Source organism: Cricetulus griseus, chromosome 6, assembly GCF_003668045.3.
Source record: "Cricetulus griseus strain 17A/GY chromosome 6, alternate assembly CriGri-PICRH-1.0, whole genome shotgun sequence".
In the NCBI taxonomy this organism is placed as follows: Eukaryota; Metazoa; Chordata; class Mammalia; order Rodentia; family Cricetidae; genus Cricetulus; species Cricetulus griseus.
In genome coordinates this window covers 32,024,917-32,169,095 of record NC_048599.1, presented here as the reverse complement: position 1 = coordinate 32,169,095, position 144,179 = coordinate 32,024,917, and the positions used below count along the sequence as shown (strand labels likewise).

Here is a 144,179-nt window from a genome sequence, read left to right as displayed (position 1 = left end):
AGACCGTAGGAGCTCTGCGAAACTGGAATTGTTCAATTGAATCTCCAAGTTTCAGGGATGTCTGTGGAGTATAAAACCCCAGGGCCCACAGGAGGTGTGCAGGGGGCAGAGGAATTTGGACGTTTGGTAGCACATCTGCCAGAGGCAGAAAAATACAGCACCGAGTAGGGACCAGTGCCATCAAATAAAATGTGAATTTGCAGATTGATTGGAGCCTTAATACTCGCGTCCGGGAGAACCTTGGTGGTGTCTGGCAAGGCAGTGGCAGAACGGCGCCCTTTGGCAAATCCAGAAGCACAATATCCCGCGCCTGGGTGCTTTGCGCGGCGGCGTTTGTGGGACTGCTGCCTGCAATAGCGCTGGCTTCCTTTATTGACCGTTTAGTTGTTTCTCTTAGTGCCCTCAATCAAAAATACTTCAATATTTTTTGTTTGTTTGTTTGAGAACCCAAACCTCTACGCGCCACTCCCACATTCAACTCCACTGAAATCCCGGGTGGGCCGAAATAAGGTATAATTGTCTCCTGCGTGAACACCCAACTCGTTTCCCTGAATTGAGCAAATGCCAGGGCTTTGTCTGAGCTTGTGGCTTAAACGCTGTGTGGTTTCTGCGCCCGGGTGGTGGGCTGTAAAGACTGGGGTCTCCAAGTCTTTCATCATCGTTCTAATAAGGAAAACCAAATCGGGCGCATAATGTCATCAGCCCTGGCCCGACCTTGCGGGGACCTCCGCAGCCCGAAGATGTCGCCAGCGGCCCCCGGCGCAGCCACGACGCGTCGCCTTTCAGCTCCTAGCGCTTCCCCACAAAAGCCAGACAACAATATCAATTAATCATGCAGCGGGCAAACAAGGAGATTTATCCCGCGACAAACAGCCCCACGGAGAGCCGTTGAATGGGCGTGATTAGCATGTGAAAAGACGAGCAAAACTCCGTGGTTCAACAGCTAAAGAGCAATTTGATGGGACTGGGATGGGGAAATTACTTGATTAGCGTCCGTCGGAGGAGAACACGGTTACAGCCCCTCAGCCTGGAATCCAACTGCGGAACAAAACGCGCTGGTAAACGCTGCGACCTGGAGGGACAGCCCGCGAGTGAGGGTGGCGCGGGGACCGGCACTGACACGCGAGCGACCGTGGGGGGCGGTAATAGTGGGCAAAGGGGCTGACCTACTTAGCCACTCCCCAAAGCAACTGCAGCCGCGACAGCTGTTCCACTGCCCTCACCTAGGCTCGCAGACCTGGACCGGGAGGGCACGACTCCCCCGAGCCTAATTCACACTCTCCGGACTCTGGCCCGGGAGGAGAGCGGCAATGTGTGGAGGGAAAGGTCCTTCCACATTCTCCCCGGGAGTCTCCCCAGGGACCCTCGGGGAGAGTCCTCTGTCCAGCAGCCTCTGCCAGGGTACCTTTTCAGAATTGCTGTAGTGCGGCTGTTCCATCAGAAAGAAGCTCAGAAGTTGGGTTTGTTCAGGCTGTGAACTTTGGATCTCCTTAAGACCGCTTTTCCTGAACCTCAGAATTTAACCGCTGTGTTCCAGTCTCTCTTAGGAAAGCTACCGTGTGGCCTTAACACTCGTGGGGGAAAAATGGTTCTTGGCTTATGTAATCCACCCGGAAGGGGTGGGGAGTTGGAAGGGGGTACTCCAATTGAGGATGACCAGCCAGGAGGCAATTAGGGTGGGAGAAGTGAGGCGCCAAGGCCTGCACGACCGTCTTAGTGTTAAGGAAGCCACAAAGCAGGCGCCAGAACTCTCCCTGGGATCTAGTGGTCAGTCCCAGGCCTGCCTTAGATCCCGGTAACCAGGGCCAGATCTGGTGGGGCGGGAAATGGGGCCCTGCGGTTTTCTCCCCAGTTTCAGAGGACAGCACCCAAGGCTCATTGCCCAGTTTTTATTTGGGTATATTGGGCTTCCTGGGTAGACTTTTATTGATGAGGAAGAAAAGTGACCTGTCGAGGCTAAGGTTCTGAGGCCAGGTGCAGAATGAGAGCGCAGTGAAGCCCTCTGCCCCTCCAACAACCCATCTTACCCGGTTTAGGTAGAGAGCCCACGTTTTGCCAGTCACCGCCCACCCTGCCCGAGCGCCCGCCCAACAGAGAAGAACTTGATACTCCTGGAACAGTTCATAAGGGCCCACAGCTCCCTTCTCCCTGGCTCCTCCCAGTTCCACCAAAAGGGAAAGGCTAAGGACTTACTCTAACTGGCCGGCAAAAGCCTCCTTCTTGCTTCTGCGGGCAATGAGGGTTCCTCAGAGAGAGCTCCAGGATCCTGCTTTCAGTTTATCTAGGAGAGGAAGAATCTAATCCACCTTACTGAAGTATATACACACAAATCTAACAAAGAAAGGCTCGAAAGGACAGATTTGCCAAAACTCTGTGAGCCTTAAACATACTCTGTCCTGTCCCTTGATATGAAGGAGCCAAGAACCAAGGACATGTTTTTTTTTAAGAGCATGGGTTGGGGATGGATCACCCCCATCAGCAGAACAATTGTCACTTAAACAGTGTCAATTAAACCATAGCAAAATGGTCAACTTGAGAAGGCTTACTAGTTCCTAAAATGTCTGTGGTGGTGCGAACTAACGTTCTCTGCTGGCTTCTGGTCCTCTCGTCTCTCCCACTCCACCAGGCACTGGTGCCCCAGTACAGCGTCACCCCTCTGCCATCTAGGTGGACTCTTGGGGTCTTGGATCTCCAGTTGGCTCTAGCTGCAAGGGTAGAAAGAGCAGTGCTAGAGGGCATGTGGTTGTCCCCTCAGTGTCCGCAGTGGTGGCACTTGGCTCTGGAAATGACAGACCGGGGAACCCAAAGGCTCAGGCAGGGGTAGTAAAGCCCAAACCTGCAACAGTCCTCAAACACGCTAACTATGCAAGGCAACTTTAGCAGGATATAGAGAAGCGGTTGTCTCCTGCACCACACCATCTTCCTCTGTGAACACTAATGCACTTTGTGGTTCGAAGCGCTTCCTGGGTGACTGAAACCGTGCATTTTAATTCCGAAGTCAAGTAGTTCAGCCATCTCAAAGTTGGGCGTGGGGGTGGGGCGGGGAAGCACGGTGTCGACTGCTCAGGGTTGGCTTTATAGTTATTTTTGTAAGTTCTGCCGGTACCCACGGTATTGGCCTGAAAAGCAAAAGAGCCCGTTGCAATTTATTCCAATGGGCGGTTTTTAAGAAGCTGGCAATTTGAACCGGTTGGGTGTTATTTAGTGCAATATGAAATCAAATGATCCTATTTCTCAAATAACAGTGTCTGCGAGGAGAAGTGAATCCTCTGAAAGGGTAATTGTCTGCTGATGGTGTTTCCATTATACCCGATCTTGGCCTAAATGATGTTGGGCAGCAGGGCGGAGAGTGAGGGGTGAAATCAATGTTGAAATGGTGAAGCAAACTAGCGCTCCGGTGGAAGAAAAGGTCCCTCCAGATCGCTTACTCTCAAGTCCTGCAGAACAATGCGGTCGGTTGCACCACCGATTTGGACGGCTGTTCTGCAGATCTCCGACATCATCAAACTGAAGTGATCTTGGTGATAAGAGAATAAAAACTAACTCTCCTTTCTAAACTTTAGTATCCTTAGTATCTTGGCTTCGTTGAGTCAGCAGATAACCTGGAAAATAAAACCCAGTATGGCCATGTTTCCACCTCCCTATCCCAGTTAGTATTGAAAGCACAGAGTAGTTCTTGCCAAGGCACATTCTGTCTAGGGCTCTAGGCCTCTCCCTGTCGGGTCTTCCTGGGAAAAGTCTCGCTTCCACCAGGCACATGTTAGTTATGCAATAGTGTGCATTATTTAAAGCACCAGACTTTAAATATTATTCTCTGTAGATCCAAGTCACTGTTTCCTGTAGAATCTGATACAGGGTTAGCTGAATAAAGCACCAACTTGAAACAAAATGAAGGAAGGAGTTTAGGAACTGAAACAAAATTGACAGGCTGGAAACTACTTGTTGGCTTTAGGGCGTGTCAGTACCCCAGAGTCAAACAAAGGCAATATTTGGATCCTGACTTTCTTGAAAATTCTGCCTTATCTACTCAGGCAACAGCTTTGACAATAAACCCTTTTTAATTATTAGGACTGCACCTTGAGGGGAGTGGCCTCTTTAGAGCCTGAGCCCGGGGCAGTAGAAGGAGCGGCCTTGGAAGGAGGATGCTTACAGGGTGTAAACCACTTAAGGCCAAGGGCTAAAGCAGCTTCCAGGCTTTCCCTTTCACCGCCCCCCTTCAGAATTTTTTTCTTCCCTAAGGAAGAATATCTTGAAATTGTCATCAAATTCTACATCTGTTAACTTGGAGGCATTTCAGGTCAACTCTCTTAATACCAGTTTCTTGCTTCTGCTTTAGATGGGTAGGTTTCTTTTCATTTTCTTTAAGTATATATAATGTGTCATAGAAACATTTGCATGCACAATGAGATATAAATACACATACACGCATATGCATATTTTTCTATACCGTGACTTCTATTTACAGTCATGTTTAATTATTAGTGATTTTTCCCCTCCATGGTGCTATTTTCAGATGCTCAAAGAAATTAAATGGGTGGTGGTGTAATTTTTCCACATTCAAGGAGCTGCCCTAGGAAGCTTCCAATCTTTTCCCTGAAAGAAAACGTCATGGCCACCACATCTGTGGCCCAAAGCACTAGACACCAACGGGCTATTCCCGGTCTCTCACCCTTCTCCAGGGTGCGGTCCCTCACCCCACCCTGTACCATCTCAAGACTGAAAATTCAGCCTCGCCTAGGGAACCTCTGTAACTCTGGGCACGGACTCTGGGCCGTTTAATTTTCACCCTTGGCTCTTAATAAATCTCTGGGGTGCCGTTTCTTAGGGTCTGCTCCAGGGGGGCCTGCCCACCCTTCGCTAAATGGTAAAGCCTAAAATATGATCATGAAATAAGAAGTTGCTCTACCCGTGTCCCGCTGCCTCTCAAGCCCCCTCTGAGGCTGCTGTCCCCAGAGCCAACACTCAGCTGGGCTGAACTGCAAAGGCCACTAGCCACCTGCCTCGCTCGGCGGAACTGTGTAGCTGCAGCCTCGGCCAAGGGACAGTCCCCGCCCTTTTACTCAGCGCTGCCGGGCGCTCACTTTTCTTAAGAGGTTACTGGTACTCACACCCGAATCTCAGCTGAACCTCTTTTAAAAAGACCAAAGGAGCCCCCTGCCCCACGATTTCGGCTCCGTTCCCCCTACAATTAGAAACTCCTAGTCAGTTTTGTTGGCGCCTCGGCGCGTCCCTGCACCTCGGTACATTGGGGTGGGTTGAACACCGACTGGAATGAACCCCCCTCGGCACTAGACTGGGCCAGGGTCTGAGGGCTCAAGAGAGTGGCTTCGGGTGCTCCTACCCGACGGTCACCAGGCCTGTATACTGGTAAAGCCACTCAAGGTCAAGGTGCTTGGGGGCCAGGACCAAGTGGAGACCCAGAGCTTCAGGCCCGGCGCGTCCCTTCTTTCCAAAGACGTCGTAGCCCCAGAAACACCCTAGACTGCTGCAGAGGGAGAGAGATTTAAGATCTGACAGTCCCGGCCTGAGGCAGTTTTCCTGCAACCAGCTGCTTTGCTGCGGGAAGAGTGGGCGGCTTTGACCTACACTGCAGTGTCCACACCTCTCCTCCCCATGGCAAGCGACCCATTCCCCCACCTGAGTTCCTCCTCCCTCCCCTCCTCAGACCCACTGACCTTGAGAAGGCGCCGACCCACGGTGGCGAAGCCACGCCAGGCGACATTCGAAGCAGGAGTGCGCGGCTCAAGCGCTGCCTGGACCCGCTGGCTGATCGGTGTCCCCCACGGCGGTCGGGAGTGTGCGTAGCTCCCCTCCCCCACGCCTTATAATTTAATCACATGAGATATTAAATGATCAAGCCGCTCATTAATCATCACTCGAGTTATTGGGATTGAGCTAGGCGCCTTGTGTTTTGACAGCCCAGAATGGTTCACCCGGCTCCGGGTGCGTCTAGGTTTGGGGGATGGGTGCTTTCCAGCCACTCTTAAGAAACACAGGAGCCCCACGCGGACTGTTGGGACCTCTTGCCTAGGAAAAGATTTGGGAAGGCGCCATCCCAGCTTCAGAGTTCAGCTGAGAGTTTGTCTGAAGTCCAACCGCACCCTTCGTGGCCCATTTTCCTGAAATTTAGATTTTTTAATCTGGCAGTCGACTTTAATCAATAATATCCTCATTTATAGTTTTTCAGGAGGGTGAATTTGACTGAATCCAAACGTCTTCTTTACTCACGGTGTGATGGTGTGAAGTTGAGGTGTCTGAAATACAGATGGAGCCAGATGAATGAAGACATTTCCAAGGATGGCTTCCTTAACTCCAGTACAACGAGGCTATTTTGTTTTTGTGCACAATACAAATGCAAATAAAGAAAAAAATAAATATTTTCAGTTAAATGCCTATTTGGAGGTTTCATTTTAAAAAACTCCTCTTCCCCCTTTTCTACTTTTACTAAGCAAATATTTTAAAAATGAATAACCAACCAACATTACATTATGATTTAATTACACACAAAAGAACCAAGTGCCTAACTAATGTTGTCTTGGTGCAAAGAAGTGTGGCCAGCCCTCAGCACTTAGGCTTACACACCCGAAGAAAGAACAATAAACAGAAAGGAAGTCATCCCCACCTTGGGAAGGGGTGAGGGGGATACCCATCTGTCAGCCAACATACACATTTTAAACTATCAATTCTGAAATCCACATTTAGAAAAAATCTAACTCTCATATTCAGTCTTTTCCGATTAGCCTAAGCTGAGCCTAGAGTGCCCAGAGGGGGCCAGTCTTTCTAGAGAGAGGCTACAGTGAAGCTCAGTTATCAGTTGAAGTTTTCTGAACAAATCTTAGATCCAGCCAATTTATTTTCTCTTCAAAAATATAAAATAGGCCAGACGTTGTGGTGCTTGCCTGTAATCCAGCACTTGGGAGGTAGAGACAAAAGAATCAGGAGTTCAAGGTCATTCTTAGCTGAAAAGCTACTTTGAGGTCAACATGACCTACAGAAGACCTTTTCTCAAACAAACAAAAAGCACCTACAATAAACCAATAAATACAAATATAAAATAAAACAAATTCCAAAAAGGATATGCTTAAAATCTTTAGAAGCTAAATTACATTTAATTGTCCTACCAGAATATGAGGCCAATTTAGTAAGCAAATAAGTATATAAATCCAGGTCCTATGGTTCCATTTTATCACAGAATATCATCAATAATATTAGATGTGTCTAAGACTATTCATGAGATATTTTCTCTTCTGTTAGTCTGTTGTCTGCATTTTTCTACCCTGCTCACTAACACACAAAGAGATAGGTATCAAAACTCAACACACACATATGCACTGCTAGGTGAAACTCATAAATCCTACAGAAGCTAGTGCAGGGGAGAAAAAATATAATGTGGTATGATTTCTTTTTCATAAGCCAATGGAGAAAAAAATATCTTGACTATCTTTATCCAGGCTGTGATGCCTGCATCTGTTCTGCAATGACAGGGACATGTGTTGTCAGGGACTAAGAGATCACTTTGTATCCTAGGAGTTAAAGTAGACAAATGCCTATATCTAAAGACTTTGTTCTAAACCCCGAGACTTTGAACATAACCTGAATTAGTGAATTTGGTATTCTCCTCTTCTGAAATGTGGATTGAGGAATTACACTACATAAAAAGCTTTCAAAACAATGAAAATACAAAGTTTAGTCCACTAGAAACCTAATCATAGGGGGAAAATAATTCCATTTATTTTGTTTGCATTGCCATTTTGGGTTTTTTGTTGTTAGTGGTCGTGGTGGTGTCTGTTTGGTTCATTTTTCAATTTTTGAGACAAAGCTGGCCTAGAATTAACAATCCTTCTGCCTCTCTAGTCCCGGAATTAAAAGTCAGTGTCACCATGCCAGCTTCTATTGCCACTTTTGTACACATTACCAGCTGTTCCTGGAATGCTAGAGGTGTGTGTGTGGAATGTGAGTTTACCACAGGGACTTTGTGGTGTTCACAACTCACAGGAAGTCACATTTCTCACTTCCTAGCCCAGTGCTCCTGTTTAAGAAAGCTAGCTGTTGGAAATTTCAAATTAGTTCTGTTTTGTAAAGCTCTCTATCAGCTACTTTTGTTTTCTGAACCTCTTTCAGAATGTAGTTTCACTAATATGGATGGCTGCAACAAACCAGTTAAATACCTTGAAAGCAAAAGCAGGTTTCCTGGAACAGTTCTGCCCAGAACCACAGGCTTCAGATTTGTTAAGCTTTGCATTCAGGGTGCCAACCTATTTAAACATATATATGCAATCACACACAATTATTCTTTAATACCCATCAGAGCATTATTCTTAGACCATCCAAGGATCATAAATTAAATAAATAAATAAATAAATAAATAAATAAATAAATAAATATCCGTGGGTGCTCAAATCCTATGTAAAAATCACTATATATAACTAGTGTACATCTTCCTTATACACTTTATTTTATTTATTTATTTGAGAGAAAGGGTTTCAGTGTGTGATTCTAACTGGCCTGGAACTCATTGTAGAGTCCAGGCTGGCCTTGACCTTACAGTGATTCTCCTGCCTGATTCCTGAGTTCTGGAGTTGCAGTAGTGTAACTCCCGAACCAACTTCTGGCCTATATTTTAAATCACCTCTAGTAATATTTAAGTAGTTGTTACATTGTATTGTTTAGGGATTGATGAAAAGAAAAACACGTCTATACATGTTCAATACAGGGGCCATCTTTGTTGACCTGACTAAAGGGCAAAGGTAACTTTTTTTTACAAAATACTCTGGGGGCTGGTAAGATTGTTCCACAGACAAAAACACTTGCTTCCCAAGCCTGGAAACCTGAGTTCCATCCCCTGAATCCAAGTAAAGGTGGAAATGAACTCACTTAGCAAGGTTGTCCTCTGATCTCCATTCACATGGCCACTATGGCATGTACACCATGCCCCCACATGTAAGAATAACAATAATGAATGTTAAAATGTTTTCTACTCTCAGTTGGCTAAATCAAAGGATGAGATGTAAAACCCAAAGATTCAGAGGAATAATGACTGACTATGGCGGGAGGGGCAGGGGTTTACAGAACAGTTTGCTGGAGTTGATTCTGTCCTTTCAGCCTTTGGATCCCAAGGTCAAACTCAGGTCATCATGTTTGGCAGAAAGCATTTTTACCTGCTGAGCAATCTCAGTAGCTCAACATCTTCTTGTCCTTTTATTGCCCAAAGATGATGATGTCAAAATTTCTAACATGTACATTAGAAGTTTATTCTTACAGAGAAATTCATAGCAGAAATAGAAAATAAGCTTAATGGAAAGAAGAAAAAAAAAAAGAAATTAACCAGGCCTGGTGACACAGGGCTACAATACAGCTACTCAGGAGGCTGTGTCAGTGGAATTACAAGTTCAAGGCCCCCCTAGACAACTTGGCAAGAACCTGTCTCAAAATAAAAAGGTTTTTAAAAGGCTAGGGTGGTAGCTCAGTGATCTTGGCTAGGATGTGAGGGTCCGCAAGTTCAGTCCTCAGTATTAAAGAAGGAAGGAAGGAAAGAAGGGAGGGATAGAAGAGGAGAGGAGGATAGAAAGTAGGAAGGAAGGGGAGAGGAGGAAGGGTGGGCCTTGGAGAAGGAATTGGATTATTGAGAATGCTGACTTACTGTTATAGCATTTCCTAGAGATTGAACGTGTTCTTTGTGCTTTTCAATAACTAGTTGGCCTGATGTGGTCGTTTGAAAGTAAATGGCCCCCAAAGGGAGTGGCATTATTAGGAGGTGTGGCCTTGTTGGAGGAAGTGTGTCATTGTAGGGGCGGGCTTTGAGGTCTCTTTTTCTCAAGCTTTCCTCAGTGTGACAGTCAGTCAACTTCCTGTTGCCTGCAAGATGTAGCACCCTCAACTCCAGCACCATGTCTGCCTGTGTGTACACTGCCATGTTCCCCTTCATGATCATAATGGACTGAATCTTGGTCTTCCACAAGTTCAGAAAGTGCTTTTGACTGCTGAGCTGTCTCTCCAGCCTCAATAATAAGTCTTAAAAATAATCATAGTCTCTTGGATATCTTCTTTTTTAAAGTTTGTTTTGTGAGTGTTATAGCATTTCCTAGAGATTTGTTTAATTTCTAGGGCTCTGCATTTCTACATAAATTTTATAATCATTTTGTCAGGACCCTCCAAACCTGCTGGGAATTTTATTGGGATTCCATTGAGTATATAGTTATCTGAGAACACCTACTCCCTCAGTCATGTTGCATGTCCTGATCAGTACTTTTCTCAATTTGTTTACAAATTCTTTAACTTCTCTTAACATTGCTGAAAACCCACAGTTTTCAGCATAGAGGATTTTTACATTTTACACCAGGTTTATCCTGAGGCAGTTCATATTTTTAAATGCTATCATATCTACCTCATCTAGTGTTGTTGTAACAGACTGTCAGAGACTGAAAAGTTTATGAACAAAAGAATTTTATTTGGCTCATAATTATGGAGGCTAGAAATCCAAGAATAAATGGCTGTGTCTGATGAGAGCCTGGTGCTTATGGTAAGAAAGCACAGGACAAGCAGGTGTGATAAGAAGGGGACAATGCATGGGCTAGAGGGATAGCTCAGCCATTAAAGGCTAGGCTCACAACCAAAAATACAAGAAGGGACAACACAGAGTGGTCTAATTTTATTACAGCTCGCTGTCAAGGTAGTCTACTGGTGTCAGTCATTTCCTAGAGGTTGTACAGTCTCTCAGCACTGTCACACTGGGGAGCTAAATGACAATATGTGTTTGGGAGAGTTTCAAACCAGAGCATACTGTAAGTAAAATTATAACCAGTTTTGACTGTCAAGGTAATTGGATTAAGAAGCATCTGAAAGGTTAGTAAAGCTTACTACTGGATTTAGCTTTGAGAGCAATTCCAGAGAGGAATGACTGTCAAGGGAGAAAGACACACCTTGAATATGGATGGTACTACCCAATAGGCTAGGTGCCAAGATGGAATAAAAGGCAAAGGAAGAATACCACTAGCATATATCCTCTGCTTCCATGAGGTAACTGTTCTGAAACTGTGATCTAAAATGTATTTGTCTTCCTTTTAAACTCTCTCAGGTATCTGTTAGGGGGATGAAAACTTGACTAATATGGCAGTATTTTAAAATTTTCAACCCCCAATTGCTTCTTGCTGTTATATATAAATACAATTGTTTTTGTACTACTTTTTCATCTTTCCATCCCCTTAGCAAGAGAAACCAGAATGATTTCCTCTCTCTCTGTCTCTCTCTCTGTGTGTCTCTGTGTCTCTGTGTCTCTGTCTCTCTCTGTCTCTCTCTGTCTCTCTCTCTGTCTCTGTCTCTCTCTCTCTCTCTCTCTCTGTGTGTGTGTGTGTGTGTGTGTGTGTGTGTGTGTGTGTGTGTGTGTGTGTTCGAACATGCATACCACAACACTCATGAGGAGGTCAGAGGACAACTTTCAGGAGTTGGTCTCTCCACAGTAAATTCTGGGAATTGAACTCAGGTCATGAGGTTTGCATGGCAAACACTTTTACCTACTGAGCCATCTTGCTGGCCCTGGAAATGTAACATAGATTGCAATGGGTTATCCTTGATTTCTCTCTCTCCTACAAGACTTTAGCAAGAGTATAAACTCTGAGTGTTAGGAAAGAAATACAGACTGCTTGGTGCTTGTAGCTCTGATTGTGAGATCCTGTATGCTAAGAAAACAGCCAGTGACTGAACCAAAGTAAGAACCATCAGTGTTCTTTGGCTCATGTTCTAAGCTCTCTACAGAAACTTACTTTGTGCCTAGGGCTAAGCACTCTTTAGGCCAAGTACTCAAAAGTCCTTATTTGCTGACCTATCCTGAAGTGCTTCATTAAGGACACAAAGGCTAAATTCTAAGCTAGTGTACATGCTGTTCCTTAAACAGCAGATTCTGTCATTACCCATTTTCTCTTGGTCCATCCTGAAGATTTCATTCATAGTTGCTGTTTGATGAGGGTTATCCAGCATCTCTGTCCTTGACAGTGTTCCTAGAATGGGATGGCTTTGAGAGTACACTGAAAAATGGAAATACTAGAAAGCTGTCATATACTAGAAAGCCACATGGGCTGCTACAACAAAATAGTTCAGTTTGGGTACATTATCAACACCAGGAGCTTATTGTTCATAGTTCAAAAGGCTGAGGGGCCTGCAAATTTGGTTCCTTGAAACGGGTCTCTGCTTCATGAATAATGCCTTCTTGCTATTTCTTCACAAAGAGAAAAGGCAAATGGGGAAAATTGCACAAGGGCTCTTTTAGAAGTACGTTAATCCTGTTCACAAGAGTTCTGCCCCCATAACCTGGTGATTTCCAAAGGCCTTATCTCTTGATACCAAAGTTTTTGTTGGAGACTGTATTTCTTTCTATTGTGTATCCTAGACTTGTCTTGAAGTCATTATGTAGCCCATGCTAGCCTCATACTCACAGCAGTAAATACTCCTTTCTTGGCATCTTGAGTGCTGGGATGATAGATATGCACTACCCCACATCCAATGTTGTGCTGAAGACTGTATTTCAATCTGTAAGCTTTGGAGGAACACAAGTAAAAAGACCATAGCTGGAGAAAATTCTTAGGAGCAAATGAGTCTCAATGATGCGGGTGGGTAGGTAGATTGGGTTTAGAGTTGGGTGTGTAGCTCAGTGATAGAGCACATGCTTAGCATGCATGGGACCTGGATTCAATACCCAGCACTAAAAACAGAAATAAAGGAAGCAAGAGCCTATGTCCTCAATCTTCAGTCAAGATTATCTGTTTGGTTCTATAGTCTTTAGAGACTGAGCCATAGCTGCCCATGGCCAGCATTTGCTTAGTAAGGTTCCTAATATCTGCTTCCTTCCCTTGTGTTTCACTTCCATTCTTTCTCAACCACTTCCTAGAACCTTCACCTAAACAAATGAATTATGCCCCCAAACCTGGTCTTGGGGTGTGATTTGGGGAACTGAAATCAAGCCAGCTGATTAGCAGTAAAGGTAGGATAGGAACCCAGGTCTTCAGACACTACACTATGTCTTTTAGTCTTACCAAATGCACTCACGTCAATGATGACACCATGTCCAGAACATATGGTTGATACTAACAATGTAACACTAGCTTCACTGGGCATTGTGGGTATGGTGATGTGAAAGAAAATAGCCCCCAAAGGGAGGGGCACTATTAGGAGGTGTGGCTTTGTTGGAGTAGGTGTGGCCTTGTTGGAGGAAGTGTGTCACTGTGGAGGCGGGCTTTGAGGTCTCATATATGCTCAAGTCACACCCAGTTAGACAGACCACTTCCTCTTGCCTGTGAGTCAAGTTGTAAGATCTCTCAGCAACTTCTCTAGCACCATGTCTGCCTGCATGCTGCTTTGCTTCTCGCCAAGGCAATAATAAACTAACTCCCCTGAACTGTAAGGACGCCACCCCAGTTAAGTGTTTTCCTTTATAAGAATTGCTGTGGTCATGGCAATAGAAATCCTAACCAAGAAAATCGGTCTCACGTTAAGTGGCTTCCGATAACCAAAAATAGCTGGCAATTCAAGAGAGATTCGAGTGTAAGTGTCAAGAACCATTTAAGGATAGTGTATAAATGATAGAGGAATAAAAATGGTATAGGTTGTTAAAAACAGTTTCATGGAAATAGAGGAGGAGCTTTCGGCAGTGGAGCACACCTGTAAGCATGATATAATGGGTTTCAGAAACCCCAGAGGTATTGGTCAGTAGCATTTACTGGAATACATGCTTCTGTTACTGGAGTTGTTAGGGTCAGATCCTGGGACCTGGTACCCTTAGCAAACTAGACGTGGCAACCTATCCTCAATATGCCAGTGAAAGAGACAAGTAATTGTTGTGGAATAATCTTTACGTACACTATGAAGATTTGTCACTCAGATTGGTTTACTAAAAAGTTGAACAGCCAAGAGCTAGGCAGAATTTTGGGGGCAGAGAGGATGCTGGGAAGAAGAAGGGAAGAGTTGCCAGCCAGATGGAGAAGCAGCACAAGCAATACAGAGCAAAGATAATAAAATTAATAAAAATGGGTTAATTTAAGTTGTAAGAGCTAGTTAGTAACAAGCCCAAGTTATCTGCCAAGCTTTCATAATTAATAGGAAGTCTCCATGTGGTTGTTTGGGAGCTGGCAGGTGGGACAGAAAAATCCATCTATAAGTAGTAATGAAAAGTGGACGAAGGGACTTATTTGATGTGGCCACATCAGGAAGTGGGACAGAGCCAGTGCCCTCAAGTCCATCTTTAGGACACTGACATAAGGTTACAGTTTAGACAGAGGGCAAGAGGTAAGTATAATGAAGCATTCCTGGTCAAGGTGTGGTCCTGCCCACCACTGACCCAGTATTGTCTTTTCTGCAGGTCTCTCTTGAAAGGTGGTCTGACATGCCAGACCTGCCCCCCTGTTGGCACCAGGCTTCAGCCTTTTCTCCCAGCAAGAGATTTGTAGAGAAATTCTAACTTCTTTTTTCCAGATTTTTTAAAATTTAAAATAGAAACAAGCTTGTTTTACATGTCAATGCCAGTTCCCTCTCCCTCTCCTCCTCCCCTGCCCCCCAGCAACCCCCTATCCCATCCCCTTTCTGCATCCCAGGGAAGGCGAAGCCTTCCATGGATCTTCGAAGTCTGTCATATCATTTGGAGCAGGGCCTAAACCCTCCCCCATGTGTCTAGGCTGAGAGAGTATCCCTCTAAGTGGAGTGGGCGCCCAAGTTCATTCCTATACTAGGGATAAATACTGATCCACTGCCAGAGGCCCCATAGATTGTCCAGGCCTCCTAACTGACATCCACAATCAGGGGGTCTAGGTCGGTCCTATGTTGCTTTCCCAGCTTTCAGTCTGGGGTCCATGAGCTCTCCCTTGAAATTCCAACTTCTTGGGGACCAATGATTTAATAATATGATTGCTAAAGGGAAAGATGCAAATGTCTCTTTTTAGACTATCATTGCTCCTGCCACAGCGATTACATTGTCACAAGCATAGTTTATGATCACAGCTGACAAATGACTCCTCGAGTAGTGCAGTAATGGGTAGGGTTGTGGTATTTTTATAATGATGTCTACCCTGGTGACATTTCAAAGTTGAATTTAAAAAATAGAATTTACTACGAGGCTCTCTGTATGTGGGAGACAGTTGTGAAGTTTGGGCTAGCTGAGGGGCCCCTGGCAGTAGGACCAGGATCTAACCCTGGTACATGAGCTGGCTTGTTGGAGCCCATTCCCTATAGTGGGATGCCATGTTCAGCCTTAATGTATGGGTGAGGGCCTTGGTCCTGCCCCAACTTAATGTGCCAGACTTTGTTGATTCCTCATGGGAGCCCTTACCCAGGATTGGAAGAGGGGGTAACTAGAGGGGGAAGTTGAGGAGGGGAGGGAGGAGAGGTGGCAGGAGAATGGATTGGAATGTAGAATGAAACTTAAAGAAATAAATGAATTATAAAAATAGAATTTATTGCACTAAATATCACTGTCAATATCATAGTACATGAAGCAAAAATAAACTTATCAAGGGAGGACTGATTAGATGAACTGTCTCATGTAGTACCCATAACAGAGAATGCCTCACAGCTATTTAAAATCTTGAGACACAGGGCTGGAGATATGACTCAGTGGTCATGAGTTTTAGTGATATATTATTTGTGATTTATTAAAGCTTGTGTGAGGATTCAGAAAACAAAGTCAGTCTCAAGCTATGGAAATCAGGCAGTGGTGATACACACCTCTAATCCCAGCAGTCAGAAACTAGGAGGTGGTGGTACATACCTTTAATCCTAGGACTCAGGATTAAGAGGAAGGCAGATATTTGTGAGTCCAAGACCACCCAGATCTACACAAGATTGATCCAGTCCTAAAGAGAAACAGCTCACACAAAGATGATCTCAGCACCTGGGATCACACACCTTTAATCCCAGCACTAGAGGGGTATAAAAGATAACAGCGGGGTCTTCAGTAGTCAGTATCAGGAATTCATTCTCCAGTCACACTGAGGAGAGGCAGCAGGATCAGCCCATTCAGCCTGAGGTAGTGATAAGAGCTAGTGGCCCACTTCCTTGCTTTTCTGTTCTTCAGCTTGAAGTTTGAATCCCAATATCAGTCCCTAGGTCATTTTTTTTTTTTTTTTTGTGGTACTTGAGTACTTGCTGATCTTGTAGAGGACATGAGTTCTGCTCCTAGCACCCACATCAGGTGGCTCATAACCATCTGTAGCTTCATTTCTAGGGTATTCAACACACTCTTTTAGCCTCCTCAAGCACACACACACACACACATATACCTAAGTACACACATATGCACATATTAGAATAAAAATAAATCTTTATATATATATATATATATATATGTATATGTATATGTATATGTATATAAGTACACACACACACACACACACACACACACACACACACACACACACACACATCCAAGAAACATTAGCCAAAACACAAGACACAAAACAGTAGTGGAGCCAGGCTGTGGTAGCACATGCCTTTAATTCCAGCACGCAGAAGGCAGAGCCAGGCAGATCTCTGTGACTTCAAGGCCAGCCTGGTCTACAGAGAGAGTTCCAGGACCCCCAGGGCTGTTACACAGAGAAACCCTGTCTCATAGTTTTAGTGGAGCTGACGAGATGGCTCAACAGGGAAGTGCCCTTGCCATCAAGACTGATGCCCCTTGTTTGATACCAGGCCCCCATATGGTGGAAGGAAAGAACCCATAAGTTGTCATCTGACTTCCATAGGCATACTGTAGCATGTGCTCCCTCTGCTCTCAAAGAAGAAGGAGGAGAAGGAGGAGGAAGAGGAGGAGGAGGAGGAGGAGGAGGAGGAGGAGGAGGAGAAGAAGAAGAAGAAGAAGAAGAAGAAGAAGAAGAAGAAGAAGAAGAAGAAGAAGACCTTTTTCACAACTGAATTTGCATGATTATTGTCTCAGAAATAATGAGGAATGAGAACTCTTAGAATGCAGCCTCCATAAAAAATCAAAAATCAAAACCTAAGCCATTGTATGATGCAAGACCATGAGGTAAGCAAGTCCCATAGCTTTGACTCCACTCTCTGCCTCTCACAGGGTTGTTTTCCTGCCTTTTAAAGAAACAATGCCAGCTTGTGTCGATTGAACAACTCTACTGGACACAATTCAAAAAACAACACACGGTTTACCACATTTAATATTCTCAACAGCTCCGAGAGAGGAGGGCACGGTTACTGACACCATTTTATAAATGACAGATTTGAGACACAGCAAAAGATAAGCATTCTGCCCAAGGCACACAGTTTGTAAGAGCAGGCAACTGTTTACCACATCAATGATGCGCCTGAATCAAAATTCTCAACCTCTGTTCAACCACTCCTCAAGGACATGGTGTAAGTACTTGGAGAAAGGAGATGTTCTCTATGGCTTCACCACTGAGGTGCCCCAGGAATGAATGGAGTCTATGTTTCTACAAAGACTCATGGATAATTGAACACAATGAGAAGTGCAACATTCTCCACCCGTGCCTTCTCACCCCATAAACATGAACACGTAGCTATCAAATTAAATGGCGTTTATTATGCAAAAACCCTTTAGTTTTAACCTGCCTGTGAGTGCACTGTCATAAGAGAAGCCTAGAGTGTCTCTTTGTTTCCACCCCTTGTAGTTAGGAGTACTTGTTGAACCCTGATGAGAAGTACATCCAAGTGGCAAGCAATTATGAAATCTACCAAATGATTTTTGAGGGGAATCTTGGCATTGTAAGATCAATTCATGTGTGTTGTCAACACCTACAACCTGCCACTCATAAACCCAGAGCTGCAGACCTGTCCCTGACTGGTGCATAAAGTCACAGTCCAGCTCCTCAAGGAGCAAAGTGTACAAGGATTTGACACTTGAGGTCTAGCTCCTCAGGGGGCTCCTACAGAGACACAGTCCTGGAGAACTCAGGGAAGCTGTTTAAGGATTTAATTGTAGGTAGACAAGGCCTATGAGAGTCTATCTATCTCATTAAGCAATGTCTCTAACATTTCATTTTCCTGTTACTCCTCTCATATTTTGTCTTTGGCTATTATTTAGCTTTCTGAGGTATTTAGTAGTTGTTGGTTTTTCTGATTTGAAACAAAATGAGGAGGTTTATTCATTGATGTTTTTATTTGTTTACTTATATTGCCAGGATTGAAACCAGGGCTTCATACATGACTTCTCTGTTCTTTTATTGGACCACCAATATCTTATCGTCTCAATGTCTCCAAGCAAAATGCTCTTAGCAATCCCATACCTTTGCATATGAGTCAAGATTCATTGGAGAAGCAGAACTAACAGGAGATACGTTGGGAGGTGGGATTGGCCTATGAGACTGGAGGTGTAATCAGTCTTATCTCCTAAGTCCTTTAACTGTTTATAGATCAGACCCATCCAGGTATGTAGATGCTGTGGTTTAGATATGATTTCAGTGTATCCCCCAAGTGTTCACATGCTGGAAGCTAAGTCTTCATTATGGTCTTGGTCTTGAAGTGGTACCACATCTATCCATTTCTCAGATGGCACTTACTGCAGAGTGATTACTTAGTCACTGTGGATGCTCCTTTATTGACAGTTCTTGTGGGACCTTGAGCTATTCTCCTAAGAGTGTGCTGATACTAAAACTGCCTAGACCCTGATGCTCTCTCTGGCTTCCTCGGTCGCCATGTGATCTCTGTCATAGCTGCTTCACCAATTCTACTGTCACCTGATATTAGGCCCTGGTCAGAGACCAAACCAAGAGGACATTTGACCTTGGTCTTACAGCCTTCCAAAGTACAAACTAATAAACCTCTTTCATTTATAGAGTACCCAGCCTCAAATACTTTGTTATGGCATAGAAAATGCATTAACAGAGGGCCATCTGCTTTATTCAAAGTCTCCTGATTAAATATTAAACCTATCTAAGAAAATAACTTCATAGCAACATCAAGACTTGTGATTGATCAAATTAGCCCCAAGGCCTAGCTGGATTAGCACATAAACTTAATTATCACGCCTCCCTTCTGGACCCCATTGCCTTTCACTAAGGATATCTCACTTTCTTGTTCCTACTTTCCCACTTTCTGGCATCATGTGTCCTCTCTTTCTACCATGTTTATTTATTTCTCCACTTGATGTCTAGATCTGCACTGTCCAACACAAAAGCTACTAGCTATATGTCAAGTTATATATTGATCCTTACAATTTCAATTCCTCAGTTGTACTAGCCACCTTGACTTGTGGAATATACATATGTGGCTAGTGGCTAGCACATGGCATAGAGTTAAAATTTCCACCATTGCATAAAGTTCCATGGGCCAGAGTTGCTTTAGATAGTTCTTCACTATATATAGTGAAGACTTAGACTCTTTTTTATTATGCAATATAGTCTGGCTTTAAATTCAAGATCATTCTATTCCCACTTTGGAGTACAGGAACTATAGGCACATACATCACATTGCTCACACTAACTGTTAATCTTTCTGTTCTAGGTTTGTAGTCTCCTTACCATCTAGATACAGAAATACTCATTAAGAATTTTATGGAAAAAATAATTTAATGCATTTGTGTACAAGTCAGAATATATAATCTAGCTGCTAAAACAAACAACCCCAAAATACCAATGGTGCACAGAACAAGGGTTCACTTTTCCTGTGTTTCCATAGTCATTCACTCTTCTTTTAAGGTCTAAAGGTACTCCACTGGATACTCTGCATCTGGCCAGCTAACAGATAAAAACTGTGAAGACTGTGCCACTGTTTTGGAGTCAAGCCACGAAGTTGTACATCATTGAGGCCTTGTTTCATTAACCAAACTTGGTCCTAAAGACTCACTTAACAGCTAGAAAGGATGCTGTTTTTCTGAGTGCCATGGGTGGGGGGAGGGTAAAGAGGAGGGTGACTAAAATAGAATGTGGAGCATAAAGTATAATATCATAACATATAGAAAGCATATTCTATGTAAATGCATCTTATTTACCAACAGTAGTCATGTCCACATAAGAAAAACTCTGGGTGACAGTGTATGTTTTATACATCTCAAATGCTGTTGTTTGGGTATGGTTTGAGTGTGTCATCCAGGGTTTCATTACCAAAATTTAATGTCTGTTGTGAGGTATTAACATATGGCGTTTAAAAGAAGGGCCTGGGGGAAATGATTAGTTTTAAAATCATTAAGATGGGGAAAACTCTATGTGAATTCAAGGCAGAGACTGGGATACAGTGTCTCCAAACTGGAGAATACCAAAGATTGTCTCCAACCCGCCAGAATCTAGATGAGACATGGGGATTTTTCTTGCCAAAGAAAGGAACCAACCTTGCAGAGAATTCCATCTTGAACTTCTGGGTTCTAGGACATGACTCAATGTATCCTATTACTTTAGCCATTTGTATTCTTCTGTAGCAGCGCTAGTGAATTTACACATTACCCAAACCAGTTACTGAATTAGCTATATAAGATATTTAAAAATAGAGGAGGGGGCTGAGGAGACGGTTAAAAGAGCTGGTTACTCTTGCAGAGGACCTCAGCTCTGTTCCAAGCACCCATAAACTCACAATTGCCTGAAACTCCAGCTTCAAGGGAATCCCACACCCTCTTCTGGGTTCTGAGGAACCCCTCCCCCAATACACAAGCTTGTGTGAACGAGTGCGCACGCGCACACACAGGTATGTGTACATGTGGAAACTTAGTGGTAGAACATTTACCTAACATGCTCAAGGACTCAATCAAAGGGAATGAAACACATGATGTTTATCTTTTAAAAGGTAATATTATAATTTCAACATATTTCCAAAAGCCATGTCATCATTTCATTCGATTGCTTTAGTTAACAGATACAACAGTTTCATGTAGCTTATCCAAAGACCCATATGAATGCTGGGCTGAGACTCACTGGCTTCCAGTGCTGTTGGCTTACTGGGGGCACATATTTTGAACTAAAATTATATAGATTATATGACTATTTTTTTCTTCATCTTTAAAATGAGACCAAAGTTGAAAGTGATAGAATAAATCTGTAATTCTAGTACTTAGGAGGCAGAGGCAGGATGATTGTCATGAGTTCCAGGCCGGTATGGTCTACATTGTGTTTTGTAGGCCATCAGGGTTACATAACAAGACCCTTTCTTTAAAAACGTGTAAATATTCTTTCCATTTGCTATGTGTTACTGTTGATAAGAGTCTCTCTACCTAGAAATATTTTATGTCATTAATGTGTCAACCATAGCCTGAGCATTTTAATTATTTTGAATGTTTATTGCTTAATATATTTACTTTTAGAATCTTCTAAACTGACCTGATAAAAATTGAGATGCAACCTGGTTGTGGTGGTGTGCACTCAGGATGTAGAGACAGGTGGATCTCTAAGTTTGAGGCCAGCCTGGTCTACAGACATGGTTCTTGGAAACCATGCCTGAAAAAAACAAAAAAGGGGGTGGGGACAGGGATGCTAAATGGCTGATTACTCTGAGCTATTTTCTGAATGCAATTATAAAATTGTTGTCTTGGAAGAATGTGCAGGCCTAAATAAAATGTCTTAAAAATGAAAAGTGTAAGTGTTACAGTGCTGAGGGGAAAGGTATCCTGGCAGTCAAGAGGAAAAGAAAACCACAAACAAACAACAAACAAAACATGACAAACCTCACACAAGTGATTTTTTGGGAAAGACAGAAGAGGATGGCTGCCTCTGTTCAGGAAAGAAACTACAAAGAACTGAGCAGGAGACAAGTTTTATGTAGGATTTCTTGGGGGCCATGAGCTTTCCAGTGTGGCCTGGGGTTGGTGGGATTTTGTGGTCTGATCTTGTGCTTTTCTTTTTCTGTGGGGTGGAGTTCTGCTGCCCTTGTCTCAAGGGGCTGGAAATGGCCCATTTGGACAATAGAGTAGTTGCGGGGGGGGGCACTCATGTGCTTTGAGGGCTTATAAAAGGTATTTATTTTTGACAGAATTGTAGTAAGGCTATATGTGTATACTTTCCTCATTGCTGTGACCAAATACTGTACCTCAAGAGGGATTTGTTCTGGTTCCTGGGTTAAGATGGAACAGTCCACCATGGTAAGAAAGGGATGCCAGAGTTCATGACAGCAAAAGTGTGCAGCTGCAACTCCTCACATCTGGGTAGAGTCAGGAAACAAGGAACAGAGAATTCTGACATTTGTCTTGTTTTCTGTTTCTATGAAGTTAGGTGCTGCAAACGGTGGGATGCTGCAGGTCACGTTTAGGATCTTTCTTTCCCTTCAGTTAAATCTCTTGGGAAATATCCCCATCCCAGAGATGCGTCTCCTAGGTAATTCCAAATCTAATCAAGTTGACAACAAAGATTAATCATCACACACTAACATTAGTAAAATAAATGTCAGCACACAAGTATGAACCAACTTGATATAATGAGTTGATAGAGCAGCCAAGTATAAGTCACATACATGCTAACCTAACCACTGGGCAGTAGGGTCCTGCACTAGCTCCCAAAATCACAGGACTGTTGTGGTCCTTCTTTGGTCACTTCACATGAAGAAAGGAGGCCCCAGAGTCAAGCACATGCCCATGGGGGTGCACCAGTGCACACCTCCTAGGACACAGTCCCAGGTACCAAGAACCTTAGTATTTCCTGCTCAAAGGGTCCCAAACTGCTTTGGGAGACCTCTTTCCTGGGCCGTTTTTTTACAAAGAGCCAACACTAGTGTTTTGCTTTAGGCCAAAAGGAGGCTGAGATAGGCTTGTGGATGCAGATGGGATTTGTTGAATAGAGAGAAGGTAGAGCACATACAGCCCTACTGTGAGCGAGGCATCTTATCATGCAGCTCTGAGCCTGTGATGGGAAATCTGGGGGGTGGATTAGGAAGGGAGTCAGAGAACTGAATTCCACGCTGTATGTCCACATTCTTATAAAGGTATGGAGGTGAAGACAGGAGGAAAGACCATATTTAACTATAGCCTGTTATCCTGATGCGTGACATTTTAATTAAATGAATCGTGTGTGTGTGTGTGTGTGTGTGTGTGTGTGTGTGTGTGTGTGTGTGTGTGTGTGTGTGTGTGTAGGTGTGTTAGAGCATACAAGTGGAGGTCAGAGGACAACCTTGGGAAATCAAATCAAATTCAGCTTGTCATACCTTCGAAACAGCTTGCAGTGCTGCCTTCCTGGCCCACATCTTTGTTTTTCTAAGGCAGGGTCTATAAGGCCTGTCTGGAATTAGAAATCCCCCTGCCTCAACCACTGAATGCTAGGATTACATGGATATATTGCCCAGTGCAGTTTAATCTGTACCTTTCAACATCTAGGAAGACACCATGGGGAAGAAAGACTAAGTAAAATCATAATCTTACGTGCTGACCTTTGAGCATCTCATTGCTTTCCCTAATGACCAATTTAGTATTTTAAGTCGGAGTGTGACAGACATGCGCAGTGCATAGTGAGCATGATATGTCAAGGGATGAAACATGGACAATTGCTTCCAGAAACACCTGGCACCCGTTATGCCTTGGTTTTCAATTGAGTTTTGGTCTTTGGGTATTCAGGAATGGTTTACTGTTGAAGACTTTTTTACACACAGCCCCATCCCCATTCAGATACTGTGCCACCCCCCATGGAGTCCTGACTCACTATTAAAGAGGCTTTGGTTTAAGGGACACTTTGCATATAAGTGAAACTACTCACTTGAGAAAAGAAACCTAAAAAAAGTGTAGAATCAGGAACCACACAGTGACTCCATATATGTGTATATAACATTTTTATTTTCCCCTTCCAAATGGATTTTAGAATACAGTTGTCTTTCTTCAGGAGGCCTTTTGCCATGTTGATGGAGGAAATGATAAAAACTGACACTATGTTCTGGGCCTTTATAACCACTAATTCGTTTTAAATGATCTAAGGTTAAGTTAATCTTGGTGTCACAGACTGCCTAATCCACTCTGGGGTGCCTTGGCTTTTCCATGGTCACAGCTGAGCAGTGGGAGAGAGGATTTATCCTGGCATTCTGGTTCCAGGCCTTGTTGGAGAAGATTGTCTGCTGAAGTAAATTGTCTGATTCACAAGTAACTAGTTAGAAACCAAATCTTTCTCTCCTGAAAAGGTTGGTGGCAATTGGAGCCATTACGTTCCAAGGAAAGCACCGGATTGCGTACATCTGCTGAGTATTTGGAGTTCTTATTTTTTTTTTCCTTCTGCCTTTTTGTTTTGCTTTTTAAGTGCTGATAACACAACAACCCTGCATAGTGTCTCACTGCAAATTCTAAGAAGAAAAGAGGCAGGGAAAGGGGTGGGAAGCAAGAAACTGCATCTGATAAAATGAATGCAGTTGGGACGGATTCTATAGCAGGAGCAGGGAGGAGAAAAGCAAATGTAGCAGAGAGGAGGTGACACAGCTCTCTTGGCTCTTGTAGCCAGTAGCCTTGGCTCTTGGCACCAGTAGCCTAGCTACCAGGGTTCGCGGCTTTGCCTGGCTCTCAACCTCCGCTCCGCCCCCACCCCACCCCCCGGCATTTTGCCCCGCCTCCTCGGCGCCGCCTCCCGCCCGCCCTCTTCAGGCCGCCTGGCTCCTTGTTTACCCGCGGTGCATGTCGGGGCGGTCTCCTTTGGCAACACAGGCCCTCGCGCTGCCCTGTGGCGATGCCGCGAGGGCGCGGTGGCGGTGGCGTGCGCCACGACCCCACCGCGTCCGCGCCCTTGGCGAGCCCCAGCTACTACGAAAGGGTGGGCCAGCTCCAGCAGGCGCTGCGGGACAGGTACGGCCGCGGGACGGGGCGGGAAGTCAGCTGCGCCACTGAGAGCTTCGGGTACCCTGTCTGGTGTTCCTCCCTCTTCCCCGCCAATGGTTCACCAGGCCCGGGACCCGCCTGCGAACCACCGCTAGCTCCGGATGGGGTTGGAGCACAAAGTTCACCACAAATGACCCAGTGTTTGAGTTAGGTGCAGCGAGAGACTAATCTCCCATGGCAAGTAAAGCCGGGTCCCTCAGGCTGAGGATGCTACCGAAGTGAGAGTGGGAGTTCTTTTGCCTGCCAGTCTCCATCAAGCCATGTGAATTTCTCTAGTCCTCTTCTACACGGCCCCTCCTCATTCTCTCTTCAAATTGTCATCCTAGTGTGACACTCACACTGCATCAATGGTGACAGGTCCAGGAACGCAGGCTGGAGTGTGGTGGCGTGTGTGTGTGTGTGTGTGTGTGTGTGTGTGTGTGTGTGTGTGTGTGTGTGTGTTAAAACCCATGCCTTGTCAAAATGCTGGCATCATTTGGAGGTGTCTGGGGCTGCCTAAATTTCTAGTGAAGGGATGCAATTTTCAAGTTCAGCTTTGAGGCTTGGGATTGCCTTTGATTAAGACATGAAAGATGAGAACCATTGGAAACAGCTAGATCTAAGAATGCATAAACAGAGAAAATTATAAAGCAATTGACTATACATAACCACATGAGAGATAAGTTGTTGGAACATTTATTTCGCTGCCAAATTAATTGGGCTTAGAAATCTCATTAGTTGACAAGAAAGGAAATAGATTTTTGGATCTCTTGATAAACAAAACATTTAATGAGTGTTAAAGTTACAGAATCATCCAGATGGAACAGAGGAGCTGTAACAATTCTAAGATGATAACAGTAATTGCAGGTGAGGTAAAGTAAGTGATTTTTCAAAGTAGCTACATCTTATGCTAGACTTAATTTTTGTCAGTTATTTGTAAACTATCTACAGCAGGCCTTAACTGTCCTTTCCATGTTTTATCTTCTTTCTACATCCTGTTTTCTTTCTGACACATTCCTGTTCACCTACCCTAGAGATCTCTTAACTCTCTCACTTAAAAAAAATTAACTAGTAATGGGTATGCTTGTGGTAGTGTGTGCTGAAGAGGCAGAAATACGAGGACCACAGGTTCAAGGCTGGCCTAGGCTATAGAATGAGTTCCAGGTCAGACAGGGCAACACAGTGATACCCTGCCTTTAAAAAATGTGTATCATTCCCCACAGAGCCTTTCTTTTCCAAACACTTTCCTAATGTTTGTACCTTCAGCTTACTGCACTCTCTGGGAGAGCACAGGTGACTTTTTTACTTTTTTTTTTTTTTTTTGCCTACATTGAGAATTCTGGGAGGGAAATGATACCCAGAAGACCCTTTGGTTTATAGTATAGTATGTGTGAGATGTTTTGTAAAATATTTGAATTTCTGAGTGGAATCTAAGAGTTAATTAGCTACTGTCTAGATGTTATGAATGCCTTATGTGGAACCCAGTGGCCTCATATTGTCACTAAATAATGATCTTTTTCTAGTCATCCAGGGTGATATTAAATGTCTGCACATAGCGGATAATTAAAAACCAAGACTTACTGTTTTAGTTCCTTTAGCTCATTGTTGTAGTTGAAGAGTGATATAGTTACCTTGGATCTTTACTTATCTGTGTTTCATAGCCAAAGATCTGGTCTTAAAATATTACTGATTTAAATGACAGTCCTTTTGAACTAAGTTACTGGTGAGTTATTTTTGCCTCCTATGCTAGGAACACCTGGCTGTTTATGGTCCTTATGGTACAATAACTGTGTAGTGATTATCCACTTTATGTTTAGCACTTTTTGCTTTAATTATTAAGCAAGGTAAGGTTGTTGAAATTACATAAGAAATTGGAGTCACATTTTATGGCCTGTTCATGGTCCTGCATTTGAAGATTTGTTTTACTTTTTAAGTCAGTATAAATCTGTTGCTGTGTGTGATCATTTTTCATTTTAAGAATCTGTAAGTAACTCTAATTAATGCATGCTACACACAAGATAGAGAAGCAAGTAACTTTGGAGAGAACACTACAGTAAGATTGTGGGATCATGAGTTCTAGTTGTGCAGGTCCTGAGACCTTGAAAAGGGGTCATCTCGCCTTTTTGAACCTTGGTTCTTCATCCAAACGAGGGAACTAGATTAATATGTAAAATAAGGACTCACTTTAAAAACAACACACAACAACAAAAAAACAAACAAAAAACTAGATTAGTGGGCTTTTAAATTTTAAAGCTGGGCTGCTGAAGTGGATCAGCAGGTTAAGGTGCCTGCTACCAAACTTGATGACCTGAGTTTGACCCCCCTACAAGGTGGGAGGAGAGAAATGACTCCTGAAAGTTGTCGTCTGACTGTCACACATGAATCACACACACACACACACACACACACACACACACACACACACACACACACACACTAACATTTTTAAAATTAAAAGCCAGTCTCAATATAGGGAACACTGTCTCCTGAAAGTTCATGGTCATCTCAAATACTGCAATTTGGATAGCAATCAGAAATGCTTTATCAATTTGGAAGCTTTGGAGAAGCTGGAGATTAACAGCAACAATAAACACAGTTCACCCTTTCTCAACCCTTTTAGAGGCAGTCATTGAAATGTTAGCTGATCTGATAGCTGGGTTTTCCTTTGAAACTGCCATATTTTGAACCCCAGTCATCATCTCTGTATTCACACATAGGTGTAATTTTATAGCTTGAATGTTTTTCTCTGTGTATGTAGTGCTTTCTGTGCATTGTCGTGAAAGTCAATAATTGAATCTAAAAGAGTCTAATGGAGTGACATGTTGCAGTGTGTATAGTGCCCACAAGTGTGGTAGAAACATATAAGTGGAACCGACGCTTAACAATTATTGTATATAAAAACATCCTTTGAAAGGTCCATTAACCAGCCCCAGTTATTTTCAGTGGTGATATTGATTCAGGGTAACATATCATAATGGTCCAGAAATTGACACTGAGATATTAGTTAAGTAGAGCTGAGGGTGATGGAAAATTGTAGTATTGAGGCACAGACAGAATAAGTGCCTTATAATGCAGAACCCCCAGCCTTGTAAGAACAGCCCGGCTGTGAAAGCCCAGATGAGGGTGCAAGTGACTGAAGCATGGGCTATGTAAGCATCTCAGGTTTGATGTGTAGACATTACACAGTGATCCTACCAATAAGCCTTCCCTCTGACTTTCATTGAGGTCAATATCCAGTTTTTAAGCCTTATGTTTAAAACTCATACAAAGGATTACTGTTCAGAGATGCAGCAGCATGAAGGAGGGAGTTAGAAGAGGAATCATTGACATGATCAGCACCATTTTTTTTTTTTGCATGGGATAGAGAACCACAATGTGTCTGACTGTGGTTGCTAAGATATGAAGTGTTTGGAGAGAAGAAGCTTGATTAGCAGAGGGAACTGAGAACAAAGATTTTTAAAAAAGAACTTGCAATTTTCGAGGTGATGGACCTTCAAAGAAATGGTGGCCCCTTTTCACTAGATACTGCAGATTCATTTTTTAAAATTATCTTAAAATAAAGTCAGGCTTATAACAAAGTTGCAAACATGAGACAAAGACCTCCCGTATTTTCTTCACACACATTCTCCTGAAGTTCCAATATTGTATCTTGGTTTTCTCTTCCCATACACCTATTTAAAATCAGTGCTCTTCTATGAAATATTTGAAACTGTAGGTGTGATAGCCCAGCACCACTAAAACCTTCAATGTACTTGGAAAAAAAAAAAGATAAGAATGTTCTTTTATATAGCCATAGTACTATTCTCACCGTTATCTGTCAGCCTTGCTGTGTCAGTCCACACACTCATGCCAGACACCAGTTGTCCCAATAGTGTCCCTTTTTCTTTCTGGTTCTTTTTGGTCTAGGGTCATTGCATTTTGTGTGCCATATCTCTTCTGTCTTCTTGGAACGAATTTTTTTGTTCTGTACCTGTTGGTCATCTTCCTAAAAATTTCTTAAGTTTTCTAGATGGTAAGCCCCAAGCTGGGTCCTTTAGATGATTCCTCATGGTCAGACTTCAACCATGGAGTCTTGGCCTTAATACCATGGAGGCACAGCATCCTAGATGTACTTAAAGATCTGTCTGTCCTTGTAATTTAAGCACAACTTCCCTGTACCATCTAGTCATTCATTTTTCATGAGTCAAGCACCCAACTGGTTATGAAATCTTTGAAAACTTAATAATTATGCTCTCAATACATATTTCTAATGTGGAAATAAATATATGACGTCCTTTCCACATTTATTCTGAGTTCAGTCTTCCTTTGTTTGTTTTCTGAGACAAGGTTCCATGTGTCTCTGGCTGGCCTCAAACATTTTCCCTTTCTTTGAGAATCTTTGTCAGTTTTTGTTTTTTAGCTAGGTTTCCACTATGTAGTCCAGGCTGGCCTCAATGTCCCAGTCCTCTTGCCACAGCCTCTTAAGTCCTGGGTCTACAGGCATGCACGACAGTATTCCACTCATGTTGAAAATCTTGAATTTTTGCTTCATATTGGTGTACCCCTTGTTTCTTCTACTTCCTTGGTGACAGGTCTTTGTTTCAGCCACCCATGACATTTTCTCCTATGGTGATATATTATTTATGATTTATTAAAGCTTGCCTGAGGATTCAGAAAACAAAGTCAGTATCAAGCTATAAAGATCAGGCAGTGGTGATGCAAACCTTTAATCCCTGCAGCCAGAAGCTAGGAGGTAGTGGTACACACATTTAATCCTAGGTCTCAGAATTAAGAGGTAGACAGATCTATGTGAGTCCAAGGCCACCCAGATCTACACAAGATTGATCCAGTCCTAAAGAGAAACAGCTCACACAAAGATGATCTCAGCACCTGGGATCACACACCTTTAATCCCAGCACTAGAGGGATATAAAAGATAGGAGCAGGGACTTCAGTAGTCAGTATCAGACATTCATTCTCCAGCCACATTGTGGATAGGAGGGATTCATTCTCCAGCCACATTGAGGATAGGAAGATATTGAAGTCTCAGGATTCTCCAGCCACGCTGAAGAGAGGTTATAGTCTGAGGTTTGGTGGAGCCAGGATCACCTTTCATTCTGAGGTAGAGTAAGGTCTAGTGACCAGCTGCTTTGCTTTTCTGTTCTTCAGCATGAAGCCTTGAACCCCAATATCTGTTTCTGGGTTTTTATTTATCAAGCAACAATTGGCACCCCACATGGGGCACAAACCCATGACCCTGAGATTAAGAGTCTCATGCTCTACTATGGGTCTTTTATTTATCGTGCAACATTCTCTCATTTTTTAAAAAATAGATTGATAGAACAGTCTCACAAAGGTGTGACTTCAAAGGACATCATGATCTAAGTACATTAGCTTAACTTATATAATACAGTGACTTTTTTTTATATTACAGTGAACAGAAGAGATTGGACCTGGAAGACAAGCTTTATGAATACAATAAGTCTGATAAGTGCAGGTAAGAGATAACAGTGAGATTGTCCAGCTTGTTTACAGCTGTTAGTCAAAATTTAATGCCTACAACATATGGTGGTGGCACATGCCTATCTCAGCACTTTGGAGGCAGAAGCTGGCAGATCTCTGTGTCTCTGTGAGTTTGAAGCCAACCTGATCTACATAGTGAGTTCCAGGCCATCTAGGACTACATAAACAAAACAAAACACACACACACACACACACACACACACACACACACACAAAATGTCCCTACTATTATGTCATAGTTTTACAGTTGGAATATTTTTTAAATTTTTTTATTAGTTCAAATTAAGAACAAGCTTGCTTCACATCCCTTATCCCTCTCCCTCCCCTCACTCCACCCCAAACCCCATCCATCCTCCACTCCCCAGCCAGGCTGGGGCCCTCGATGGGGGCTCCCCAAAGTCCACCTCATCCTGGGCCGGGCCTAGGCCCTCCCCCATGTGTCCAGGCTGAGAGTACATCCCTTCACGTGGGATGGGCTCCCAAAGTCCCTTCTTACACCAGGGAAAAATACTAATCCACTACCAGGGGGCCCCTAGAGTGTGGAAGCCTTCTAATTGACATCCATGTTCAGGGGTCTGGATCAGTCCTGTACTGGCCTCCCAGAGAGCAGTCTGGGGGTCCATGTGCTCCCCCTTTTCAGGCCAGCTGTTTCTGTGGGCTTCACCAGCCTGGTACCAACCCCTTTGATCTTCATTCCCCCCTCTCTGCAAGTTCCAGAGTTCAGTTCAGTGTATATCTGTGTGTGTCTGACTCTGCTTCCATCAGCCACTGGATGAGGACTCTAGGATGGCATAAAAAGTAGTCATCAGTCTCATTATAGGGGAAGGACATTAGGTTATCCTCTCCACCATTCTCTAGATTGTCAGTTCGTGTCATCCTTGTAGGTCTCAGGAAATCTCCCTAGTGCCAGATCTCTTCTCCGATCTCTAATGGCTCCATATAATATGGTATCTCTCATCTTGCTCTACTCTATTCTTCCCCCAACTCAGTATTTCTGCTTCTCCATTTCCTCCTCTCCTCTCCTCTTTTCCTCCTCTCATTCTGGCTGCTCCCTCTCCCCTACCCTCATGCTCCCAATTAGCTCAGGAGTTCCTGCCCCTTCCCATTCCTGGGGTCCATGAATTTTTCCCTTAGAGTCCTTCTTGTTTCCTAGTTTCTTTGATGAAGAAGATTGTAGGCTAGTAATCCTTTGCTCTATGTCTAAAATTCATACATGAGTGAGTACATACCATGTTTGTCTTTTTGTGACTGGGTTACCGCACTCAGGGTGGTTTCTTCTAGTTCCATCCATTTGCCTGTGAATTTCAAGATTCCATTGTTTTTTTCTGCTGAGTAGTACTCCATTGTGTAAATGTACCACATTTTCTCTATTCATTCTTCAGTTGAGGGGCATCTAGGTTGCTTCCAGGTTCTGGCTATTACAAACAATGCTGCTATGAACATGGTTGAACATATGTCCTTGTATAGACATTCATTATTTGGATAAATACCCAAGAGAGGAATTGCTGGATCTTGAGGTAGACTGATTTCCATTTTTCTGAGCAGCTGCCATACTGATTTCCAAAGTGGTCTTACAAGTTTGCACTCCCACCAGCAATGGAGGAGTGTTCCTTTTTCTCCACATCCTCTCCAGCATAGATTGTCATTGGTGTTTTTGATTTTAGCCCTTCTGACTGGTGTAAGATGGTATCTTAGAGTTGTTTTGAGTTGCATTTCTCTGATGGCCAAGGGTTTTGAGCACTTTCTTAAGTGTCTTTCATCCATTTCAGATTCCTCTGTTGAGAATTCTCTATTTAGTTCTGCACCCCACTTTTTAATCTCATTATATGGTGTTTTAGTAGCTAGCTTTTTAAGTTCACTGTATATTTTGGAAATCAGCCCTCTGTCAGATGTGGGGTTGATGAAGATCTTTTCCCATTCTGTGGGCTGTCGTTTTGTCTTACTGACTGTGTCATTTGTCTTACAGAAGCTTCTCAGTTTCAGGAGGTCCCATTGATTAATTGCAGATCTCAATGTCTGTGTTACTGGTGTAATGTTCAGGAAGCTGTCTCCTGTGCCAATTCATTCAAGGGTGTCTCCCACTTTCTCTTCTAGAAGATTCAGTGTGGCTGGATTTATGGTGAAATCTTTGATCCATTTGCACTTAAGTTTTGTGCATGGTGACAGGTATAGATGTATCTGCAATCTTCTGCATGTCCAAATCCAGTTGTGCCAGCACCATTTGTTGAAGATACTATCTTTCTTCCATTTTATAGATTTAGCATCTTTGTCAAAAATAAGGTGTTCATAGGTGTGTGGGTTAATATCAGGGTTTTCAATTCGATTCCATTTGTCTGTCTATTTTTGTGCCAATACCAAGCTGTTTTCAGAACTATGGCTCTATAATAAAGCTTGAAGTCAGGGATGGTGATGCCTCCAGAAGATCCTTTATTGTACAGAGTTGTTTTGGCTATCCTGGGTTTTTTGTTTTTCCATATAAAGGTGAGTATTGTTCTTTCAAGATCTGTGAAGAACTGTGTTGGGATTTTGATGGGGATTTTGTTGAATCTGTAGATTACTTTTGGCAAGATTGTCATTTTTACTATATTGATTCTACCTATCCAAGAGCATGGGAGATCTTTCCATTTTCTAGTATCTTCTTTAATTTCTTTCTTTAAAGTCTCAAAGTTCTTACTGTACAGGTCTTTCACTTTTTTGGTTAGTGTTACCCCAGATATTTATGTTGCTTGTGGATATTGTGAAGGGTGATGTTTCCCTGATTTCGTTCTCATTGCATTTATCATCTGTATATAGTAGGGCTACTGATTTTTTTTTTTTGAGTTAATTTTGTAGCCTGCTACTTTGCTGAAGGTGTTCATCAGCTGCAGGAGTTCCTTGGTAGAGTTTATTGGATCACTTATGTAAACTATCATATCATCTGCAAATAGTGAAAGTTTGACTTCTTCCTTTCCAATTTGTTTCCCTTTGATCTCCTTTTCTTGTCTTATTGCTCTAGCTAGAACTTCAAGTACAATATTGCAGAAATATGGAGAGAGTGGACAGCCTTGTCTTGTTCCTGATTTTAGAGGAATCGCTTTGAGTTTCTCTCCATTTAGTTTGATGTTGGCTATTGGTTTGGTGTATATTGCGTTTATCATGTTTAGATATGTTCCTGTTATTCCTGTTCTCTCCAAGATCTTTATCATGAAGGGATGTTGGATTTTGTCAAAGGCTTTTTCAGCATCTAGTGAGATGATCATGTGGTTTTTCTTTTTCAGTTTGTTTATATGGTGGATTACATTGATGGATTTTCGTATGTTGAACCATCCTTGCATCCCTGGGATGAAGCCTACTTGATCATGGTGGATGATTTTTCTGATGTGTTCTTGGATTTGATTCGCCAATATTTTGTTGAGTATTTTTGCATCTATGTTCATGAGGGATATTGGTCTGTAGTTCTCTTTTTTAATTGTATCTTTGTGTGGCATGAGTATCAAAGTGATTGTAGCCTCGTAAAAAAGAGTTTGGCAATGTCCCTTCTGCTTCTATTGTGTGGAACAATTTGAGGCATACTGGTATTAGCTCTTGTTTGAATTTTTGGTAGAATTCTGCAGTGAAGACATCTTGCCCTGGGCTTTTTTTGGTTGGGAGGCTTTTGATGACTGCTTCTCTTTCATTAAGGGTTATAGGTCAATTTAAACTGCTTATCTGTTCTTGGTTTAATTTTGGTAAGTGATATCTATCCAGAAAATTGTCCATTTCCTTTAGATTTTCAAATTTTGTGGAGTACAGGTTTCAAAGTACGACCTGATGATTCTCTGTATTTCCTTAGTGTCTGTTGTTATATCCCCTTTTTCAAGTTTCTGATTTCTGATTTTGTTAATTAGTGTGCTCTCTCTCTGCCTTTTGGTTAGTTTGGATAGAGGTTTGCCTATTTTGTTGATCTTCTCAAAGAACCAACTCTTTGTTTCATTGATTCTTTGTAATGTTTTCCTAGTTTCTACTTTATTGATTTCAGCCCTCAGTTTGATTATTTCCTGGCATCTACTCCTCAGTGGTGAGTTTGCTTCTATGTTTTCTAAAGCTTTCATTTGTTCTGTCAATTCTCTAGTGTGACTTTTTTCCTGTTTCTTCATGTGGGCACTTAGTGCTATGGGCTTTCCTCTTAGCACTGCTTTCAGTGTTGTATCTACATTCTCATTAAATTCTAGGAAGTCTTTAATTTCTTCCTCAACCCAGGAATGGTGCAATTGGGTGTTATTCAATTTCCACTAGTATGTAGGTTTTCTGCAATTTGTATTACTGTTGAATTCTACTTTAAAGCATAGTGATCTGATAAGATACAGTGGATTATTTCAATTCTTTTGTATCTGTGGAGGTTTGCTTTGTTGCCAACTATGTGGTCAATTTTAGAGAAGGTTCCATGTGGTGCTGAGAAGAAGGTATATTCTTTTAGGTTTGGATGGAATGTTCGATAGATATCTGTTAAACCCAGTTGGGTCATAACTTCTGTTAGATCCTTTGTTTCTTTGTTAAGTTTCTGTCTGGTGGTCCTGTCTAGTGGTGAAAGTGGAGTGTTGAAATCTCCTACTACAAGTGTGTGTGATTTTGTGTGTGGTTTGAGCTTTAGTAATGTTTCTTTTACAAATGTGGCTGCCTTTGTATTTGGGGCATAGATGTTCAGGATTGAGACTTCATCTTGATGGACTTTTCCTGTGATGAATATGAAATGCCCTTCTTCATCTCTATTGATTGATTTTAGTTTGAAGTCTAATTTGTTAGATATTAGGATTGCTATACCAGCTTGTTTCTTGGGCCCATTTGATTGGAAAATCTTTTTCCAACCCTTTACTCTGAGGTAATGCCTGTCTTTGAAGTTGAGGTGTGTTTCTTGTATATAGCAGAAGGATGGATTCTGTCTTCGTATCCATTCTGTTAAGCCTGTATCTTTTTATGGGCAGGTTAAGACTATTGACATTGAGAGATATTAATGCCCATTGATTGTTGGTTCTTGTTTGGTTTTGATTTATTGTTGGTGGTGTCATTGTGTGTGTATTTTGCCCTCCTGTTTCTTTTCATGTTTGGTAAAAGTGGATTATCAATAGATAATGTTTTTATGAGTATAGTTATCTTTGTTGGGTTGGAGTTTCCTTCCAGAACTTTCTGTAGTGCTGGATTTGTGGATATGTATTGTTTAAGTCTGGTTTTGTCATGGAATAGATTGTTTTCTCCATCTATAGTGATTGAAAGCTTTGCTGGGTACAGTAGTCTGGGTTGGCATCCATGCTTCCTTAGTGTTTGCAGGATATCTATCCAGGACCTTCTGACTTTCAAAGTTTCCATTGAGAAGTCGGGAGTGATTCTGATAGGTCTGCCTTTACATGTTACTTGGCCTTTTTCCTTTGCTGCTCTTACTATTTTCTCCTTATTCTGTAGGTTTGGTGTTTTGATTATTATGTGTCGAGGGGACTTCTTTTTGTGGCCCAGTCTGTTTGGTGTTCTGTAAGCTTCTTGTACTTTCATAGGCATATCCTTCTGTAGGTTGGGGAAGTTTTCTTCTATGATTTTGTTGAATATATTTTCTGTACCTTTGATCTGTATTTTTCCACCTCCTTCTATACCTATTATTCTTAGGTTTGTCCTTTTCACAGTGTCCCATATTTCTTGGATATTTTGTGTTAGGGATTTGTTGGACTTGAGATTTTCTTTGGTGGATGACTGTATATCCTCTAGCGAGTCTTCAATAACTGAGATTCTCTCTTCCATCTCTTGAATTCTATTGGTTATACTCACATCTTTAGTTCCTGATCGTTTTTCCAGCCTTTCTATTTCCAGAATCCCCTTGTTCTGTGTTTTCTTTATTGTGTCTGTTTCAGCTTTCATGCCTTGAACTGTTTCGAGTGCTTCCTTCACTTGTTTGGTTGTTTTTTTCTTGTCTTTCTTTAGATTCTTTAAGAGATTTGTTTACTTCTTGAATTTTTTGGTTTGTCTTTCTCTCCATTTCATGTAATTTTCTGCATGTTTTTTTTGCTTCTATTTCTTTAAGGGATTTTCTTGTTTCCTCTTTAAAGGTCTCTATCATCTGTCTAAGATAATTTTTGATGTCCATCTCTTCTTCATGCTCTGTGGTGGGCTTTTCAGATCTTTCTGGTGTGGAGTCCCTAGAATCTGGTTGTGTCATATTGGTCTTTCTGTTGTTGAGTGTGTTCTTACTCTGTCTTCTTCCCATCCCTTCTTCCAGCAAGTGCAGGTGGGGTCTCTCCCTCTTTCCGGTGGCAGGTGGAGGGCTCAGCCTTTGGTGGCTGCCAGATGGCAGAGGGCTGTGGGTGTACAAAGATGAGGTGTGTCTGGACTCAGGGTGGGCCTTCCCAGTCTGGGTAGGTCCACTCTTGTGGGGGGCGGTTTCAGGCAGAAGTGAGCAGGAGTTGATGGGGGATGTTGAGGGTGCAAAATAGCACCCAGACTCACCTGAGGCTCAGGCCCCTGCCGCAGGACAGAGGGAGGAGTGTGACAGGGGTGAGGTGTGTCCAGATTCTAGTTGGAATATTTTATCATTCTTTTATTTTTAATGCATAATAACTTGAAGTAAATGTCATTGTTTTATGTATTTTAAATAAACTTTTTTTTCATTATTTAGTTTTTGTGTTAGTTCAGGAATATGGTTTTGCTTAAATAAGACAGTGTAGTCTTTTTGTTTCTTATTTAAACATATTTAGCTTCTTTCGTGGTTAAGGCATGTAATTGTTACAGCTGACCTGCTAGTTTTTATCCATATTTTAACCCTTACCTGAAAAATTGTTGCCCCAGAGAGGGCTTCCTTGCAGGTTCAGTTAGGGTAGGTTGTTCTGAAAAGTTCCTTACTTTCCTCATAGTATTTAGCACGCAGTAATTATCTGCTTGTTTTTCTGTTGACTATAGATAGACAATTTTCATACTTGTACTGCTGAAAAGATGAATGAGTGCTTGGGTGGGTGGATGATCTACATGACCAGCTTTGAAAGTTAACATCAAGAATGAGCACTAGGATTTGAGTGGGGAAGGCATGGCTACTAAGCAGCTTTATTAAGTCTCTAGATAAGAGTATGTTTTGTCAAAAATGCAGATATGGGCAGTAAAAACAGTGGTAAATTGTTTTATTCAGAAGGAAAAATGAAGACAGCCAATCAGAGTTAAAGCACAGTATCATTAGCATGATACTCTTCTGGGCTGGTGAGATGGCTCAGTGCAGAAGTCCTGGCCAGGCAAGCCTGAGTACTTACGTTCAGAATCCACATAAAGCCAGACATGGTGGTGCAGGTCTGAAATCCCACACTGAGATAGTAGGCAGAGGCCAGAGCTCCCCATTTGTGAACCAGCTAGTCTGGAATATGTGGTGGTGAACAACAAGTGATCCTGTCTCAAATGAGGTAGAAAGTGAGGTTTGACACCTGAGGTTGTCCTCTGACTTACACTGGAGCACACATTCATGCAGAAACACTTCCCAGCACTACCCCAGACATGGGAGGGGGGTGGGATTTCTGAAAACTTGTTGACCTAGAGTTAGAGGCTTAATATCTGATGTTGATTAATTTTGGAGATTTCTAGCATCTTCAAAATATTTCACTAATATGTTGTAATGTCTAATACATTTTTACATTATTGAAATGATGGCTTTTACATTTTAAATTTTCTTAATTTTATGGACTGTAGTTTGTAGTTTGATTCTGCTTTTATATGAGCAATTAATATAAAAATTGCCTGTCATATAAAAACTGGGTTTGTATGCATCTGAATATGACTAACGAGACACTGCTCTTGAAACCATATTTCAGTTTAAGAAATAAATCTAGAGCAGGGTGTGGTGGTACACTCCATCAGTCTGGAGTCAGAGGCAGGTGGATCTCTTTGAGGCCAGCCTGGTCTATAGAGCAAATTCCAGGATAGCCAGGGATACACAGAAAAACCAAAACCAAAACCAAAAAAAAGAGTAAGAAATCCATGTAGCTGGGCAAGGTGTGGTCAGGCAAGGTGCTGCACACTTGTAATATCCACACTGGGAAAGCCAAGGAAAGAGGACTGCATCCTAGGCTGTATACTGAGCCCTGTCTCAACAGCATAATCATCTTTACTATGTTATCAAGAGGTACTGCTGTGTTTCTCAGGGGACGTATATCATGCTGTATACCTATGTGATACCATAATAATCTTCTTTCTCTAAAACTATATGCATTCTGTCCCTCCTTTAGTAAAATTTCTTAGATTTTTTATTGTCTTAATAACACTTTTGGTTCTTTTGTTTGTTTTGTTTTGTTTTTGAGACAGTTTCTCTGTGGCTTTGGAAACTATCCTAGAACTAGCTCTCGTAGACCAGGCTGGTCTCGAACTCACAGAGATCCGCCTGCCTCTGCCTCCCAAGTGCTGGGATTAAAGGTGTGTGCATCACCGCCCAGCCTAGTAACACTTTTGTTAAAAAAAATTAAGTTTGTTAAATTTGAGTTACATTTTAAAGATCTACTTTTTTTTCTTAAGAGCTAAGTTGAAATGTGCAAAACTAAAGAAATACCTGAAAGAAGTATGTGAATCTGAAAGAAGGGCTCATGTCCGAAACCAAGGATATTTAAAGAAGTTCCAGTGTGTCCAGACTTATGTTGAACACTTGACCACAAATACAGAGAAGCTTCAAAAACTGAAGGTAAGATCTTGTTTTCTACAGTGTATTTTGAAAAGCTTTCCCAGACCAGTGGCAGCCATATTCAGTTGTCTGAATAGGGTTATTTGTTGGTAGAAAGTGTGAATTTAAGCATCAGGAAGGTTCCTTTAGAAGCTGATTCCCTCTTTAAGTCTTTTTTGTTTTGTTTTGTTTTTTGGTCTGGGCTGTTCTACTGGTTAAGAGTCCATTAGAGATGGGGATCACTAAAGAGTACTCCTTGGGAGTTCACCTTCATGCTCCTAGCCTCTGTGGTACAGTGACTGCTGTTCAAGACTCCCTTTTATTTTGGCACCTTAGTCCCTTCTAGTGTATGCCTACAGGATGCTCTGAAACTTATGTCAGCATTGGAGGCCAGAAGCTTGTCTTTTTTCCTTGCTATTTGCAATGTCAGGGGTTGTTGCCCAGGTTAACCCAACAGAATACTGGTTATAGGAAAAGCTGATTTCAGTGCGTTTTTTTTTTTTCTTGTGCTCTAGTAGTTTCTCTAGCCTAATTTTATTGCAAAAAATTTCAAATATACAGAAAATGAAAGGAATTATTTTAATGGACACATATTCTCCCCTAGGTGTAACAGTTATTACTATTTTGCAGTATTTGCTTTGTATGTGCATGTGGGCTTTTCTTTCTGAGCAATCCTGGTTATACCATGATACTTCTCTGCTAAGCTCTTGAGCATGAACTTATATAATTATACTCTTATCTAATTATACTCTTGTTATCATCCTTAAAACTAAGTAAACAATCCACAGTATCATTTAATATTCAGCCCATATTCAAATCTTTTTGATCTCTTAAAAAGTATCTTCTATTTCTAGACATGAACCCACTAGAGTTTACATGTTATTTGAGATCTATATTATCATTGTGACCTTTAAAGTCTATTTTAATCTAATTTCAAATATTTTTTGATGGCATTGGCTATTTTGATGAAGGCAGCCAATTGCTAGTCACTTGAAGTTTGAGTTTTGGTTTCCTTATCCAGAGTCTGCCCTCACCTCCTACCCTATCCCCTTTGAACTGGAAATGTGTCTTGGACTAGCATTGTCTGGCAGAACTTCATGCAGTCCTGAGAATGCTGTCTATGCAGTGTTCTTTGATACAGCATTGACTAGTCAGCCTGACTTTGGAGCCATAACGATGTGGCTTGACACTAATGCTGCAGTTCTAGTTGATTTTGGTTCATAGTCATAGGTGAATCATGCTGCCGAGTGTCTAGTGTCCAATAGAGGAGTCCCTGGTGTCAAGTGGTCCCACTTGAGTGAGGCAATCTCTGAGCTCTTGGTTAATATGATAATCTCTAGAGACCTGTTTCCCCCTAGAATGTAGTAAATAGTCTGTGGGGTGATGGCTTGGCATCACTGGGGATCTGTAGATGAGCCTTCCTGAGGGAGTTATCATAATGGAGGTTGTCCAGACTGTCAATTTTCAGTTATATCTTCGATTAACTGACTTTCTTCTGTAGCAAAGAGGAATTTCCTCCTTGCCACCTCCTTCTTTCTCAATAGCATGATGAACATGGGTTTTTATTTAATTAGCATATTATCAATAGATAGTTTTGTTTCTATTTTCCCAAAAGTAGCCAGTGGAAGTCTCTATTTTTGAGTGCTGGGGGTTGAAACATGTACCTTAAACATGTTTAGCACATACACTGAGCTACACCTCAGCCATTGGGAGTCATTAGATGGCTGCTGTGCTCTTTCTGCATGACCCTTGGATTCTGAACCTAAGTGTGCCTTGTGTCTTCTCTGCCTGTAGCCTTTTACTCAAGGAGTTACAGTGGTTTTAAGTGGGGAGCAGAGTTTTGAAACCAAGTTCTGGAATTAGCTGTGTTTAAGCTTTAGCAAGTTTTGCCTCTTGGTATTTTAGTCAAGTGCTTAAGGTTTGGAAGCAGTTGCTATTATCCACATTGTAAACCACTCAGAGACTTCACATAGAAAATAAAGCAGTAGACAAAGTAGGAACAAAGGAAATAATAGAAAATGCCCTCATATTTTTATATCATGTGGCCTTATCCAATGATTGATTTCTTCTTATAATCAAATGTTGGGTGAAGGAATTGGAATCATCCTTTGTAAATCATTTTATATTGAGTATTAGTATTAGTTATATATAACAGATATGTTTTTAGAAACTTGTATAATGAGCTAGGAAATAGTATCAGCATAGGCTACATTTTTTTCAGAAAAGAACAAATTTTATAAGAATATGAAAAGTTTTATTTACAATATGCTTCAAAAATCACATAGATTATGTTGCTTTGAATTTTGGGTAAGAATTCCTTTTTTTGAAGCAGTTCTGTTGATGAGATAAAAGAATAGACCATGTAGTTTCAGTTGGAAGGACATAAGATCCATGTAGTACTGGGATATAGAAGTCACTCTGAATCCAAAACTGATTGCTTGCCACATGCCCTCAGAACCCAACACTAATGTCAGAAACCCAGCCTGTGACACCATCAGTTTAGGTGTAAGCAGAGTTTGTCATAGGAGATATTGATCTTTTATGCCAGTATCCCAGAGACACATATAGAGTATTTATTTGCTTATATATGTGCTGCCTCCCACACTGTACCAGGCATGGCACCAATATGTCAGAATTCAGGAAGGATTATTACCAGGGCAAGCATCACCCAGTTATGAGGTGGTAGCCTAGGTATCTTAGGACAAAGCCTGGGTGCTAGTCTCTACCTCCAGCCTCAGTCCTGTGATACACCCCCATACCCACACACACATATTTTCTCTCCCCCTCTCTTCCTTCCTCTATCTCTCCCATTCCTGTATCTTTCCACTGTTTCTCTACACCTTTATCCTCTGGACATACTCACCCTTCCTCTCATGGGCACATATTTCCACAGTGCTTTAACCTGCTGAACAAACTACATTTCCTTGAATGCCTCACATTGTCTCACACAGAGCTTTGTCCCTTTGCCCTGCCTTAAGTCTGTGTCATAATTGCCTCTGCACTTCTTTCATGATATTCTAATTGTTATGTAGCAGTTGTTTTTATTTCACTGTGGGTTCCTTGTTCCTTGTCTTAGTATGTCTTGCTCTGTGTCCCACCAGACTGGGATTCCAGTAAGCACTCAGGAAGCATTGTGATTTGATTGAAAGTTAATTCTTCCATATTTGGGGTTTGGTTCTCTTATGGATTATAAACACCTATGTGAGAACTATGGTATCAATTATATCTTATATATACCTTCCCCGGAAGTTCTTATGTTTACTAGCAAAGTCATTCTAAAGGTGCAATTTCATTGTTTAGAGGTGTGATTTCCCTGGGTAGTTGTCTTTAGGTTATGTGCTGAAGGGGGATAACATTAGAACATACATTGTGAGTTCTTATTTAGATTCCTACTAAGCATGTGGCAAATACTGTGCTCAAGCTATGGTCTTTAAGGGCCTAAAAGGCAAATATGTAGCAAATCACTTTTTCAACAACCATAATGTCTTTCTTGTTAGTACATGTATTAGTCAGTTGAATAAATGCATGTTCTCTTATGTCTTCTACTGAGATTTCACTGTCTAGGAGGAAGCACATATACTGGAAAAAATAGGGTGAAAGAAAACCACAGATTCACCTGAGAATCAAACTGAACAATTTGTCACTGTACCCATCTTCGTGTGCAACTGGGGCTGCTGACTTTTTTGTAAATATCTGTTCAGTTCAGCTATTTACCTTGTCTGTAACTGAGAATCAGCTGTACAATTCCAGAAACCAGGGAGGCAAAGAAAGTAGTAGGGGAAAGGGTAGTGGTGACATTGTCAGGCCGATGACAGCATGGGCAAGGGCAACTGAAGGACTGAAAGTGAGAATACAGAGGAAGCGTAATGGAAGTGAGATGTATTGAGTATGGAGAGAGATCCCAGAGACCTGAAATACCTGTCTCCTCTTCCCATGGCCTAATGTTAGGCCCATTGTTAACAGTGCCTAATGATTCAGCTGACATCAGTTGCTTTTGCATATGAGGAAGTGAATGGCGAGGTCCTCTTAAATTCAGGCTGGCAGCATCACTAGTGCCATGAAGCAGTACTGTCATCTACAGAATGTGTTATCACGTGGGTTAGCTCAGTGCTGTTTGTTTATTAAAATGGGTTTCCCAGGTTGGGGAATATAATAAGGGGGGCATTCTGGAGATTCTGAAGTAGGGGATGCTACTGGGATATGAGTTGCCCTGACCCCCCAAATCAACTCTTAACCATGAAAAGTCCATGTGTCTGTAAGGAAATGAAGACTGGAGGGGTAGACACTAGAGAGAAAGGATACATTCTAAGCCCTGATGTTTTAAGGAAGCAGAAGAAACGCATGAGCCTGATCAGACAAAAGATTAGGCATGAAACAAGAGAGTAAAGATGCAAACAAGGACATGTCCTCTGATGTCTTCTTCAGTGTTTTTTTTTTTTTTTTTGCAAGAACAGTCGTAGGAAAATTAATCTGTGTATTTTAGAACCAAACTTAAAAAACTTTTCAAGACAATTGTTGTACAACCCAGGTACACTTGAATTCACCATCCTCCTTTCTCTTATTGCTGGGATGTGCTGGTGTGCATCATCCTTAAATGAACTTTTGAAATAGTAGAATCCTTTGCTTAATTGCATCTGGAGAGAAGGTAGAACTATGGAGCTAATTGTTCTGCAGTTAGAAACTTTCTAGCATTCAGAAAATAGATATGGTAGTCGTTAAATGTCCAAAAAAGGGCAAAGAAAAAGAACAGAATATTGTAGGTGGTGATCCTTCTAAAGGGTACAGAGATATAATTTGTATTTATTATCAATTTATGGCAGCATCATTCTGGTTTCAAAATTTATTAAACAAATTTTTTTGCTACTTAATTTAGAAAGAATATCTTATAGTTCATTCAAATGGTCATCGTGTTGAGAACAGCCTAGGTTAGGCTCTTGAGGATACATTTCTTACTGTTCTTTTGAAACCCTTATGCAGTTATCATTCGCATTTTGCTTCAACATAATAAATTGAATAAAACCCTTATGCTTCTGTGAGAAAGTGCCTGTGTTTGGGAGATGGCTTTGAAAAGATTCCCTAATAACCAGACTAGTCCAATACTCACTGATCATAACAAACAAAATTAGTCACATCACAGGAACAGTTTATGTGTTTTTATTTTGTCTCTGTTGTAATCTGTCTCTCATCCCTTTAAAGATACTTCTTCTGGACTCTGACAAGTTTGCACGTTTAAAGCTTTTGGGCTTAGGAATTGAGTCTGTCTGAGTTCAAACATGTAGCCACAGAGCAGTAACATTCAAACTGCATTTTGATAACTGCACTATCTTCGCTTACTTATCATCTTATTGTGTCATTTGCACTGGTCTTATATAAACTTTAGCTACATATCTACTTGATCATTATTGCCCTCTGTCATGTTACTAGCACTTGTTAGAAGAAAAAGTGTTATTTAAAAAGGTGGAAATGTATAATTTCTTTAAAAATGTTAAGGCAAATGTTCAGCTTGGGTTATTATTGCTTATGCATTTTTTGTCTGTCAAAACAAATTTCAGACCTATTTATTTGTTCAGTCTGAGAGCTAAGGAAACAGCCTTTAATTCATTATCTCATAGGTATGTTTCTAATTGTTTGTATAAGCGCTTAATTCAGAAACATCCTGATACCTGTGATGGACTGTAATCATCGGCTTTTTAAGGCTTTGAGTGGGAGTATACTGAATCAAAGTACTTTCATGCTGAGCATTTTAGTGAAAGACATTTTGGAATCGAATTCTTTTCATCAGTTATAGTGAGGTAATGATGCAGAACTCTTGGTGAAGGTACTGATGCCAGAGTAAACTTGATTCTGATGGTACTGGTGACTGCCTACAGTATAATTTTATTCCTAGAAAATAAAACTGATTTAAATTGATGATCTAGCAAGTAATGTATTTAATTTTCTGTGACTTTGAAGGTCATGGTAATATAAGATGTAATATGTAATAATACAGCACATCTGTAGGACTTCTTTTTCTCTTTTTTAGGCTTTGGGAATAGACACCTAATACCTAAGTTTTATAATCAAGCAACTGGATTTTCATGATAGTGTAAAGAAAATATGCTGTTGGGATGTGTGTATTGAGGATTGGGGTTTTATTTTATAAAAAGACGAAAGACTAAAAATCCACTAAGCCTTGTTTAACTTTAAAATGTATGTAACATTTTACAGAGTTCAACTTTTGATATATATTATTTGTGAAATTGCCTGTTTTCTAAGATAAGCTGAATTTCTCAGCATTATCAGCTTCTTTCTACTCCATCGTTCCTTTTATGTTGCAAAGATGACAAGATATAGGTGGCTTTTACTTGTAATAACGTCTACCATAAAATCGAACTTTGTTTCTATTTAGACTGAATATGAGGCTGAAATGAAGAAGATGCACCTACTGCTGAAAGGCAGTCTAGGGATGAAAGACGAAGCCAGAGTAAAGGTATGACAGTAAGGCAGTAAATTTTATGTTTCTAGACAATTGTTAGAATGCTCATGTGTTGTGATTTTTAAATAAAATCATCTTACAAGGATTTTTTGATGGACCCATGATTATCTAAAGAATTTTGCTTCTACGATATTGTTTTAGTGTCTAATTTAATTAAATTTGCCAAAAGGTAGTCACTTAGACTTAAGATTTCAAAGAAAACCTCAGGTTTGCAAAAGGTAAAATTGTATTTTCATCATTAGTGTTTTGTAGCTACTTTGGATTGGATTGAGAAATGTTTTAAATGAAAATAAACTAAGTATGGTGCTTTGATTTTTTCCTTTGTATGTATAATTTTGTACATTTGAACCTTTTCACAGACAAAGTGGAAAGAAAAGATTGCATATCTAAGCAATAGACAAAAAGACTGGCAAGGAATACTTAAATAAATTCTGCTATGTATCTGCCGTAATACAGGCTTCTAATCCTTCTGCCTATCTCCATATAAATGATTCTGCTCAAGACCATAGATGTTTTCTCCACTAAAAGCAGTAAAGCTCTTTTAGATGAAATGTCTAAAAACATCTTGTAATAACTTGGAGCATGCTGGCAAGAGTAGTCACTTGTGACTATGTGTGAAACCCCCTCAGCCAGTCGATATTGTAATAAGCAAAAATGGTAGCATCACTCCATTATTCAGAGAAGCCAACAGCGTGCTTGTTCCTTAGGCTGCAGCATTCATTAAGAAAAGCTTACTGGGCTGAAAGCTGGAAACAGATGATAACGGGATATGATTTTCATATTTAATGCTTTCCTTGGAAGAGTATGTGTGCTACAGATTGATAGAAGAATCAACTGCTACTTTACTAAAAGACTTTCAGGTTTGCCCTATAGCTACCGATGGAATCATTCAGCCAAGAAATTAACTTTTTCTCCTTTTACCTGCTTTATATATCTGCTAAGCAGGCTGCCTGGCTGCCAGTAAATGTTATTATGCAGTTAACTGTTTGGTATTTAAGACTCTTATCAGAAAAGAAACAGAGGCCACACTATTTTGTTTTTATGGTAGGAGGAAGGTTTTAGTTTTCCTTTCTTCCTTGCATTAGCAGGCATTAATCTGAGTTTACAGGAAGTTTTAGTTTTCTTTTCCCATAGATTAAAAAGTTAAAAAGCTAGAATTTAGAGTATTCTTTAAACAGTAAGATACAAAGCACCAAGCCTCAGCAACCTTGACCTATATAAAGAGACCTTTAATGATAAGTGATTTATACACCATAAGATGTAGGGCAAATGTGGTGGGATGTGATAGACTTCCAGACCAGACCTACTATTTCTGTTTGATGTTTAGGTGGGAAATAATCGACATACTTTTAATCTACAAACCAGTTAGTTTATTCTCTGCTGTTCTTGATAGACATATTCCAGTTTGTTCTTTCTCTGCTGTTCCTGATAGGCACATTCTTCGTAAGGCTGTATCAATGACACTTAAGTAAAATGGAGAGTTTTAACCCCTGTCTGCACTACTGACTCCTTACCTTGCCTATAGTTATGGAGGCTCCACTTGATAATTAGAACAGGGTATTTTCTTTGTACTGAAAGCTGTCATCTCCTCAAAAGATTTGACTGTTGACTGTAATAAAAATCAATTAGGTAACATTTTGAGGAACTTGTATCTTGGCTTTTCTAATTTTCTCTTGATATCTAATCATTTAAAAGGTAAACACACTGCAGCAAAATCATGGCTTAGTTAATCCTCATTAAATGCTAATTCCTGAACAAGTCCTTATCTTAAGAATTATGTTGTACTTTTTTAATGAAATCCAAGCTCCTCTTCTTTAGATAATCATAGGAATTTGTCTCTGTGCCCAGTCACTGGTGTCTGGAACTTCCTAAAAGATTCTACAGTTGTTGAGTAACTGTTCTGTTGAGAAGGCACAGTAGGCCTCTCCAAGAATGTCTTAATTCCTGCTCTTGAGATACTTCTCACAAAGAAGTGTTCTTTCTGAGGCACAGGGTAGTGTGCAATAAGTGCCAGTTAGTTACGGGGATGAACTTGAGCTGTAGGAGAAAAATGAGGCTAGTTCCTTTGCCGTAAATAACACAAGCCTTAGTAGAGAAAATGGTGCTTGACAGGCACTGAAGAATGAGTAGGACAATGGTCTTCAGCAATGTGTGGACACTGTTGGTAATGGTAGCACTAGCAATAACAATAAAGGAACAGAAGCAGGGAAGCCCAAAAGGCCATTGTCTAGTGAGGTTGAAATCCAAAGAGGTTATGGAACACACCAAAGAATGAACTTGGACAGGTGTATCACAAGATTCAGGCACCTATAACCAAAGCTCTGCGCTCAAGAACTGAGTTTTCCTCCTAGAACGATAATGTGTGCCTGTATGCATACCTGTGGGACATATGAAGATGCATAGACTGTTTATATCACAGGAGTAAAGGTGGCCAGGATGAACCTGGAGAAATCAGGGTCAGGCTAGCCATTGCAGAAGAAATCATTGGTGGAGGAGAGAGGCTAGATCAAAGCAATAAGGCTAGATCATAAAAAGATGGGTTTAGGGATGTAGCTCATTGTTAGAGTGCTTCCCATCATGCATTGGTCCCTAGTTTCAATCTACTAGTACCCCATAAATCAATTGTGGTACACATCTGCAGTCCCTGTACTTGAGAGGTAGAGGTAGGGAAATCAGAAGTTCAAGGTGGTACTGATGGTACTCTTCCTGGCTAGAGAACTGCCAGGGAAGCTCATCACGGGACTAAAGATTACTTAGGGGTGTCACCTCTGCTTTTGCAGGGATCATAGGGAGGACAGCTCTGCAGGTTGCTAAAGTGGAAAGGCAATACAGAGTCAGGTCTAGATATAAGGGTAGTTTATTCAGGAAGATGCTACTCACTCAGAACAGCCTGGCCCGTTGGCAGGGAGCAAGGTAAGTAAAGGGGACCCCACATACATGTCCCTCACTCTTAAACCTTCCTCACATCACCCTGACCACGTCCAAGCAGGCAAAGCTAGGGTATCCACTACAGGTTGCTACTCCCGTTTCTAAATAGCAGTTATCGCTCTTCTATGCCAGGTATTGCAGTAGTGCTTTCTATGTATCAGTTCACTTAATCCTTTCAGCAGCCCTGGTCTTAGATGTGATTGTTGTCCCATTTTATAGCAAGGCTAAGAAATGTCAGTTAACTCCAGAACTATACATCTGGAGCCAAAATTCACACCCAGACTATCTTGCCATATTGCCTTCCAACACGGTTTGGACAGATTCTCAATGAGATGAAAGAAGCTCTTGGTGCTTCATTTTTACCTGGGGAATGAACTGGTCTGTCTTGGTGCTGCTGTAAGAGTTCAGCTGAATGAGATGAATCATAGTGAGCAGAGGGCCTGTCTCCAAACTGTTTATGTTTCAGTAATAGGAACATCTGTTCCAGTTGGCTTGGTTGTACAGAAGAAAGTTTGAATAGAGAAAGCCTGCACAGACAGACACTGAGTCAGTGTGAGCCTGCGGGTCAGGAAAAAAGCATTGAAGCAACTTTAGCCTGCCTTGAGGAAGGTCAGCAGAGGTGACCTTCTCTATTTGGAGCAGTCTGACTGTAGGAGATGCAGCACCCCAGTGTTAGATGGTGAGGATGGTTCTTTCTTGGCTCAAGGGGAGTGACAGCTGTTGTCAGCAACTGAGCAATATTCAGAAAACCAGGACAGCTTCTGCAGGGTCAGAGTCATCACCAAGAGTTTAAGGAACAAACACCTGGTGGAAGGGAAACGGAATCCTAAAACTGAAGTGCCCCTGTTGAAAGAGCAAATGACTAGGGAATCCACTAGAAACAAATCCCAAGACAAAGACTTATTGCAAGTAGTTGCTTACGAGGTAGTCCCAGAAGCACAGCCAAAGAGGGAAGGAAGTGGCGGGGAAGGGAAAACAGCCAGTGAGTGTATGATTGAATGGGTTCTCACTGTGAGCACCTGGCACTAAGCCCCACTTCGGACTCTGAGAAGACTATACAAAACATTCCAGAAGTATCCTGCCCTAGGGGAAGGGAAATAAGGTATTTGTCTTCCAGTTTAGCCACTGAGCTGTGTGTCTTGACTCCACTTCTGACTGTTGTGTGGCTGTCAACAGAGTTCACAGGCGAAGAACAGGTGTGGTAGAATACTAGGTATGTACCAGGATAATGAGGGCCCAGGAATTTGGGCCTGGCCCTCTTCCACCTGCCAGGGGAAATAGGCAGAGAAGGTTGCTATCAACAGATAACTGGGAAGGCCAGTTTCTTACCTTAACCAGTTTAACAGCTTCCTTGAGTGCAAATGGAAAAATACAAACTCTTCCTAGAATGAGGCTCTAACCAGTTACTTTGTGGGGATGGTGACCTTCCCTTCTTTCTGTCATCTTCTAAGTGATGATGAAATTCGACTCTGAGCCATAAAAGGTAAAAGGGGTCCTTCTATTTGCAGTATGGTGTCATTTTTGTAAATATGTTTTTCAGTGCTGAGGACTGTTTACAAGCCCTTACAAATGTCTTACAAGCTCTGTACCACTGAGACACACCCCCAGCCCTTTCTATAATTCTAAAATTTGTATGCTGGTAATTCAGAAAACAACTAGAAAGTAAACTGGATTATAGTAGTTTCTCAAGAGGGTTGAGTTATTTAAACAAGTTCAAAGCCTTCTACAAACTAGGTATACAGACCCATTTTTCAGTGTTGTGTAGGAAATGCTCTTCTCTGTCAGCTCACAGACCAAGAGGGTGCTAATAGCCTGCTCAGAGCAAAGGAGAAAGCGCTGAGAGCTCTTGTCTTTGTGGGAGAGATGTGCCCTATTTCATGTGCAGTAACAGGCCAGATGGAGCCTGCACAGTTGTATCCTGCTTCCTTGTAGGTGTGCCTTTTAAGTGTCTGATGGGGAGTGTGGGTCTAATCATAGCTAACATTTATTTGCCTTGGTAGTAAATACAGTAGTGTATTTCTGCTCTCTTTTTAGGGATTTGTGTGTGGATATGTATGTGTGTGAGTACACATCCCTGCAAACAGCCTCACAAAATCAAAGTATTTTACTGTCTACTTTGCAAATAAGGAAAGAAATGCTCAAAGAAGTACTCTGTCTTTCCCCAGGCCTCACACTGGTGAGTGCTAGAGCCTGAATCCAGATCCTAACAGAACAGACTAGCCTGGAATCTTAAAACAATAAACAAAACAAAAACCATAATTTTGTTTTTAAAGTTTATTTTAGTGGAGTCTTAATATGTCTATCAACCTACTTTTAGTTAATTATATAAAAAAATGCTTCAGAAATGGTGGGAAAGGGCCACTCTTCGTCTCTCTCTTTTTTTTTTTTTTTTTTTTTTTTTGTTTTTCGAGACAGGGTTTCTCTGTGTAGCTTTGGAGCCTATCCTGGCACTTGCTCTGGAGACCAGGCTGGCCTCGAACTCACAGAGATCCGCCTGCCTCTTCCTCCTGAGTGCTGGGATTAAAGGCGGGCGCCACCAACGGAAAGGGCCATTCTTAAAGGAACCTCTTTCCCACAGTCCAAACGCCTTTTGTAAGAACTTTCTGCTAGACAGTTACCTTCCTTTGTTCCCCTCGGAGGTGGGATTATGTGGGAGCATGTTAAGGTGCAGAGGCTCTTACAAGTGGGAAACCTACGCTCATAGATTCAGGGATGTGTCCTGTGGAGTGAGGGGAAGCTGAAACGGTGAATGAGGAGAAATGGGAGCTAGCTTAGTGAAAACACGTATGTTTTGTGGGAAATGGTTTCTTTCCTCCTATGACATGGCACCAGGGAAGCTCCAGAGGAAAACATATATTGCTTTTTTTTTGTCATTTTAGGGTCCTCTGCGAATCTCATGTGCTAATATTCAGTAAAATACTATATCATTAGAAAAGCCATCCTTTGTGCAGCTGGAAGCTTGCTTGCTCTGACAGCTCCTTTTCCATTCAACATTCAGCATTCAGCTTGCTGCTTCTCATTCCCCTGGTTGTAGGGAAAAAAACCATTAAGAAAAAATTAAAATATTCCTATCAATTTTCAAAAAACAACTGTGGCATTGTTTAAAGTAGAGTAAGGACAAAGACTTGCCTACTTCCTAAATCCATCAGTTCTAAACTCGTTGATATCTGTACACACTTCCCTTTTCTCTACCTCAGTAAAAACAGCTGTTAGTGAGACTTCTGGTCACCAGTATGTATATTCTTCTGTGTTCATTTGCTTTGCTCTTATTCTCCCCGGTTTCCCCATTTTAAGAGGTGGAAGGTGGATAACAAACAGGAAAAGGAAGGACAAAGCAGAAATCTTGGGTGATGGATTTACTGCCAGGTCATAACTGCAAAGCAATAGAAGGGCCCAGACAAGCTAATCTTTAATGTCAGATCCTTAATACTGACACATGGGCCTGCTTTTGGCAGTATGTCTGTCTCTTAGTAGCCTTTGAATCCCTAATTCTGGTGCAGTATCGACAATAATGAAGAGTTCGGAGTTCTCCCTGGCTCGGAAACTACTCCGAGGAGACTCAGAACTTACGGTCTTTCCTGTTTTGAAGATTAATTTTAAAAGAAAAGAAATATGTGTCTTAGAACCTGATACAGCAAATGGGAAAGCTGCCAAGCAACAGAAGCCCACCTTGTCCTTCACCAGAGAGTGTCTTATTTTGCAAGTGGTCAGTGTAAGTTTTGAGTAACTCTATAACAAATGGCAATTACTTGCTGTATTATTTTAAGGTGTGTAGCTTTTGTTTATACTGTATTTGTTTAACTCTGTGAAGCTGTGATTCTTGGCCTGACTAAAACACTTGGTGGTCCTAATAAAGAGTTGAACGGCCAATATCGAGGCAGGAGCAAGGATAGGTGGGGTTGACAGTCAGAGAGGGTAAATAGAAGGAGAAACAAGGAAAAAGAGGAGGACATCAGGGGCCAGCCAGCCACCCACCCACCCAGCCACAGAGTAAGAAAGAAAGAAAGAAAGAAATATATACAGAAGAAAAAGATAAAAGCCCAGAGGGAAGAGGTAGATGGGTTAGTTTAAGAAAAACTGGCTAGCAACAAGCCAAGCTAAGGCCAGGCATTCATAACTAAGAATAAGCCTTCCATGTATGATTTATTTGGGAGCTGGGTGGTGGGCCCCTCAAAAAAAGGCCAAAAGATCAAAAGAATAAAACTTCATACAACAGTACATTCAAGTTTCTCATATAATTTTTGTTAAAGTTTAAACAGTTGCTGGTAGGAATGTAAAATGATGCAGCCACTTTAGAAAACAGCATAACCAACCCTATAAACATAGAATTATTGTGTTAGCCAGAAATTCCATACTTATTTACTCAAAAACATATCTGCCCAAACTCTTGTGCTGAAGTTCATAGCAGCAGCATTTTCGATAGCCAAAATAGGAATAACTCAAGTGTCTGTCATTTGATGACATATATATATGTATATATGTATGTATGTATGTATATGTATATATGTATGTATGTATATGTATATATATGTCATTTTGTTTATATTTATACATAAATATATATATGAAAATCCACAAAAAGGAATGAAGTGCTGGTACATGTTGCACCATGATGAACCTTTAAACATTATGCTAAGTGAAAAAAAAGTCAAAAAGATCACATACTGTGTAATTCCATTTATACAAATTACTCAGTGTAGACAAATCCATCAAGTTAGAAAAGTTAGATGTTGCCAAGGCAGGTGGGTGGAGAGCATTGCGGAAGTTTCCTAAACAAATGTGGGGTTTCTTCTTGGAGTGATACAAAAGATTCTAAAATTGCAGCAGTGGTTGTATAGTTCTGAGAAAACATTAAATGCTATAAATTACTCAGTTATATACTTTAAAAGGAAAATTTTATGATATATGTTATGTTTTGATAAGACTAGTTTAAAAGTTCAAATCAAGGTGAATCTGTTAAATTGAAAGAACAAGACAACAGCTACATTTACATTCCTGACATAGTCTCATACAAGCACATTTTATTACTGTGTTCAGAATGATCTTTAGCTAGGTATAGCTTTAGTTTTTGGTTTTCATTTACCACATCTGAGCATTTCTGTCATTTCATTAACCTTCACAGGCCCATTTTCCTTCCTTCCTTCCTTCCTTCCTTCCTTCCTTCCTTCCTTCCTTCCTTCCTTCCTTCCTTTCTTTCTTTTGATAGTGGTTCTCTGTATAGCCCTGGCTATCCTGGAACTTGCTCTGTAGACCAGGCTATCTTCGAACTCACAGAGATCCTCTTGCCTCTGTCTCCCGAGTTCTGGAATTAAAGGCGTGCGCCACCACCTCCCAGCCTTACATGCTTCATTTTGATGCTTCCTGATTTAGTATGTATAGGTTGCTTCTGACTTTTCTTGATTATAAATGATCTATGCATGAACTTGTGTTCTTTTTTTCTCTGTTAGGTTTATTTGCTTAAGATGAATTTCCACACAGAGTTACTAAATCTAGGGGAAGTATATTTAAGACTCTCAATGCTAGATTTTTTTCAAATATAAATGTATGTTGTGCTGGCCTCAAATTTACAGTCTTTCTACCTCTACTTCCCAAGTGCTGACATTACAAAGCATGCACAATTATGCTCAGCTTATAATTTTTAGAATAACTTTAAAATTTGCAGAAAAGTTATAGAACTAGTGTGAGAATGTCCTCTGGACCCCGCACCTTGTTCTCACTACTATTAGCATCTTAGGTTACAGTGACAGAAGCTGCATATCTAAGAAACAAATACAGTTACAAGGTTTGCTAATAAGTAAACTTCTGACTTCATTTAGATTTTTACAAGGTTTTCTATTAATATCCCTGAACCTGATCCAGGATTTAATGTTATAACTTTATTTTTTACTGCATTATTTATTTATTTGTGTGTGTGTGTGTGTGTGTGTGTGTGTGTGTGTGTGTGTGTGTGTGTGTGTTATGGTCCAAGGCTCCAAATCAACCCAAGCAGACACAAGAGGTTACAGAAAAGCAAGATTTAATATAGGAAAGCACAAAAGAAGTAGCGTTGGGTTGGGGGGTTGGGGGTAGGGAGGTTGGTGCTGATCGAACAGGGCCACAGAACAGACTCAGGAACTGAACTGTGACCCTGAATGTCAGTTGAAGCAAGTTTAAGCATAAAAATCATAAACATCTATGACCAAGTTACAATTACAATTTTTCACCAATCAGAATTCAAAGATTAGGGGCCTTCCTTAAATGTTCCATCATTCTCAATTGACATACAATGAACACTTTTCAGTCCAACCAATCAGATTCATTTGTTCTTTCTATTGTTTGGAACAGCCATAATGTTTGTAGAGAACTAAAGATGCATAATGACTCTTTCTGTGGTCTAAGGAGGAGGCAGGTCTGCTGTTGGGAGGTTCCCAGCTCCCTACAGGGCTTCGGAACCTGAACTTTGTTTCACCCTACACGTAAAATGCAATCTGAAGTGAAAAAAGGCTGTACTTAGGACAAGGTGCTTTTTGCCTGTTTTTGCATGTGTTTATGTGTGTAGGCATGCATATGCCATAGTATACATGTGGAGTCAGAGGACAACTTGTGGGAATTGGTTCTCTCCTTCCACACAGTGAGTCTTAGGGATTGAACTCAGGCTATCAGATTTGGTTGCGGGCTCTTTTTTCTCAATATGATTTTTTAAAAATTTAATGTAACACATATAAAAATGGTATTATATTGTTTTAGTCTGATTTTAAAGCAACCATACTTTAAGAGAGTATTTCTAATTACTTTGTTTACTACAAGAAAATTCGGATTAGTCAGCCTCTCCAACCTCTCTTTCTCTCTCACACATTCTTCTTGCTCCTTATGAAGTCAAAACACTCTTTTGTGATTATACTACCATAAGTGAATAATATGAATGCAATCTTAAGGAAACGTAAGTCAAATATATTGAGAGACAACGTGTGCAGGCAGATAACCTATATTCTTAAAAAATGTCAAGGTCAAGAATGAAAGAAAGGCTAGCCATCTGCAGCAGATTAATGGAGACTCAAGAAATACAAACCTAAACTGAATCTTAAACCTAGAACAAAGGTAACTAGCTATAAAGAACATTATTTGGGCAATTGACAAATGAACTACAAAATAGAGAACAAAATTGTATCCTCCTTAATAATGAAGCCCACCAACTGGAACAGGGTGCCCGAGTTTAGAGCTAGTGTACACATAGATGCAGGCACATGTACACAACAGGGAAGAAAGGCAAAGAAAGGGGGCAAATGCAAACAGTTGGTCAACCTTGCTAAAGAGTGTTAAGGTACTTTTTTTCTGTGGTTCTTGCAACTTTTCTGTAATTTTGAATTGTATCAAATTACAAATACTCAGACATAGGTGCATATATGCACTCACACACATCACATTTAGAAGTGGACTTCTCTTTGTGGAAAGTTATGATCACTAAGTAAACTGCCTGGCTTACAAGTCTGTTCAGATTTTCTACTTCTTGAGTCAGTTATTGTAGCACCTTTCTAAGAATTTATCCAAGTCACTAGAGCATTTCTTTTTATTAGTATAAACTTACTCCTGAATTTCTCTTCTCACTTTTTAACAAAATATTAGTAACACATTACCTACCCACTTACATTTCTGATTTTAATGAATTGAGTCATTGCTCTTTTTTTTTCCTTGATGAGTGTATTTAAACGTTTTTTCTTTTAATTTGTTGACCTTTTGAAAGAATCATCTTTTGTTCTTGTTGCTTCCCCTTTTGTGTCTCTGTTCTCTAAATGTTATCTTTGCTGTAATCTTCGTTATGTTTTGGTTCTGTCAGCTTTGGATTTAATTTTCCTTTTGAAGTTAATTAATAGATTTTTTTTTTAGTACTTTGTTGAACTCTGTTATGTCACTTCATGGTTTCAATCTCATTTGGAAGTTTTTCTGTTATTTCTTCAGAACTCTTATTGTTAGAAAGCATTGTGTGGAGCTGTGCTGCTTGGCCACCTTCAGCATGGTGGGTTTTTCTGGCCCACCTAAGCCAAGTCTTTTGCTGAGTCTGTAAGAAGACTCAGTTTCAGCAGGAGATGGCACAGTTTGCCAACATGCAACAAAGAAGAAAAATCTAGAAAAAACTTATTCCTGCAGAGGTGGCTCAGTCAGAATACTTTGCTGTGTAAACATAAGGACATGAGTTCAGATCCCTAGCATCTAATGTAAACAAAACAAAACAAAACAAAACAAAACAAACAAACAAAAAACCAAAACAAACCAAAACAAAAACAAAACAAAAAACCCCCACCAGCACAGTGATACACATGTATGATCCCAACACTAGTGAAGCAGAGACAGTGGAGATCTCTGGAGTTTGCTGGCCAGACAGCCCCACCTTCAGACAGACCTTGTCTCAAAAAAGTAAGAAAAAACAGAGGAAGACATTTGACATTGACCTCTGGCCTGCATACATACATACATACATACATACATACATACATACATACATACATACATACACACATACATACATAATACATACATACATACTTATGCAGAAGCACGTACATATATACATATTGCCCCCTCCCCATTTCTGGAACAATCTTTGGGGCCACGTACCTCCAGCCTTTTTTAAAAGCCAGCTCCATGCATATTCCTCCTAGTTTGGCACTATTGCAAGATTCAGACTGTCCAGAAGTAAAAGGATTTGGAAGTAGCTGTAGCTATGCCTTTGTGGAGTTTGAGAATGAGGATGTTGCCAAGATGGTTGTGGAAATAATGAACACTACCATTTTGGTGAAAGACTTCAGCTGTGTTGTTTTATGCCAACAGAAAAAGTACATGTAGAGCTTTTTGAAGAGTAGAATGTTCCATTTCCTTAGCCATCATGTCCAGCAGTGAAATGGGATAATCAGAATTGGAAATGTGGGCAAAAAAATAGAAGCGTGATTTAAAAGGAAACAAAAGTTACTCCGGAAGAGATTAGCTGAAGAAAGAATTCATTATAGTTTTCCCCCATCCGCTTTACCTTATATGAAAAAGGAGGTTTCAGGCTTATAGAAGAAAAAAGAGTAAAGAGCTTCATGGGGCATGCCTAATACTCCAGAGAAGCCTGGGGATAGCCAGGCCCCCACTCCAGTTTGTATACCATTTTTGGAAAGACAGAAAATCAGGAGTGGTTGAAATAAATGATGATAAAGATAATGGGATTGTTTTTAAACAGCCTGTGTCTATTGTAAAAGAAAACGTCCAAGAGGCCCCAACACCTATCTACTCAACGAAACAAAGACAAGAGAAAAAGCAGTCGGTGATTCTGAGTGCATGTGTATAGCATGTATTCTGAAAAACAAAAACAAAAACCCATGATGACCCCCCATCATGAGGGTATACTGTTTTGGGGTTTTTTTGTTTGTTTGTTTTACAGTAAAAAGGCAAGCATTGACAAGACTTTTGGAGGAAAATATACTGTTTGTTCTAAGGAGAATAGTGCCCTTCCTGAAGTGTTCCAGTGTAGTGGTGGCACTTGCTCTGTCCTTTTCCTGGTATCTTCTAGTTTTCAAATCTTATAGTTCCTGTTAGAGCTCACTCTGGGCACATAAAAGGATTACCATTAGCTCTAACTTTATCACCAGCGAGCGAAGATCCCCAAACCCCTTTGACCATCTGTGAAATGGTTGTGCACACCTAACCCCAAAGGCTGTTTGAGATTTCCACATCTGGCAGCTGAAGCTGTAAGTTTTATGGGAGTGAGAAGACAGTTCAGGTATTAGTACAGGTTTGTTTTTATAGTCAAGTACTAATACAGATTCAGGAATAGTTTGTTTTCAATGAAAACATTACTTTGGTTTTTGGTGGGCTAGCCTGATTTTTGGTAACTACCATTTTGCATTAGTATCATTAGTATGGAATTGTGTTCCAGATCCAAACCATGACTGAGAATTAAACCTATTTAACAGGACTGTATGCAAATCAAGCTTAAGGACTGTAGAGAATAGTGTCCTTTCACTTATTTTTAAGTTTCTGGTACCCTTAAAATGTGCTTATTCCAAAGTTATAAATATCCCCCCGCCATAGCCTTTTTCTGCCCTTTTCCTTTCACTGGGACTTTAATGTATTTGATATAGTAAATGGTATTCTAAGGCTCATAGTTTTCTGTCTCAACATTGCTAACTCATTCTTTTGTCTGTTTAGACCTACTGCTAAGCCCTTCTTCATTACAATAATTGCACTTTTCAACTGAAGAATTCCCGTTTGGTCCTTTTTAATAATTTATATCTCTTGTGCTGTGGTCTAAACCTAGGTTTTACTCATAGTTGGCGAGTGAGCTACACCTCCAGTCCTATAATTTGTTTCTTTTTCTTTTTTTGAGACAAGATCTCACTATGTAGGCCTGGCTGACCAGGAATTCTCCCTGTAGACCAGGCTGTCCTTGAACTCATGGGGAATCTGCCTGTCTCTGCCAGAGTACTGGGATTAAAGGCATACCTCACCACATCAAGCTAGTCCTATAACTTTTGTTAATTCTTTTGAGATAGTATCTCATGTATCTCAGCTGACTTTGAATTCTCTATGTAGCAAGACTGGCCTTGAACTCCTTTTTCTCCTGCCTCTACCTCCCAACTTCTGGGCTTACAGGTGTGCCTGGTGTCAGTCCTTTAATTTATTTATCCTTATAATGCTCTCTGTTTGGACATTATTTTCATATTTAAAATCTTCCTTCTTCTCCCTCTCTCTTCCCCTCCCAGCCTCCCCTGCACCTCCCACTTTTCAGATCCATCTCAATAAACATACCTACTGGCTTCAGAGTAATTCATTTGGGTGCCTGAAAAGTCAGCCTCTGAGTGTTGGAATACTCTAGTTCTTTGGACATGATTTTTTAAAAAAAACTTATTTAGCTAATTATAGCTAATTTAATGCCTCTATCTAGTCATTTTAATACCTGGACTTCCTCAGAGATAGTTTTTACTGATTGTATATGCTCACTGTCTATTTGAGACAATGTTTATTATTTCATTTCATTTTTAAATAATTAAATGTGGCAGTTCTGGAATCTCTGCCCTCCAAGAATTTGTTGTTAATTTCTGTTTGTTTATCCATTTTGTGGCTTAGTTATGTGAATGTGTATTATTTTTCATGTGAGGTCACTGAGATTCCTATTAAATTTACTTAATAACCGTCAGCTTTCTTTAATGTCTGGGACTAGGATTCTCATTGCCTTTGCTAAGAGGTTCTAAGTATGTTGGGCTATACCTTGTCCTTTATTTCTTGCTTTGAGCCTCAAAGCAAGCTTGAGGTGAGAGCTCAGGCATTTACTTCCTGAAGTGTCAGTTGAGTGTTCCCACAGCCCAGAGCATGTAGGTGGTCATCTAGATTTCCAGGAGTATACTAGAACCTTCCAGAGTCCCTGACCCCCACAGGCAGCTCTTTGACCAACTTTCCCTTTAAAATGTGTGTAGCCTTTTATTTATTCTAAGTTCTGTCTACTGCCTTAGGCAGCTTCCTCATTAAACAACTGCTTCTGATAATTTTCAGCAAACTTGGCTTGGGAACAAGGCTATTTATTAGCTTCAAGCTAGTTCAAGTCAAAACAGTCTTTTGTGTGCAGTCCTCCAAGGAGCTACCAGATAGTCCACTGATGACTGTTGTCTGGAAATAGGGCCCTTGAAAGAATCCTGCCCGCCTCCCTAGTCCTTTTCAAGGGACTGATTGGCTGGTTTTTGCAGTGACTATGGGTTGTTGTCAACTTGGCCAGCACCTGGCAGCCCAGAAACTTGTCCTTTTCAAGATCTACCTGGTTCTCTTAAGTCAATGCACCCCAGATTCCTAGAAAGCTGATTAAGTCCCAGGGTCTGAAGAGATTTTCGGGATTGTAAACTCTGTTGCCAGCAGAGACTGTTTAGTGCTCTTTAGCCCATCGCCTTTCTCTGACATCCTTGATTTGTTGACTTCAGAATTGGACATGGGTTGTGGTTTTTGTTTCATTATTCCAGGGTTAGAAGAGACAATGTTTGAAGAGATAGATATATGGCCTGGATTCTGTTGTCTCTGACATTTCTGGTCTTGGAAATTGGATGCTGGTAATTCTATGTATAGAGGAAGGGTGTGGATGCATTTGCATTTCCCCATCTGCAGTGTAAGGAAGTGAGCGCTCTCCTGACTGTGGGAGTGCTCTGGTCCTTTGGGGAGAAAAGCACTTAGCTTCTGGAAGGCTTCATGCTTGCTACTTGTAGTTCTGCTTGGTACCATGCACCCCTGTTTAAGCTGGTTCTTTGCTCAGCTTTGCCTATCTTCTCTCCTTTTTCCCTACCCTTCAAAGATGAGGCTTAGGTTTCCTATAACCATGCTAGTTAATTAAAATTACTTAAAAGTTCCTTAACGATGTCCAGGAAATCTTTATGTTAATTTGATTACAATTTAGGAGTATTCTGTGCTTTAATACCATTATGAATGTGACTGCTTGAAGTTTTTATTTTATACATAGCACTAGAATAGAGCTGAACCCTTTCATTGTTTGACCTCTGTATTTCCCTGGCTTGCTTTTTTGTTTTCTTTTTATTCTTTTGTCAAGTCCCTTTATAGTGGTGCTAACTGAGCTCTGTATAGAGTGCTTTTAGAACTCACCACTTTTCAGGGAATGTCACTGGGGTAAAAGATGCATAATCTAAAATGTACTGATTTCATTTTATTTTAGTCGTGCACGTCAGCTGGATTAATTGCATGCATTTCATTTTTCAGAAAAGAATTCCATAGTTCTTTAGCAGTAGTTGTTTTGTACAGTGACACTGTTACCACAATAATAATCTGGACTGTAGTAGAGTTTGCCAATTCATTAAGTGGGAAGACATGTTTTATTGGTGGTAGGTGTTGATTTCCATGGTTATGCTTCCTTTACCAACTTTTCTTTCTACTTAATTGTTCATAAGCAATGTGTTTAACTCACACCTCTTTTTGCAGGTAGGAATTAACTCACGGACAGCCATGTCAAGAGGATTGTATCAACCAGCAACAATCTTTATGGGCCGCCAGATGTCAGCCATCTCAAGCATTGATGATTTCAGCACAGAGCAGAGATCTAAGCAACCCACAAAGAACTGTTCAATTCCTGACCCACATTCACACCAGCAGACAGCCCAGAGCAGCCGTGTGACAGACAGCTGTGTAGTACAAACTAATAGTGACACACAGTGCTTAAATAAGTCTGACAAAATAGATGGAAAGACATCTCTTCAGATTGTTGAGAAAACACCCGTCACAAGCCATGCTTTGTCTGAGGAAGAACAAACTCATTGCTGGGAGATAGGGAGCAGCACACGTCACAGCAAGAGTAATTTATCTGAAGGCAGGAAGTCTGCTGAACTCCATTCCTCGTTACAGGAAAGATTAAGTCCAGAGAACAGAACCACTGATTTAAAGTGTGACAGTTCCAGCAGATCAGAGGGATCAGGTGGAGAAATACTGACACAAGAACATACTGAAGTCAGGGAAGAAAGAGCCAGCCTGCCGGTGCCCACGCTATCAGTTTCAGAACACTGTGCATCTGTTGGAGAGAAGCATTCTGCTTGGAAAGGTTTCTCAGGTGAGATGAGAGCATGAGTTTGTTTGCTGATTTTTCTTAGTGCCTAGCTTTCCTGGTCGTGATCTATAATTTTATCTCTTTGTCTAAAAACAAAGAGATATTGATTTCTTCAACATGTGCAAGGAAATGTTTCAAAAGATGAATTCACTGATTTTTAAAGTCATATGTTTAAAAGTGTTTAAAATATTTTTGAGGACTCAATGGTAGATGTGTACTTATCATATAGGAGGCCCTGGGTTTGTTTGATCCTCAGTACCACTAAATATATATGTATATGTATATATGTTTGTTTGTTTGTTTTGTTTTGTTATTTTGTTTTGTTTTGTTTTTTCGAGACAGGGTTTCTCTGTGGCTTTGGAGGCTGTCCTGGAACTAGCTCTTGTAGACCAGGCTGGTCTGGAACTCACAGAGATCCTCCTGACTCTACCTCCCAAGTGCTGGGATTAAAGGCATGCACCACCAACACCCAGCAAAGTTTATATATATTTTTTAAAAAAATAAATTTTTAAAAGATTTCAGTACTGTAATTGTAATGGTTTCTATGCTTTTAATGCATTTGTATGTGTGCATATGAGCATATTTATCTTGGAGGGTACATGTGTGTGCATGGAGAGAAGCCAGAGGACAAGTATAGGTGTCAACTCAAGAAAGGCTACCTACTTCCTTTTGAGACGAGGCTTCTCATTGGCCTGGATTTCACCAGTTTGTCTAAACTGACCAGCCAGTGAACCACAAGAATGCCCTGTCTCTGCCTCCCCGGCACTGGGGTTATAATCACACCATTAGCCTGCATCTGTATATGCATGCAGGGCATTGAACTCATGTCTTCATGCTTCTGAGGCAAGCACTTTGACTGAGCTATCTTCCAGACTTGTGCTTCTACAGATTTGTTGATTTTGTTTTTTGTCTCTTGTTTTATTTTTGAAACAGTCTCACTGTGTAGCCTTGGTAGGTGTGAATTCTCTGTGTAGACCAATTTGACCTTGAACTCATAGAGATAGATCATCCTGCCTCTGCTGAGATTACAGTCATGCATCACCACACCAGGTGGCTTCTATCCATTTTTTAAGGGATGAAATTTTGTTCTGTGTTATTTGGATTCTAGAACTCTGTGATCAGCAATGCATTCATTTTCCCTTTGCAGATGATCTTGCTCATGGGGACCCAAAGTCACCAAAGGCCTTTCTAAAAATGCAGGAAGAGCAGGAGGAGGAAAGCTCGTGCAGCAGCAGTGACCTCACAGTTTCTGTAAGTGAAGAGAAATTGAGTTTGGAGAATCTGGAATCACTACTAAGTCCAGGAACCAAGCTGGATGGTGAAGATGGAAGGCAGGCCTCATGGTCAGTCTACACCACATTGCAAAGAGATCCACTCATCACTGATTGCAGTTTGCAGACCCAAACCTTTCCTGATTCAAAAAGGGAATCCTTCCCAGACTCACCAAGACAGTAAGCCATTCTTTCTCACAATCATTTTGCTTTCAGTTGTTCATGGTTTTCAGAGTCTATTCCACTTGGAAAATATTATTCAGCACCCAGAAATGATTGTGTAAGCTGCCTACTCTATTAAGTAGGCTTTTAGGCAAATTCTCATGTGCTTTCTTTCCTTCTCTCCTCCCTTCCTTTTTGTAAATCTTAAGATAGCTTTTAAAAGTCTGAGTGTCATTTAGCTGTAGTGATTGTCAGTTTATAGTTATACCCAGGCAATCCCTGGTAAATTTATACTTTTCTTCAGTTCTTATGGTTACCCTTCTTTTTATTTAGACAGAAAAAAGGAGATAATGGGGGAAGTGCTTCTGTGTATGTGTTTGTCTTATTGGATGATAAATAAAGTACTGTTTGGCCAATGAGGCAGTAAGTTAGGTGGGACTAGGAGTCAAGGAGGATTCTGGGAAATGTAGTAAAGAAGTGGTGATCCAGGCAGGAAGTGACATAGCAGGGAGACTCATATATAAGCAAGGGCAAGAAGGAAGTCGCTCCCTTCTCTCTTCCTCCTGGTCTCTGCTCTGGAGTCGCCATGTGACCTGGGAAGAGGACGCCAGTGGAAGGCATCCTCCATAAGACTTATGATTATGGATGATAATTAAGACTGAGCTAGCAAGTAAGAAATCCTTGGGATTGGCCAGCAGCATTGTACCTAATATAAGTCTCTGTGTTTTACTTGGGACCTTAATGTGGTGGCGGGCGAAACCCGGGCGGCCTGGTAGAAAGCTCCCAAGTGGCAGCAGGGTTCAGGTTACTTTGGAGTAAAGACTTATCATTACAGGGCCTAGCCCATGGTGGGTTGGTACCAGCCCTGGGCTCCTGGTCATGAGAAGCAAGCTAGTAAGTAGCTCCCCTCCATGGCCTCTGCATCAGCTCCTGCCTCGGGGATCCTGCCCTGTTTGAGTTCCTGTTCTGACTTCCTTCAGTGATGAACAGTAATGCTGAAGTGTAAGCCACATAAGCCCTTTCCTCACCAACTTGCTTTTTGGTCATGGTGTTTGGTTGCAGTAATGAAAACCCTGACTCAGACAGTAGGTTGATTTTTATGGCAATATGCTGAATAAGGTGATGCCTCTGTAGGCTAAGAACAAGTATATTTACCCAGGACTTGGTGGTTTTCTGTAGTAAAATCTCTTGCATGAATGACTTTTTCCTAGAACCCTACATCTAAGTCTTTGAATTTTTAAATATGGTTTTCAAATATTCATTGGAAGATATGGCATTTAGTAAAATTCTCAGTATTCATGCTGATAACTTTTCCTCAAAATGAAGATGTCAGTCAACAATGGTTATTTGCTGTCTGTGCTGTTAAATTTGAGCTTATTGATTTTCTGTGGTGGAAGTACTCTCTTCTAGAAATTAGGTTGAAGGGGGTTTTCTTTTCATTACAGTTATTTATTTACTGTGCACCTGGAGAGGGCTTGCATATGTTATGGTGCAAATGTGGAGGTCAAAGGGCAACTTGTCAGAGTCAGTTCTTTCCTTTTGTCATGTGGGTCCTAGGGATGAACTCAAGCCATCAGGTTTGGCTGTAAGCACTCTTACCCACTGATCTTGGTGTTCTCATTTTTATATCTTTAATAAAAATATAGCCTTACTAATATATAGTTCATACGCTAGTCAAGTCTCCTGTTTAGAGTATACAGTTCAATGGATTTGAGTTTATCACACTATTAATTTTAAATCCTATAATAAATATATAGCATGAAATTTGCCATTGTAAAATACACAGTTCAATGACACTGATTACATTCATGATGTGTAATTAAAATTCATACTTTAATTCTTGAAAATGGAGTCATACATGCCCCTTTTATGTCTAGCCAATTTCAGTTAAGCATACGGATTTGACGTTCATCCATCTTATATCATGTATTGAAATCTCATTTCTTTTTATGGTTGAATAGCATTTCTGTATATGGATATACCACAAATCATTTGCATATTTACCTGTTAATGATACTTGGGTTGGTAATTGAGAATCTGGAGAGATGACTCAGTGGCTAAGAGACACAATGCTCTTAAGAGGACCTGAGTTCAGTATCAGCCCCCATTTTGGGCAGCCCACAACCACCTGTAACTCCAGCTCCAGGGCATCCAATACCCTTTTCTGATCTCCAAAGGCACAAACCCACTCACAGACATACATATCCACATAAGTAGAAAAATAAAATCTTGGTGGTCTACATCTTTAAATCTAGCACTCTGGAGACAGGGACAGATAGTTCTCTAAGTTACAGGCCATCCTGTTCTACTTAGGGAATTCTAGGCCAGTAGGAGCTACATAGTGAAGCCCTGTCTTACAAATAAATAATAAACAAATAAAAATCAGTATCTCTCTCTCTTTCTCTCTCTCTCTCCCTCTCTCTCTCTCAAAGAAAGTCAAGTGTTTAGGTAACTTTCCAGACCCACTCTCATAAATACTTTCAGATACTAAAATGAAACAGTAAAATAAATGTTACTAAAATGGTGATTTTGAATCTCCTTATTTTAAAGAAGAAATAAATTGAAATACAAGTTGGTATCCATCCTCATGGTTTGAAGCACTACTTTTGTTATTTTCCATGTGACAGGTGGTGATCCATTGTTACTTGAAAGTCACAGGAGTGACTTGGCCTCATGTCTGACATCATTTAGAAGGTCAGTATGGCCTGTCACTAGTGTGACAAGGCCTCAAGACAGCATGAAGTTAAGCCCTATTTCCCTAGTGCTTGTTTTGGCCTTGTTCTGTGGTATTGGGATAGAGTCCTGGCCTCCTCATGCTAGACAAATACTCTGCCACAGGGCTGCACTCAGTCCTACACACAAGTGCTGTGCAGGTGTCTTCTTGCGTCATCTTTACTGACATCCCATTGGATAAAGAGAGTCACAGGGCCCAGCACATCTCTTAGGCACTCAAAGTTGCATTGCAAAGGGGTGTACACATGGTATGGGAAGTATATGGTCATCTTTTGCAATCGACTCTAATATTTCAGAAGAAATTCAGATGAAGAAAAATTCAACATAGGTCCAAAGAGTCAGGAAGGTTTTGTTGGAGGCTCAGTGCAGCTTATTGAAGTCGGGATAGCCTTTAGGAGGGAAAGGCATATTAGGTCTGGAGGAAGCAGGTATCCAGACATAAAGGACACCAAAGGTTGGGATGAGTCCCACCCCTTACCTATCAAGGAGGGATTTTGCAGTTAAGGCTTCCAGTGTCTACTAGGGCAAGTGGAGAAGGACCTTGCATAATGAATCTGGAGTTAATTTTCTGTGTCATGTGAGACTATTGAAGATTACTTTAAGAGAAGGGCAGTGTGAAGAGTGGCCTCTTTAGAAGGATTAATGTAGCAGCATTGATTTCCTCAGGATGAATTCTCCATGTGGTAGGCAGAATCCTGAGATGGATCTAAGACCACTGTCCTCTGTTACACATCGGATTTCATTCCTCTGACTATTCTAAATTATATGGCAGATAAAGGGTTCTGCAGATACCTTGATGGTCCTGAGTCAGTTGACTTTGAGCTAATCAAGATTATCCAGGTGGGCCTGACCTAATCAGATGAGGCTTTGAAAGAGCTTGGGCCCTTAATGAGGTCAGAGGGATTCTGAGCAGAAGAGGTAGACTCAAAGACACAAAATGCCATCTTGTGGCAAGGAATAGTTTTTATACTCTCCAGGGACCAAACATTTCAGTTCTCCAGAGGCAAAAAAAAAAAAAAAAAAAAAAAAAAAAAAAAAAAAAAAAAAAAAAAAGTTCATGTCATGGAATTGGATCTTAGATGAGACTGCAGCCCCAACAGATGCCTTAATTCCAGGCTGCTGAGACTTGAACAAAGGGCCCCCTTCACCCAACAGCAAGACCCTGATCCACAGAAACTGAGATTATCAATTTGTGTTAGGTGCCAGAGTTGTGATGTGCTATGCAGCAATGGAAGGTGGATGGAAGATTGGAATTGAGGTTTGCAACTCTGCAAGGGTTTTGTGAGTGGAAGCATCTGTCCATAATGGCAGTGAGAAGGTTGAGTCCGTATGTTTAGGGTTCAGTGTGAGAACCCATGGTGACAATGTCCACAGGTAAGGGGAGCCCAGTAGCCCGGTAACCTGGGCTTTCCCTCACCTTTTACCCTCATCATCTGATCTAAGCCAGTAGGACATGGTAGGTGGATAGAGACCAGACAATAGTTGTGCACATCTGCATCTACTGTTTCTCCCACTCTCAGTATTCCTTAGTTGCCTGTAATTCTTTGTCTAGGGTTGAGGCTTCATGGGTTTTCCTCTCTCTCTTGGGCATGCCCATTATTGTTCCTGCTCAGGTCATATTTCAACATCCATGTTGGTGAGACTTTGTGGGTGTGGCTTCTGACATTTCTAAGAGACACCATCTCATAGCAAACTCCCTGTTCCTGTGGCTCCTACAGTCTTACTGCCCCTTTTCTGCAGTGGTCCCTGAACCTTAGGTGCGGGGATTGTGTTGTAGATATGTCAGTCAGACCAGGCTCCACAACTCTGCAATCTGAAAGGTGTGGTTTTCAAGTGCTGTTCTTTTTACTATCCCTATAGCTTTGGCTTTTTGGTGTACCTGAGGTGGAAGCCTGTGGCATGCAGCCTTTCAGACTGCCCTTCTTTTGAAGCGGCATTCATCTTAGGTTTTTTCTTGTCATTCTGTGGCTTGTTGGCTTATTTTCTTTCTAACAATGAATTATATTCTAATATCTAGATATATCACAATTTATGTATCCACTTAACTCAATACTGGACATTTTTATGGCTTCCAGGTTTTGTAAGTTATAAAGGAAACTATAAAAGTCCATGTACAGGTTTTTTTTTTTTCTAGACGTATACATGTTCAGCTTAATTGGGTAATCAAGAGAGCAACTTGTGGGCCATATCACAAATTCTCTGTTTAGCTTTAAAAGAAACTTCCAAATTACTGTACATTTTACATTATTATTACAAGAATACAACATTATTCTTGTTGTTCCAATTTGTATTAGCATTTGCATTTGGTTTTCTTGTATTTTGTTTTGTTGGTTCTGTTTTTTAATTTTAGTCACCAAATGGGTGTAGTAGCTTATTATTTAATTTGGAACTTAGTATTGTGAAATAATACTGAGATTCTTTTCATATAGTTATTTCGTATCTATGTACCTTTGATGAATCTATATAGATTGCTTGTCTAATTTTTTTTAATTTAAAAAATATTTTATGAGCTGGGCAGTGGAAGCACATGCCTTTAACCCCAGCACTTGGGAGGCAGAGGCAGGCGGATCTCTGTGAGTTCCAGGCCAGCCTGATCTACAAAGCTACACAGAGAAACCCTGTCTTGAAAAACCAAAAAAAAAAAAAAAATTATGTGTATGGGTGTTTTGTCTACATGTATGTCTCTGTATTGTATGCATATCAGTGTATACAGAGGCTAGAAGAGGGCATCAGAGTCCCTGGAACTAGAGTTACAGATGACTTTGAATCACTGACTAAGTGCTGAGAATTGAACTTCAGTCCTCTGGAAGAGTAGCAACTGTCCCTAACCACTAAGCCATCTCTCCAGCTACCTCTTGTTTACTTTTTAATTCTGCTTGTATATTTTTCTTATTGTTGAATTTTAATTAAAATTTCTCTGTTTTGAGTACTAGCTTTACATTTTGAGTTCTAGTTCTTTATGAAAAGGGAGATAATATGCCTTCCCTTGGCCTATGGCTTATTTTTGTTTGTTTTAGTTTGTCTTTTGCAGAGAAGAGATTACAGAGACTTGGTAGAGCTCTTTATCTGTCACTAGAATTTACCAATGAAGTCAATGAAGGTTAAACATTGATTCAGCTTATTCAATTGCTGTAGGCCTATGTAAATGATCTATTTCTCTTTGTATGTGATAGATTCTGTCCATTTCATCTAATTATCATATTGGTAGACATAACTTGTTTATACTGTTCTTTTATTCACCTTTTGATGTTTGTATCATCATTAATGAAGAACTGTCATTGCTGAATTTTGTGTCTTTTGATATTTGTTTCTCATCCTCTGCTAGCCTGGTATGGTGTACTAAATACCTACTTGTCTGCCCACTTGCCTACACTAATTCCTGTGTTGAGATTCTCCCAATGTGACTATATATGGAATAAGCCCTGTGAGAAGGTACCAAAGGTTACCTGAGGTCATCAAGGAGACACCTTACTCTCCAAGGACTGGTGCTTTTATAAAGAACACCAGAGCTGTCCTCTACACATGAGGACACAGATAGAAGGTGGCCACCTACAGGCCTTCTCAGGAACTGAATTGGTCACTTCTCATCCCCCCCAAACTATGAGAAATACAACTGAGTTATTGTACCTATAGTTTTTCCATACTTGGTCTAAAATCATAGTTCTTAATCATAATAATTATTTTATTATTTTAAATTTGTCAAGGCATGTGATGTTCTCGGTATATATACTCTGTGTGCATTTGAGAATAGATTGTGGTGTTGTTGGATGTAGTGATCCACACATTTCAGTTATATCTAACTTGCTGTTGTCTGGCTTGCACACTTCATGGCTTACTGCTCACTGAGTCATTCAGCTACTGAAAGAGGTTGGGTTAGGTCTCAAACTGTAACAGTGGATTTATCTCTAAGATTCTACCAGTTTTAACCTATGCATTCTGATTTCGTTAAGGATGGACACATTCCTAGGTGCAGAAATTTTGGTCATTTTTCTTGGCATTCTCTTTTCCAGATTTTGGTTTGGGATATGCTTGCTATTTTGGATTTCTTAATCATTGTTGCTTTAAATATTTTCTCTATTCCTTTACTCTTTTATTCTCCTGGTATCCCCACAGTATGTGTGTTATATCCTCTGTGGTATTTTCACAGTTCTTGGATATCTGGTTACTTTTTCCCCTTCTTTCTCTTTACATGTCAATTTTGGGTTTATTTTGACATAATCTTCAAGTTCACCAAATCTCATGCTTTTCTTCCCTATCTTCTCTATTTTGCCCATGTCAATTCCAAACTCTTGTGCTCAAGGAAGAAACTAAAAAAAATACCTTTGTCTTGACATGTCATCTGGCCACTGATTGTTTTCTTTCTTTCTCCTTATTCCTGTGATGATAGAGATCAAACCCGGACATTTTGCATTCTAGGCAAACTGCCACTGAGCTACATCCTCAGCCCCTTTAGTTATTTTCTTTTTAAAAACATGTTTACATTTTTATTCTCTCTCTCCGTCTGTGTGTGTGTGTGTGTGTGTGTGTGTGTGTGTGTGTGTGTGTGTGTGTGTGTATACATGCAGGTGTATACCAGTGTCATTGCACACCTCTGGAGGCCAGAGGACAACTTTCAGGTGTCAGTTCTCTCTTCTATTGTGGGATTGAACTCAGGACATCTTGCTGCCCCTCTCTGTTTCTTTTTAAAATACTCTCCTTTCTACTAGTAAGCTCACCATAGACATTTTTTTTTTTGAGAATTGGAGTTTATCACAAAGATTTTCACATAGATTTAAGCATGGTCATGTATAGAAAGGCTCTCTGGGATAGAATCAGATAACACTCAAGTGCATCACAGACTTTCTATATTGAGTTTGATTCTGACCTTTTTTCTCTTGAAATGAGATGGACATGGTAGCCCTTCCCTGTCAGCACTTTGGAGGCAGATGCAGGAAGACTGTGGCAGCCTAGGATAATAATGAGGTGGAAGACTGCCTAGGCTACAGAGTGAGACTGTGTCTCAATAAATAACAACAATAACAAAACAAAACAGTGGTAAGGAGAAGAGAAGGATAGATCATTTATAATTATGCTTTCTATGCCAATGTATTAAAATTAAACTATTCTCTCCTCTTGTATTGTAACTGAAAGTCCAGTTTTTTTAAGTTCCCACTTTTATCTAACCAAAATTCCCATCATTTGCTAAGCCCAAAGCTCTGTACTGTGAGCTATGGGGTTTTGTGACAGTTTAACCTAGCTGCAGATTCTTCAGTGTTCCTTTGAGTCTGGGTTGGCTTACGTCCACTTCAGACAAGCAGAGCATGATGGAATAGCTGATACATACCTTATAACAACCGTGTTATAACAGGCCATGCAACTTTCTACCATATTTGCCAGAACATTCAGTCTTGGAGTCATGGGCCATCCTATTAGAAATCTGACTTCTCGGGCTGCTGTGCTAAAGGAATGATGTGTGGATGTTCTGTATTACTAGCTAAGCCTTCCTCTTCCAGCTGTCCCCATCAAAGTGCCAGACACTTCTGGGACTTGGTTAACAGGTCTTTCTACAGTATCACCAAAATGACCGCTCCTGATAATGAGATACAAAAGTCCATTCAGCCAAGCTCTGCCTAGTTTCTTAACTTATAAAATCACTAGATACAATAGGCTATAGTTTTTAGCTACTGAGTTTTGCATGTAGCTAATTATAAACCTATAAGTAATTGAGAAAGTAGTATATTTTTGAGCAGTAAGCTTTGAGCCCCTGAGGTATACCAGGATTGTTCTTGCCCCTGTGATATTATTGATCATGCATGTGTAGATGTGGGAAGGAAAGAAATATAAACTGGTGGACATTCTTCATGAAAAGTATGAAAAATAATAAGGATATTAAGTGGCTAGAAAAGACATGGGTGCTTTTAATAGGAGGTAATAAGAGAAAGTCCTCCTGTTAAGATGACATTTGAGTAGAGACCTGAAGTATATAGGAGAGTCACATTACTTGTGCTCATATATTCTCTGTCTAATTAATCTGTTCTGTGCTTGGTCATTTAATGTTTGCCCTGTTGTATTGGTTTCCTCTGAGAAAGGGAAGGAAGATATCACGAGGAAGAACATACCAATAAAAGGGAACCTCACAGTACGGAGGCTGTGAAATAGAAGTATATTTGGGGTTTCCAAGAAGAGTAGAGGCCAGACAATGTGAGGGCAGAAGGAAGCAGAGCAGCAGACAGCCCCATCATGAAGGGTTTTATAGGCCATAGGCAGAATTTTGGATTGTACTTGAGTGGAATGAAGGATCACTGTGGCTGCTTATTATAGTGAACTGAAGAAAAGGGTGCAAGCAGAGAGCCAGGAAGAGATGCTGGTATCTAGGACTAGGGTGGCAGCAGTAGATGGTCTGTCTCTGCCACTCTAGTACTGGGATTGCAAGTGCATATCATCATACCTGTCATTTCTTTTACTTGGGTAGAACCCAAGTCCTCACTCAAGCTTATATAGCAAGCAGTTTACTCAGTGAGCCATTGACCCCAGCTTCCCTGACCCATTGCTTGATTTTTGTATGTTGATCAATCTTTGCATAAATTCCGGTTAATACTGGTGGGGCTGGAGAGATGGCTCAGAGGTTAAGAGCACTGCCTGCTCTTCCGGAGATCCTGAGTTCAATTCCTAGCAACCACATGGTGCCTAACAACCATGTATAATGAGATCTGGTGCCCTCTTCTGGCATGCAGGTGCATGTGCAGGTAGTGCACAGGAGACATAGTTCTTTTCAGTGTATTGTTGAGGTTGTGTTACTGACAGTGGGAGGGTTTATTTTGTGTCTTTGGTTGGTTGGTTTGGTTTGGGGGTGTTTTTTATTTTAGTTGGTGAATAATTGTAAATATTTTATAGGATGCACTATGATTTTTGAATATATGTAACATGTTAAGATAATATCGCGATGATTGGAATTGTAATATTAAACATCCATTTTTCTTAGTCTACCTAGTAATTTGTCAGTTTTGCTTATCCTTAAAAAACAACTTAGCCAGGCATGCTGGCACACACCTTTAATCCCAACACTCAAGAGGTAAAAGAAGCAAGTAGATTTCCATGAGTTTGAGGCCATCCATGTCTGCATAGTGAGTTTCAGGCCAGCCAGAACTACCTAGTGAGACCCTGTCTCGAAATAAGAAAACAAAACAATATTCATTTCACAGTTTTCTATTGTTTATATCATTTATTTTTCCTTAATGTTTATAACTTGCTCCTGAGAACTATCTTTAGGCTTGGTTGGGCTATTGATGTGAGCTTTCCTTTTTAACACAGTTCTTATAAGCCCTCTTAGTGCTGTTTTTCTGTTTCCCATTTGTCTTAAAGTACTTCTTGATTTTTCATTTGACTTCTTCTGTGATTGATGGTGCTTCAAACGTGTGATAATTTCCACTTATTTTAATTTTTCAAGTTTTCTTTCTGCCCTGACTACTAGTTTCACTGTCTTTGGCCAGGAAATATACTTAGCATGATGGTAGTCTTCACAAATGATGGTAGTCTTTCTGACATGACATGTGATCCATTCTTGATAGTGTTCTGTATGCTGCCATGGGGTAGAATGTTTTGTGGTATGTCTGGTAGGTTCATCTGGTCTGTAGCATTGTTCAAGACCATTCTCCATTGCTTTTCAGACTAATTATTCCTTGTTGAAAGAGGGGAATTGAAATTTTTGACTACCTATTAACTTCTGGACTTACGCTGTTGGCATCTAATTCTCAAACTCAAGTAGTCTGTGATATTTTAGGTTCTCTCCTGGATTCTTATTCCCAACCTCTTCCTCCTCCTCCTTCTTTTTTTTAAAGATTTATTTATTATGTATACAGTGTTTGGCCTGAACACCAGAAGAGGGCACTAGACCTCATTATAGATGGTTGTGAGCCCCCATTGGTTGCTGGGAATTGAACTCAGGACCTCTGGAAGAGCAGCCAGTGCTCTTAACCTCTGAGCCATCTCTCCAGCTCCCCTCTTCCTCCTTCTTGCCTCTTTCTTTCCCTCCCTCTTTCTCTTTCAGAGAGTTTTTGGTTTTGGTTTTTGTTTTTTTTCTTTTTTTCTTTTCTTTTCTTTTTTTTTTTTTTTTTTTTTTTTTGAGACAGGGTTCCTCTATATAGCATTGGCTGTCCTGGAACTTGCTCTGAGACCAGGCTGGCCTCGAACTCACAGAGATCCACGTGCTTCTGCCTCCCAAGTGCTGGGATTAAAGGCATGTGCCACCACCACCGTCCAGAGAGTCTTGTATGTATGTATGTATGTATGTATGTATTATGTATGATGTATGTATGATGTGTGTGCTTCAGTTTATGTATATGCACTGTGTGTGTAGGTGCCTGTAGAGGGCAGAAAAGATTGTCAGATCCCCAATACCTGGATGGAGGTATGAATGGTTATAAGCTGCTTGATGTGAATGCTGGATCCTCTACAATATCAGCAAATGCTTTTAACTGCTCTCTAGCTCCTCAGAGATATTTATTATTATTATTATTTAAAGAATGACATTACAATGGTGCCATTAAAGTACTCCTGCCAGCACTCTGGGAGCCAAACATGATAGAAGACAATGGAGGGAAGAAGGAAGAGAGAAAACCAGAGATTAGTGAGAGAATGGCACTGGTTTCTAGCTATTACTAAGAGGACTAACCGTGAGGCCAGATCTTCTTAGTGCTACAGCAAAACTAAGCTTTTTCCAAAACAAATTTTAGTCTAGGACTAGTTTATTCTAAGGGGAACAATTAGAGAGAAGACCCTGTGAGTTCCATCCTGTTTATTCCAGTCCTAAATAAGCTAAGAGAGAACAGAAGATGGCTGGGTTCCAAGAAAGTTAACCAGTAGTCTTCAGAGAAAGAGACTGTGGGTAATGCTGGTCATTATCTCAACAGAGCTCAGTCATCCCAGCATAGGTCACAGATAAGAGTGTACTTCTTATCATTACATTTCAAGTCTCTTTGAGATGTTCAAGCAGAGCATCAGACATTGTGGATTACAGGGCTGCTATGTTAGCAAGGGCCAGGAGACAAGCCAGCATGCCCTTGTCTGAGGAAATGCTAGCTATTTCAGCTCACATGCCAGTGCCCAGCACCACTACAGGCCAAGGGAGTATATTCAGGATCAGCACAGCTCTTTTCCCCATCTTCCCAGCCCCATCATATGAGCACTCACTCAGTCCTGCTTCGAGATGTCCAAGCCATACCAAAGGCAAAGATTCTGCTGTTGGTTCATTAAAATTAAAACATATTTTTCCATTTAATTTTTAGTTTAATGTATATGGGTGTTTTGCCTGCATGTTTGTCTGTGCACATGTGTGTAGTGGCCAAGAAGGTCAGAAAAGAGTGTCATATTCCCTGGGACTAGAGTTAAAGATAGCTGTGAGCTACCATGTAGGTGGTGGAAATAGAACCTGGGTCTTCTGGAAGAACAACCAGATCTTTGCCCCTCAGCTATCTCTCCAGCCCAAGCTCATATTTTTAAAAAATGACCAAGAGATGACATTGTAGGGGATAGGGCATGAGCAAGTTATAGATTTGTCATTTTAGCATACTTCTTAAATGTGTTTTAAACAAAAATAATTTGAATGGCTGAAAAGCTTCCATAAGGGTTCTTTTCCCAAGTATAGCTTTGTAAGCTTGTTGATTATCTGACTATTGATTATCTTGTCATGTCAGAATACTATTGGATGCATATAGCCCTGTCTCAGAACATCTTGGATAACAAGCACATAACATTGTTTGGTCAGACTGTAGTGTTGCTTTGTTCACATTTGTCAACAAAAACTCAGTGGCGTTCCATTTCTCTGCTGAGTCATTTTTTGTTGTCCTCATCCTGAGGCCATGAGAAAATGGCAATAGCATTGTTGTTGTAGACTGGACCTTTAATCTCTAGTGTGATGGTATGTGGAGGTGAAGCCTTTGAGAAGTAATTAGGATTAGATACGACCACAAGAGTAGGGTCATCACAATAGAAATAAGTGCTCTTAAGAGACTAGAATGCTCTTTTTCTCCCCTGTGTGAACATAAGAAGGTAGCTATTCGCAAATCTAGGAGTGGTTCCTCTCTAGGCCTACTCCTTGATTTTCAGGCTTCTCAGCCTCTAGAAGTGAGAGTTGTAGATTTGATAAGAATAACTTACCATTACAAGTACACTTTAAATTAGTGAATTTGATAATATGTAAATTACATCTTAATAAAAACAATATCTCCTGGGGCTGGAGAAGTGACTCAGCAGCAAAGAGTACTTGTTGCTCTTGCAGAGGACCCAGGTTCAGTTCCAAGAACCTACATGTACAGCTCACAACTGTCTATAACTCTGCTCTGGGGATCCAGTGTCCTCTTCTGACCTCCATGGGCATGGGACTCACACACAGTGCACTTATATATATGCAGGCAAAAAATACTCATACACATAAAACAAATATTTTTAAAAATTAAAAAAAAAACTGTCTCCGGAACCTAAAACTTAAATACATAGACTACAGCTATAAGGTATTTGCCCATGAAGACAAAATCACCTTTGATTCTATGTTGGTATCACATATCACAGCTTTCATTGGTGGCCTTGGAAATCATCATGTAATGGGGATTTTTTTAATGACCATTTATAACACACACACACATATACACACACACCTCAAATATTCTTCATGCTGTCCAAAATATGCCATAGTTTATAGTCGAGTATTTAGCATGCATACAGTAAAAGTAAAACTGATGAAAAACAGTAAATTATTATATGTTTTTATCCTTTGATGTCTTTTTAAAATTCATTTTCTCTATGTGTCCATTAGGGATCTTTATATTACATGGTTTTTTTATGTATATGTTTTGAGCTGGTTTAAGTGATGTGGGGGATAGAGGTGGGGCCACTCAGTGTACATGGGGTGGAGGGGGTGTGGCAGCTCATCAGAACCTGAGTTCTATTCCTAGTGGCTGGATGGCAAGTCGTAGTAGCACTTTGTTCCTCTTCATCATTGACTTCACTTCTCCTTTTCATTGCCATCCTCCTTCAGTTCTACACGATCTACCTTCCCTTTTATTCTCCTTTTAATTTATCACCTTTGAAGTCTTTGAAGCTACTGGTGACAGACTTCTTTAAAAAAATTATTTTAAGAAAGAATTTGATGTCTCCTAGTAATGTTGGGGACTACACCCATAAAATCTCACCAGCATGACTACCCAAACATGAACTAAACAAGGATGGCATCCCAAAGTGGATGGAAAAAGCCCACTAGGCCTTAACTGACACAAAGAACTACAGGCAATGAAGGAATGCTGAGAGCTGGAGAAATTGGTTCCCCCAGGGAAGAGGACACCAATTTGGTTATCTAGTACCAAATAATCAGCCCTGAAGACATACATACAAGGAGCATACCAACTAAGCAGAGTGTATTTAGGAGTATATATGTGTGTGTGCATGAGCATGGAAAATATAAAATTTTTAAAACGAGATTTGAAAGAAAGTATTCAAACTTGATGACTGGAATGGGAGTGCTACCCTTCAGTGAGAGGTGGTGTATGCAGATAGGCCAAGTGGACAGAGAAAACAGAGTCAAGAGTGAGGCCTGTTGTTTTTTTCACTTTTGTACTAAATCTTACTATTTTGAATCCTAGTAGGATAGAGCATTGCCTTGACCCATAAGAGAGATATGATAAATAGTTCTGAAGCCCTGTCCATCTTGGCTTTCAAAGGCTGTCTAGATTTTTCTTTTCCTTCTGCCAATGTAGATCAGTCAATCTGGCTATCACTTTAATAGTCTGTAAGATTGAATGTAGTAAGAACAATGCTAGATTTGAATTTGGTTCTTTCTTTTTTCTTTTTTTCTTTTTCTTCTTCTTTTTTTTTGTGGTGAGTCTTAAATAAAGCCGTAATTTTTAAAGGAAATGAAATCAACTTATGAAGTAGAATCATTGGTCAGTAGTTCTTGGCATGACTTCCTAAGGAGTTGTGTACAATATCTATAAACTCCACATAAGACCCCAGCATAGACCAAAGAAATTATTCAGTCCACATCTAGCTTCATGAGTCAATGAGTTTATTTGGCTTAGTTATAAGAATATGAGTGACCCCTGAACAGCAACATCAGTGAAGAGAAACCTGGATGAAAATGTCCCATAAGCTCCATAAGTAGAGTACACTCTTCAGTAAACCTATGTCATATATACTCTAGCATCTCCCATTGGCCTCTTGCATCTTGGACAGGAGCTAGTGAGTGTCTAATGACTTCCCTGCTTTTCTGTAAGGGAATGTTAATAGACCCAATTCTGTGAGGGAATCTTGTGGGTAAGCCCTGCCACTCTGATTGCAAGGTGCAAGATTGCAAGGTGCTAACAGCATTGTGATATCCTGGTGATCATGAGGATCCTGGCCTACAATAGTGTTAGAAGAGTACTTGCCTGACCTGTGAAAAAAGGCCTCTCACTTCAGTCACCTGAAAAAAATATTTTTACTAAAATTTTGGTACCTGTACTAGTTGCTTAGTAGGAGATAACAAAATAGAAAAATGAAAAAGAGGGCTGGAGAGATGGCTCAGAGGTTAAGAGTACTGACTGCTCTTCCAGAGGTCCTGAGTTCAATTCCCAGCAACTACATGGTGGCTCACAACCATCCATTATGAGATCTGGTGCCCTCTTCTGATGTGCAGATATACATGGAAGCAGAATAATAAATAAATAAATAAATAAATAAATAAATAAATAAATAAATAAATAAAATCTTTAAAAAAAAATCATGGGCATATGTGCCACTAGTTTGATTTTCATATTATATATACATTCATTGCCGACTAGCAAATGTTTTCCTAATTTGTGTATTCAGTGGAATTTTCAAAAATTTCTGTGAATTCCAATGTTCTTCATCTCAATGATTGAAAACCACTGCTTTCCCAGTCAAGTCTCCTTCCAGTGTAGGGTCTGGAGCCCTGATGGTCTTACTGGTGTGATAGGCATATGGTGGTCAAGACTGTTCCAGGATTATCATTCCATCTTCAGCTGAGACCACATTTGAAATTGGTATCTACTATTTTGAAAATGAAAACGTTTGTGCTGTGCTCACATTCCCTAACTCTGACACTGACAAGAGAAGTGTGGTCTTCCGGTTCCTGTACTCTACCTAGGAAAGCAAGTAGCTTCTGTTCTTTTCTTACAACATTTTGCCTGCTGCCTTTTACAATTCATCCATTTGTTTTTCATAACGATGTGGGTTTTTTCCACTTGTTCCTTATCTTGTCTTTTTGTTGATGGCTCCTTTCAGCAGCTTCTTAGGAGAATGAGTATCTGAATCATAAATTGATTCAGCTCCTTCAGTTTAATACAGTGCTGGCTCTTTGAAGGGTTCAGCTGTAACCCAGCAGTCGTTTCAGCAGTCCTGCTTTGTTTGCTTCTACCATATTCAACAGCAGGAGGCAGATGTTAATGGCCAGGCATTTAGTACTTTGGCAGGTACAATCTCTAGCTGCTCTCACTTCCTCATCATCCTAAAGGTGAACCTAGAGCAGAGTCAGAACATTGGGAGGGACTTGTCCCACTTTTTTCCTTTTTTAAAAAATTTATTCTATGTCTTTTACATCATGTATCTTGATCCCATTCATTTCCCTGTCCCTTCGCATCTGCCCTCTGCCGCTGCACACCCCTCAAATAAAACAAAATTTAAGAGAAAAAAAAGGGGGGGGGGAAGAAAAGAAAAGAAAGGGAACACTTAAAAATTTCACCATGGAAGCTGCAATGTAACATAGTGAATCATGCCACCTTTGTTGATGTATTCATTTCAAAGACTCATTGGTCTGATTTGAGGCCTCGGGCTCTGGTTTCTGCTACCTCATTGATGCTGGGCCTTCACTAGGGCTCCTCCTGGATATCCTGTTGTTGCCCTGTGTTGTGGAGATCCTGCAGCTTTGGGTCTGTGGGTCAGGTCCCTTCACATGCTCCACCAGATCAAGGATACAGTGAATGATGGGGCAGTCTAAGTCATAACCCTGGATTTGAGCCTGGACAGCTGCCAGATGTGAAATGGGTACAGCTCTCCCATGCTCACAGTTTCGGAGCTGGCTCACCCACACCTGTGCAAATAGTTGGCTCTGTTGTGTTGCCCTGGAGAGGTGTAGGGCCTGCTTTCCTGAGTGTTGCAGCTGGTGGGGGTCAGGGATGGCTTTCCCACGTTTATGATCAAGGAGCCAGTTCTCCCACTTGCCTTAGGCATTGATGGACGGGAGGGAGGTCATCATTTCCATGCCATGCCACAACAAGATAGATGAGAAATGGGGAGAACTCTCCTATGCCCACAACTTCAAAGATGGCTCATCCACACCTCTGCCAACAGTGTTGGCTTCATTGTGTTGCCTAGGCATGGTGCAGGGCCTGCACTCCTGAGTGTTGCAGCTGGTGGAGGTCAAGGAGAGTTCTCTGCTCTTCCACCTGCCCCAGTCATTGCTGGAGTCGGGGGGTGGGAGGGTGGGTAGGAGGGCACAGCTCTCCCCCAACCATGCTACCACCAGACAGATAGGTAATGGTTGTCTCACATTTCTTATCACTACTTCCCCAGTGGAAGATGAGACCCTGTGCCAGATCTCATTCTCACTCTCCAGAGTTAATTGGCCTACATAGACACTCATTTAGTCTGGAAAAGTGACATATTTCCAGGACTTGTAGGTTTTGTTTTTGTTTCTTCATTTTGTTTTGTTTGAGGTAGTCTCCTTGTATAACCCAAACTGGCATTGAACTTACCATCCTCCTGCCTCAGCCTCTGAAATGCCAAAGTTATGGACATGTATCACTATGTTCATCTTAATTTCAAGTTGTGAATGTTGTCTGAGACCCCAGCCAGCCTACCTGCAATTCACCTTTTCCACTCAGAGGGCATAACCTTCATGTCTGCTCTGAGCCCCTATCTCCTTTTTTACACACACACACACACATACACACACACACACACACACACACACACACACACACACACCCTTCCTTATATAAATATACTTATACATATCTATGTGTACATGGGTATGTATGTGTTTGTAGACACAGACAAAGAACTGTTACAACATAGCAGTCTGTTGTTTTGCTTTTTGCTGCTTTTAGGTCCCACCCAGCAAAGATGTTTCTACCTTGAACACATCAGTTGTCTTTTTCCCATAGGACCTTCTAGGGCAGCAATTCTCAACCTGTGGATCATGACCCCTTTGGGAATCGAAAGGGATCACCTAAGACCACTGTAAAATACATATTTACATTACAGTTCATAACAGTAGCAAAATTACAGCTATGAAGTAGCATTGAAAATAATTTTATGGTTGGAGGTCACCATAACATGAGCAATTGTATTAAGAGGTCACAGCACTAGGAAGGTTGAGAACCACTGTTCTAGAGCTTACTTTTGGAACCACTTAAAATAATACTTAATAAATACCTGCAAGTAATATTGCCTATCTTACTTTAAGACTTTTTCAAAACACAGGGTACAATTATGTTAAATTTGGGAAAGGTATGAAGTTGTATGATTATAAGACATTTGCCCTGGACACTCCTTTTCATCAGAGAGTAAAGCAAGATAAGATTTGCCTCTGTATGCCCTGGAGATCCCTTTGGAGGTCCATTTGTAATTCCCTAATGGAAAACTCAACTAACACTCTTAAAATTAAACCCCTCTGCCAATGGGTCAGTGCTGATCTAAAAGAAATCCACGAAAGTAAGAGTACATTTTTATGATCTTCACCCCTTACCCATCTGCAGCTAGGAGGATTTTTGTCGACCTGTATATTAAGTGTGGCATCCATAGTTATCAAAGAGAGAATGGACTTATCTGCTTCTTAAAAGATGTCTACAGCTGTCACTAATGATTCTTGGCTACTAGAAACAGTGACAGGTTCAGGCTGGTTATCTCTGCTCAGGGGTGGAGGGAGACATCTATTATAAATTCTCTCAGGCCTTCCAGCTCCTCATTAAGAAACTTAAAAAAAAAAAAAAAAATGTGGTACCAGGAGGGGCCTAGTTCTGAGGATGGAAATGGAACAGAATGATGAGGTCTGGCGGGAGGCCAAAGGAGGGTAAAGGCAAGAGTGTTGTTTGTGCAGTTTCCGTGACAATGAAGGGGACCTTAGCACAGCCGGACGGCACCCTACAAAAGGTAGCCCATAATTCGAGCTGTCAGTTTAATCAGTGCTTCCAGGTAAAGAGAAGGAACCCTTGTTTCCTGGGTAAAGAGTAGCAGTGTTGTTTGCTGACCTCTGTTCTTCAGCCTGCCACAGACCGCCCTGCTCCATTGGCCTTTGTGTTGCTGGCCCCTCCTTCTCTCCTTCTGGGCATTGTGCTCCCTTCAAGTGGCCCCCTGGAAGGGACCACCCAGGGGGCTGTACAATGGGGACCGAGGTAGCCACCAAAACATAGGTTTTGTAAGACAGCCTGGCAAAAGAAAATACTGTTTAACTATGTATGTGTTTGTCTTTCTACAATCGTTTTTGTGTAGCAAACAAAACCTGGTATACAAACTTCACAGTGGCTTCACATACAACAGTTCCCGATATCGGGTGTCAGGCTTGAGATAGTCACAACCAGTTTATTTTCCCAGGGTACTAATTCTTGCTGTGCTTTTATTTGTGTTCTTGGATTTATGGCCAGGAAATTTGATATCAAAACAAACATGTTTCATTGGCTTTATTTAACTATTTTATCAGTAGTTCTCAGAGCTGGCAGCTGAACACCACTCTGGTAAAATTTGTCTGTGATACTACTTAACAAAAGCCAGCAGCATGGAATTCAGTTCTCAATGGCCATTTACACCTCTGTAAAAGGATTAGCTCTAGGCAATTGTTCCACTGTTTAAATCTTAATTTGCATCCTTATGGAGGTAGCACTTTACAGACCTCTCTGTCTTGTTTGTATACCTGTGGATTGGGAGGTCACTAGACCTTTCTCTGACTAGTGAAGGTGCCAAACAGCTTTGGATGACAGTGTGCCACACAGATTGAATTAGTGACTCAGACTTGTTTTGGCTCATTCGTTTTATGTTATAGCAGGTGGGGGCCCTTGTGTGTTTGCTAATGGATGCCTTTAATACAAGTATTTAAACCTAAGAACTTTCATGATCTTAAGAGGATTTTAAATGTTGTGAGTTGTAATCAAATTTCTTTGGGACTGAAACGTAAGAAAAAAGGGAGACAACTTGATTACGTGGTAGTTTTAAAAAAATAATCCTTTCTGTCCAAACCATATAGTTTCAATTTAAAAGTGCCCCTAGTTTAGATGGCCCTGTATTTAAAGGTGCCTCCAGTTTAGATGGCCCTGTTGGCAGTAGATGAAATTGTCTTCTCAACAACACAAAGCAGTGACTCTACATTGACCGGCAATGATTCTGAATCCACAAGGGTGCAAAGGAAGCTGGGTCATGAGTATAATGGGGAAGAAAGGGTTATGATTTAACTGGATTCAGTAAATGAAACAGATAAGATACTTGGTGGGAATGGAAATAGAAAACTTGGGATCACCAGTGCCACTATTTGTTCATCATAAAACAATTGGTCATTTAGTCACCAAACATGTTGTTAGACCCCTGGAAAACTCAGGTATCCGGGGTCCCAGGCCACGACCAGGGTCACCCCAATCACCAGGCGGATTTGAGAGCTTGATGCAAGCTGCGTGAGGCTTTATTGTAATTTATCGAACTAACCCCATGTTAGCTCGGGTCTTTCACCGACCCGCCATGGCGGATGGCTTGCAAAAGACAGCTCCTAGGGCCTCCTGAGAGATCTTGTAAGGCAGCGTAAGGGGAGTGTCTAGGGGTATGAACAGGCTCAGGATTGGTGTGCTCTCCAGGCTTGGAGGGCTTGCCCTGTATTGATTGGCCAACTGGTTGTTATGGCCCATAGGCCCTCCCAGGGTGGTTGCTATGCTCTGTGCGTCATTGCTGTGTGCTTGTCCGAAAAGTACACCCAGGGTCGTAAAGCATAGCTCCACCAGCTAACTTCTGATTGGTTCCTTGTCACGAGGCAGGCACCTAACCTTTAGTGACTAAAACAAGGTCATAGCGAGCATGTGTTACTGTCATAGCTGCCGAAATGGGGAGCTGGTCCCTTCAAAGCAATTGTGCCCACAAGAGACCTTGTTCTAGCCACCGAAATCATTGAGGCAAAAAGAATTGTATGGATTGTTGATAGTATAGTGTTCAGGCTAGAAAGTATAATTTAAAACCTTCCTAATGCTGCAACCCTTTCATACAGTTTCTCATGTTGTGGTGACCCCCAACCATAAAATTATTTTCATCGTTACTTCATAACTGTAATTTTTCCACTGTTAAGAATTTTAATGTAAGCATTTGTGTTTTCTGATGGTCTTAGGTGACTCCTGTAAAAGGGTCTTTCAACCTCCAAAGGGGTCTAGACCCACAGATTGAGAACCACTGATTTAAAAGGCTCCTGCAGTCTCCACATTTCCCAGTAACACATGTCAAACAGAAGAGTACACAGAGCTGCTTCTAAGTAAATATTACCTTTTTACCAAGTGCTGAGAGCATGGTGAGGCATGGTGGCACTTGCCTACCATCCCAGCACTAGGGAAACTGAGGCAGGGGCAATACTAGTTCCAGGCTGGCCTGGAATTGAATGCATGAAGCTAAAGCATATTGAAGAATTTAAGGGTATTTGGAAGTGAAAACAGTGTCATGGTATATTGACCCTTGGTGAAAAGTAGAGTTTTTCAGTATTCCAAGAGATTTGGGCCAGCCTTTTGAGGTTCCAAGGAAACAATCAAAATTAAATTTTTTTTAACTTTCAGAGTTGGTGAAACTGTGACTGGATCTGTTCATTCAGCTTCACAGAGGCAAGAGATTAATTATGCTTTAAGGTGAAACAATTATAAAGGAAGAATACCTGCTCATATCACATATATATATGTGTGTGTGTGTGTGTGTGTGTGTGTGTGTATGTACATATGCCAATTGAGAACAGAATATCCAGAAAAGAACTCATCTTTGATTTGTACTTTAAAAAAGCCATGTCTAGTGTATGAGTTTGCCCAGCAGGTTTATTTTAAACTTATTTATTTATTTATTTATTTTATTTATTTATTGAAAAACAAAACCAGAAAAGGTGCGCACACAGACTGAAGCTTCTCAACAGGCTTTTGATCTTTTGCCTCTGTGAGGTTTAGTACAAAAAAGCAAAAAGGCTGCCGAGAGCTCTTACAGAAAATATGAGAGAATATGTTAGTTTTCCTTCCCTTAACCTCCCTGCTTGTTGAGAACAGCGCTGCTTACTGCTTTGTCTCAGAGAGACAGCTTCAGGGAGGAAACACTTATTTTGGTTCATAATTTTAGTTCATCATGCTGGAATCTGTAGCTAAAGGAACATATGGCCAAACTCCTCATGTCATGGTGAACAAGAAGCAGAAAGGACAGGAAGTAAGGCCAGATTTTAACCCTTATGGCCCACCCTTAGTGGCCTATGTTCATAGCTAGATACCAAAGCAGCACCACCTGTGGTGACATTTCACATTCAAACTGTGACAGGAACCATTCTACCTCAGCTCCAAAGCAGAGCACCCCCTTTTCTCATAGCTTTGCCTGTTAGTGGATGCAGTAGCTATGCCAGTAGAGGGAGGAAAACTGGGATTGGAGGAAGGGAGGCCAGGGCCCCTAGAACCCCAACCCAGAAGGAAGATAGGGCCAAATTGATGAGTGATGGAAATTTTTACCAGGCACTGGGATGGGAAGATCAGTTGCCTTTTTCCTTTCTTACCTCTGTGGATGTGCACTGTTGCTAAATAACTCACTCATCACTTGGAATTTCCCCTTTGAATAATGCCTCTTGTTGTTCATTTGGAAATTGAGTTTCCTTCCTGTGGTGGTTTGAATAAGAATGGCCCCACCTGTAGGCTCATATATTTGAATGCTTAATCACCTGGGAGAAAGTTTAGGAGGTATGATTTTGTTGCTGTTAAGTGTGGCCTCCTTGAAGGCTCTGAGGTTTCAAAAGCACTCACCCCTCTCCACTCTCATCTCCCCTCCCCACCCCCTTTGGGATAGGGATGTACTTCTCAGCTACTTTTTCAGTATCACTCTTGCCTGCTGACAGGCTACCTGACATGATGGTAATAGATTAAGGCTCTGAAACTGTAACCAAGCACCCAATTAAATACTTTCTTTTGTAAGAGTTGCCTTGGTCATGGTGTCCCTTAATAGCAGTAGAACACTGGCTAAGACACTTTTCCAAAATTTTATTCTTTTCTCATACATTATATCCTGACAGCATTTTCCCTCCCTCCACTCCTCCTAGCCCCACCCCACCCCTAAAATCCTCTCTTCTTTCATTTCCCTTCAGAAAAGATCAGGCCTCCCAGAGATATCAACCAAAAACAAAACAAGTTACGATAAGACTAGGCATAAGCCCTCACTCATATCAAGGCTGGACAAGGCAACCCAGTGAGAGGAAAAGGGTCCCAAAAGCAGGCAAGAGTCAGAGACACTCTGAACCCTCACTGTTAGAAGCCACAAGAACACCAAGCTACATAACCATAACGTATATGCAGGGAACTTAGTGTAGATCCATGCAGGCTCAGTGATTGTCACTTCAGTCTCTGCAAGCCCCAGTGAGCCCTGGTTAGTTGATTCTGTGGACCATGTTTTCATGGTGTCCTTAAACCCTCTGGCTCCTACAACTGCAGTTGGAGCACCAATATCTTGGATGATAGTCAAGAGGGGGCTTGAGTCCAGTGGCTCATTCATGTTTCCTTTTCTGTAAAGTCCTGCTTGGGATATGGGGTGGACTGAGTCTGCTCTTGGGCCTCACCCTCTAGCAGTCAGCTTACATCTTCTTTCTCTTTGTGATATCAGGCATACAGCCCCACATCAGTTCAGTATCATGCCTAAATACATTACTAATTGCCAGCAAGTAGGTTAGCATATTGCTTAATAACTGGTTTCATAAATAATCCTCATTTTCTTTCGGTGTATGTGTGCTGAATATTCCAAACTCACATTGTGATTAGCTGCTTCTAAGCAGAAATACTGTTCTGGCTTTATTTTCTCCCATATTAGTTCAGAATTGTGCTTCCCACCAGTAGATATCTTTTTAGGTGATTGCTACCCAGCATTTTTGGAGGTTTCTTGATTAGTGACAGAGCTAATCTAAAACAGTGACTGAATCGTTAGATTCTCCCAATGAGTAAAGAAGCTATCTTTATTCTTCAAGTTCTTATTAAAATGAAAGAAACTTTACTGCAATGGGATCTGAATGGAAAATGATAGTCATTTTCTGCATTTAGAAGTAGAAGATGTAACCCACCCACCCTTCAGCTAGAAAATTGCAATTTCTTAGCAGTGGCAATTTAAATAAATTTCATAGGCTGTAGAGATCTAACTTTGTAATGATTGACAATATAAAATTAGCCTTTTCTGCTGTTAAGATTATCAGCATTCCCATCAGTTATATGGAATGTGGAAAGAGATTATCCAGCTGTAGATTTGAGCACCATTAAAGTCATCAAAGGGTTAACAGTTACTTCCTCCAGTGGATGTAAAACTGTTACAAATACACAAACAAGTTTTTCAAAGTGCCTCATTTTACATCTTTGTGGAGAGATGTTATAGTTGCTGCATTTTTATGTCTAGATTATATTACAGATATATTTCAATAAAGCACGAAGAACCACCAGAGCCTCTAGAAACAGGCGGTCTGTGCTTACATAAACACCTCGGGTAGTACCTGTTTTATTTTATAGGCTCTGTAATCACAGTGACATTCTGAAGGGAGACCTTGAAGCTTGCAGAACAGTTGTCCTTCACAACTTCCCAGACTTGAAGCTGGGGGCAACAACACTGCAGAACAGAAGTCAGGTGTCTGGCATGAAATGGCTGCTGTGGTGAGGCATCCATCTTGTTCCAGTGCTTCAAAATCAAAAGATTGACAAGTGGTGAAACTAGTGCACACTGCCCATGCTTGTAGCCATCAGTTTATCCTCCTGATAGACGTCCTAATCTATTTGCCTATAACTGTATTTGTTTCTTATTATTAATAAACTACTTATATATTCAGCACCTTCTTGTAACAGTATTTCTGGGATTGGGTTTGTCCATAAATATGCAATGTTTACTTTGTTGAGCAGGGTGTGTATATAAGCTTTGACTGACGTACAGTCAGGTGAGCAGCCCAGGATTTATCCACCATAGCTACCAACAAGAAGGTCCTCAGCAAGTCTAAGTATTAGTTGGGTTCCCACATTTCCAAGTTCACTCTAGATATAGACCCCTTAGTGAAAAGCTGGTTCTTGAGATATGGACCAGCAGCATCAGCAGGTTCTGGGAACTTCTTTTGAAAAAGCTCACTGTTCAGTCCTACCCTAAACCAGTGACTCAGGAACTCTGAGGGTGGGGCCTAGCCATCTGGGCCTTAATGAGCTCTTACTGTTTAAAGTCCTTCAGTTTAAGAACTTTAAATGAGTATAAAGCTGGGATGAGAGAGCCGGCTGCTGGTTGGTTTCTAGAGTGGCTGAAACATTAGCCAAGATTTGTACACCTCTTTGCTGTGTCAGAAACCTATTCCACACCCTCCACCCACTATTTAGTTGATGTGAATTTCTCTTTATGGTCTTAGAAGCTCTGTAGCATCTGGACTGTTGCAGTAATAGATTCATGTGTAACATGTGTGATATGTAGTAAATACCTACAGTCTAAGTGTTGCCCAATGTCACAACTCTTCTTTTGGGGTGAGGGCTGCCTGTATCTCCTCTTACAATATATCCTTACTGTTTACTGGTGAAGAACAAATAATTACACAGAAATTGTCTGTGCTTGCTTGTTAAAGACCATTGATGGATATTATCTTAATTACTCTTCTATTGTGTTAATAGAAATGTTATATGAAACACTAGGACAAGGACAACTTACATAAGGAAGGTTGTATTTGGTGCTTACATTTCCAGAGTGATAGGAGCTGTCATGGCAGGGAGCATGGCAGCAGGTAGGGAGACAGGTATGGAACAGCAGCTAAGAGTTCATGTCCCAATCCACAGACAGGAAAGAGAAAGACACACTGGGAATGGTGAGAATCTTTGACACCTCAAAGTCCACCAACTGGAGACCAAGTATTCAAATATATAAATCTATAGGGACCATTCTTATTCAAACCACAACAGATAGAACCCTGTGAGCTAAGAGAGCGAGCAACTTTGTATCTGTTTGGCTTCCATCTAATGCTGTCTTCCTTCTTTCAGGACTCACTTAGGTTGCTGTAGGTTAGTGAAATCACCAATAAGGAAGGGAAGTACATTTCCATAGAGTAGAATTCAGCTTACATCTAGTATACATGGGGTTCCATCATGGGCTAGGTAGAAGTCAGGATTACCATCTCTGGAGAGGTCTTGACACAGAAAACTTCAGTGGATTAGGTGGCCCCAATTTATAATACTTGTACATTTCCATTTATGATCTCTGAACTAGATGAGGCTAGAAATGACCTTCCTGTTTGGTAGCTTTTCATCTGCTATCACGTTTTTATCATGCAGAATAAAACCTGCTGTCTTAAAATTCCACTTTACAAGGTGATAGGAAAAGCTGGCTTGGGAGTGGTGTGTCTGAAGTTTGTGGGTTGTATGGTGTACAGGTCACAAGGCTCTTTAGCAAATCTCCTGGCTTGTTCTTAATGCCTTTTATATCTGTTTATATACTATTTGACATACCCACAGTTGTGATATGGAAAGTGTATTTGCATTTGTAATAAATGTTGCATTGTGTAACTCTTAAACCTTACTGAGAATGTGGTGATAAGATGAGTCCATGTTGACTACACTAAGGACTGTTCATCCCTAATAGGGTATTGGTTTTCATTATGAAAGATTTCATTTCATATGGCCTTCAAGCTACAGTTGTATATACATCAGCCATCTACAGGATGTGATTCTTTATGACCAGCACAATTGTAAAAACTAATAGTCTTCAAGACTTTTCTCTACTGTGATCATTTTTAAAACCAGATGAAGTAAGAAATGTCTGCTGTGAGCATCATGCTCTGTTATGGTTAGAGTTGCCATGTATGTTGTCACCAGAGATGCTGTTTATAAAACTCTGATTATAACTGGCTTACTCTCTAGTCTTGAAAAAATGTTAAGTGTTTGTGGCCTGTGGGAGACAAGCAGTCAGATTTTGAAACACTAATACTTTCTGATGAATTTGAATCACCAGGCTCCCCTCTGCCTTCCTTGCATCAACCTTGCTGCACCCCCTAGCTAGCACCCAAGACTTGTAGCAGGGAACTTCCTGGAATGAAGTACTCCTCTGTGGTCTTCCCAGGGTCCAAACAGTAAGCAGGCCAGTTTGATGAGCCATCCCAGAAATGCAGACTTGGAGAGTATGGTTTACTTCTGTTGTCTAACAGTTAATGACTCAAATCTCATGGAATTATAGGCAGGAAGGCAAAAGGGCTTAGCAGGTTATGAAATCCTTAAAGCCTATTGAATAGATGAAGTTGGCATAACTTGTGGCCCTGCCTTGCTCCTGGCAAAATATGGCACTCATAAAAGTCTTTTTAATCCTACCACAAAGTAGGATGCCTACCCTAGAACATACTCCAAAAGAAAATGTGAAGATTTGGAATCCTATTCACAAAATGAAGCAAATTAAAAAGGAGGAGAAAAATAGATAAAGCCACTGCTTTTATCATTATTGGTTTCTGTTAAGCCAAGGATTAATTTTATGTTATGCCAAGAGCTTCATATGTAAAACTTATTGTTACTAAGTAGAGGACCGAGTTCTTATTTTAGACAGTTACAAATTAATATGATTCATATCATTTGGATATTGAAATTTGCTGTTTTTTTTAACAAAACACTTTAAGTAGTTTTATCATACATGAAAAACGTAGTAGGTCTTCCATTATTGTATTTTTTTCCAGGTGCAACAATTCTCTCTCTTAGTATCTTCTTTCAAATATAATAATTCTTTTAAGCCCAGGGAGTGAGTTTACATAGCTTGTAAAGAATTCAAATTTTTCTTGTTTTATTCTACTTAGATTCAGAATAAAACTCAGGATTGTTGTTACTGTGTCTGCATTTAAAACATTGGTCAAATTGTCAATAGGTAATAAGTCAGTTGTGGTTAAGAAAAAGCTGATATATTTGTTTGGGTTATAATTAGAGAAGTATATAAATTATGTGACATCAAGCTCTTTGTTCTCCATGGCATTGATGTTATAAATTTTCACAATATGAAGTAAATACAATTTCTTTCAATTCTTTATGCCACCTTGCAAATTTTCACACTTACTATATTCATGTAGAGACATGGGAAAAACTCCATTCAAGGACAGCTGTGGCTCTTAAACTCCTTGCTGCAGATGTTCTAAAACAAATCTGCAGGAAAGCTTGATGGCTAGCTTAGCTTTTCAGAAGTCAAATCTCAGATGTGGTAGTTAACCACTCTTGCTGTTTGGTCCTGCACAACCCAATTAATTGGCTTTGACTTTTTAGCAAATAAATAATTATTAAATAATTAATAGAAAAATACAAGAAACTTGAACTAGGCTGGACTCAGGGAAACCGAAGCTGGCTGGAATAATAGTAGCTAAGTCTCACACCTTTACCGCTTCTACAGAAAGCCGTATAGTTTAGTCATCAGAGAAAGTGTTCTCTCATAATTTAATTTACCTAATTGTAAAATGTAGTTTACTCTGATTAAACTTGCTTTCAGCTAGAAACAATCGACTTACTTGTTATAACAAAGATACTTCATGAATGACGTATAATTTGCAGATGACAAGTCAGTGCATTTTAATCTAGTAAGAAATAGCAGAAAGGTTGCTTCATTTCATAGAGTCAGAAAAGGGGTATCATTGAGTTGTGGTAACAACTACATTGCCAAAGGTGCTTTCTGTCATATGAGTGGCAAGTCTTAGTATCCTCCTTGGGAGTTTAAAAATGGATTCTAAGAATTCACCCCATCTTATACCAATTTTGGAAAACTTGGCTTGGGTCAGGCAGTACATGTTAAAGATTCTGGGTTAGGCATGTTGATGCACACCTTTAATCCTGGCACTCAAGAGGTTGCAGCAGATCTCTGTGAGTTTGAGGCCATTCTGATCTACGTAGTGCATCCTTGGCCAGCCAGGATGAAACGATGATACTATCAGAACAAAACAAAACATAGCAACAATGAAGATTCTGAATTAAACCTAGAATTTCTTCAACATTTTATCATGAAATTTTTCAAATACAGACATACATGGTAGCACATACCTGTAATCCCAGGATATGGGAGATTTGGTGTGAGTTCAGGGCAACCTGGGCTACATAATGAGATACTGGGGAGAAAGAGAAGGGGGGAGACAGGGTAGGGAAGGAAGCAGAGGAGGAGAATATGAAAATGGATTAGAGAAAATGAGAACAAAACAAGAAAAAGAAAGCCATTCTGGGAACCCAGAGCTGATCTCAGGAGACCATTCTGTGTCTTAGCCTGTACTGTACCTCTAGTTAAAACCCTGAGTCAGAACTGCACAGTGTTCCTTGTGGAGATCTGGTTTGAACCATAGGCTGTAGACTACAATGAAACCCACTAGGTCTCTAGAACAGGGACAAGCAGTGACACAGGCTTACAGGTGCTAGGATCTAAGGAATGCCAACAGAAAGCTTGCTGTCAGCCTTTCTGGTACCTAGAGACGGAAATAACACCTCTAACTATGATACCCACAGCCCAGCCTATGTACCTTATGATTTAGGGGACAATAACACAAAGGTCAACAGAGAAAGTATAGTACAACAGAGATTCTGACACAAATAGCCAGAAAAGGAAAAGCAAGATGGCTTTGCATTGCATTCAGGTGAGTGACCACATAGACACAGATACCATTTAATATCTAATGTGAATGTTGTAGATTACTTTTTCTATACATTTTTCTCTATCATTTTTTCATAATATTTTTACTGATTACTTGAGGATTTTACACCATGAACCCTGAGCACACTAACTACCCTTTCCTCCCAGTTCTGCCTCCCCAACCTTTGGGAAACTCTCCCCCTTACCTCCCCCCCTCCCGCCCCGCCATGTTGCCACCAAAAAAAAGAAAAAGAAAAAGAAAAGTTCAATTTGTGTGGCCCATATACTCACTGGAACATGGGCAAACTCCCAGTGGCCAGCCCCTTAAAGAGAATGGAGTCCTTCCCCACCTGCACCCCCACCAGAAGCCATCAGTTGTGAAGAGCTGCACTTCAGCATCCTCATCACAATTTTTAAAGAGATCGATGGCTTCCTGTCTAGGCTGTTACTTTTTTGAAAGGTGAGTGGGAGTAGAGCTTGTCACAAAAGCTTGTGTACCTCCCTCTCATCTATGAGTCTGCAGCCATCAGTACCATGGCAAAAGTAGCTTCCTTGCCCTTTACAGTCAGCAGGAACATGGATCAAGGACTTACATGTAGTTTCTGATGACAGCATGGACACAGACATCCACATGGCCTCCAGTGTCAGCATATGCCATGGACCTCAGCATGGTCTCTCATGGCAATCAACACAGCCCTCTGCTGCTGCATGGGCCATGAACCCCATCACAGCCCTTAGTGGTGCACAGACAGGGCAAGGATATCAAATCAGACCCCAAACCAATAGATTATAAGAAATAATCAAGATCAAAGAAAAAAGTATTAAAATTAAGACAAAGAGTGATACCAAGAATGAATGAAACAAAAAATCATTCTTTTAAAGAGAAGATTGCTAAGCTCTTAAGCAAACTCATGATGAGAGAGAGACAGACAGACACTTACCAGTCATGATGCCTATAGTCCCAGTACTCAGGTGGGTGAAACAGGAGGATTGTAGTTTGTGGTCAGCCAGCACTGCATAGTTACAGCCCAGGTGGGAAGCCAAATTAATAAGAATTAGTAAAATTTGAGATGAAAAGTTAAACATTAAAACTAGTATCAGTGAGAGATTAATTAGAGCAAACTTTAAAAACCTGAGGTCAAGTGAACTAAAAAATGAATACCTATGATACATGAAAGGACACATCTGATGTATGAAAATTAAATCAAGATTATATAAAGAGTTTAAGGTCTGAGGATTCTATCACTGTGATAGAACACCATGACCAAAAACAACTTAAGGAGGAAAGAGTTCATTTCATTTTACAACTTGTAGTCCAATCATCCAGGAAAGTTAGGGCGGAACTCAAGGCAGAAACCTGGAGACATGAATGAAGTATGGGCCGTGGAGGGTCATTGCTCACTGGCTTGCTACTCTTGGCTTGCTCAGCCTGCTTTCTAATACACCCCAGTACCACCTGCCCAGGGGTGGCACTGCCCACAATGGGATGGCCCTCCCATGTCAATAGGTAGCTAAGAAAATACCCCCAAAGGCTCGCCTACAGGCTAATCTTTTTTTTTAACATTTTTAAAATTTTATTTATTTAGTATGTATACAGTATTCTGCCTGCATGTGTCTCTTCATGCCAGAAGAGGGCACCAGATCTCATTACAGATGGTTGTGAGCCACCATGTGGTTGCTGGGAATTGAACTCAGGACCTTTGGTACAACAGCCAGTGCTCTTAACCTCTGAGCCATCTTTCCAGCCCCTACAGGCCAATCTTACGGAGTCATTTCCTCAGTTCTAGCTCCGTCTTCTCAGATGACTCTAGCTTTATCAAACTGACAAGAACCTAGCCAGCACAATATGTAATAAGCAATGAAATTGAAACAGTTCTTTTCCTCTTGCCCCCCCAAAGGCCCATACTCTTATAAAATCACTGTTGATTTTACCAGACCTTTTAACAGTGCTCATCAGACTAGTCCACAGAGTAGAAAGGAAAGTTGCTCAAACTCAATTTTACAAAGCCAGAATTACCCAAAATCTGGTTATGCACTCAATAAAAAATAAAAGCATAGGCTGAACATGTATGGAAAACTTCTCAGTGGACTACTTGCAAACTGATCTATGTCCCTGTCAGTGACCATGGGGGCCTTCATTCTCTGGTTACAAGGATGGTCCAATATATAAAAGTCAATGATTGTAACATAATGTTTGAAACATTAACATGCTCAAGGACGGAAATCCTGTGATGGTCTCAGAAGGTGCAGAAAACGTATTTGGCAAAGTACAGCATGTACCTCAACATAATAAAAGCTGTATGTGACAAACATTACAAGAAATGGGGAAAAACTGCAAAGCATCCACTGAAATGAGGAACAAGTTAAAGATGTCCACCTTTTCCATTCTTATTCAACATAGGCTTAGAGCAGTAAGACAAGAGAAAGAAAAAAGACTTCTAGCTAGGAAAGTCAGATTGTCCTTTTTTGTGGATGATATGATCTGATACATTATAGACTCCAAATACTTCACCAGAAAACTTTAGAACTGAGAAACACTTTGAGCAAGTACAGGATGCAAAATCAACACCCAAAACACACTAATTTTCATATATGCCAATAACAAACATGTGAGAAGGGAAAATTCCATTTACAATATTATTTTTTGAAAAAACATACCTAGGAATAAGCATAAGCAAGGAAGTAAAGGACCTTTATAGTAAAAATTGTAAAATACTGAAGAAAACAACTGAAGAAGACACCAGAAGATTGAAAGACCCCCCCTGTGGTCACAGATCAGCAGAATTAATATAGTGAAAATGTATATTACTAAAAGCCATTTACAGAATCAGTTCAGTCCCCTTCATAATCTTAATGGAATTCTTCAAGAAAATAAAGGAATATCTAAAATGCATATGAAAGTTCAAAAGACGTCAAATAGCCAAAACAATCCTGAGCAAAAGAAGAATGCTACTGGTATCACAATTTCTGTTCTCAAGTTTACTACAAAGCCATGGAACAAAATAGCTGGAACAAAACCAGACACATTGATTAATGGATAGAATAGAGAGGCCCACATAACTATAGCCGCCTGGTTTTGACAAAGTGTCCAAAAATTCACATTGGAGAAAAGACAGCTGCTTCAACAAACGATGCTAGAAATCTGGATATCTACATGTAGAAGAATGAAAACTTGAGTCCTGTCTCTCAACATGAAGAAAAAAAAATCACTTCAAGTGTTCCAATGTAACACTTGAAAGTCAGAAACTGTTACAGAAAACTGTATGGTGGAGAGGGGGCGCTCCTCAAGGTGTAGGCAAAAGCAAGGACTTTCTATAAAGGATGTAGCGACTCAGTAATATTATTGCATGAACCAGAAAATCTACAAACCAAAGGAAGTAGTCAAGTAAAGAAGTATCTGCAGAGTAGGAGAAACTTTGCTAGCTATCACCTGACAGTTAACATTTAAAATATATAAAGAAATCAAAAGAACTACTTTAAAGAAAAAAAAACCAACAATCAGTAAACAACAAACTAGAAGATTCTCAAAAGATGAAGTACAGAGGGCCAGTACACATATGAAAACCTGGTCAGCATCCTTAGTCATTAGGGAAATGCAACTGAAACTACACTGAGAGTCCATTTTACCTAATGAGACTGGCTATCATGAAGCAAACAAACAACAAATGCAAGGATATAGGGCATAGGGAAGGTTAGAAGGAGGAACTCTTTTATACTAGTGGTAGAAATGAAAATTGGTTCAGCCACTATGGAAAGCAGTATAGTAGTTCCTCAAAAAATTAAAGATAGAATTTCCATAGGACCCTGTTACACCATTCCTAGGTATATGTCCAAAGATATTTGCACATGCATGTTCCCTGAAGCACTTCACAGTAGCTATTAGAAAATCAGCCTAGGTATCTGACAACAGATAATGAATAAAGGAAATGCAATATATATGCAGTGGAGTTTTATTCCACTATAAAGAATGAAATGATTATATTGATGGGCAATCATCTTATTACACAAAATAGCTAGACTCAGAAAAATAGTACATGCTTTCTCACTTCTGAATCCACTGTTGCATCCTAGATTATTTATAACTACATCAAATAATACCCCCCACATCCCATTGTGCATGCACGTGTGTGTGTGTGTGTGTGTGTGTGTGTGTGTGTGTGTGTGTGTGTGTAGTCCAAAAGTTTGTTTTAAAGTTTGTTTATTTTTAAATGAACCCAAGGGTTTTTATGAATTTATTGCATTTTAGTGCATTGTAGTTCGTATCCCTTTTGCTGCCCAAATTCCCCCACCACTGGCCTGTGGGAACCCCTTCAATGATTATTGGAAACATCCTTAGTTTCTGTTACTGCATGATGTTTTGGGTTCATCTGCAGCTGGACTGGAAGGGAGCCTCTCTTTAAGTAGCCACCTTTTAATATAACAAGTACAACTGGTGCTGTCGCAGCTCACACTTTCTTCTTAACTCTTCCATAATAGCACCTGAATTATTTTATTTTTTCCTGAATTATTTTAATTGTAAGTAGGTTATAATAAAAATGTCATGAAAAGCTGTTGTTGAGATGGAGATGTGATTGATGTCGTTTGCAGACTATGTCATGCTTCCAGGATGCATGGCTGTGCTTTAGAGTCATGCAGTGAGTAAAAGCAAACAAACAGGAAAAAGAGCTATGCAGTGAGCTTTAAAATGGACTGTGTCTAGGTTGTAGTATAGACCATTTTGTGAGGTTCAATAGGAGTGGCGTTAGGTATCTAGACTTTGCAAAACTTCCTGGCTATTTCTATGTGCAGTCAAGGTTGAGAATGTTTATTAGCAATGACATCATAACAAAATGATTTTTATAAAAGAGGGACTTGGAAAAGATAGCTTAATAGTGTCAGATAAGAGATATGTGGATCCTGGGGACTCACCAGAGAGCCAGTCTAGCTGGAACAGCAAGTTCCAGATTGACTGAAAGAGCCTATCTCAAAAATGACATGGAGAGTAACAGAAAACATCCAATGGCTTTTGGCCTCTACATGTGCACACACAAGTGAGCACAACCAGATATAAGATACACACACACACACACACAGAGAGAGAGAGAGAGAGAGAGAGAGAGAGAGAGAGAGAGAGAGAGAGAGAGAGATTAGGGATTTGAAAAGTTTTATAGTCTCAAATATATTGGGTTCCAGACTTTTCCTGATAAACGTTATTCTAGTATCTTGACTATAAGGCCTTTAAAAATATGGGAATCTTATAATTTACCCATTTCTACATGTATTTACAGCTCTATTCTGTGTCTACTTGTTCTGTTTTACAGATCTGAACAAATGCCAGATTGGCACTTATTGAAGACACAAGGACAGTGTATGAAGGAACATAATAATTCTCCTAAAGAAGAGGTACGTAGTGAGTCTATTTTCTTAGTTACAACCAAGGGATAGGATTAGCAGTAACTTTTATTTTTATAAGTTCCAAGATTATACAAGCTATTTTGTTTGGGAAATAGTATATCTAAATGATAAACATATTTGAAAAAATGGTAACAGTAGTAAGTGAGGTTTTATGACTGTTGATAATATTTTTAACTTTCTGATCTTAGACCTTTTACATGTTTTGTGGAAGGATCTGACTCTGACTTAATGTTAATTCCCAGAGTAGCTTAAATATATCTACCACAACATCTTCAGAGTTTAAAAGCCTCTGTAACATTCTGGTTTTCTGTCTATATGCCATGCTTTAAAATATTATAAAGTCATTGATGTAAAGCCAGCAAATACATTTTTTGATTCATTATTTTACACAGGTACTAGTCCAGATCCATTGGAAGGGAAGAAATGTAAGAAATGTGGCCCTTTCCTGAGGGCTAGTTACCAGGGTGCCATAATAAAATAGCATAAATAAATATAAATAAAAATAAAATAAATAGTGTGCCTTCAGAAAGTGTACCTAGCTACCTGGAGAAGCAGTGAGGGAGAGCTTTTGATAGAAGGAGTATAAGGACATGTAAGGTCACTGTAGAAATTGTCTTTTTGACAAAGTGAGACTGGGAAGATGTTTGGGGTAACAGGGAAGGGCTGTTAGGAACCAATAAGCAGAAAAGGAAACCCAACACATATGAGGCAATAGAGCCATTCTTTTTTTAAGATTTATTTTATTTTTAATTGTGTGTATGTGCAAGTGAATGCAGGTATTTATGGACACCAGAAGAAGTTTCCATACCTCCTGGAGTTTGGAACACTCCTGCAGACCTTTGAGCAGGGCCAAGATGATTTTTTTTTCCTAAAAATTGGAGTAAGCAAGCGGTTTCTAAAACATGTAGGTATGGTTGAAGAAATTTATAATTCCAAGGAAGTATTAAAATCAAAATGAAGACATGCCCATAAACTTTGGTACAAAATGATTTTGTAGTTTCTGAAACTTTTTGTTGTTTTGTTTTGGGTTTTTGGTGTGTGTGTGTGTGTGTGTGTGTGTGTGTATACAACTCTATATGATGCTGGGGATTGAACCCAGAGTCTTGTTCATGTTACTATTACTCTACATCCCCAGCCTTCATCATCCTTCCATGATTTGCTAAATAGAGTATCGGAGTTGTTTCTATACATTGAAATGGGATAAATATCTTATAGATACAATGGGTTAAATATCTCTCTTTAGAGAAAATCTTCAAAGTAAGTGATTTTGAAAATTTAAGAATGCTCCATTAGAAAATGTAAAGTCTATTGAAGCCCAGAAGTATTTACTTTGATCTCTTGAGGAAGAGGCTAATTAAACAACCACATGTAAATGATGTTTACCTGTGGGTCTCTGTGCTGTCAGCTCTAGTCAATCCCTTCTCTTGAGTAAACACATGACCAAAGCCATAGAAACTCACTGTCCCCTGGAGACCAGATAAGATCTGTCAGCACCCGCATAAACTGGTAGGCAATTACATAATTGAGCTGCATGCTTTTAATTCAGAGAAATTGGTAATTACTTTTTTTGGGGGGAAATGAGTTGGGAGTGTCATTAAAATACAAAGTGGCTTAATACTTCTTTTCTCCCAAGTGATGTCTGTTTCCACTTGGGAGAGCTTTGACACAGAGGGGCAACTTGCTGATGTCGTTCACAATTGCTCTGGTCCTGCCCCCACACAGATTTTATTTTACCAGAAAACATGTTTCCTAAATGATACAGTATAGATGAACTACTGTCTCTGTTGTCTCCAGGATCTGGTAGAGTTATACCATCGATTTTCATGTTACAGTTTGATCATCCACCTAAATTTCCATAGATATAAGATACTCATCTTTGAGAAATTATTATTTATAAAATTGTCTTCAAAGATCAGTTCTTGTATATTTCTTCAAACAACCTAAGAAATCTCAAAGATGAATATTGAGTAGTGAAGGTAAATGAGATAAAATATACAAAATAAATTAAACCAGCCATGCAGTATGTCTACCACATTGTGTGGAAAAGAGGGCTCTACACAGTGGCAATGGTTTTGGGTTTTGTTTTTTAAATATTTTATTTATTATGCATACAACATTCTGCTTCCATGTATATCTGCACACCAGAAGAGGGCACCAGATTTCATAAGGGATGGTTTTGAGCCACCATGTGGTTGCTGGGAATTGAACTCAGGACCTCTGGAAGAGCAGTCGGTGCTCTTAACCTCTGAGCCATCTCTCCAGCCCAGCAATGGTGTTTTTAATCAAGCACCTGGGGACTCGCTAGACAGATGCTTGTAATATTATTATAGCATTTTATTCTATATCCTTTTGAAGCCCAATTCAAATTCAGCTCAAGCAAAATGAGAGTCGTATATGAAATCCACACACAAAGCAGATCAATGTGTGTCATCCTTGAAAGCCTCTAAACTTTTTACGAGCAGCAGGGAAACCAGTTCTCCAAAGCAGAGTTTATTTGGGATTTAGTGTGGGGCTTGCAGATCTGGCATGCTGTGGTAGACTACAGGTACATCTGCAGGGATTGGGGCAAAGGGAAGCTTTAAAAGAGAAGTTTTACTTTAGCTGTCATGAAATGAAGACCATTGATTATAAGAGCTTGTGATTGGCTCATTAGTGGAGACAGCCATTGTTAATCAAGTGATCTTGTGTAAGCAGCTTAGCTGGAATATTCAGGTAGTTAATCTATAATACTGCAGTTTTGAGGAATTCTTTGCATAGACCCTGTTACAGGGATATGTGCAAGAGGGTTGTCTTTCATGGTCTCTTGGCTCCACTTTGTTATTTTGACATAGTGACTCCACTTTGATCCTGGTAACTTGCGTTAGGGGATAAGACAGAAGTAATCTGAAACACCAATAGTCCAAAACAATGTCAGTATTCAGCAGAGGAGAGAAACTATAAAGGTATTTTAAATTGCATGAAAACTTATTAATCTTTATAGTCTACAAATTCCATTTTAATATGCACAAAACTTCAATAATCCTTTATCACTTTTAGTTTTTTAAATGTATACTAAGACAGTATTCTTAAGAGGCTAAAAATTATTGTCAATTACACCACATATTTATAGTTTAGAAATACACACTCAAAAATTCTATTAGAGCATATGGATTATTCTAAACCTGAGAAAATAAAAAGTTATGGATTTCACTGTAAGATTTCTAAAGCTGAGGATTATTTTTATTCAGACTTTAAGATTCTTTGCTTATATCTAAGATTTTTGGGCACAGGCAGATAGAACCAGGGTAAGTCTAAAAAGCACCATGGGCAGTTTGAGGATGCAGTTCAAGGAGGCTTGCTTTCTTCCTTTCAGACCTAAGGAGCTGCTGGGCTTTCAGAATGACAGCTGATGGTGGGAACCGTTTTGGGCCTAGCTTCAGGGGCAAGGCTCCATATCCATACCCCAGTCTGTAGAAACAGAAGCCCTGAGCAGTTCATCTACATAGACTTGTCAGAACTGAAGTAAAATCCGGGGACAGTTTATACAAATAGAGGTAAAGAACCTAAGAATTAGCACTGCATCTACAAGGCTAACAATACCAGGGCCTTTGGCCAAGAATTACAGCTCCTTAACACATCACCCCCAGTGCAGTTTCTCCAGCTTCTGTCTAGGAGATCAACAAGCACTAAGGAAGTCAGAAGGAAAGAACCTTGCAGGAGCCTTAAAGGATTAGCTGAGCTAAATGCTCAGGGCTGGGTCTCCCAAGCTCTGCTTCAGTGGCTCTCACATTGGAGCATCTTTTCCTTCTTCTATGTTAATCATGAAGAATTGTGATTTCTTCACTGTTCACTGAACAGTTGCTTGTTACCCAGACACTCAACTGCATAAACCTGAGTACCTTTGTCCTGTTCTACTAATCATATTGGCTTATGATGTCTTGGACCTGTTTCTTGAACATTAGATACTACCCCATATTTTCTACAATCATCAATCAATAGGTCGCCACCACTATCACCAGGATGGAGCAAATCATCACTTCCTAATAGAGTGTGTACGCTAGCAGTGGGACAGTGGGACAGAGATTGTTATTAGCATAGTTTTATGCCATAGGAACAAAATGCTTACCTGGAAATTAAAAGACTTAGTTAGCTCAGATCCTGTTAATTGCCATTTTTCTTCACCTTGCTTCTGAAGTGAGCTGTGATTAAAAATCAATTTCCCTGTGCATATAGGATAGTTAGTGTCCTTTGAAAAAAGATATGCAGGGTAGCAGGTGAGTTTCCCCAGCTGCTCAGGAGATTCAAAGATAAGTGTAGACTTTTATCCTTGGCTAAAAATTAAGACTCACAAACAAGTCAGTTATCTTCTGCTTGGTGTATTTCTTTTCTTTAATTCATTTTTACTTAGGTATGTGTGCCTGTTTGTCTATATGTACATCACATGCATGCTGCATCTACAATGGTCCAAAGAGGGCATCAGATCTTTAGGAACTCATATTATAGGCTGTCTGGTGGGGGGGGTGTAGGGAACCAAACCCAAGTCCTCTGCAGGAACAGCAAGTGTTTTTTAATTGCTGAGCCATCTCCAGTCCCTGAACCAACTCTCTGCTCCAAGTCTAGAAAACAGGAATCATGCAGTCAAAGAATAAATCTGTCTTCAGAAAGGAAGTCTGAGGGTCTGCTCTCATGTATACCAAAGGTAGAACAAGCTAGCTCAGATAAAAAGGGGATCTCACCTCATGTACCTGCTCTTCAAGTTGAACATTTGTGTAGTACATAAAGTTCAGTCTTCAAAAACATATTATTGTTAAAAAAATTGTACAGATTTAAATTGTGCTGAAAAATAACCAGATGTTATTTTTAATTAAATTTTTTTTCATATATTTGATCATGTTTTTCTCTTTTCTCAACTCTTCCCAGATTCTCCCAACCTTCCTACCCACCCAACTTCATGTTGGTTCTCTTTCTCCCCTTCTTTATCTCTGTTATTTTGATCCTGAGGACATTTTAATGTCAGGAAACAATTTAAATTCTAAGTAAAGCTTAACCTAAAATTCTATTTTAAGTCTGAGTCTCTGAGAGCAAAGGGAACAGGGTTCTGGCTTGTTTTGATTTTCTTTTTTTTCTTCTTCTTTTTTTTTTTTTTTTTTTTTTTTGTGCTTTCTTTGCAACGCTGTAGGCCACAGCATTATTGAAAAAAGTCCTTACAGAAGAATGTGACCATAGGTCAGCTATTCACAGCAATGAATCATCTTGCAGCATGCCATCTATTCTGAATGACAATAATGGAATAATGGAAGCAAAACCCGCTCTGCGGCTCAACAGTGTTCTTACAAGGGAACAAGGTAACTATTGTTAAACAGTGTCCACAGCAAAAAGGCATTCAGAGTCAATGCAACATCCTCTTTCTCAAGGCATACCTATAAAATACTACTAACTAAAGCCCATCTCAGGTCTTAAGTGCATGGTATGTTGTTTGTTTTATGGTACCTTCTAGTTAATATGTATGTTCTCAGTCAGGCAGGAGTGTGAATCCTAAGTGTAGTTCTGTTGAGCTTCTAGTGAAACAAAATACAAGTTAGGAAATCTTAAACCACTCACTTATAGTACCTTTTGGACAAGAAATAAATGGACAAAGACTGTAAATGAAGAGACAGTGAAATAAAAAAAGAATTGTTATTAAAACTCCACTACAGGTGCTGGAGAAATGGGGTAAGAGCTCTGGTTGCTCTTCGGGAGGACTCAGGTTTGGTTTCCAGCATCCACATGACAGATTACAACTGTCAGTTAACTCCAGCGTTCTTCTGGCCTCCAAACAGGCACGAGGCACAACACACACATGGTACACATGCATATATACATGCAAGCAAAACATTCTTGCACATAAAATAAATCTTAAAACAAAACACATATAGGGCTGGGACTGTAGCTCAGTGGTAGAGTTTGCCTTTCATTTGTGAGACCATAGGTTCCACCCCCAGCACTGAAGAACAAATCTGTTCTATAAATTTGAAACATATTTTTATTATGTTCTTGTTTTTAGAAGTTTCAAGTGGCTGTGGAGATGAGAGCAAAGAAGAAAGCATAGCTGCAATCCCAGTCACAGGTAACGTTGCAAGTGCCTAATAGTTTCAATCCCAGAATGCAGTCTTATTGCATGATCGAACATTCAGGGTTAGTCATTGGTGGGTCCAATGACTTAGTGAGGTGGAGAGAGGATATATTCAACTACTGTATGTAAGCTGTGCTGACACAACCCAAGGTGGTAAACGACTCTGTCCACTGAGCTTTTCATCTTGATTTTAAACATTTAACCTGTAAGTATTCTCCACCATATAGCTCTTCAGCACCTGTAGCCAATTGAGAACTGTCAGTTGGCCAGGGTGAGTGCCTTGTTAGTAGATGACAAACTATAGATGTTTATGATTTTACGTTTTTTCTTTCCAGTAGTAATCAAACTTAAAGCTGCTTAAAACTAATGTTTTAAAAAATGTGTACTAGGTAGGAAATTTGCTCACACCTCAGGTATAAAAGCCTGTCTAGCAATTTAAAATTCTCACTAACCATGCTTCATCTATCAAAACCTATTAAGACTTCTGCACATGTATTAGGTGTGTTTATAGGTGGAATCTGAATTGTATCATTACATTTTTTAGGCTTAAAATATCAACAAGCAGCAATTACTATTCTGAACAGAACCTTATTTGTTGTACATTTAAATTTACTAGATCTTTATTTTGTCAAGTGGTATGTTGCTTCATTATAAATTCAAAGGTCTGACATTAAATATTTATAGAAGTAAACACACCATTGCTGAGGTACTGAGCATGCTTCTGCATATGAGGTATTTTTGGTTTTGTTTACAAGCAAAAATGAGTGGCTTGCTTTTATGGTAATATAATTCACGGCATGATGATTAGTTTTTAAATTCAAGTTTCTGTTATGAACTCTTGTTTTGAATATAGAGTTTATAGCAAAGCAATTATTATGTATGTGTAACATTTCACTCCAATATACAGAGGTTTTCTGTAATTTTAGGTATTTTTACCCATTGATGTTCATTGTGTTTTTATTTGTCTTTTTGAGAAAATGCTGATAGGGTTCACTCTGATTGTTTTAGTTTTTGTTAGTGTTACTAGAAGAAATATAGATGATCCCTAAGCTGCAGCTGTCCGAAGTTATTTGGTTATCTTTTTCATACATTTACCTTTGAGTGCAGAAGTATTTAATGGCCTCTGAATATATTTCAGTTAAGAGTATATAGCCTGTGATCACAAAGGGTCATCTGTAAACTCATTTAAAATAAGTTGTAATTTTAACTTCGCACCCCCTATCTATCAATAGTTGACAGAGAATACCATGCCTTAGCATACTGAAGTATTAACTGTTATAAAGTAGCACAGGAGAGCTGGCTCTGATGGAGGCAGAGGCAAGCAGTTCTCTGAGTTTGAAGCCAGCCTAGTCCAAAGAAAAAAATTAAAATTAAGTAGCATGGGGTCCTGGAAGACTTTGTAAAGTTATTTTTACTAGAGCACTGCTGTTTTGTCCTCCCTACCCTTGTTCTTCTAAGTGCCCCATGGAGCCTCTCATGATGTCATGTCTTAAGTGCCTTGTGAGCTGCTGTATTCTTATTGTGTCTATCATCATAACTACTACTTGGTCTCTTAAACTCTTGATTATTACCATTTTTTTTTAACTTTTGTGTCTTTTTTTTTTTTTTTTTTTTTTTTTTCAAGACAGGGTTTCCCTGTGTAGCTTTGGAGCCTATCCTGGCACTTGCTCTGGAGACTAGGCTGGCCTCGAACTCACAGAGATCCGCCTGCCTCTGCTTCCTAAGTGCTGGGATTAAAGGTGTGCGCCACCAACGCCCAGCAAAACTTTTGTGTCTTTTATCATAACTATTTGGAGATTTTATTGTTTGTAGAGTAAGACAAGTATATAGAGTTCAATTTAAGATTCAGTGTGCCTGCCCTTTGTAACAGTCTGTTGAAATTTCATATTTGTGTAGGTGCATGATGGCTTTATTTATATGGGCTGCGTTCCATGTAGAATATTCTCCAGAATCTGTCCTCTTGACATTGAAGAGACTAGCAGTTGAGCCTGGGTTTTGGCTTTCACGCTCTGCTGTTTTTACATACTTCTCTAAGTAGGGAAAGCTATCTAACAAGTACTATCTAACAAATTGCCTGAAAGTTTAAATGAAATCATCCAGGTGTAGTGTATAAACCTGTAATGTAGCATATAAAAGGCAGGGTCAGGGGGATTATTGCAAGTTCAAGGGCAGTCAGGTCTACATAACAAAGCCCCGTCTTAAAAAAAAAAAAAGTTTAAATGAGATGGAATAAGTGTGTGAAAGTGCCAAATAGATACTGGGTATTAGATGCTCAAGACTTGCTGGCTATGATATACAGTAATAATATCCATCCAAATGTTAGGTCTTCTGTGCTGGATTTCATAACCCCTAACATCTCCAAATCAGTAGCACCCAGTCAAAAGGAATCTTACAAAACAAGCTCAAAGAGGAAAAACAGACAAACAAAGCAAAGGGATGAGAATGCATTGCCTCAGAAAAAGAAGTCCCTAGATGGGCCCCCAGATGTCTGACTGCCTCCAGTGTGTTAGCCTGTCACTTCTCACCCTCCCTGAGTTATGATGTGACTGAGGACGGACATTAGCCTGACATGGCGTAGCTGTGATTCCTCAGGCATGGTACTTCCCAGCAGTACTGCTGAGTTAGCTCTTTGAAGAAAACTCCACTTGAGAACACAGCTAATGATGTGACTCCAGAAAGATATTTTTAACTTAACAAGGAAAAAATCCTAAAGAATTTCTGGATACTTTTGGAAATTCCAGTTAGTCCCATAAGGGAATCCTTACAGGTGAATTGCAGGCTAGCTCTTTTGGGATCTTACTGATCAGGCTGGAGGTGTCTGGTTCTGTGTGCCTAGAAGCCTTTAGTGACTCTGCTCAAAGATGAAGGTACTGCAAGGCATTTGATGGCCATGCAGCAGACCTTAACTAATGTGCAGCATTGCGCAGAATGCACTCTGTGCAGAAATACTTGGAGAATAACATATTTTGAAAGCCAACCTGTGTGGTCTCTTTTGCTTTCAATAGTGTACTTAATGTACAGGACCATGATGAAAACTCTCAGAAGACTTTGAAGGAAATTGAAAAGTGTGAGCTGCCAATTCACTAATGTGTTATATAATTGAAAATAAAGGGTTTTTTGTTTGTTTGTTTGTTTTGTTTGTTTGTTTTGCTTTTAAAGCACAGTTTTTCTGTAAGCCCTGGATGTCCTGGAACTTGCTGTGTAGACCAGGCTGGATAAAGTCTTTAGTGGCCAACAGCATTAACTTTTTTTGTTGTTGTTATGAAACATGACATGGCGCACATATATACACATATATGGAACCCTTTCTTAAAATAGCAGGTCCAGCTGGGATGGATATTAGCTTTCTCAATACAGTAAAATTATCCTTGTTGTTTTTCTGCATGCCATTTTTGGGGCTTTCCTAGTGGGTGAGACTTGGGGCTACTCTAATCAAATCATATTGGAGTATTAGGATTGAAAACTACTGATAAAACTCCCTCAGGTTGACCAGAAGATTATAGAAGTAACATTGATGTCCAGAAAGGCTCTTCAGTGTGGGCCTTTTCTCTGTGTACCTATTTGCTTCGCATCAATTTTAGAAAGATGTAGGAAAGCAAGAGGGCAAGGTGAAATCCTGGGTGGGTTCCAGGCTGGATGGAAGGCTCTGAAATTCAGTCCTCAGAATAAGAGTCCTGAGACAGGAAGGTATTGATTTGTGGTCTTCAATACCTGGCAGACTATAGATAATATTTATGCGAGATTTTTATCTATGTTTGTTGTCTCATTCAGATTTTACATCTACAGAGTTGTGATAATAAGAAATAAAAAGATGGATATTTAAAAAAAAAGAGTCCTGAGACATTTACATTAAAAGGGCACACCTCTCTCTCTCTCTCTGTATTATTTGAAGAGCTGCTATGTGCAAAGCAGATTACTTACTGAGCATAACTGCAGTGCAGATTGATAACAAAAGCACTTTTTAAGCTCTTCATTTCATAATACAAAGCTCAGTCTTCTAGGTATGAGATTCTGGGCTGAGAACCTGAACTTCTACCAAGTCCTGTAGAAGGAATTCTTGTTTATAGAACCTACCATTCCTTCATACAAGGCTATGATTCTCACTGTACACTAAAGGAATCAATGTGTTGTTTTGGGATATTTGCACACTGTGTGAGGATGTATTGTTGTGGTTGGTATAATAAAAAGCTGAACGTCCAATAGCTAGGCAGGAGCCAGAGGCAGGACTTCTGGGCAGAGAGAGGGGAGGTAGGGAAGAGGAGGAATCAAGGCACTCAAGGGAGTTGCCAGCCAGAGATGCAAGGAGATTCAGGGGAAGCAGGATGGGCGGTACATGGCAGAATGTATGTGAATAGAAATGAGCTCAAAGTTATACGAGCTAGTTAAAAATAAACCTAGGGTAAGGTCAAGCTTTCATAGTTAATAAGTCTCTGTGTTGTTATTTTTGAGCTGGCAACCCAAATCAAACTCCAACTACAATGTGAGCCAACATTCTAATGCCTTTATTTCCCCTTCTTACTTATGTCCTCCCAAACTTAAGCTTTCCTAAAGTTCATCCTTAAAGAGTTTTCTAACCCTTTAAAGATAACTTCTTTGTTAGTCATAGAAAACGTAAGTTTTCTTCATCAGGCTTTATATAGAATACCCCTCATACAGCATGCATTCCCCAGTAGACAAGATCAGGTATTTCTTCAGACTAGTCTGTTGTTAACTTAGTCTAGTGTCCTTACTAAAGATAAAGTAAAACAGACAAAACAGATTAATGTTATATCTATGAACATGTGTGTTTCTTTTTGTGATAGGTAATATGCCATTTACATGTTTAATATATTAGCCTATTACTTGGACTGAATCTTGGGATACTAAGGTCGGAAAAGACTGCCTCTGCCTTCAGTAAGCCTCAGTCATTTCTAATCTTTACAATAGTCCTTTAGGATTCAATTTGAGTAACTCATCCTGCTGTCAGACAGAAATATAGAAAGTTTAGGGCCAGCTCAATGCATGTGGAATCCAAGTCAAACTTGAGGATTCAATGTTTTCATTCCCCCATCATGACTATTTTGTTAGGGCAGCTATATCAGGGTATCTGGGTCAATTAGATCTCAGCCTGTATCATAGCAAACTACAGGCTTAACAAGGAAGTTCTGGGGAGCAATGTTGAGCAGTCATGTTTTTCCTTTCTCTTTGGCTACACCTAGAGAAGTGAACAGCTTGCAGAACTTTCCAAGGCCAGACTAAGAAGCTTGCCTTTTCCAAAGTGGGACAGGCCTGAGCACAGCTGGGCCTCTGAAACCATGTGAAGGATGCAAGATATTCTGGTCTGTTTCCCTGGAAACACTCAAGCCAGGAAGAAAGTGATGCTTAGCAAGATTATGAGAGGACATGTCCCTCTGAAGTACTCACATCCACAGTGGTGGCATTTTAAATTGTATTCACACTAATGTCGCTGTCAGTACCAAGCTTTAGTTGAAGCAAATGATACAACTTATATTAAATCGTGAAAACCAGTACCTTACATAGTATGTGCCATGCAGTGGTCCCTTAATTTGTCAAACAAATGAATAAAAATGGGGAATTAAGGAGTTTCCTTAAATGCTTGTTGATTCAGGCCAGAGCACTATCTCTTTCAGTCATTCACTCCACCACCACTTTTCCCACCCCACGTGCCCATCCTGGCAAAACTCATCTCCTTAAGCTGCATGTGAAAAGGGCTGTCAGCTTTTATCTCAAGAGGATTAAGCCTCTAAGAATGTCCATTCAGCCTCTCATTCTTTTAACACCAATTCTGTTGGTCAAGCTGTGTTAAAAGTGTTGCTTCACTGTGCCTTTCCTCCTCTGTATTCCTTGGCCAGCTGAAATACTCTCCATCATCACATTGAAGCATCCATGGAGAAGCTTTACAGGTTAGCATCTTCCTGCAGGGTGCTGCATGGAGATCTGGACACCACCTCCCCAAACACTATAGCTTCTGTTTTATACCAAGCTGAAAAGGAGCTGGACACATACAATGGCCAGGTTGTCATTGGTGACTGCATTTACCCCAGGAGAAAAGAATGCAGTGACAAGTTTGGGCCACCCAAGTGTAATGGCAGATAACCTCCAGGACTGCAAGTTCACTAAGAATGCCTTTTTTCTTGCCTTCGCCCAGAAGTGCTTTACTCAGAAGAATTAGTAGAAACAAGTTATCTGCTGTGCCTGGGTCAGGGAGCTTCCAATGAATGTGAAGCAGGGCATCATTTGCTGAGGTGTTGTTCATGGTGGTCAGCAACTCTGCCATTGAGCCTGCTGCCTGCTGCTTGCAGCTGGGGGACAGAGGTGTTTAACATGGATATGAAAGAATAAAAAGACCTTTCTGAGGAGTGCTGTTGATTAGTGTGTCTGCATTTGAAGACATGAGCTCATAATTGAGGAAAGATTCTCCCAGGGAATATGCAGTAAAATTCCATGTGGGCTTTCTGTGCTGTGCTACATGAGAACTCAGCATAGATCCCAGGAGTAAGCATCTTATGATGTATCCATGTTGGTCTCCAGGTTGAGAATCGTACAGTAGGACTCTCGAAGCTGGGAGAGCCTCTAGGTCAGATTGTTAAAGGACATTTATCTTACACAGGCAATTCAAATTGGGAGGAGAGGTCGGGATTTAGGCATTTCTTAAAATTGGGAGTCCGGAGAGAGCATTGTTTTCCTTGAGCTGCTTTGAGAGCTTACCAGATACAGTGACCTATGTGTGTAGTCCCAGATCCTCAACTGACTACAGCAAGAAGAGCATTGGTGCTACTGGGAAGCTTCCCTGAGCAACAAAATTTCAAACATGAAAACAAAATACCACCGACTTAAAACAATAGAGCTTACACTGTAACAATTCAAGATGCAAAAACCAAAGCACAACCAGAGTGGGGCTCTAGGGAAGAATTCTTCCCAGCCTCTGTGGTTCTGGTTTGTTGGGGTGTCTCTTCAACATTTGCCTCTGCTTTCTTACTTCTTTTTCTGTGTCTCTGTGTCTGCTCCTTTTACTTAGTAGACACAAGTTGTCGGATTAGGGTCCAGTGAAAATTCAGGATGATTTCATCTTGCTCTCCTTAGCTAATGTGTCTACAATAATCTATTACCAAATAAGATCACATTCTAAGGCTTGAGTGGATTTGAATTTGGGGATGAGGAAGGCAGTATTTAGCCTACTATAGGGTTTGAGAAGGGCATTCTTAATATTTTATATTTCTAGTATTTGGGTCACTTCATATCATCGTTGGCCATTCTGTAAGTAACAAAGATAATGTCAAGATTTCTGATTCCTCCCATCATATAAATTATTAAGTAACAATTGCTAAAAGTGATTTTTACAGAACTGTTTAGAGCTGGGACTGTAGCTTAGTGGTAGAGCATCTACTCAGTTTGCATGAGCCCATGAGTTCAATCCCCAGCACTGGAGAAAGAAATGAAAAGCTGAAGTATACCATTAAAACCAAGCTTTTTACAGAGATCCTGAAAGGCTTTTAAAAGTTAAAGGTTTCCTGAGTTTGAGAGCTGAAAATTTGCTTCCTATGATTAAACAATGGTAAGCAGCAAGCAATATGGTAGTTAAGTTTGTAGGAAATATTATTATCCCCCAGTGTACAAGGGGAATAGGCTCCAGGACCCCGTTGAATACCAAACTTCACACATGCTCAACTCCCTTATACAAAATTGCTTGGTATTTCCTATCATCTACATATATCCTTCCATATACTTTAAATCATCTCTTGATACTTTTAACAAACACTTGATATGATGTTAATGCTACGTAATAGTGTGTCATTTAGAATGTAATGACAAGAAAAAAAGTTTGTACATACCCAATACTGATGTATTTTTTCTGAAATGTTTTTAATCCATATTTGTTTTTTGGATCTGTGGGTGTGGAACTGAAGGACACAGAGAGGCGGATATAGTACCCTCAGAACTGTTTCAGTTCAGCCTGGGAGCAACCATGAAAGGTCAGTTACAAACCTGGCATTTGTTTTCAGATTTAATTGTTGAGTTGCTTCACAGAAATTAGAACTAGAATGTAAATCTCTTTTCTGACACTTCCCCAGGCAGCCCCTGTGAATTAGGAGTGTTTCTTGTGCATCTGCAGGGTTGGTAGAAAAAGCAGATAAAGACCTCACAGTGGATTTGCTGACCCAGGTCTCCTGGGGGATGAGTTTAGCACTAGAAGTCCAGATGTGAAGATTCCCTGGGCCAGTGCTGCCCACATTCATAGTACTTGTGACCTCTTTCTCTGAAGTCTTAAATATACAAGCGTTTTTCTATATTTTCCGAATTGTAAAAGTACCCATATTCAAATGTTTCTTTCCCCATTTTTATTTGAGCATATGACTTGGTAACTAATTTATGGACTTAAAGTGATAAGTGATTTTGAATTAATTTTGGAAATATATTTTGCTTTTAATTTTGTTTTCCCAAAGCAACTGATTTTGATTCATTGGCTTTGCATCTAATATAACATGAAAAAATACTTTTAACATGTAGAAATACATGAAAAGTAATACATAGAACCTTGGCATTCTTTATTCAGAAAGCGTTTTTCAATTTTAATTTTAGAATTTCTATCCACTTCATATAGGAACAGTACTTATATGCCCTTAGTTGAACGCCCCAGTTCTTTTCGAGTTCAAGGTCTGGTTCCCTTGCAGCGGTGATAGTATTGTTTGTATCTTCTTTTGTTATTCCTTTCCAGACCCAACTCTTTTTTTTTTTTTTTTTTTCATTAAGGATTTCTGCACAAGCAATGGGCAGATCCCTTGCCTCCATACAGCCCTTAGAGACTGGTGAAACACATGTGTATCTTGTAATGGGCTGTTAAAAGCACTTGTTCATCAGATATTTTCTTTTTATTTGTAGATTTAGGAGTATTTTAGCAGGTGTACATTTGCATATAAAAGAGAATAAAAGATAAGAAGTTGAGGCTTTTTCTTTCTCCTCTCCTCGGCATCATCTCTCTCCTACCCCCTTTATTCAGCATGTTTTCACCTTTTTTCTCTATAGCTGCTTCTATTTTCTAGACCCAAAATGCATATCAAAAAGAAAAAAAATCGCCTTAGTGATCCCTCAGCTCTTTGCAGAGAGATGGATGATTGGGTTCCAGCTTACAAAACAAAGTAGAGGAAATATATTTATCTCATTGTGTCATCAGCCTGAATTAATAAACAGAATAGATTTTAGTCTCTTGGGGGCTGAATACTACATGGGATGTAGACCCCTGCCTTGTTATGTTTTAAACTGCAATATTTTCTACTTTCTAAGCTAAAATTTGACATAGAATTGAATATATAACAGTGCTTGACTGCAGGATTCAGAACCGTAAACTGGAAGATGTACATATATTTGTTTCTGTATATGAAAAAAAATTAGCTTCTTTTAAAATGTTGGTTTCATCTAATAATTTTTATTACTCCATAATTATCTGAGTGGTTAACATTACAAATGAGAGAAGTATTTTCCCGGAGTTCCAAGGCATAAGCTACAACATAAATCAAGCCTTTAACAGCTACCTAGTCCTCAGATTTTCAGATAACTTGCCTTACTTGCCACCAATTCTTTACCCCTTTGTCCTTTGTTTGTAGAAGGCTAGCTTGTTTTCTACATGTTGCTTTTTCTCCTTTATCACTTCTCCACTGACTTTATAACTGGATTACAAGGCAGCAGCACACTGCAACTTTAACTGCTTGATTCCTTGCTCTCTTTTTTCCTTCCATAGGAGTCTGGGCTCAGGTTGCCAAAAAACACATGAATTGTTTGGCCTTTTTGCACTGTGAAGTTGGCTTTCTGATTAAGTCTTTAGACTGTTACAGGAGGGGGTGTGCATTCTTTGAGAACCTCTTGGGAAAAGTACATTTGCCTGCAAAGAGTCTGAAGCTGGTCTACAACCACTTAACATATTATAGCTGACACAGCTTCTCTGAGTCATGTTCAGGTCCTTGCCCTTTCAGTGAGGACTTTCCCTAGCATCTAACTTGTACCTTTGTTGGTAGTTTTGTTGATCCCTGTGTGCACCTAGCTTTGTTTTCTGTAGGCAGGCTCCCTCTCCTTAGCCCTTGGGATCAGATTTTTCACTGAATTCATCCTACTGCCCCTCTCTCAGAGCCCCACACTCTAGCATAAGAGCCTGAGAACAAGGGTCAGGAGTGCTCTGGAGTTACCTGCCTACCCAGGATGCATCTGTAGGGCTTGGAATGGAAAGAAGCTATTCATTTTGATAGTGAATCTATACACAGATCTATCGATAAGCTGAATGAAATTTGCAGCCTCGAATAAACTCTTAAAATTCATTCCAGAGTCTTAAAATATAAGTTCGAAAAAATTTTTATTTGTGGCACATACCGTTTTTTCCCATGATTTGGGCTCCATTGGGAGACCTAATTAGAGAGACCATGCATCTGAGAAATGCTAGCCACATAGACGAACTTAAGAAACCGTTATGAACAGTTGAAAGTAAAATATTCCTGTGCTTTTCTTCATTTATAGAGACAAAAGCCTACCAGTTAATGAAGAAATCTACCCTTCAGGATAATTTGAATCAAACTGAAGAGAGATTTGAAAGTCAATTTTCAAGTAAGTAGGGACAGATTCAACACGTGAATCCTGTGATGGGGCTCAGGACAACAACCAGCACTATGCTGAGAGAAGTGTGGTTTTAGAGTTTACCTGGTAGGGAGTGTTACTGAGTCTAAGTGAGCAAGAACTTTTTCATCCTTAGCAGACAAGCATTTGGAAGGACTGTCTTCTGGATACATGGGGCCAGCCCAGCATGGTAATAGTTCTCATTGATTGTTTCATGGTGGTATCTTTTCACCAACTACCATAGAAGATGCCCAAGCTTCTCTTCCCCACATCTCTCTTTTCTTAATCATCGAAGCAGTTTTGTGCTGCATGTCCACTCTGTGGGAATGCTGGGAAATTCTCCTCTCTTATAATGAAAGGATTGTAAATCCCAATAAAGCCAAAATGGTATGCTTAAATAAAGTTCCTTCAATCTAGGATTTTGTTTCTATTTTAATTTTCTTACATTTTCCCTTTTATTATTTAAGTGATTTTCATTTTATTATATCTTTTTTAAGTATTACTCAATTTAGCACCCTTAATAAAAGATACATAATATAGGAGAAAGTAGATGACTGGCTTTTTATTAATTTTAGACTTGTATATTTATTTTATTTTATGAGTGTTTTGCGTGCATGTATGAATGTGTATCATGTCCATTCCTGGTACCCATGGATGTCAGAAGAGAGTGTTAGATTCTTTAGAGCCATAGTTATAGTTGATTGTGAGCCACCCTGGGAGTACTGGGAATTGATCCCTGGATCTGCTGAAAGAGCAACCAGTGCTCTTTACCACTAAGACATCTTTGAGGATGGCTTTACTTTTCTGTGGTTACCATATTTTGTTTTTTCCATCAGAGTTGTACAGTGATTTCTTAATGTCGTATAATTCTTGGACAGTATTCAGATTTCCAGTTGTCTTAAACATGTCTTCCTCAGACAGACACTTTTCCAAGACACGTTCTTCAAGTGCATCAGAATTATATGTATTTGGAGAATACTTGTCCAAGGAATATTAGTGGGAGTGCCATTTATTTTGGTTCTTTTAACTTTAGGTTAAAGACCAAGCCCAGGCCTGGGAGTGAAAAACTCCCGGGGAGAGCTTTTGGTAGCTATGATTTAACTCTGAAAATATAGAAATCACAGTCTCTTGAAGTATAAAGCAGGGCCTCTGTCCTGAAGGAGATCCTTATTGCTTTGGAAAGATCTTAGTGCCTGTCATCTTTCTGTTCACATTTTAGTCATACAATCTGAGTTAAGACTGGTTTTAGAAGGTATTTGTTCAACCCCTCATTTTATAAATAATGTCCCAAGAGAGTCATCCATGCTTGGAGCACAACTGCTTAGCAGATGCACATAGCTGGGAAGGCAGTGCTGCAGTGTTTGGTGCAAATTATTTTGATACCTAATTGGGAGGTGCAAAAGGCAAGTATTTGGCATAAATTGTCATCTCTTGGCTATCTATGAAAATTATGCTATTAAATATATTAATAACTTATTTCAAATAATACTCTTTGAACAGTTCATACACTTAGACAATGTATCTTTTATCACATCCTGTTAAAGTTTTCATGCGTGAGTTGGCACTTCCCAGGTTGTACAGCTAAGTACAGGCAAGTTCAGTTTCCTCGGGCCATCTCACATTGACACTGTGTGCCGTGAAAGTCTCCAATAGTCTGATGATGGTATTGGTTGCAGGCGCTTCTGCTGCTGTTGGCTGCCCTTGGAATTGACAGTGCCTTGCATCCACTCTCCACTGGCTGCACATTATCTTCTCGCTTCTGCTGTCCTCAGGTCTTATGAGCTGCAGAGAAGCAGAAGACCATCTGTGAGGGCAAAGGGAAACTTCCCAGCACTTAAAGGCAGGAGAGACAAGACTCCCATCCTCACCTCTCACTCCTAAAGGAACAGTCATGTTTCAGTTACTTTCTGAGTTAGATGGTTTAGGTTTCTGCTCCAGAGCTGATACAGAGGAAAGCCACTTGACTTTTGAACCCCACTTTTCATAAACCAAAGTCCTGTCCTATATGAAATTGGAGACCCTGTTAAGTTGACCATGGACCTGGTGCTGAACCAGTTGCTCTGCTACAGAGATTACATGCAGGCAAGCCATTCATGGGCTAGAAACTGAGCTCACCTGTGGCAAAACTGCCTGGGTACTCTCAGTCTGAGATCTGGGGTGACTGCCCATTGAAACCAGATGTGCAACAGAAATATCCAAGGCAGAGTACAGTGAGGATAGTCCAGCCTCCATTCCCAGGGAAAAGGGTGTGTTGTACATCTGTGTCCTCAACACAGGCTGAAAAAGTGGTCTTGTCTTTTAGTAGAAATGTATTTGTCTTTGAGGGATGGGAAACAGGATTTAGCAAAGGGGCTTAAGAATAGACAGTAATGGGTGCTTGCCATCCAGGAGTGTCAGTTATGTCTGAGACCTGGTTCCCAGTACGTGTTGTCTTGGTGAGCCACCCTACCATAGTCCTAACCCATGCTCTTATGTATACATCTTGGCCATTTGAAGCAGAGCTGCCTGGGGTCTTAGCTCTAGGTCATAATGGTTACTGAGCACATTTGAGCAGGCCCTGGGTTCAGACCCCATACCACAAAAAAGAATGAGTAATTAAAGTAAAACATAAAGCAGAACTTTTTGGGTAATTTTGGTGGTTTTGTTTTTTAATTTTTTATTTTTATTACAAAGAAAATTCCCATTTCTTTTCAGTGCTCTATGAGTATTTTGTCCGTAGCTCTAGATGCTTAGAAACCTTCTTTGGCTTGAACAAAATCTTCCTCTTGATTTTCCAAAATTACCAGGAGGCTGTGTCTGCGCTTGTTTTGTGGCTCTGTGGTGGCTAACTCTCACTCTCCTTGTTTGTGCTTGTCACAGGTTTGGATATTGGCAGCAGCATATTCAAGACAAAGACAGCCCACAAAATCGCTTCGGAAGCTAGTTTTTCATCTAGTGAAGGAAGTCCTTTGTCAAGGTAAAGTCGTGAAAGCCTTTCTGAATAGCAGTAACAAGATGAGAAATGTCACTACCCAATGAATTCAGCCCTGGCTGTGTGTTATTTTGTTGTGTGACTTGATGGAGGGTTATGGTTTGGGTTTTTTGTTTATCTAAAATAACAGTTGAAACTTTAGTCTACCTTTGAAAATATTTGCACCAGAGCCAAGTATTGTTTTGCAGCTGTTGTTTCCTTGTTTAAGACTCAATTGACACCTCAGTGAACCACAAATTAGCGTCTACAGCTGCTCGCAGTAGGACTGCTTAGAGACCACACAAAGGAGGTTGTCAGGAAAAGGGCAGGGAGAAAACATCAGGCCTTAAAAGAAATAAAGTGGCATGTTCTTCTTTCTGAGGCAACTGATAGACGAACGGCAATTGCTCTATATTAGTTTTTGTGTGCCGTTTCTTCTTTTTTTTAGACCAAGTCTTCGGGCCACATTACTCACCCTTTTCAGATGTGCTCTTGCTTATTTCCCTTAAAGAACAGAATTTATCTCTCTACATTCGTTAAAATGTAACACTCCTTACAAGTTTTGTGAGCTCTAGTAAGTGAGTTGTGTGCCGAATTTGCCATCAGCATCCAATATTAATCATGCAATGACTTCAAGTCACTTAGGAAGCATTTATAGTGTGAATCTAAGCAATTGCCTAATGCAGTGCCTACTCTTTTACTTTAGGCTAAATACTATTTCAAACAGCCTAGCAAGTTTTCTTTGTAATAGCATGCTCATTAAAAAAGTCTCCTTTAGATGATTGCATTACCTTTGAATTTACTACTTGACCCTGCTAAAATGTTAAAACATGACCTTTACATTTCTACCGCTGTGTGTAATGTCCAAATAACAAAATGATCTGATCCAGAAATGTCATCTTAAAGGGAAATGGAAATGGAAAAAATTCTATTCATTTGTGCTTTACAAAAGCATTACAGTATTTTAGGACCTGGACTATTTGGACGGGTTAACTTTCTAAAATTCTTGCTTTTAGAAACTTGAGGAATATCCAAGATGCTTCCTCATTTACCAGAATTTACCTTTGCTACCTGGTTTTTGTTCATATTGTTGGAGAAAATAGGAGCTAACTGGGTTTGGAAGAATGTTGATTACTATATCGTTAGGGTTATACTATAAATTCAAGTTTTAGGTCTCTTAAGAGAATTTTTAAAGGTCAGTAGATTCTATAGGTAGTTAGTTCCCAGGCTTAATGTTACCACTTGGCTTAAAAATATATTCCTTCAGTTTTTAAGATTGCTAGAAGTATTTGTCTCCATTATATTTTAAAGATATAAAACAAGTTCTTTATGTGTGTCTTTTGGGAAGCTCTTAAACACACTTAGAAAGCAATAGGGTTACTTAGGACATTTTCTCAGCCTGGTCATTCACACTTGGCCACATTTCACCAGATTAAAATTAAACTTTGTTTTCCTACAAATCAAAGCAAGGAGCCTCTTGTTATTATGTTTCTGTATGAAATTAATTTCCTAATAAATTATAAGTAATCTCATCACCCCCCCCCTTTAAGAAAAATAAACCCACTAAAAGGTCTTCCAGGAACCCTTGGTTCTAGGCACTTGATAGTAATCTAGCATGAAAGGCTTTGAACAGTGAGTGGACAGCTTGGTGTGCTCTTGGGCACAGTTTGGTTCTTGTGCTGAGTCTGTTATTGTTAATACCCCACCCTGGGCTTTGGAGAGCTCAGGTTTTGCTGTTTGTGCCCGGCTTCACTGAAATTTCTTAGAGGCTTACATTTAAGGATCCCACTTACTGCAGTCACTCCTTGTGCTTTATTGCTTTTACAAGTGGTCTCGAAACCCAGTACTTGAGAATAAACATAACAGTGCTGCGCTGCTGTAGCACTTTTAAAAATTCTTCTTTGCTCTATTTTGTCAGTGAGCTGATGAGCAACCTCAAAAAAAAAAAAAAAAAAAAAAAAAAAAAAAAAAAAAAGACCCTGTTGGACCTTAAAAAAAAATGGCTTCCTCTGATGTCCTAGAGACAATAATTATGATGTGCTAGTTAAGCCCAAACTACAGCTGAGGGATTTTACTTTAAAGCGGGGGCTTGGGCGCAAAAATGCATTTATAGCTCTTTGTCTGCACCTCATTATGTGTGGGCCTGATTCATTAAGTAATTGGTTTGCAGTTGTTTACATGAGTATTAAGGCCTTCTTTTCAGCCGCCTTTGAGAGATACATTGTGCAAATGTTGCCTGTGATGAATGCAGAATGAGGGCCAGAGGGTCCCTCCTATTGGCTAAACAGTGCACTCTGTTGAAAAGCCAGAGAAAGGGATTGGGTGCTGCTTTGCATAGCAATGACTTTCTTAATAAGCGTTACAGATTAATACACACAAGCTATAAAAGATGCAAAGAGATACTCTTAGCACATTTATACATGCTCATTTCATTGTGATGATGGCGGGGTCCCCGTGCTTTCATATTCCGTTTTTCAGAGCAGAGGCTTCAGTGCATGAGCCGTAATAGAATCCGATGTTTATTGTATTATAAATCACGGGCAAGTAGGCCGATCGGCAACAGTTTATTATTAAAGATTCTTTCAGTGTAAATCTTTTTCTACCATTGTATTTGCTTCAGTAAAATCATTTTGTGGTTGAGTGGGGATGAAAGGCATGATGTACGAAGGAGTGAGTCCTAATAGGAAGCTGTTCTCCGAGTAAAGACCACTTGTTCCCTTTTGTGCCGAGGTGCATGCCAGAGCTTCCTCTCCTCTGCAAGCATTGTCTCTCTTTACCTTCCCCAGGAAGCGGTTTCACTCTCCAGGATCCATTTATTCAATGGAGACCATATCTTCACAGCTCCCTTGTAACTTCGGTTCCCTTGTAACTCCAGCCTTCGGGTTGAATTAAGATAAGATTTTTGCCAGAAGAAAAGAGTGCGTGCTTGCAACACAATTGCCTGGGGGAAAGTTACTAAAAGTCACCGGGCCACCCGCACCCTTTAGCATGGCCACCCTGGGTGGCATTCCTTGCCAGCCCTGCAGCCATGGGAGCGGCCAGAGGAGGGCGACAGCCTGCAGCTGATGCTCAGATGGTGGCTGCAGCTTTACTTTCTCGACTGATCATTTGTGTAATTTTCCCCGGAATGGCATAAAGATACTTAGACATTAGTTGTCCATTGAAATAAAAGCAAAAATTTTCCCGGCAGTCTTTTTGTACCCTTATAAAAGTACACACCTCATCTCTAGCTTAGGAAATCTGCGTTGACCTTAAATTTTACTAAATTAGAAGCTTCTTAAACAGCCCACATTTACTGTCATAAACCCATACACTTTGTTTTTTTCTTGCACACAACACTTTTGCTTAAGAATAATCACTTTGATTATTTGAAGGAAAGAAGTAAACAAGTTGACCCCAGGGCAGCTGAAATTACAGCATTGCTGTAGGAGCTCCAACTAGCCATCAGGGGGCGCTCAGACTTTGTCAAATCACCCTCAGACTAAAGTAGCCTTTTAAAACTTAAAATTGATATTCATGGAGATTTGTTGGTATGGTCATTTGTATTTATTTTACTTTATTTCTGGATTGTTTTTGCCATACATTTTCCCAGAATGTGTCTATTTTGAAGAAAAATCCAGCTAAAGATGCTAATTGAAAATTTTAAATACTAATTTCAAACACACAGAAATTTTTATGTTTCACAGATACCACACCTTCTCATAGGTTAGTTTTTTAATGTCCCCTCATTCTGTGTGTATGTGGGTGGGGGCATGTTTCTTTGTAGTGTGTTGGGGGGGGCGTGTGTGTGTGTGTGTGTGTGTGTGTGTGTGTGTGTGTGTGTGTATGTATGTAGGCCAGAGGTGAATGTTGGATATTTTTGTTGATTGCTCTCTGTACTGTATTTTTCAAGATAAGTTCTCTGAATGGACCTGAAGCTCATCCAATTGGCTGTAGATTCAGGAGCTATTGAGTTCCAGAGACCTGCCTACTCCCACCCCACCCCACTCCACCCCCATTCCCCACCTCCCACCCCCAGCTCATGGAGTTAGATACACATGCAGCTTTTACATGGACACTGGGGATCCAAACTCAGGTCTAATGCTTTCACAGCAGGCAGTCTACTGGCAGTCTTATAATAAGGCCCTAGAACAGGGAGGACTCATCCCACTGAGAGCCATTTCTTAATTGTCCTCTACCTCACAAGTTGTGTTCTTGGCAGGATCCTCAAAGTTAATTGCTAAATTCAAGTGGACCACAAATCCAGTAACTTGGGTGTGTTTGTTAATGAGATGTGGATTTATTTATTTTTTTCCTGTGGAAGAAAGGTGGGAGGAAAGCGAGGGAGAGAGGATTAGCAGTCACTATGTTTCTAACATTGGAGTATCCCCCAGAGCTTCTAGTCTCCATATTTGTTCTCCCTTCAGGGCCAGAAGTGAGTATCAAGCCCCATCCCAATGCTGTTACCAGCCTCGAGGAGGCCCACTGCATGTACCTCCTCCTGTTGGAAGAGCCACATTCTAGGTGCTCTTGCTGGCCTACTATGTAGATTTATGGGATGCCCTTCACAGTGCCAAGTCAAATATCATGCCTGGATGCAACATACTATCCCTTGTCTTTGGGAGTTTTGTTGTTCAGCTGGAATACACCTACCCTACTGTTAACCTGGCTTCAGTTAACCTTTCAGATGCTTCCTGAGCAGAGGGTGGCTGTGGCAGGATGCCCTTCTAGTGGCCCTCTAGTATTTCTATCACCACCCAGCTAGGTATAACAGCTGCTCAGGTACCTTGTCTCCCCTCCCCATGTGAGCTTCTCACTGGCATGGCAGGTTTATCAGCATAGCTAGGTAATTACTGAACTTCCTGAGTGTACTCTATGAATCACTGGAGCCTTCTTCTTTAAGCAAAAGTGCCTTCCTCAGTCTAGTATCACATTCCTGAGCTGAAGGGCAGTGTATATTCTATACAGTTATCTGCAAGTGGTATGTGTAGGAGAGGTGTGCACACTTTCAAAGGGAAATCTTAGCTCACCTCAAGTTAGGTCCTCTTCCCAGGCTGTCCCAATGCCATCTGCATTCAGTCTCAAGAAATAGGAACTAGGTGGGCATGCTTTCAGAAAGCCTTGATAGGATCCTTCCTGACTGCCTTTCTGTCTGCTGATGGAAGACCTGTCTTCATTCTTTACCTGGATGAGGATGTGTAGGCTCGTGGCCCATGTCAGGGACTTGAAACAGCCTATATTGTATTGAGATGCATTCCTTCTGTTCCTGGGTCTGCAGTACTTTTGTCGTGAAAAGATACTGGATTTTTGTAAGAAGCCTTTTCTTTATCTACCAAGATGGCCGTGTGATTTGTGTCTTTTTAATCTATTATATTGTTATGTTAAATTTATTGTTTGTATATGTTTAGCTTTATCAGGCTGAATGTTTTGTTTTTGTATTTCTTTCAATGTCTTTTTTTAAGATTTTATTTATTTATTATGTATACAACATTCTGCTTCCATGTATATCTGCACACCAGAAGAGGGCACCAGATCTCATTACAGATGGTTGTGAGCCACCATGTGGTTGCTGGGAATTGAAGTCAGGACCTCTGGAAGAGCAGCCACTGCTCTTAACCTCTGAGCCATCTCTCCAGTCCTCTTTTAATGTCTTACGGAATTTGGTTCACAAGCATTTTGTTGTGAATTTTTGTGCCTGCGTTCAGGAGAACTGGTCTATCATTTTATTTTGTTGTTGCAGCTTTATTGGTTTTGGTATCAGGAAAATACTGGCATCTTAGAAAGAGTTTCGAAGTGCTCCCTCCTGTTTTATGGAGTAGTTTGAGGAGCATTGCTATTAGTTCTCCTTTGAAAGTCTAGTCAAATTCACCAGTGACTCCATTTGGGCCTGGACATTGTTAGATTCTTTTAGACGCATTTATTATTTTTGTTTATGTATGAGTGTTTGCTTTCATATATGTATGTGTGCCTGGTGCCTTTAGAAGTCAGAAGAGGGTGCCAGGTCCTCTGGAAGTGGAATTATACATGTTTGTGAGTGCCATGCTGGTTCCAAGAGCCATATCCTGCTCCTCTGCAAGAGCAGCCTGGGCTCTTAACTAATGACCAGTCTCTCCAGCTCCTCAGGGATTTGGTTTTGTTTTTTCAGTCTCACTGTTTGTTCTGGAGCCACTCTCTTAGTCGCTGTTCTGTTTCTGTGAAGAGACACGGTGACCAAGGCAAATGTTGTATTTATATGTTTATGTGTTTATATTTATATATTTATATGTTCATAAATATGTTACAAAAGCATTTAATTGAGGGCTTGCCTACAGTTTCAGAGGTTTAGTCCATTATGATCATGGCGAAAAATATGGTGTCAAGCAGGCATGGTGCTGGAGAAGTAGCTGAGAGCTACATCCTGGTCTGAAAGCAGAATACAAGAAAGGAGACTGGGCCTGGCATGGGCTTTTGAAACCTCAAGGCTCACCCCCAGTGACACACTTCTTCCAACAAAACCACACCTATTCCAAAAAGGATATACCTTCTAACCCTTCTAATCCTTTCAAACAATTCTACTCTCTGGTGATTAAGCATCCAAATATATGAGCCTATGGGGGCCATTCTTATTCACACCACCACCTTCCACTCACTAGCCCCCATAAGCTTGTACCCATTTCATAATGCAAAAAATGCATTCAGTCCAACTGCAGACGCCCCATAATCTATCACAGTCTCAACACTGTTTAAAAGTCCAAAGTCTCTTCTGAGTTACTCTTTACTGTAACTCCTATAAATCAGAATCAAAAGGCAGATCATATACTTCTAGCATACGATGGCACAGAATATGTTTTACCATTCCAAAAGCAAGTCAGCGGAGCATAGTGAGGAAATACTGGACCAAAGCAAGAACAAAAGACCTCAGGGCAAACTCTAAATTCTGCATCTCCATGTATGATGTAAAAACTGTCTTCACATCTCCAACTCCTTTAAGCTTTGTTGACTGTAACATACTCTTCTCTTTTGGGCTGGTCCCACACCCAGTCTGCAGCTCTCATTGGCAGGTGTTCCACAAATTGGCATCTCCAACATCTTGGGGGACTCCAGGTTTCACCTCCACAGATTCACACAGCATCCTCTCTCAGCCTCCATTCAGAGACACCCCTGACACTCACCTGGCCTCAGTGGCTTTCCTTAGCTATGAAGGGAGATTCCACAACCCCTTTCTTGTATCCTTGACTCTAAGCCAGAGCCACATGCCCGAAGCTGCCAAACTTTTTGTTTCCTTGAGTACAGGACTTGGCTCCAGCATCGCCTTTTCTTATGTTCTTTTTCTCCTCACATTGTACATTTTGTATTTCATCTTGTTAAACTTGCTCCTTTTCATTGAAGATCTGCATGAAAGTGACCTCTACTAACCACTACCACATGGCATAGTCAATAATTTTAATAGGCCATATGTATCGAGAAACTCATCTGTTTCTGTTAGATTTTCCAATCTAGTGCGTGTCCTAGTTTGCTTTGATAAACACCATGACCAAAAGCAGCTTAGGGAAGAAAGGATTTATTTGGTTACACATCCCAGGCCACTGTCTCTCAGTTAAGGAAATCAAGGCTGAAGCTCACACACAGCAGGAACCCAGAGACAGGACTGAAGCAGAGGAATGTGGCTTAGTGAGTTGCTTTCTATGGCTTGCCCAGGTTTCTTGTGCAATCCATGAGCACCTGTCCAGGGGTGGCCCTGCCCACACTGAGCCCACATCAGTCACTAATCTAGAAAATGCACCGCACACTTGCTTACAGGCTCTTGAACTCACCACCTTATTCACACACCCCAGTTTCTGTTGCTACTGGTGTTAGTTAGATTCCTGAAGCATTAGAGAGAGGCAGCAAGAAGAAAGAGACCAGAGTCTGACTTTCAGCAGACTGTGTTTATTGGCGCACACAGCAAGGGGAATTGAGGGGCTTGGCAGCGACCCTTTATACAGCAAGAGGGGCTTGGGAGTGAGGAAAGTGCTGCAGCCTTAGAGGCTGTGTGTGTTCACAGTCTCTTTCCTGGAACTGTCTGAGTCAAGCAGGACAGATTATTTTGTGAGACAGGCTATCTCTGCAAACATTCCTTTCTGGACTGACCAATGACTAATCAAGGTCATCTGTATTCTAGTAGGAATCCTGTAGGAATCCGTTTTACCAGGAAGCACTCTATGGCCTGGTCTTTGTCTCTGTGTACTCTTACACTTTTATTGCTTCTGGTTTCAACCTGTCTTCTTTAAATCGAATGAGTTTCCAGTCTTGAGTGTTGATAAAATTCAGCATCCCATTTATTTGTTCTTGCTTAGAGAATGACTCAATGAGTGAACAAACTCAGGCTAGATGTCCACCACTGGAGGAGGGCAGCTGGAGGAGGTTTCCACCTCTCAGAGGGAGTCTGACAGGTCACTTTCAGTGCTTCTACCTATTGGGCAGCGTACGAAGGAAATGTGTGCCAAGCCTGTCTTGTGTCAGTATGTTCCAAACCTTAGTTTTTCTTTACTGCTTGATGTGTCATCTCTATTTAGAATTCATACCTGCACACCAGAATGACCACAGGCTTTTGCTAAAGTCCACCTTATACGGGCTATATCTGTAAACTTAACAGAATACTAGAAGGAATGCACTGCTGACCCATTTTATAGGCAACCAGACTGATGTTCAGAAAGGTAGGGAACTGGCCCAGGGCACAGGGTGAGCAGAGTTGGGTATTAGAACCTCTAAGTTGATATGCCTCAGATATGTAAAAGGCTCTGTAAATGGTTCTGTACTATGAGCTGAGTGGTTTTTATATTTCTACTTTTTGCTTGTTTGGTTGCCCTTCTTTGAGACAGGATCTCTCTGTGTAGCCCTGGATATCCTAGAACTCACTGTGTAGACCAGACTGGTCTTGAACTCACAGAGATCTGCCTGCCTCTGCCTCCCGAGTGTTGGGATTACACATGCCCAGCAGTTTTTATACTTCTAGTTGGTTGTAAAAAGAGCTCAAAGAAGAGTTCTGTTTCATGATGTGTGAGTATATGAGATTTAAGTGTCATTGTTTCTACATGAAATTTCATTGTGGTACAGCCATATCCATTCATTTACATCCATCTGTGGCCACAGAACCAAGTAGTTGTCAAAGGCCATATGGCCCAGAAGTCTGAACGTTTTACTGTCTAGTGCTTTATAGAAATCCTTGGCCCACCTCAGCCTTACAAGTGAGAATCATTCCTTTCACACTTTTGAAGATTATGCAGTCCAATTCCAAGTACTTTGTTGGAGTAGTGGCCCAAGTGTGTGGCGTGGAACTTAAAACCCAATTTCTTACTCTGAAATGGGGAGTTCATGACTACTTTTCTCTCTGCAGCTAAACTAGTTGACTCTGTCCAGCATTCCATGGACACTCATTCCTATGTGCCTGTCGACTTTCTTTACATGTTTGGTGAGACCCATGAAAGAAATGTTAACACTAGGAATTGTATGTAATAAAAGTTGACCTTGAGTTACAGCATCACATTGATTTTTAGAGATGGGAATTAATTCATATTTCACTGATGTTGTTTCCTGCTCCCAATGGTTTAAATGATTCAAAGATACACAGCATAATCACAGAGCAAACAGAAAAAGTAAGTTCAAGTGGCCTCATGGAGACATGACATGCCTAGAATATCTTGCATAGAGCAAGAGGGTCCCTGGCATACTCAGTGGGTCACCTTCATGCTTGCCACTGGCCTAGTTCACTTGCTTTTAATGAGTTGAGTGATTACAAATACTCACTTACATGGAGGATATTCACATGGCCATGGCCACATTCACAACATTGTATGAAGCATTTTTTTCTTTTCTTTCCTCATTTTTCTCCCCTGTATAATCCCCCTTTGTTGAGAAGACAAAGAAACTCAAACAACCTGATTCTGGAGTCACAGCTAATCATAAACATGTAGATCACATTTTGTATCATTGAGCGTTGACCATGAGCCTTTCAGTGATTCATTTATTCATTCTACACCGAGCATCTGCTAATTGCTGAGCACTGGGTTAGCCAAGTGAGCTTGGAACAGATATGGTCTCTGCCTGTAGCCTCGCCTAGAGGGTAAGGAGTAGCCTATCAGTTAGCAGAAGGAATGGATGGAAAATAGCAACTTTGATGAGGATTGCAGTGGAAGGAGAATGCCCAACATTGTTTGGGAGTCCACCTTGGGAAGCACCATTTGGCATTTAGGTCTTTTTGCCAGAAACATTGGGAAGACATTAAAGAGCTTCTCATCAGGAAACATATGATTTATGTGTCCAGCATCTCATTCTTGCTGCCAAGTAGATGATGGATAATAGAGGAACAAATTAGGTGTGGTGTCATCAGTGAAGCCATTGTGAACATCTAGTAGGAGTTGCTGGTTTGCTCGCCAGTGTGGTGAAAGTAAATAAGGAATTAGTGAGGGCATTGGGAATTACTAGGAGGTCAAGTTGGCAGGACAATTATTGACTATGTTTGGTGAGGGACATTGGGGGATCAGAAAGTTGGGGTGCCATTTGCTGAGATGGGGAAAGTACTACCTTGTTGGAGTGGAGACCACACTAGAAGGATGGTGAGTTTGACTACCAATTGCTTTGGGGGAGGGCAAGTGGAGCTACTAAATGTACATTGGACATGTTTCTGAAACTCAGAGTAGTCACTGAAGCTTTCAGGACCTGACCGGGGCTTGCCTGCCTCTATGATTTTACACCTGCATGAAGACAGTCAGCTGCTACATCCCACCACATCCCATTCCTCAGTCCAGGCCTGCAATGTCCTCTTCTCAACTAGAAGCACCTTGCCCTCTAGGGACCCTGCAGCTCTCAGCCCTCCCTGTCACCAAGGTCTCTGTCCTCTCAGTCCCATCTAGCAACAGGCTTGACCTTCTTCCTACTCCTCTTATTATTCAGATCACAGCAGTCTGAAGACTGAAGACTACCTGTCTCCCAGAGTTTTTATAATCTACCTCTACCTCCTGGCTCTAGCTCAACTTTCTAGCACTTAGGTAATGGGAGTAGGTAAACAGTATCACAACACACAGGGGGTTCATCATGTGTACATACTTCCATAAAAAGTACATGTTAAAGATTCTGGGTTAGGCATGTTGATGCACACCTTTAATCCTGGCACTCAAGAGGTTGCAGCAGATCTCTGTGAGTTTGAGGCCATTCTGATCTACGTAGTTGCATCCTTGGCCAGCATTTGTATTAATGAACATAGAAAGCTAAAATTGGGTGTGCAAAACACTAGCTGTTTCCCACAGTGTGTTTACTGTGACTGCCTTTGTTAAACTGTTAGCATTGTGGTTGCTGATTTGACTGAGGTATTTTCACTTTCTCCTCAATATCTTGAATTATCTTCAGGTGATCCACTTTGAGTTTGCTCAGAAGTACTGACACTTGGCACATGGTGTGTTGAACAGAAACCATCCTCTGCCTCCAGCTTTGTAATCACCCTTCAGCAGGGGCCCACAGCAAACAAGGCTCCCTCAGGGCTACCCCAGGACTCCCCCAGGGTAGGGCTGCCAAGAGGAGCACACTGAGGCTCGTGAGGCTCTGGCAACTCACTGCTCCCCCAGCAGATGCCCCTGACTACCCCCAAGCCATGACACCTTTATGCTTTTCAGGCCTGGGAAGGAAATATAAAACTTCTCTCCTTACCATAAACACCATGGCTTCTTCCCAAACAGTTCCCTCTGAAATTATTAGATCAGCTGTCAATTTTCACTTTCTTATTTTATAGGCATGAAAGCAAAAGGGACCCAGTGACCACTATAAAGTCGAATGGTAAGAAATAAACAGACACCAATTGTCATTTCTCATCTTAACCAAAAGTGTTATGTTGTGTATTTGTCTTCTGTGTCTTTGTGTGAGGACTGTGACATGTCCTGTGAGCCCAAGGACAGCCCACACAGCTGCCCATGAATAACACCTTTAGTGGAAGGACCATGAAGGTGCCATGGGATGCAATGGTAGTGCAGTTTATTTGGAATTGATTGTCAGAATTGTTGCTCTGTACCTACAGAGTGCTTCAGCTCTATTTCCCTGCCCTCAAGGCAGGGCCCATGAGTATTTATTGCTCATGCCTGCAAGGAATCTTGCAACAACCTTGATTGGCCTCTCCACACACAGTCCCTCCTGTCCCTACCTGGCCACTAGCATTTAACCCAGATTTACTCTCTTCACTTGCTACTTACCAGTTCCACCATCTCTCACTAATTGCAGCACAGAATGTAATTTCCTCCCTGGTATCCCTGGTGTCAGTTCTTAACTTGCAAGGCCACAACTGTCTGACTTTGCTATACCCCTGCCTCTGTGCCTTTGCTCATAGTATTCCTTTATATGAAGTTCTTTTTCTTTCCTCTTAAACTCTAAGTTCCTCTTCATCCTTTAACACCCAACCTACAGTGACGCTCTAGCCCTCCTCCCACAATAACACTGGGACACTTCCCTCCCATGTCTGGGCTCCCTGCTCTGGTCTCCTTTCCTCCCATCCCCCACTGGTATTAATGGAGAGTGCAGGTATGAATCAGATGGCCTACGTGTAACTGAGCTGAACCACCACTGATGCCATGATTGTAGCCAGATGCCTACTCTTGTTCAGCTGCATTAATAGTATTCTAACCAGCTTAGTGAAAGGATTAACTGGGGTCCTATAAAAGAAGCCATCTAAGAGCTGCCTGGTTGTTCTCTATAGATGCCAGTTTCTGACTGTCCAGACAGAAGATGCTGTTGATGCCCTACCACAGCCTGTCAGCTGCCTATAGGTCACCTCAGCTCCTATAGCCTACATGAGACAGATGTATCTCTGTCCCAGAGCTTTTGTCTGCCACACAAGCATGTGAAGCTCTCACAGAGGACCAGAGAGTTGGCAGCTAGGGTTAGGAGATAATGGATCAGTAAACAATGTCTTACTCTTCACTGGAAAAATATAGGGAAAGCTCTATACAGTCTCTCAGAGGATCCTCAAAGGGATGTGAATCCCAGTGTCCACTGCCAGAACCCATAGCTCTCACCAGCTTCCTCTCTTCTTGGGTCACTCTCCCATTCTCCTCACCATGGTAACTAAGATTGCCTCCCAAATAAATGATAAGTGTTCAAATCAACCAATCACTACTGCTCATTTTCCACCAAGTCTTCCCCTTTTCTGATCTAGTCCTACAAAAACAAAAACAGGGAGATAAAAGTGAGGCAGCAGTCACAGTAGGGTGGTGTCATTCCAGGTAACCTAGGTTTTAATGTCTATCCTATAATAAAGAATGGGACATAATGAAAGATAAAAAGAAGGATTCTTCAAAGATTGCTCTCAAACAATGAGAAGAACATAGCATGAAATGTGTAAATTTGTACAGGTGACACAGTGCTGGCCAGTGCTCCAACTAAGCCATTGCCTTGCTATTTTGAAAACCCTCTGTCAGAGTATAACAATGTTAATGAGCCATGTACTTTTCTCTTCCAGCCTTCTGGGGGGAATCAGATGACAGTAACTCTGAAATCGAAGCTGCTCTTCGTCCTAGAGACCATAACATGTCCGATGACTTTGATGACTTTTATGACACATGAGCTGTTACAGGCCAGAAATAAAGTCTTTAAACAAACTGTCAGTATTTGTGTATAATTCCCAACATAAAAATATCCTTCCAAGTTTGCTAGTTGTTAAAGGGGGAAACTGAAAGTTGTTCAATTGAGATTGCGTGCTAGAGATGTGAGCAGGGGCTGGGGAGTAAGTAGTTGAGTAGTACAGCACTTGCCTAGCATGAGAGAGGCTCGGGGCACTGATCCCTAGCACCAGGGAGTGCTATGAGCAGCCAGAGTAATGGCCTATGGCAGCAGCAGGATGGTGATTTCCAGGCCATCCTGAGCTGTACAATCAGACCCTGTCATCTCAGCGCTTGGGAGATGGAGGCAAGAGGATGAGAAGTTCAAGGCTAGTTATCAGCTACATAGGGCCCTGTGGTAGTGTGAATGAGAATGGCTCTCATTGGCTCTTACATTTGAATGTTTGGTCCTCAGTTGGTGGGACTGTTTGAGAAGGGTTGAGAGGTATGGTCCTGTTGGAGGAGCATGTCACTGGGGGTGGGATTTGAGGTTTCTAAAGGCCATGGCATTCCTTGTTAGCACTTGCCTGCCCTCCCTCACCTTTCCCTCTCCCTCTGCCCCTCTCCCCCCTCTCTCTCTGCTTCATGGTTATTATCTCAACATGTAAGTTTTTACTGCTCCAGCACCCTGCCTGCCTGCCTGCTAGCTGCCATGCCATGCTTCCAGGCATGATGGTCATAGACTCCACTACCCTCTGGAATCATGAGCCCCAAATTAAATGCCTTCTTTTATAAGTTGCTTTGATCGTGATGTTTTGTCATAGCAACAGAAAAGTGACTAAGACAGACCCTGTCTCAAGTGGACACAGGATTTGACTAGACATCTCCCCAAAGATATAGTTGGCCAGTAAGCATACTAAAAAGCTTTTAGTCGATAGTAAAATGTAAGTCAAAACCACAGAGAGATACAACTGGGATCTAAAGATACAAGTGTTGGTGCAGATGTGAAGAAATCACACAGGCTGCTGGTAGGGTTGGATAGGATATGGAATAGCAGTTTTGGAAAACAGCCCTCAAAGGGTTAAACACAGACTTGCCCTGTCATCTAGCCATTCCTCTTCAAGAGAAATTATATCTACCCCAAAATGTGTTTTAAAATGCCCATAGAAGTATTATTCATAGCAACTAAAATGTGGAAATAAATCTCATCACCTGGTAAGTGATAAACAGTGAGGTCTATCCACATAGTGAGATGTCAGAACACCAAAAAAAGGAATGGAAACTGATGTGTGCTGTATGGGTGAACCTTGAAAATACCACACTAAATGAAAGCAAGCTACAAAAGACTGCATAGTTTATAATTTGTTTATATGAAATGTGTTCAAGGCTACCCTGGTCTACATAGGTGGAACTACATAGTGAGATATATGTATTTATATAATTTTTAAAATCTCTGATGGTTATTCTTGGTTGTCATCTTAACTAGAATTAACTAAATCTTCAAGCAGCTGGGTATACCCTTGTGGGTTTTTAATTAAATCATTTGAAGTGGGATGACCCACTTTTAATCCAGCTCTTTTGAGATGGGAAGATACCCCTTTAATCTGGACCGTACCTGAGGCAGCCTCTAAAGGACAAGGAAGAAGGAAGCTCTTTCTCTTTGCCAGCTTGCATTCACTAGCAAGTCCATTCCTTCACTGGCATTAGAACCTACTTCTTTAGGATTTCAGTGTAGATTGAAAAACTCAGTCATTCAGCATCATGGACTGAACAACTACTGGATTCTTGGGCCTTCAGTTGGTAGACAGTCATTGTTGGGCTAGTTGGACCACAGCCTATAAGCCATGCTAGTAAGTCGCATGCTCTTGAGTGTGTGTGAGGGAATGTGTGTGTGTGTGTGTGTATTCATTCTTTCAGTCTGTTCCTCCAGAGACCATGACTAATACAGTATCTTATCATTTTTCAAAACACTCTAGTTTCATGTTCCAACGTTGTCTTTTCTTCTTTTTACTATCATGGGAAAGTGAGAATTAAGTCTTCATAATTGTTGCTATAGTTTGCATGTTCTCTCTAAAACTTGTGTTGAAAATTGATGTAATGGAAATAGATTTCAGAAGTAGGACCTATAAGAGGTTAGGCCATAGATTAATGACATTTTCTTGGAAATGAATTCTCAGTTAAAGGATTAAGTTTGACCCCACACCCCTCTCTGACTCACTGCTCAGTCGCTCTACCATTTGATACAGCACGAAGACCTTGCTAGATGTTCGCACTTGTAGAACTGTAAGAATTTCTGTTCTACATGTTATCTAGAGTCAGATATTTTATGATAGCAGCAGAAAGGGACTAAGACAACCAGGCAGATAAACAAAGAATGCTTTATGTCCTATACACAAGAGAAGGAGTTGGACTGTTTTAGGACTGGAAAAAGCTTTCTAGAGAATACCTTCTCAAGTGTTTTGAGTCAAAAGGGGACCAAATCATCAAAGTCCCTCATTTTAGAAACACTGGTCAAAAGTGGTCTTCGTGTGTACTGGCTAGGTTTTTGTCACCTTGTCACAAGCTAGAGTCATTTTGGAAGAGGAATCTCAATTGAGAAGATACCTCTATCAGATTGCCTATAGGCAAGTTTGTGGGACATTTTCTTTATTCACACTGATATGGGAGGACACATTCCACTGTGAGTGGGATCCTGCAGAGGAGGCATGCATCCCACATGCCACCTCAGGGCCCATGGTCCTAGATGACATGAGAAAGTTGCCTGAGAAAGGCACGAGGAGTAACATACAGAACAGAAATTCCTAGAGTTTTGCAGCTGCCAGCATATGGCAAAGTCTTCATATTGTGTCATACAGTAAAGCAACTGAGCAGTATGTAGAAGAGGGGAGTGGAGCCAAACTTAATCCTTTAACCAAGCAGCATTCCTCCATGGCGTCTGTTCCATCCCTGACTCCACATCCCTGCCCTGAGTTGCCTGGATGATGGGCTACAAGCTGTAAGATGAAATAAACCTTTTTTTGCCCAAATGATGTTTTATCACTGCCATAGAAGCTCTAAGAAAGCTTGGCAGTGGTGGTGCACACCTGTAATCCCAGCACTCTGGAGGCAGAGGCAGGCAGATCTCTGTGAGTTTGATACTAGCCTGGTCTACAAAGTGAGTTCCAGGACAGCCAGGACTGTTACACATAGAAATCCTGTCTTGAAAAACTGAAGAAGAAAACTAAAAGAGAGAGAAAGACAGAAATAGAGACAGACAGAAAGAAAGAAAGAAAGAAAGAAAGAAAGAAAGAAAGAAAGAAAGAAAGAAAGAAAGAAAGAAAGACTCTAAGACAGCAATTGGTATCAGATCTGTGGGATATTGTGACAAACCTGACCATGTGTTGGGGAGGATTGTGGAAGGATTTTAGAACTTGGAGCTAGAAAAGCTATTTAGTACTCAGGGTTTAATGGCCTGTTTTGTGGGAGCTTGGAAGATAACAATGTTCAGAGGGATGCAGACAGAGTTGGCCTGGTTTATGATGTTTCGGAGGGAGGCAAAGACTACTTGGGGCCATTTATGTGGTATTTTGTATTAAGAATATGTGATTTGGGGGCTGGAAAGATGGATTAGAGGTTAAGAGCACTGACTGCTCTTCCAGAGGTCCTGAGTTCAATTCCCAGCAACCACATGGTGGCTCACAACCATCCATTATGAGATCTGGTACCCTCTTCTGATGTGCAGATATACATGGAAGCAGAATGTTGTATACATAATAAATAAATAAATAAAATCTTTAAAAAAAGAATATGTGGTTTTAGGCTCTAGGGCTGAATAATCTGCTGTAATTTACAAGGGACTAGAATCACTAAAGTGAAACCTTTGCAATGGATGCCAGTCACCTCAGCCCGAAGAATCATCTTCAATTAAGAAGAGACCATCATTATCAAGGCAAAATCTTCCGGGAATTATTTCCTCAGGGTCAGCACACAGAATCTGTAGTCCAGAGAGAGCCAAGGCTGCACCTTGTCCTGGCAGCCAAACTTGGTCATGTCTAATAGACTCCCAGCTGGTACTGGTTTGAAGGCACGAATGGGTCATGGAGAGCCGCTGAGGTTTGACACAGGGAGAGGTCAGGAGAGGCCACTGGTGAAGGTGTGGTAGAAGCTCCGGGATGGAGAGACATTGAGGTCTGGCACCATGTGGCAAGGTCAGAGTCCCTGAAGAGATCCCAGAAGGGGCTGGTGGTGACAGTGCAGCGCAGTTGGAGCAGGTGATGCCAGCATGTTGGAGATGCCGGTCAGTACAATGAGACAACAGCCAAGCACAGCAGCAGGTATGGTATGGAGCTGGCTTGAACTAATGAGATGAGCTGTGTGTGCTGTGGATAGCAAAGCTAGGGAAGTGGAGCCCTCACACCTGGGCTGCAGAGACGGCTCAGTCATTAAGAGTGCTGACTGCTCTTCCAGAGGACCAGGATTCAATTCCCAGCACTCACATGGCAGCTCATTAACTGCCTGTAACTATAGTTTCAGGGAATCAACACCTTTACACAGACATACATGCAGGCAAGACACGAATGCGCATGAGATAAAAATAAATTATATATAAAAAAGAATTGTTACGCCCACTGATGCTCAAAGGACCGTGAGTGTGTCTCAGAAGTCTGAGGCATGTGGGAGAGCTTAACCTGAGGTATTAAGAGCTGGAGAGCTGCTCCCACCCTTCACCAGCTAAAGCACTCAAGAGAACAGGTCCTACACCTCACATGGGCAGCACAATAGAGCCAACCCTGAAGTTGTAAGTGTGGGAGAGCTGACCACAGACCACTGTGACAGATGACCATCTGCCATGTGGTGGTGGGGGGGCAAGGCAACGATGCCCTCCCCCTCTTGCCCCTGTCACCTGTGGTGGGTAAGGGAGCTGACCCTCTGCCTTACCAGCTGCAGCGCCTGGGAAAGTGGACCCTGCATCTTGCTTGGGCAGCACAATAGAGATGACCCTATTGATGGGGGTGTGGGTGAACAGCCCTGAGAATACGAGCATGGGAGGTCTGGCCCCACCCTCATTTGCCATATGGTGGTGTGGGCAGGGTAATGCCAGCTGGGGGGGGTGCCCTCCCTACCCTCACCCCTCGATGCCTGTGGTAGATAGAAGTTCTGGCCCTGAAGTCATAAGATGGGAGAGCTGTCCCTGACCCTCACTAGACTAGCTGTGGCACTTGGGAGAGTGGCTTCTCCACCTCGCCTGCACAACATGGTAGAGCTCCCACACCTGATGACTAAGGTGTGGGAGAGCTGAGCCTGAGGGCAGTGAAAACAGGAGAAACGGCCCCGCCCCTTGCCCATTACTGCAAGGAGTGAACTAGCCATGGAGGAGAATCTCACCCTGGTGGTGAGGACAGGGGAGAGCTGGCTGGCTGACCAACCCTGAAACTGCTCAGGCTCAGAACCAAGGTTATGAGTTGACCCATCCCAACATCCACCCCATCTATGATCTGCTGGAGCACATGAAGGGGCCGGTCCTGCAGACCCAAAGCTGCAGGGTCTCCATGACACAGGACAACGACAGGATATCTAAGAGGAGCCCCAGTGAGGGTTCAGCATCAGTAGTATAGCAGAAACCAGAGGCCTCAAACCAGACCAATGACTCTGCAATCAACACTTGCAAGTAAAGCTATATGAATAAAAGGGTTTACTGGGTGACTCACTGTGTCACACCACAGCTTCCACGACAAGGTTCCCCCCCATTCTCTTAAATTTTATTTCATTTTTGGGGGGCAGGTTGTAGGGGCAGAGGGTGGACACCAAGGGAAGGTGAATGGCATTAAGATGCATGGTGTGAAGGACACAAAGAATAAATAAAAAGAAAGCTTAATTTAAAAAAAGAAACGATCACCAATTTAGTCAGTGTTGTTTGAAATAGCAGAAGTTGGGAACATTAGTGCCTCTACCAAGAAAATAATAAGGATTGTTCATTGCTTGTTTCTGGAGCCTGGGGAGCTGGATTGGTTGGTAAGGGGCTCATCACTGGTTGCTGGGAGTTGGATTGGTTGGTAAGGGGCTCATCACTGGTTGCTGGGAGTTGGATTGGTTGGTAAGGGGCTCATGTCTGGTTGCTGGGAGCTGGATTGGTTGATAAGAGGGAGGCTCATTGCTGGTTGCTGGAGGCTGGGGGGGGGGTTGGGTTAGTCAGTAAGGGCACTTGATACACAAGCTGGGGGATCTGAACCTGGATCTCTGCACTCACATAGAAAGCCAGGTGTGGTGACGTGCACCTTTAGCCCAAGGATGTGGGGGTTGGAGACAGGAAGATTGCTAGACTTGCTGACCTTCAGCATAGCTCCAGGTTCAAGCTGAGATACCCGTCTCAAGGGAATAAGGCAGAGAGTGGTGGAGCAAGACACCTGACACCCTTCAGTAGCCTCTGCATCTGTGTATAGGCCTGTACACCTCTACACATGTATGCACATACCACACTTGTATACATCACACACACACACCAAATTGGTTAATTAGAAACACATTGATGAACTGTTTATACATTAGTAAATTATATGTAACACAATGGAAGGACATGACTTCATGCACTGTGGGTGACACTGTAGAACATTAACATCAGCCACTCAGAATCAGAAATTACTGAAAGGAGGCAGAATCTACATGTGAAGGAATCTGGGGAATCTACTACCTGATTTAGTTGTCCTGTTTTCTTTTCTACACATACACACACAACAGTAAAATTATTATTTTCTTGTTTTAAATTATTGTAAATGCTGGGATTATAGCTTGGTTGGTAGAGTGCTTGGCTAGCATGCATGAAGCCTGGTTCAGTCCTCAACACAACATAAACTCGGGCATGGTGATACAAGCCTGTAATCCCAGTACTTGGAAGGTGGAGGAGCAGAATCACCATGCACTCAAAGGAATCCTTGGGAACAGAGGAAGTTTGATGCCAACCTGGATTATGGGAGACTCTGTTTCAAAAAGACAAAAAGAAAAAAAAATTGATAAAACATAGGAACTTCGCCAATTTAACCACTACAAAGTACAGAGTTGATGTTAAGCACATTCACCTTGCAGAACTGATACCAGAGTTAAACTGTAACTTCTTTTTTTGTTGTTGTTTTGTTTTTGTTTTTGTTTTTTCGAGACAGGGTTTCTCTGTGGCTTTGGAGGTTGTCCTGGAACTAGCTCTTGTAGAGCAGGCTGGTCTCGAACTCACAGAGATCCGCCTGTCTCTGCCTCCCAAGTGCTGGGATTAAAGGCATGCGCCACCACCACCCTGCTAAACTGTAACTTCTGTTCACCTCTTGGCAACCATGTTTTGTATCTTGGTGAGTCTTCCCACCCTAGGTATCTGACAGTTATCCAGTACTTGTCCCTTTTGTGGCTTATTTCACCATGCATAATGTGTTCAGTTTGATTCACATTGAAGCAGAATCTTCTTCCTTTCTGAGGCTGAAGAACATTCTGTCCCATATACAGACCACATGTTATATAGCCATTTGTCCAAGGATAAATAGCCAAGCTCCTTCTGCATTCTGACTTGTGAAGAATGATGTTATGACTTTAAATGTACAAATATCTCTTTGGTGTTCCTAATCTTTTTTCACTCTAGAGGGTGGTCATATCCAGAAATAAGATTGCTGGATCATATAACAATTTGATTATGAGTTGATTTTTTAGATTTTTTCATTACATTATGTCCATTATCATCATGGCAAGGAGCATGGTGGCATTTGTGTAGACATGGTGCTGGCTACATCTTGATCACAGGAAGTGAACTGAGTATCACACTGAGTGAAGCTTGAGCATAGGAGACCTCAAAGACTGCCCCCACAGTGACACACTTCCTCCAACAAGGTCACACCTACTTCAAAAAGGCCACTCCCTATGAGATTATGGGGGACAATTGCATTCAAACTATCACATACAGTATTTATGAAACTGGCTTGGCACTTTCTTTTATCCTATGCCTAGTTGGTAAAATATATGAGAAATAACCATGTTGTGAAAAAAATTATCAAAACCATGAATGTACAGTTTCTGTACATTATCCACCATCTCCTGTCCCGCTTCCATTTGCCTCTTCCTATCTCCCTTCCTAAAAGTGACTTTAATAGTCATCACCTAGTAACATTAGGAGCTACACCCATAAAGTCTCACCTAAACGACTGCCCAAATGTGGATGGCCCAAATGGACATGCCAAAGTGGATGAGGGAAAGCTCACAAAGCCTAAACCCTACAGAAAGAACTACTTAGGAAACTGAGGAAAGCTGGGAGCAGAAGTGATCTTCTCCAAGGAAGAGTGCATATCATCTGGTGTCCAATGTCTAACAGCCAGCCTGAAAACACACATGCAAATAACATTATATGAACTCAACAAGTTAAATTTAGGTGTGTGTGTGTGTGTGTGTGTGTGTGTGTGTGTGTGTGTGTGTGTGTGTGTGTGTGTGTAATAACAATTAGTGAAAAAAAGAGGCCATACAGCTGAAGAAGAGTGGGGAGGGATATCTGGGAGGGTTTGGAGAAAAGAAAGTGAGAAATACTGTAATTATGGTAAGGGGAGATGAAACATTCCATCCTACAGCGTAGCTCCTTAAAACTCTGGAAGTGAACAACTCAAAAGCTTCAGAAAGTCCCTGAAACTGAGCAGATTCACTAGGCTCCTCCAAGGTTATATAAGCAGTTAGAACTCTAATCCTGCTGAGCTTCCTGACTGTGGCTCAGACCAGCTAAACTACCTGAAGAGTCACTCTCTAACCTGTCATGCTGTCTGCAGGTGGTGCAGTGACCTCGAGATTTCCAGCTTTTGTGAGCTGTCAACCATGATGAAGGGTGGGTTTCTGGTGATGCAACTGTCTTTGAGTCATACTTGCTCCTCCTGTAAGTAACCCCCTCACCCATACTCTTATAAGAAACTTTCTAAAATAAAACACTAGTTCACCAATCCTAAGTTTTATCTGTCATTAATTCCATGTCTGAGTGAATAGACACTTATTTACATCTTCTCAGGCATAGTGTCATACATACAGCATTTGTTCTTAACAGAGAAACCCAATTCCAAGGTGAATTCTGTAAATCACTAAAATTAGGTTCATCCAATTTTGTCCCTAGAAATACATCCCTGTGACTGTCCACACTTGGTCAAGGCATAAAGCCTAAGAAGGTAAGTCTTGGCTAGAGACCTTAAGCCCCACACAGTTACCTGTATTTACTGCCACTAGACCTTGGCTGTTCTTAAATGGTCTTCATTTTATTTTTAAATATTTTTATTTTAATAAGCAATCTTATTTTACATGCCAATCCCAATTCCCTCTCCTTCCCATTCTCCCCCCCCCCATCCACTTGGATGTTCTTCATTTTAATAAATTGTAATTCTACTTTCAGATTCTCTTAAAGTGATCAGTGCACTGCCCTCTCCTCCCTGACTTTCTCCACTACCATGGGATTTGCTGTGCTCAGCATTTAGTTGTGTTACTGATTGACAAGATTCATTTAGGCTCCAGTTCTCTTTCTTCATTTTCCCTCCAACAACAACAAAGACAAAACCAAGCAACTGAAAATGCTAACAGCTTTTATTTAATTCTCAAGCTCCTGTCTGCTTTTGATATCCCTGTCACCAATGGTGTGTCCTTAGCAAAGGGTTCTGGTGACAGACTTCATTGGATCAGTTGGATAAAGCTGGCAAAAACACATTAAAAATGATCGCAATAATTCCAGCCCCAAATCCAGGCAGATAACAATATTACTCAATAACTTAGCCAAACTGACAGGCAGAACTTGTCCAATAGAATGGCTCGTTGGCATTCAGCAGCTAAGATTTCAAGTCCAACAGCTTTAGGTAGTGGTTGTAGATATTTACTTCAAAATCATCTGGAAATCTCTGGCTCCTTGAGGTAGCTCCCTTTAAGTCTTTTTGAAAGACATGGTGTCATCATGTACCTCCCTCTGCTGATGATTTCCATTTCCCCAGGCCAGGCCAGCCATTGATACATAGACTAATATTTGATGACAGATGGCTGTGTGAGCTTCTGGTAAGGCCATATCTCACTTTTGGAATGCAAGTGATAACCGAGTTCCTCTAGAGCCTTATTTATTATACTATTATTGTGCACAAACTCATTAGATTAAAGCATTCTGCCAGTCAACTTGATCCTACTCTTCCCCAGCTGTCATGCTGGCAGCTCAAAGATGGTGACAGATGATAGTGACGGACAGAACCTCTGCCATCTCTTGCTTTCCCAAATTCAAAGCTACTCAACCAGGAGGACATGTTGGAAAAAGAGCTAAGGAATCACTGTGCAGTATGCTGCATTTAATCAACACAATGGTCACTAAACAGCACTCCTGGGGTTCGGCTGGCAGGCTTTCCTAGCACTGGCAAGTCCACACATTACCACCTTACAAAATCAACCAAAATCTGACTGCATCCCTCCCTCCAGTCCCACAAGGATGCTGCCATTTCCGCATGTGGTCTGGACTCTGGCTTGTGGACCAGTCTTTCTCCCAGTTTAGATATGCCTGTGTCCAGTCTTAATGCACAAACACTTCTTGTTGGCATTCTTGCAACAGTATAGTAATCATTTATTCAACCACTCATTCCTTAGGTGCATTCATCAAGGAGGACTTGTTGTGTGCCAGAGTCTACTCCAGGCCAGATACAGAAAGATGCATTTGGTCTCTGCCCTCATGGACTTGTCTGTCTCACAGGAAAAAAATAGATCACCTGGATGTGACTTGTTTAGAGTGATGTTTTAACTTCTAGAAAAGATGGACAGCCAAATATAGTGAGTGGCTCAGGGAATAATGAAGTTTGTTCTTTAATCATAGATTAGTCCCAGGGTTAGCAGGTGGCTCTGTTTACTTGGTTTAGACAGACTTTAGAACTCAGAAGCTGGAGTTCTTTACATTTTGTTGTTCCACCATCTCCAGGGTACCATACTGGTCTGTGTGGACAAGCTGGGGTTATAGGCAGTAAAAGCAGAAGTCCTAGAAAAGAGAGTTCCTTCTCATATTCTGTTAGGTAGCAATAGCTTGCTAGAAAGACGTTGGGAAACCATCTCCATCTTTACACATGCTGCTGGGAAGAGGAAGGAACTTTGCTGGACAACTGATAGTTTGCTATACTATGCCATGTGCTCAGTACTGAAAGAGGAGCATCCCCAGAAAGGCTGAGACATGTGGTGGTTAAATGTTCAGGTTCACGACCAGACAAACATACACTGGAATCCTAGACTAGGCATGTTATCCAGCATCTGAAGATACTTAACGATTGCCTAGATAGCCTGTGAATAGACATTACCAAGCTTAAATAAGAGCATCGCCTTTGGGCTGAATCTCAAAAGGCCAGCAGTTCAGCAAGAGGACATCTGGGAGTTAAGTCATTTTGAGCATGAGTGAGCTGTAGGATGTGCATAACTAGTACATCAGTTTTTTTTCCAATAAGTGATTAGAATTTTCTCATACCACAAGCTATCTCTTTATGAAACTGAAGTGGGGGTGACAGTCCAAGGTGGGAGCTCAGAAAACAGCCAAAAACAGACCTCCAGATCGCACAAAAACTCAAAATGTAGATCGAGTTATTCCAGTTCACTCCAGATCTGGGTTTGATAGTTCTCCCAGCCTGAGAGGTTCTTCAAGGATCCCAAGTCTGCTCAACATGGACAATGCTGTCCTTGTGGCTTTTAATCAATGGTTCTTCCCACGGGCCACGAAGATTGATCAGTGAGCTGTTCTGTCTTCTCTTTCACCAAAGCCTTTCCCCAGTTTCTGGCAAAATTGTTTCTTTGGGAAGAAAAATGTAAGCACTAACTCCTCAGGTCCCATTTAATAGCCAGTGGGGCCCTTAGCATTGGATTGAGGAGAGGTGCAATCTAAACTAAAGGTTGTCATCCTTTACCCTTCCATTCTAACTTTTTTTTTTTCCTAAATCCATTTTTAACAGTTTACAAAGCAGTAGGTTTCCATAGGACACTTTCATGCATCCTTGCTTTGGTTAAATCTCATTTTTCTTGTCTCCCCCTCCCCTACCCCACCCCATCTTCACTTAAACATCCCCACCCCGGTATTCTTTCCCTCCACTTTCACATACATTATATTCTACTATACCCGTCCTTAGTGCCTTCTCCCGTTCATCACCCCTGTCTAGTCTCCTTGCCTCTACAGTCACTCCAACTTAAACATAAAATCTAAAATTTCAAATCTGCAATCCACATATGAAAGAGAAGTAATGACCATCTCTCTGAACCTGGATCCTCAGTATATTTCCCCATTCCATTATTCTTCTGCAACGTTCATAATTTCATTTTTTTTACTACAGCAGAATGAAATTCTATGCATATATGTATCACATTTTCATTATCCATTCATCTGTTCCTGGACATCTCAGCTAAGTCCATTTTCTAGCTATTGTGGAGAGCTGTAACAAAAGGATGAGCAGCTATCTCTGTGGTAGGATATAGAGTTCATTGTGTATGTGTCTAGGAGTGGTATAGCTGGGTCATGTGGTATTCCTCTTTTAGATTTTTGAGAAACCTCCACACTAATTTCTGTAGTGGCTGCACCCGTTTGTACTCTTACCAACAATGAATAATGGTTTCCCTTCCCACACATCTATACCAGCATTTGCTGTCCTTTGTTTTCTTGGTAATAACCAATCTGACTAGAGTGAATTGGAATTAAAAGCAATTTTAATTTGCATTTCCATGATGGCTGGGAATATTGAATACTATTTACTGGCCATTTGTAATTCTTCTTTTAGGAATTCTGTGTTCAGCTACACAGCCTCTTTTGATTGGATTATTTTTGTGATGTTTAGGATTGTTTTGTCTGGGTATTAATACCCTGTCGTGTGTGTATATCTGCTAAAGGTTTTCTCCCATTCAGTAGACTTTCTCTTCCCTCCATTAACCATTTCCTTTGCTGT

At 40.8% G+C, this 144,179-nt stretch overlaps 1 protein-coding gene across 2 annotated transcripts; it reads left to right on the top strand.

Annotated features, from left to right (window-relative positions):
* The first annotated feature begins 24,506 nt into the window (after nt 1-24,506).
* Kiz (kizuna centrosomal protein) lies at nt 24,507-131,337 on the top strand. Of its 2 annotated transcripts, XM_027421589.2 has the most exons (14): nt 24,507-24,676; nt 30,101-30,163; nt 38,677-38,839; nt 45,207-45,287; nt 61,149-61,770; nt 62,915-63,218; nt 98,021-98,102; nt 103,273-103,438; nt 104,137-104,199; nt 112,113-112,178; nt 114,709-114,795; nt 117,664-117,760; nt 129,477-129,520; nt 131,193-131,337. In XM_027421589.2, the coding sequence occupies exons 1-14, from the start codon at nt 24,561-24,563 to the stop codon at nt 131,294-131,296; spliced, it is 2,058 nt and encodes a 685-aa protein (XP_027277390.1). In that variant the 5' UTR covers nt 24,507-24,560; the 3' UTR covers nt 131,297-131,337. The 2 variants fall into 2 exon arrangements, with proteins under 2 accessions (XP_027277390.1, XP_027277391.1); XM_027421590.2 differs by lacking the exon at nt 112,113-112,178.
* Nucleotides 131,338-144,179: the final 12,842 nt, after the last annotated feature.

Coding starts and splice junctions, on each gene's coding strand:
- Kiz (XM_027421589.2), top strand. CDS start 24,561: ATGCCGCGAGGGCGCGGTGGCGGTGGCGTGCGCCACGACCCCACCGCG. Junction 38,840..45,206: donor AGAAGCTTCAAAAACTGAAG/GTAAGATCTTGT, acceptor GTTTCTATTTAG/ACTGAATATGAGGCTGAAAT. Junction 114,796..117,663: donor ATTTGAAAGTCAATTTTCAA/GTAAGTAGGGAC, acceptor TGCTTGTCACAG/GTTTGGATATTGGCAGCAGC.